The 121,896-nt window shown below is 38.4% G+C and overlaps 2 long non-coding RNA genes across 2 annotated transcripts; one reads left to right on the top strand and one right to left on the bottom strand.

The window, feature by feature from the left end:
* Positions 1-10,056: 10,056 nt before the first annotated feature.
* On the bottom strand, positions 10,057-19,795 carry LOC122227750. The gene is made up of 3 exons (XR_006206210.1): positions 19,729-19,795; positions 13,789-13,951; positions 10,057-10,261 (listed from the first exon to the last, which is right to left on the bottom strand). It is a non-coding gene; the product is annotated as an uncharacterized LOC122227750 (long non-coding RNA).
* LOC122227751 lies at positions 14,834-79,078 on the top strand. Its single transcript, XR_006206211.1, has 3 exons — positions 14,834-14,950; positions 39,953-40,236; positions 78,984-79,078. It is a non-coding gene; the product is annotated as an uncharacterized LOC122227751 (long non-coding RNA).
* The last annotated feature ends 42,818 nt before the right edge of the window (positions 79,079-121,896 follow it).

Here is a 121,896-nt window from a genome sequence, read left to right as displayed (position 1 = left end):
TATTCATAATTTTGGATTCTTTTTCTTTAAACAGCTTTTTTAAAAATTTTTTTTTAACGTTTTTATTTATTTTTGAGACAGAGAGAGACAGAGCATGAATGGGGGAGGGGCAGAGAGAGAGGGAGACACAGAATCGGAAGCAGGCTCCAGGCTCTGAGCCATCTGCCCAGAGCCTGACGCGGGGCTGGAACTCACGACCGCGAGATCGTGACCTGAGCTGAAGTCGGACGCTTAAGCGACTGAGCCACCCAGGCGCCCCTTGGATTCTTTTTCTTAAAAGGCACTCCCAAATCATGTTAGCCCGTGTTCTCCTGTGTTCATTTGGCTTACAAGCGGGGGTGAGGGTGTATATTATTGCAGCTTTCCTCTTTCCTCATCTGCGATATATGTTTGATCTGGGCTGAGCCACAAGACTTACTGTGAGAGCTGGTTCCTTAGTAAGCAACCCCATACAACCAGTGACTCTAGCTCTCCTGGAGGTGGGGCACATGTCCTGCCATCCTAATGAGATTTATAGTGGCTTCTCTCTTAGCTTTCCCCTTAGCAGAGGCCATCTGCATATGCTCTTCAGACTCCAGAAGAAATCCTGGCCCCTACATCATGGCCCCTAGTCTCTAGAGCACACATGACTCTCACAGAACTTGGCATTTCCTCCCAGGACACAGGCACACTCAGCCATTGACTCTCATGACCTCTGAGCTACATCATAATCATTGCTAGACTGTAGTCAATGCTGAGTAAGTTTTAGGTGTATCTGGGTAACTATTTTCTGGGTTGAAAATTAGGGAAAACATTGTGAAAATATTGAGCATCTCTATGAGGTTATGAAAATAAATGCTTAAAATCTGGAGTGTCCTGAAAAATCCAGAAATATGTAATTAAAGAGAAGTTTGCCAGTGTTTTAAATGACCCCAGATTATCGTGCATTTTAAATTTGCTCAGCTGCCCTTCACACATTCTTTCTTCTCTTGCTGTCAGATTACTTTTGGTTATTTCTTGCTGCTGTCTATAGGCCGGCAAGTTATCAGCACTTCTTCACAGTAGTTAGTGGTCTTAAAAGTAAGTCTGGAGCCCAGCTGCTTGGGTGGACACCTCAGATCTGTCACATGTAACCCTGGGCATGTTACTTAGCCTTTCTGCTCTCCAGTTTTTCACGTGTGAAATGGTGGATAATAACAGCACCTAGCTCATGAGGTTGTCATGAGGTTTAAGTGAAATAAAACTACTCAGAATAATGCCTGGAAAATAATGGGTGCTCAATAAATATTTGTTATTGTCATTCTCTTTCTCATTTGTTATCTCAAATCTGCTAAGGACTAACACACCAGATAATCAGGGTTATTAAAACTCTAAACAAGATAAAATTAAATAGTCTTTGAATGAATGCCTACCGAACTAGCCCATGAGGAAAGTGAACATTAGTGCAGCTGTCCCATTCAGGCAGAAAAAGCTTTAATGAAGTATCATGCTGTCAAGACGGCTGCTTACCTGACTTGTTTCTTCTGATCAACAGAATCGTGACTCCTGTTATTGGTTTAGACAGAGTATTTTAATGTTATGCAAAAGTACTCTTCACTTAAAAATTTTTTTAATTAAATAAGTTTTTATTTTAATTCCAGTTAGTTAATATACAGTGTTATATTAATTTCAGGTGTGCAATATAGTGATTCAACACTTCCATAAATCATCCGGTGCTCATGACAACAAGGGCACTCCTTAATCCCCATCACCTATTTAACCCGTCCCCTTACTCATCTCTCCTCTGGTAACCATCAGTTTGTTCTCTATAGTTAAGAGTCTGCTTCTTGGTTTGTCTGTCTTCTTTTCCTTTGCTCATTTGTTTCTTAAATTCCACATATGAGTGAAATCATAGGGTATTTGTCTTTCTCTGACTGATTTCACTTAGCATTATACTCTACTTCCATCCATGTCATTGCAAATAGCAAGATATCATTCCTTTTTTGTGTTTGAGTAACATTCCATTGTATGTATACACCACATCTTCTTTATCCATTCATCAGTCGATGGACACATGGTCTGTTTCCATAATTTGGCTATTGCAGATAGTGCTGCTATAAACATTGGGGTGCATGTGTTCCTTTGAATTCATATTTTTGTATCCTTTGGGTAAATACCTAGTAGTGCAATTGCTGGATCATCGGGTAGTTCTAGTTTTAACTTTTCGGGAACCTCCATACTTGTTTTCCACAGTGGTAAAAGTATTCTTTATTCCAAATCTTTTAGAATGACAAAAAAAATTACGTTAAAATGGTTCGGCCTGAAACATAAGCATATAACTTACAAGTTGCTACATTAAACACAATGACTCTCAGAACAAACTTTAATGTTCCGCGTTGTTCTGACGTGGATCTCTAGTATTCTATCTCTGGGATTGTTGGCACCTGTAGTCAGCAGTGGATAAAGGAAAAGCGTCTGTCGCCATTCAGTTTCGATCCCCTTCTTTCATCACCCTGGTTATCATGAGTTTCAGAAGTTGTTTCACTCATTCTAGCTTTCCTTCTTTTTTGCCTTTTCCAGGACAGGCCCATGTAACGTTGACATTTCCAGTGCACAGTCAGCTTCGGCCTGATTCTGAGACAAGACTTTGTCCCGGAGATGAAAGTGAGCACAGACCATGATGCTCAGCAGACGGTAGTCTCTCTCTCATTCCCCCCCCCCGCCCCCGCAAAAGATTTTATTTTGAAGTAATCTCTACACCCAATGTGGAGCTTGAACTCACAACCCCCAGATCAAGAGTCACCTCAGCTCTACCAACTGAGCCAGCCAGGTACCCTTTTGGAGCCTCTTACTAAATATTTATTAAATGAATGGATGATTGCTCTGGCTTTCACTGAAAGAGAATAATGAACATCATCTAGAAAAACTCTCCCAAGTGTGCAGAAAATGTTGACCTTAAACTGTTGTCATTTTCTTTGCCACACTATCAAACATCATCCTGGTTCTTCTGGCCAGGCCCGTATTGTTTAATGCATACACAAGCCATACTTGTGTTGTTTAATGTGTACACAAAGCCATCTATACATGAGGACATCTATACACAAACTATGTGACACTTGTTCTGGTGGGTCAGAGGTATTTTTTGCTTGGCTCAACGGGATGGGTCACATTGTTCACCAGCAGATTACAGATAGGAGAGTAGCTGATGTAGTTGTTAAGCATGTTAAAATCTGTGGAAGTTGAATTTCTGATTCATTTTGCTTGAAATTCTGAATTTTTATTTGCCTATGGCCCATCTTTTCACACAGAGCTTTAAATACACTAATAGCAAGATGTTTTTATTAAATTTTCTCGGCCAGAGATTATAATAAATGTCCAAACATCTGATGAGGAAAAAAGAAAAGGGAGCAGATAAGAAAGAAATGACTTAAAATTGAGACTCAATTCAAAACAAGCTTAACGTTTTGCCAGGAGTGAAAAATTCCAAATTTAGTTGCTCCATCTAGTGGTGAACCGTTGTATGACTTTAGTGAAGAGCTTTTAGTTTTTCACAGTGGACGTTTTATTCCAACTAGTAGGTAGAAAAAAAAATGTTTAATAGATTCCCAGTCTTATTGACCCACTAAAATGAACAGAAAATCGCTCCACATAAAAAGAAAAGATCACTGCTTAATGAATCTGAATAGACTTAAAGACATATTTACTAACCAACTCAAATTTCAAATCATGGTTCCTTTCTCAATCAGTCTAGGACCTCGCATCAATAGTGCTATCTGTACCTATTACTGTATTTTTAATCTGTATATCATCCTGAAAATATAAGACAAGTCAGGCCTAATCTGGATTGGTGGAGAGAAACGCTGATAGAGAGAGGAGCTCTTCTGCAGTTAATAGCATGAGTTGTTGACCCAGGCCTTAATAAGGCCCGAAAAGTGCTCTGAATTGTGTGAAAAATATCAGTCCAGTCAATAGGTGAAGGGGATTAAGAGGCACAAACTTCCAGTTGTAAAATAAACAAAACATAAAGATTGCATGTCTACCTGAATGTAATGAATTGTTCCCGTTAACAGGGGCTCTAGGTCAGACTACTTGGGTTCCAATTCTGACACTAGCACTTATTAGCTGTGTGGCCTTTGTACCTCAGTTTCATTGTCTATAAAATGAAAATAATGCTACCCCTCACATAGAATTGTGAGGTTAAACTAGATACAGCATGGAAAACACTTGGAACTATATCTGATGCAGAATAAGTGCTCAATAACATTTTCATGATATTATTTTTAAAAAAAATTTTTAAGTTTATTTTTTTGAGAGAATGAGAGAGAAAGAGAGAGAGAGAGCAAGACAGAGAGAGAGGATGCCAAGCAGGTTCTGCACTGTCAGCGCAGAGCCCGATGAGGGGCATGAACTGTGAGATCATGACCTGGGCTGAAGTCAAGAGTCAGATACTTAACCAACTGAGCCACACAGGCACCCCTATTATTATTAGTTTTTAAATGCTTACTTATTTTTGAGAGAGACAGACAGACAGAGCGTGAGCGGGGGATGGGCAGAAAGAGACGGGGACACAGAATCCGAAGCAGGTTCTAGGCTCCAAGCTGTCGGCACAGAGCCCAGTGTGGGGCTTGAACTCATAAACCGTGAGATCATGACCTGAGCAGGAGTCGGACGCCCAACCAACTGAGCCACCCAGGCACCCCCATTTTCCTGATGTTATTATTAACTTTGTGTTGTGTATTCACAGATTTCGTGGTGTTGGTTTCGTGTGTAATTGAATTGTGTCAAGTAATCAGGTGTCCATTTGGTAAGCCATTTGGAACCTCTGATTTCCCCGACTCAGTGGAGTTGTTCTCACTCTGGGAGGGAGTCTTCACTGCAATATCTTAACTGTAACAGCAACCCATATCCCATTCTGCAACATTATTTATATGATCAGTCTCTCACTTCCCAAATTCAGCTTTGCCTCCCAGAATTTCAGCACTCACCTGGAAAGTAGAGATGGCATGCTTGCTCCTGGGCATGCCCACAGTTTGTTCATTTTCTCCTCAGAACTTCAAAGTCGTGGTTTAGCTTTAGTCTTTCCTGAGAGCAAACTTTCATCACAAAAAGTGGAAGGACAGATTCCATGAAGCTAATTGCATACATATTCTAGGAAAATAGCACACTGTGTTGACAGTATTAGAGTACATTTTCTTTTACCCTTAGAAAGTTGTCTGTCATGAAATACCTCCCTTCTTCCAGGGTCTAATTGTAGATGCTTCTAAGAGCATGGGCTATGGAGCTGGAGGTGTGGTACTCTTAGCTCCACCATTTAGTGGTAGAATAACCTTGGAGAAATTATTGACTTCTGTGGGCCTTTGTTTATTCATTATTGGGTACAGGGGAAAACATAGAAGCTATTTCAAAAGTTGTTCTGCAAATTAAATGAACTAATATGTATAAAGCACTTAGAATAATGCATGGTATGTGGTAAGTGATATATAAGGGTTAGTTGTTGCAGAGTTGTTATTAGTGGATATTCCTTATTCTGTGGAGGATAAACTGTTGTATATTTCTAGAGATTCCAAATTCAGCATAATCTAAGAGTTATTCTTTCACTTTCACCCTTTGTGACATTTTCCATATATTCTCTTCCTGACTCTGGTCTTGAATTTTGTCTTTTCCCAGTCTTTTCTTTACAATTTTTCTTCTTCGATGGTAGTGTCCACTTCAGAAACTCTTTTCTCCTGTGAAGACATTTTACTCTCACCCTTTTACTTCTTACCAAGGAATTTCTCAAGGACATAAACTACGTTTATTCTTTATATGTTTCTGATGCTTTGCACAGAGCTCATAGTTGCCCAATAAAGATGCATGAATAAAATATATAGAAGCACTAGCTTGCATTTGCACCTCAGGTTTGTGATTGCCTTAGAAAAGTATACCTATAATTATAATTATTGTCCTTTACTTAGTAGCTATCAATGCTAGGCACTATACTAAGGGTTTTAGATAGCATGAGTCATTAAATGGCATCAACAATTTTAGAGGTGTAAATCCTATTAGTTTCATTTTACAAATTGGGAAGCAGAGTTTTAGAAAATATAAATTGCTTGTCCAAAGTGACAGTGTTAGTGGCTAAAGCCCCTTTCTCATGAGAAAATCCTCTATTGGTTACTGGACATCTTCATGTTTTATTCCTTCTACTATGTTGGTTTAGAGTGGGGCCACAGTTCTCTGGTCTTCCCTCTCCTGCAGGTAAATGGTTTTGCCAAACTCCCCCAGAGCCACACATTTGAGAGGTTGCAAATTCAAATACCATAGGAGGCACTCAGAGAACAGCATTTGTTGTGTGAGGGTATGGGTCGTGTCTTGAAGATCCAGAGTTTCCCCCATCCTGTCACCAGGACCTGTGAATTTGCTGTGAATAATGTTGGTTATGGACTCTCCATCCTCCCCTCCTCCCATGTCACTCTAGTTCAAGTCCTTGTTACCCCAAACCACTGAGACTGTTGCAAGAGTTGCTTAAGTCCTCTCTGTAGGTCTTGTGTCTTCCTCTCCTTCTGTTTATCAGAGCAAAACAAATTTTTGAAGTTGTTAGCTCCTTATTAAAAAGGCTTTATGGTTTTCCACTGTTAATTACTGAGTCCAGACTTAACGTTTCATTGTAGACCAGCCAGAATATATTCACACCTAACACTCCATTCTTATACCTTTACGCAAATCCTCTGCTTTTGTCAGAATGGTTCCACTGGCAGTTCCTGCAAATGCCAAGCACAGACTTTCTTTTTCTTTTCTGCTTATGATCTTTTCTTAGCTTCTTCCAGTTAAATAAATCTTATCCCAGATTCCTGTTCTATACTAGCTTTTTGTTTTTGTTGTTGGTGAGACAAATGTTCGCCTTTCTCTCAGTCCTTCCTTTTCTTTCTTTCTTTCTTTCTTTCTTTCTTTCTTTCTTTCCTTCCTTCCTTCCTTCCTTCCTTCCTTCCTTCCTTCCTTCTTCTCTTTATTTCTTTCCCTCAGTATAATGCATTTCCTATACCGTTTTGTAGAAAGGCAGTAGAATATAGTAGTCCAACATAGACTCTGGAGCTAGGCAACTGACTTCAAATCCTGGTGCTACCACTTACCTTTCTGGTGACCTGAGTCAAGTTACTAAACCTGTCTGTGCTATAGTGACTTCTACCTTACACTGAAGATAAAATAATGCCTGTCTGACAAGACTGCAGAGAGGATTAAATGAATCATTGCATGTAAAGCAATGTGTGGCATAAGGTAAGCACTAAATAATGATGAGGACGATGGCGGTGATGTTATTTGCTCTTTTATGTGTACTACATTCTTTCATAACTGATTTGTAAACTCTTTCAAGTCAGAGATTTCCATATATCCTTGCCTTGCCAGTCAGGAGACTGGATGTATCACATTAGGCAGGTCTTCAACCTTAAGACCCTTTTTTACTTTTGTGTAAAATGGAAATAATTTTTTCTTACATTAGTATAATGTATTAAAATTGGTTTTTCATGTATAAAGTTTATTTATTATCTGCCTACCCACCTCACATATGAGATAATTTCTGCAAAGCATGTTGGAAACTGGGCATGTGGATGTTAACTGTATTACCAAGATGCTCAGTAGTGCTGTTTGAAGAATGGGATCAAATGCTTGTCTTTCTTTCCCCTCCCCTCTAATCTAAATACCATATAAAAAGAATTGGAAGAATTTATTTTTGATGTTTTTCATCAATAGTGTCTCAATCTTCTCATGGTGCATCCTTCCACCTCACCTTCCAGAAGAGCGTTATTTTTTTTTAGAAGGGCAAGTTGTGACTGTGAATACAAGCCTCTGGTTCTATGGTATACTGGTGCCTGGAGGAAGAGTAGGATTTGAAGAAGTCTCCTAAAATAATGTTCTAATTCTTGCTCTACAGAATTTAATTTTTGTCTACTATTTATCAGGGTGGTTACAATCTCTTTTCTGAGGTAAAAGGAGATACTAGACTTAGAGGAAGGGGAGCGGAACAAGTGAGGAATGAAATCCAAATTATCATCATGGGAGAAAAGAAAATCAGAAACTGGTAACTGAAGTAAGACAATAAAGGTATTTGTTTAAAAATGAATATAAGGTGGGGGGACCTGGGTGGCTCAGTCAGTTGAGTGTCTGACTTCGGCTCAGGTCCTGATCTCGTGGTTTGTGAATTCGAGCTCCACATTAGGCTCAGAAATGTCAGCCTGTCAGTGCAAAGCCCACTTTGGATCCTCTGTTCCCCTCTCTCTGCCCCTCCCCCACTTGTGCTCTCTCAAAAATAAAATAAATATTAAAAAATGAATAAAAGGTGGAGCCACAGAAAATGAATATGATTTTTTAAGGCAAGAAATTGTGACTTGTTTAGTCTTTGAGAAGCAGAATATTATCAAAAACATAGTAAAATAATGAGTACAGAAGGGTATATGATATGGCCAGCTGTGGGAATTTCTAGGCTGGCTTCTGTGCTAATTATTAAGTATCCCAGCTCTCATTCCATATTCAAACTAAGCATCCATGAACTTCTCTATCTAGCAGGATGAGACATAGGAAGATATTCAAATACCAAAGTAACTATGGAAATAGGAAGAACAAAGCAGAATTCTTGAAAGTCTCTGGGTAAGGATAAAAGGAAAACAGAATAAAGAAGATCTCACAGCAGGGGCCTGTGACAGATCTCCAAATCAAGAAGTCAGGGAAGATGAAGTGGAACAAAGGCAAATCTCCACAACCAGGGAGATGGTCCATAGATTTCAACTACCCAGTTAACTTTCAGATAACTCACTCAGGAGAACAGAACTGGAAACATATAAAACATAAGTTTAATTCTCTCAGTAAATGATGCAAAAAGAGTAGCAAGAATTTTGAAAATGGTCTTACATTTTGAAGAAGATTTTATAGACTGCCTGAATGTCTTAAAAAACCTAGAGAAGAGCGATCCTGGATTAGCCAAATTCTAAGTATGAACACTATTTCAAAATGTTAGGAAACCAAGATTAACTTGCTTATAAATTTGATGGGTTAAAAAGAATACATATATAGATATATGTGAGTGTGTGTGTGTGTGTGTGTGTGTGTGTGTGTGTGTTATGCCACACCAAATCAAAGGCAAGAGATACTTTGAAATATATATTTATGGTAAATGCTTTATTGGGTCCCTGTTCTTTTCTCTCCGCCCCCACCCCCCCCTTCTTTTCTTATAGCCTGAATTACCTGTGTGTTTTGGTGATGTATACATTATATATTTCTATGCAGAAAACACCCCCAAAGTTAAAAGTTTCCACGTGGTTTCTTGTCAGCTTGTGTGGCGTGTTCACAAGGTCTCTTGAAGCCTAGGCTTTGAATACAAACAATGTCACTTTGTCTTCATTCATTCGAACCAAATCTCAAGGCCAGCCCATATTCAAGGGGTGGGACAATTGACTTGACTTTGTGGGAGGAACTAGAAAGAACCTGTGGCTATTTTTCATCTATTGTAGGTGTTTAATTCAATTGCAAAATGAGATAAAAGATACAGAAGACTCTGACTTGGATTGAAAACTGCTAAATTATTGTGAAGTGTTATTATTATGTGGCTGACCCGATGTTCCTTCCCTCCTTCTCTGGAGTCTGTTTTGGGGCAGATATCCTCATAAGAAAGCTCAACACAGGCTGCTGAAACTGTGCTGAGCCAACTGAAATGGTGTTAGGGGTCTTGGCCACTACCTATTTATTCAGTATCTCATGGAGGAGTCTGCTACCAATTCAGTGACATACAAAGTGCACTGAATTTCAGAAAGAAAGATTTTGTGTGTGTGCCGTAAATCTTGTGATAATATTTGTCATTAGCTCAAGCACTGATCCCTGGTTCAAAGGAAATTTATGCTTCAACTGAGCAGGACAGGTTTTTATCTTCTTAAATCATGGTACCAGAAGCTGAAAGAAAAATAAGCCAAAAAAAGTGAGGTTGAATTACCTTGTTTATTCAGCTCTCTGACATCCTCACAAGATCTCAACAGTGACAATGGGCTTGAAGGATCAGTGAGTATTTGTAGGAGGCACCTCTTGTGGTGGCTTCACATCACAGGGTTCCCCTTTACTAAGGGGCTGCTGCCTGCACAGATATGTGCTCTCCTTGCCCCCACTCTGACAGACATCTCAAAGTTAGGAAAGAGTCTTCTGGACCATGGCTGACTGGACTAGGCCTGTCATTTGACCTAAGTAAGCCCATCAGTTTACTGCTGTCATGAACTAGAAATGTTGCCAGAAGAGCCACCATGCTCTTGGAAGTTGTTGCTCTGGAAGGAAGGCCCACCACCTCCTGCAGAAGAAATACATGGAATTGCACTAGTTCCTACCCTTTCTGAACCTTGGTTTAATTCTTCCTTAGATCTGGTAAGATATTCCACTGTTCTTATAATCAATTCCCTGTTTTTGCTCAAACTATTAGAGTGGTTTCTGTTACTTGTAATCAAAAGAATCTTAGCAGAAGACAGCCACAACCATGGCTGAATGGTTAGAAGAAAATGGTTTATCTGGATGCCATTCTATCAATTCATGGATTCATTAGTCATTTATTGAGGACCTATTATATGTCAAACACAGAGAAAGGTACACAAATAAGACATAAGGAGATGTGGGGAGATAGTCATGCAAACATATAATCACACTAAACTGTGATAATGTTCTGGTAGAGATAGTACAAAGCGATGTGGGAGTATAGGTAAGAGTATGAATGAACTCTCTGGGTGGGTTGGGGAACTGGGGTTAATCAGCTTGGAGAAGGATATAAGTTAAGGACTAAATCAAAGCTATGCAGAAAATTCACTCTCATTACATTACAGAGGTAGCAAATGAGGAATTGCTACATGGAGGCCGAAGACCAGCTGTTCTCAATATCAACTTAGCTCTGCCAAGTGGAAACTGATTTGAACAGCAGTATGAGAGACTGAGATTATATATGGAAGAATTTCCTGACAGTGAGAGTAGTTAACGTTGTGAGATTGTAGAATCTTCTCCTCTCGAGGTTTAAAAAAATAACATAGCTCATCATCTGCCTAGGATAGCATTATTGTGATGCTGTCTAAAAGTAGGGAAATGGAAGATAATTGCTCAAGCTCTTTTCTAGCTTAGAGTTTTTATAAATCTGTCACTTTTAAGGAAAACTATTGAACCAATGAAAAATAAAATTACAGGCAGAAAAGTAATGCAAAAGAATAAAAAAATAATCAAATTATTAATTCCCCCTTGGTTCAAGAATGAGGAAGAAATAAAGAGACTAAAAAGATTCAATATGTGCTATTTTAGAAATTGTTTTGAAATCACATCATCTATTGGTTGTTCAAAAACCCAGGTTTGGGCTCAACTGGTTGCTAACTAATAGTCCTGTCTACTCCATCCTAACCCAGAGTACTTTAGTTTCTCCCGAATCGTGTTATAACTGATTTCTTCAGCTTGTAGAACATTTTCTATGTGTTTTCTATATGTTTATAAATTTCTTTTTATTGTGAACTTAAGCACATTTATAAAATAAAATAGTCAAATGAACATCAGCTTTCTCCATCACTCAAAATTTACATTGTCCTTTTTAAGTTTAGGTACCTACATTCTGCTTATAGGAATTTTGAATTCTGCTTTCTTCCACATGATTGATATCATTTATATTCTTTTGTGTGTTAATGTATTCCCCATACTTGCCACATTTAACAGCATTTGAGCACATCACTGCGAATCCATAGATTTTGATCATATGTAATAAGTGGGGTAGCTGGAGCCAACTGGGAGGACAAATGCCCTGAGAGCATCTGTGACGCGATGAAATCATCACTGCCTCTCACCTGTCACTGGAGCCTCCCCATCCTCCCCTCCTTTCCTGCCCTCCTTTCTTCTTCCCTCCCTCTCTCCCTTCCTCTCTTTCTTCCAATTAAAGAGACTGGCATGAGCTTAAAATTAGAACATGTATTCAGAGAATTGTAAGTCCTGTTGGGCTCCCAATAAAATATATGACTAGAAAATAAAATTAGAAAATTAAGTTAGGTAAAATTATGTAGAATTTGCTAAGACCACAGAGTTTAGTTTGTTGGGCAGGCATCGGGAAACAAATGAACACAGCATGTGGAAGATAAGCATGGACATGTTGCACAGTGGAAGGCTGTAGAGAATGGTAATCAGTTAAAATTTTTTTTAATTTTTTTTTTTTTGAGAGAGAGAGAGACAGAGCACAAGTGGGGAAGACTCAGAGAGAGAGAGAGGGACACAGAATGTGAAGCAGGCTCCAGGCTCTGAGCTGTCAGCATAGAGCCCTGCATGGAGATCAAACTCACAGACTGCAAGATCACAACTTGGGTTGAAGTCAAATGCTTAACAAACTGAGCCACCCAGGCGCCCCTAAGAATGGTAATCAGTTTAATGACTCAAAGTGGGGAATCATTCAAGATGAGACACACATTGACATTTTATTTTATATTAAACCCCAAGATATACATACATACACCAATATTTTGATATTGGGCTAAGGCCTTATTTTATTTTTTGAATGTGAATCCACTCATTGTTCTAAGTTGTTTTTATTTTTGTTTTAATCATAGTCATAAATCATTGTTTATGACTTTCCAGTTTTAGTTGCTTGAAAGCTGAACAAAAGTTTAGAGATATTTTCAAAGCAGTCTTAGTGTAACATTCTTTGAGATTTTAAGTTTTTTCACCAATCTTTTTATCTCACTCACACTTAATTTGATGTCTTTTGTTTGTTTGTTTTTTTTTAGGAACTGCTTTTATCTAATTTTTACCAAAACACTCAGTTTAAGTCTCATAAAAATCTACATCTCCCTCTTTTCTCACACATATTTCATCAGTTTATAGAAAAAAAAAACACCACTTTTTTTAAGTAGCCTTCATGCCCAGTGTGGAGCCCAATGTGAGGGTTGAACTCAGGACCCTGAGATCAAGACTTGAACCGAGATCAAGACCTGAGCTGAGATCAAGGGCCTGATACTTAACTGACTGAGCTTATAAAAGTCCTCAGCTTATAAAAGTTTTAACTCAATAAAGAAATTAGAATAATAAAAACACATCACAAACTGATTTTGTATAAGCATGCAACTTGGCTGATGGGAAGAGAAGGTATAGGTGTAGTAGAAGATAGGATGCTAACCAGGAATGTTTGGTGTACGTGGACATAAGACTTATAATTTAGGATGGGGTAGAGAACACAGATTAATCTGGTATGCCAATTAAGAGTTTAGGGAAAGGGGGGGAACCCTGGAATTTAGTTTTGAGTCTTTCACCAGAAAATAAAAGTTCAGTTTTTGGTGCCCCTATATAAATTTAATATACCACCTTTGATATACTAACTTCCATTCATATCTTTCTGTCTCCCTCATATTCACTTTATTTTTCAATTTCTTTGAGATTCTAGAGCATAAGGGGAGGAAATGGGCAGAAATATTTCAGTGGCCTAGATAGGACCCTCTTCTGGGATGAGGACGTCCTTGAGAAAGAGAGAAGCTCTTCTTGTTACTCAGATTGTAGAGGATTAAAAGAAGGATGGTTTTATGTCTTGATTTAGAATCTCCTCATTAGATTTTGACTTGTAACCCTTTTTTTCCCCAAGGTTACACTTTCCACTAGGAATATGATGGGGTGCAATTCAGAGTTTTTGGCTTTTCTTGATAGCTTCTGGGATTAACAGATCACCAACATCTCCATCTGGTAGAATTGAGAGGAGGAGGAGGAAGAGGAGGAGGAGGAAGAGGAGGAGGAGGAGGAGGAGGAGGAGGAGGAGGAGGAGGAGAAGGAAAAGAAGTCGTTCTTAAGGTATAGAAAGAGTAAATATATCCTTTCCCCTACCTTCTCCTTGAAGTGACTTGCAAAGTTAGGACACCGGATACCTTCAGAAAGTGACTTTCCTAGCTCAGTGCTTTACTTGGTGCTGATTCACATGAGACTTTGTATCCTGGGCATCAGAGCTATCTTGATAGTTGACCTTGTGGAATTAGTATAAACTCATTTCCTAAAAAAGAAAATATAAAATTATAAATGATTTTTCCTTTAAGAATAAAATCAGGTTTAACTAAAAAGCTGGAAGGACTGCATTGCATCCTATAGTGTAGCATAAAATCGTTCAACCAGTTACAATTTCAAATGACAATGAGGGTGTCTTTTTTTTCTGATAAAGATCAGGAATCTACTATTGTCCCCAAACTCAAAACGTGCTACTTGTTTCAAGTGGAATGGAAGGGTTTGCAGCAATTATTGTGATGAATGAAACAAAATGAAAAAGGGTTGGAATAGTTCAATGTTTATTCACATGATCAGCTGGCGTATGGCAGCCCTAGGCTCTGCGGTGGGGACCCCTGGATGGAGTATCCTATGTATTAAAAATTCTAGACAAAACCTAAATTTTAGAAGAAAAACTGCTGTCTAGTGGTGTTAGTGGTACTTTCTTTTGACACTGTGAATTGGGGGTATATTTATGTGACTTCACTACCTAAGTCACTCAACAATGCTTGAAACTAATGAAGCTTAGCCTCAGGGCCCCTCACTTGCATGGGCCTTTCAAAATGCTCATTTGGTCATATGCTTTTGTGAAGTTTGAAAAAGTAGAATACTTTAATTGCAATTTGTTAAAATCACTTGTGTGTAAGCTTGACTAAGCCATGAAGTGCTCAGATATTTGTTCAAATGTTATTCTGGGTGTCTGTGAGAGTGTTTGGGGATGAGATTAACATTTGAGTTGGTAGACTCAGTAAACAGATTGCCCCCCACCCCCATGTAGGTAGCCCTCATCCAATCGGTTGAAGGCTGATCACTCACTCTCCCACAAGTAAGAGGGAACATCTCCTGCTTGACTGATGAGCTAAGACTTCACTCTTTTGCTGCCTTCAGACTTGAACTGAAACACTGGCTCCTCTTGGGTCTTCAGCCTGCTGGCTTTCGGACTGGAACTACACCATCACTGCTGATTCTCCAGTTTGCTGACTGCAGATCTTGAGATCACCTCCACAATGCTGTGAGCCAATTCCTCAAAATAAATCTCTAAATGGATATATATCCTTTTGGTTCTGTTTCTCTGGAGAACCCTGACTAGTATCCTTCTTTCATATTTGCCCTTGAGTTGGCTGATATTGGAAGTGTTTTGGGAATTGGGAGGACATTTAATTGGGGAATCATTTAGCTGAGTATATGTGTATACTTAACAGTCACTTCTGGGAACAGTAAGCTAGCCTCATGTGGAACTGGCTTCCAGCTTTAGTTCCCTGTCCACTGTACCAGCTTATCTGATAATGTGACTGAACACCCCTGCCCGGAGGTCTATCGCTATGAGACTATTGGTTGACACCTGGCACTGAAAGTATGTGGATGGTGGAGGCAAAATGATGTCAAAGATTCACCCCATAGAGGGTTGACTCCCTTTTCACTTATGGGGTTTTCTTATATGGATACTGTAGCATCTGTGCCCTGATATCAATACAGAAGCCTCAGGGCAATGAGTGAGACATGTGTAGCACGGGCATGAGATAAGATATAATAAGGTTGTGCTTGCAAACAGTTGATCATTGCAGCACTAGCTCAAACAAGAGACAGGTAAGACAGATAGCTAAGACTGAAATACACGCTAACATGGCATATGAGACATGCTTCATACATGGATCTTTCTTCAATTCTAGAACATTCCCTGCCATTATATCTTCAAATATTAGATCTTTATGATTCTTGATGTCTTGAAATCCCTAGTAACTGTCTGTTGGAATTTGTTATTCTATCCATGATTTCTTTTAACTCTGCTTTCATGTGTTCTATTTGCTTTTTTCTCTAAGCTGTATTTTGACTGATTTTCTAGTTTCCATCTTTTAATTAGTCAGTTTTCTCTTCAGTGTTGTCTACAGTTCAACCCATCCATTATGCATTTAATTTTAATGATTGTATTTTTCATTTCCTTAAATTCTGTATTATTATGTTTTTGTTGTTTTAAAAAATGTTTTATTTATTTTTGAGAGAGACAGAGCATGAGTGGGAGGGGGGCAGAGAGAGAGGGAGACACAGAATCCGAAGCAGGCTCCAGGCTCTGCATCAGCATAGAGCCTGACTCAGGGCTCAAACTCATGAACCGTAAGATCATGACCTGAGCCGAAGTTGGATGCTCAACCAAGTGAGCCACTCAGACACCCCGCATTATTATGTTTTTAAAAACATAGTTTTTTAAATTTCCCTGTTATGTTCTTCTTTCATTATTTTGAACATTTCAATATGTTTATTTTCACTTTTTTTCAGAGTTTTCTTTTTTTCTAGTTCTTAAGGGTGAAAATTCTGTTTTTGTTTTTTTCCCCAATGTGGACTGCTTCTTCCTGTGTTGGTTTTCAAGGGAGTCCCTGGTCCTGGAAGATTCCTATGAACACTTTCAAGTTTGCTGTTGCCAAAGCTTTAAGAGTTCCATCTGTTCTGGACCGGGTTTTTATTTTTATTAAAAAAAAATTTTAATTTGAGTATAGTTGACACACAATGTTACATTAGTTTCAGGTGCACAATGTAGTGATTCAACTGATAACATTTGATTATTTTAGCTTATTCCACTTTATAGCTCGGTCTTTGCCCCCAAAGAGCACAGGGCTTTAACTTGCATATGACTTCTAAAGGCAGGGGAAGGCTAGATCAAGGTTAGTGGACTGCAGTGTGAATTTTCTCTTGGTGCCCAGCCCATGTAGTATCAGGGATGTGAGCATGAAATACATATGTTCCAGGAGGGAGGGAATTTAAAAGAGTTTATACAAGGAATTTACAACTTCTTTTCACCTCTCCTATGAAATTACTTGTACCTCTACCTATTTTTTTCTTAATACTCAAACCTTCCCGTCAAAGAGATCCCTTTTCTCCTGTACCTTCAACTTTTCTATTGATTCCATTCCAGTGACATTTAAATGTGTTAAGTCTTTCCCACTAATTTGAACACTGATTTTGGGCATCTTCTTAGACTCTCCTGATTACTTTAAAATTTTTTTAAATTTATTGTTTTAAATGTTTGTCTATTTATTTTTGAGAGACAGGGAGCACAAGTGGGGGAGGGGCAGAGAGAGAGAGGGAGACACAGAATCCAAAGCTGGCTCCAGGTTCTGAGCTGTCAGCACAGAGCCTGACATGGGGCTGGAACCCACAAATAGCGATATCATGACCTGAGCTGAAGTTAGATGCTCAACTGACTGAGCCACCTAGGAGCCCATTTGATTACTTTTTAAAATAAAGACACTGCTTGACCCTGGACTGTGCTGTTTGTCTCCACTGCCATCGCTGCATCCTTGCTGCAGTCTCAGATGGTGCCTTGAACCTACATGACTCTGGTGGCCCACACACTGAGCCCTCTGTTCCACGGTGTCTTTAATGTTTCATTCAGATTGGATTACTAACTACACTTAGGACCTGGAACTGGACTTCTGGATGACTGCCAGGGGGCTGGATGATATAGCCTGGAAGTGTGGAGGAGTAAGTCTGTCATAGGATGAATCTTGACCAAAGAGAATCAAAAGTAGCAAAGTAAAAAGTAAATTCCCAAGGCTCTTGTCCACCCCTTGCAGACTACTCTCAGGTGTGCTTCCTTCTTACAGCCCTTCAAAAAGGCCTGCAGATATACCTGCTGAGCAACCTATTGTGTATCTTTCTATTCTTTTTAAGTTTGTTTATTTATTTTGAAGGTGCGCACAAGTGAGGAAGGGGCAGAGAGAGAGAGAGAGAGAGAGTCCCAAGCAGGCTCCGCACCACCAGTGCAGAGCCTGATGTGGGGTTTGAACTCACAAACCGCAAGATCATAACCTGAGCTGAAGTCGGACCCTAACTGACTGAGCCACCGAAGCGCCCTGCCTAGTGTGCTTCTTGGTGGATCATTATGAAGTGGCAGTCAGTGCTTTAGAGCAGCTCTTCGCATTGGTTTGCATTTCCTTGCTTTATTCCTCCTTTCCTTACCCTTGTTACCCTGGGCTTGCATCTCACAAATGAAGACTGGTGTTTTAATCCTTACTTCTGGTGTGTTTCCTAGAAGACCTGGGCTAAGGTACCCATTATAAAAACATTTTCCTTAATGTCATGTCTCCTTTCATCTATTCCTTTTATATCTCTCTTCCTTGGAAACTTAAAAAAATTTTTTTTTTATTAAAAATTTTTTTCTAATGTTTATTTATTTTGAGAGAGAGAGATAGAGTGCAAGTAGGCGGGGCAGAGAGAGAGGGAGACACAGAATCCGAAGTAGGCTTCAGGCTCTGAGCAGTCAGCACAGAGCCTGATGCAGGGCTTGAACTCATGAGCCGTGAGATCATGACCAGAGCCAAAGCCTGACGCTCAACCAACTGAGCCAGTCAGGTGCCCTGGAAACTTTTTGAAAGAGTTTTTTTTGTCTTTTTTTTTCTACTCTTAATCTCTGTTTTCTTATCTGCCATTCATTCTTCAGTATAGCTTCCCTCTCCCATTTCTCTTAAAACTGCTTTCACCAAGATCAATATTGACCATGTTGTTAAACCCAAAGGATAATTTTCAGCCTTTATCTTATTTGATCTGTGTGCAGCACTTGACACTGACCTCATGTCTGTCTAACATTGTCTCGCCCTGAATTCTAGGCAATGCACTCTTAGCTTTTATCTTGCCATCATAGCTGTTCCATCTTAGTCACTGTTACATATCTTGTAAATATTGGTGTTTCCTATGGTTCTATCCTCCGTTCCCTCCCCTTTCTTCCTCTCCCTTTCCATTATTCCCCTCTCTTTCTCACCTCTCCTCTTCTCTTCTTTTCTCTGGTATAAACCATCCCTAGGAAGTCTGACTTATTCACGTAGCTTCAAGTGCCATCTATGTGCCACTAACGTCCAAACTATATTTAGATCTAACTTTGTCTTTCAAGTACCAGATTCTTAAAAGGATCTAACTGTCTATTGGACATTTCTTCTTTGCCTCCTCCAACCTGTTCTCTGAATTGCTGCTAGAGTCATCTTTCTAAACTATAACCACGATTGTGTCATTTTTCTCCTTAAATCTTTGTAACCTTTTTTTACTTGCCCTAAGATAAGGGGCATGTTGGGGCGCCTGGGTGGCCACAAGGGAGTGGCAGGAAATATTCAATGTGCTGAATAAGAAAAATATGCAGCCAAGAATCCTTTATCCAGCAAACCTGTCATTCAGAATAGAAGGAAAGATAAAAGCTTTTCAAGACAAATAAAAACTAAAGGAGTTCATGACCACTAAACCAGCCATGCAAGAGATCCTAAGGGGGACTCTGTGAGTGGAAAACAGCAAAGACTACAAAGGACTAAAGACATTACCACAATCATGAAACCTACAGATAACACAATGACACTGCATCCATATTTGTCAATAATAACTCTGAATTCAAATGGACTAAATTCCCCAGCCAAAAGACATAGAGTATCAGAATGGATAAAAACAAAACAAAACAAAACAAGATCCATCTATATGCTGACTACAAGATACTCATTTTAGACATGAAGACACTTGCAGATTAAAAGTGAGGGGATGGAGAACCATCTATCATACTACTAGATGTCAAAGGAAAGCTGGAGTAGCCATACTTACACCAGACAAACTAGATTTTAAAACAAAGACTATAACAAGAAATGAAGAAGAGCATTGTATCATAATTAAGCAGTCTATCCATCAAGAAGAACTAACGATTGTAAATGTTTATGACCCCAATGTGATGGCACCCAAATACATAAGTCAATAAATCACAAACATAAGTAAATGTATAAATAATAATACCATGATTACTGGGGACTTTAATACTCCACTTACAACAATGGACAGATCATCTAGGCAGAAAACCAATAAGGAAACAACAGCTCTGAATAACACATTGAACCAGATGGACTTAACACATATATTCAGAACTTTCCATCCAAAAGCAGCAGAATACACATTCTTCTTGAGTGCATATGGAATGTTCTCCAAAATAGGTCACTTATTGGGTCACAAAGCAGCCCTCAACAAATATAAAGGGACTGAGATCATACCATGCATATTTTCAGATCACAATACTGTGTTACTTGAAATCAACCACAAGAAAATATTTGGAAAGTACCTAAATACATGAAGGTTAAAGAACATCCTACTAAAGAATGAATGGATCAACTAGGAAATTCAGGAAGAAATTAAAAAATATATGGAAGTTAGTGAAAATGAAAACATGACAATCCAAACCCTTTGGGATGCAGCAAAGCAGTTGTAAGAGGAAAATACATTGCAATCCAGGCCTATCTCAAGAAGCAAGAAGGGTTGCAAACACACAACCTAACTGCACACCTAAAGGAACTAGAAGCAGAACAGCAAAGAAATCCCAAAGTCAACAGAGGAAGAGAAATAATAAAGAGTAGAGCAGAAATAAACCATATAGAATCCAAAACAACAACAACAAAATAGTAGAACAGATCAATGAATCTAAGAGCTGGTTTTTTGAAAAAAAATAAACAAATTAGATAACCCCCTAGCCAGACTTCTCAAAAAGAAAAGAGAGAGGACCTAAATAGATAAAATCACAAATGAAAGAGGATAAATCACAACCAGCACCACAGAAATACAAATAATTATTAGAGAATACTATGAAAAATTGTATGCCAACAAACTGGACAACCTGGAAGAAATGGAAAAATTCCTAGACACACACTACCAAAACTCAAATGGGAAGAAATAGGAAAATTGAACAGACCCACAACCAGTGAAGAAATTGAATTGGTTATCAAAAATCTCCAGCAAATACAAGTCCTTGGCCAGATGGCGTCCCAGGGGAATTCTACCAGACATTTAAAGCAGAGTTAATACCTATTCCTCTCAAACTGTTCCAAAAAATGGAAATGGAAAGAAAGCTTCCAGACTCATTCTATGAAGCCAGCATTACCTTGATTCCCAAACCAGGCAAAAACCCCACGGAAAAGGGGAATTACAGGCCAATATCCCTGATGAACATGGATCCAAAAGTGCTCAACAAGATACTAGCAAATTGAATTCAACAGTATATAAAAATAATTATTCACCATGATCAAGTGGGATTCATTCCTGGGCTGCAGGGATGGTTCAATATTCACAAATCAATGTGATACATCACATTAATAAAAGAAAGGATAAGAACCATATGATCCTGTCAATAGATGCAGAAAAAACATTTGACAAAATACAGCATCCTTTCATAATAAAAACCCTCAAGAAAATTGGGATAGAAGGAACAGACCTAAACATCATAAAAGCCACATATGAAAATCCCACAGATAAATCATCCTCAATGGGGAAAAACTGAGAGCTTTTCCCCTGAGATCAGGAACACAACAGGGATGTTCATTCTCACCACTGTTGCTTAACATAGTGTTGGAAGTCCTAGCCTCAGGCACCAGACAACAAACAAAATAAAAGGCATCCAAATTGGCAAAGAAGAGGTCATAATTTCACTCTTCACAGATGACATGATACTCTACATGGAAAACCCATAAGACTCCACCAAAAAACTTCTAGAGCTGATACATGAATTTTGCAAAGTTGCAGGATATAAAATCAATGTACAGAAATCAGTTGCATTTCTATACACCAATAATGTAGCAACAGAAAGAGATATCAAGGAATAGATCCCACTTAACAATTGCACCAAGAACCATAAAATACCTAGGAATAAACCTAAGCAAAGAGGTAAAAGATCTGTATGCTGAAAGCTATAGAAAGCTTATGAAGGAAATTGAAGAAGACACAAAGAAATGGAAAAATATTCCATGCTCTTGGATTGGAAGAAAAAATATTAAAATGTCTACCCAAAGCAATCTACACATTCAATGCGATCCCAATCAAAATAGCACCAACATTCTTCACAGAGCTATAACAAACAATCCTAAAATTCGTATGGAACCACAAAAGACCCCAAATAGCCAAAGTAATGTTGAAAAAGAAAACCAAAGCTGGAAGTGTCACGTCTCAGTCTTCAGCCTGTACTACAAAGCTGTAATCATCAAGACAGTATGGTATTAGCACAAAACAGACACATAGACCAGTGGAATCGAATAGAGAACCCAGAACTGGACCCACAAATATATGGCCAACTAATCTGACAAAGCAGGAAAGAGTATCCAATGAAACAAAGAGTCTCTTTAGCAAATGGTGCTGGGAGAACTGGACAGCAACATGCAGAAGAATGAACCTGGACCGCTTTCTTGTACCATACACAAAAATAAACTCAAAATGGATGAAAGACCTAAATGTGAGACAGGAAACCATCAAAAAACCTACAGGAGAAAAGAGGCAACAACCTCTTTGGCCTCACCACAGCAACTTCTTACTAGATATATCTCTGAAGGCAAGGGAAATAAAAGCAAAAATGAACTATTGGGACCTTATTAAGATAAAACATTTCTGTAAAGCAAAGGAAACAATCAGCAAAACTAAAAGTTAAATGATGGAATGGGAGAAGATATTTGCAAGTGTCATCAAATAAAGGCTCAGTATCCAAAATCTATAAAGAACTTACCAAACTCAACATCCAAAAAACAAATAGTCCAGTGGAGAAATGGGCAAAAGACATGAATAGACACTTTTCCAAAGAAGACATCCAGATGGCAGACACATGAAAAAATGCTCAACATCGCTTGTCATTAGGGAAATACAAATCAAAACCACAATGAGATATCACCTCACACTGATCAGAATGGCTAAAATTAACAACTAAGGAAACAACAGATGTTGGCGAGACAACAGATAGTAGAGAAAGGGGAACCCTCTAGCACCCTTGGTGGGAATGCAAACTAGTGCTGACACCCTGGAGGTCCTTCAAAAAATTAAAAATAGAATTCCCCTACCACCAGCAATAGCACTAGTAGGAATTTATCCAAAGGACAAAGGAGTGCCGATTTGAAGGGGCACATGCACCCCAATCTTTATAGAAGTACTGTCAACAATCGCCAAATTATGGAAAGAGAACAGATGTCCATCAACTGACAAATGGATAAAGATGTGGTATATAGGGGCACCTGGGTGGCTCAGTCGGTTAAGCATCCGACTCGCAGGTCATGACCTCACAATTCGTGAGTTTGAGCCCCACATAGGGCTCTGTGCTGACAGTTCAGACTGAATCCTTGTTCAGATTCTATGTCTCCTTCTCTTTTTTCCCCTTTCCCACTCTCACTCTGTGTCTCTTTCAAAAATAAATAAATATTTAAAAAAATTAAAAAATATATCTGGTGTATATATACACACACACAATTGAATACTACTCAGCAACGAAAGGGAATGAAATCTTGCCATTTTCAATAATGTGGATGGAATTGGAGGGTATTATGCTAAGGGAAATAAGTCAGTCAGAGAAAGACAGATATCATATGATATCACTCATATGTGCAATGTGAGAAATTTAACAGATAAGCATAGGGGAAGGGAAGGAAAAATAAGATAAAAACAGAGAGAGAGGCAAACCATAAAAGGCTCTTAAATACAGAGAACAAATTGAGGGTTGATGGGGATGAGGGGGTTTGGGGTGGCGGGGAAAGTGGGTGATGGGCATGAGTAGGGTACTTGTTGGGATGAGCACTAGGTGTTGTATGTAAGTGATGAATCACGGGAATCTACTCCTGAAGCCAAGACACTGTATGCTAGCTAACTTGAGAATAAAAAAATAAATTTGCAAAGGGCAAGAATGAAGAGATTCACTGTACCAATCTATTCATCCTTCCTACTATTCAACCATCCATCTATCTGTCTTACTCTTCCTTCTTTCAACAAGTGTTTAATTGAGTACTTAACATTTGCATATAAGGGACATGATCCCTGTCCCTCATGGAACTTACACTCTTGTGTAAATGGTACCTAGACTACTTAAGTTCACACTGGAAAGGCTATAACTGAGAAGGAAACTGTGGGATGGTTGGATCAAGTAGGGTTGTGGTTAGGGAAGGTTTTCCACAAAAATGATGTGTACAGTGAGAGCTGAAAGCTCATAGAAAATATGGGAAATGTGTTATGTGTCATGGGAAGTATGGGTAATATCAGGACAAAGAGAGATGATAGAATGTTCCAAATAGAAAGAACACAATGTGCAAAGGCCCTGAGGCAAGAATGAGTATAGTTCAGCAAAATTCTCAAGGTAGCTGCTCTGCCAGGTGAGAAATGTTCATTTGAGTTATTTATGAATGGTATAGTAGCTAGTTCCATAGAATATCTGATGTGTGAAAGGTGTGTGGTTTACTCATTTGCAGCTGTTCTTTGTCCTTAAGTTCTAGATTGAATTGTGCTACCCTCTTTGTCTTTTTTTTTTTAACCAACCTTTGAAAAGTAGATTGCTAAGACCAAAGCTTTTGGTTTTTAAGACATGGCACTTTAAATTGAAACACTGCAATTGTCAGAGTACTCAATAAAACAATTCCCATCTCTTCTCATTTTAAACAGGAGGAAACTGGGTTGCAGAGAGGCTAGATACTTTTCTCTAGGTTCCACAGCTATTAAATTGCAGCTGTTAAATCAAATAAAGGCTAGACTTGGCGTAACAGTGATCTCCACATATTAGACTCAGGAGCAACATGACCACTGGAGTATGTGAAGAACGAGAACAACCACACAGGCTACCTACTACCTTTAACAATACAGGATAACAAGGCTACTCAAACTCTTATCATGGACAAAAGCACGTTCTTTGTCTCTTTTGGTGGATAAAGTCTTCTAGTCTGAAAACTTTTCCAATAATACCTGCCATGGTCCTTCCTAACATCCTATTATTAGAGTAGTTGAGTCTTGAAAACATGAGTTGTCTCCAAGCATTCCTTTGAAGTTGATAGCTAGTTGAGCACAAGATAGGGTCCTAGACAATGGTTGGAAACCTGGAGCTTCAGAATAAGAAAAAGGCAAATGAAGTGGAAATTTAAGAACCCCCCATGCAAGCTTCTCTTTACTTAGGGCTGACAGTTTATGATTCCTAGGGAAATTGAGTAAACATAATCAGAATAATTACTAAACATCTCCAGTCTTGACCAACCATCATAAGAATGACAGAGAAAAGAAAAATTTGAACACCTGTGTAGTTAGGTATGGTGAATAGAAGCAGATATGTCATGTGTGAAGGTAGCAGTAATATTTCAAAAGTCTAAGGGATGTATATCACACCAAGAAACATTACTGATTCAAATCTCTTCACACACACACTTCCCCTAGTAAATATACATCAAGCAGCAGCAAAACTTTTGTTGTAATTGTTTTCCTGCCACAGGAAATTTTGCAGATGATGTCCTAACCCTTGAGTGAAATCAAAACACCCTAAAATTGAAACTTCTCTTTATCAGAAATTTTCTACCATAAAACTTTCTGTATCTTTTAGGAAATTTCAGTTACATGTTAACAGAATACCTAACTCAAATTGGTGTAAAAAACACATTTATTAGTTTATACATTTGAAAGGGCCAGAGGTAGGACTTGTCATAGATGTGGTTTGATCTGGGGGATCAAATGATGGTTTTCTCATCATTGCTCAACCTTTTCTTCCTTTGTGTGTGAGCTTCATCTCTGGGTTGCTTCTTTAATAAGATGAGATGGTGGTAGCATTTCTGAGCTGTGTATTTGCATCTACAAAATTTGGTGGAACAGTGAAAGCTTGTCTTTCTCAGAGACAATCACCATGGCCCAGGACCTAGGGTTGTGAGGTTTTGCTTAAGTTAGTCAAGGTCCTCCATGGAGGTGAGCAATGGGATCATTTCCACCCAAACGGGTCAGCAGAGAATGTAGATGGGAGGATTTACCCAAAGAGAATTCTGCTACTAGATAAATGGGGGAATGGATGCTAAATAGCAAAGAAAAGATATTTGCTACCCTTGATTTTTTTTTCTTCTTTTTTTCGAAATTCCACCTGGAGGGACTCTCAGTAAAGTTTAGCCTCTGTATTGGTTACAATATAGCTTTAGGTGTGTGAAATGGGGACTCAAAATAACAGTATATTAAAGAATGAATGTTACTTCACTCTTATTTAAAAAAAATTTAATGTTTTTATTTATTTTTGAGAGGCAGAGAGACAGAGTGTGAGTGGGGGAGGGGCAGAGAGAGGGAGACACAGAATCCGAAGCAGGCTCCAGGCTATGAGCTATCAGCACAGAGCCCAATATGGGGCTTGAACCCACGAACCATGAGATCATGACCTGAGCTGAAGTTGGATGCTTAACCGACTGAGCCACCCAGGTGTCCCACTTCACTCTTAAAGTCTGAGATGGTATGGGGCTTTGTATTCTGAAACTTTGAAGAATCAGAGTCCTGCCTTGCTCTGTCATCTCCAGGGTGTTGTTTCAATCTCTGTGATCAAACATGGATCACTACTATGTCCTAATCCAACTTGACAAGGGTAAAGAAGAGGAGGCTATGTCTCTCCAAGAGACTGGGACGTGTGGCCCTTTTCTTTTTTCCTTGGTGGCTATGTGCCATCAAAAATGGGACCACCAGTATTCTCTATCAGTGTTCAAATATAAGTATGTCATTCACTGTTAACATCAATTGAGGGGTAAAATATGATAATGGAAATAATTTTTGAACCTTTGCCTTTATACATTTCTATAAATTCACAAAAATTTTCCAAAATATTCCTGAAACTCTTTAGGATACATTTCACAATTGTGAACATTCTTCTGGACTTTGACAATGGGAAATTTGAAATCCATGAAATGGTATGCAGGTGTCCTACAAATAATATTTTCACTGATGTCCATTTTGAGGGCAATGAAGTCAGTGTCAAATGCAATTTTAATCACTCTCAAAGCTTCCACTCTGCAGCTGTTGGTGCACCCTTATGCCTGCCATTACTGCTAAAGCCATTGGTGTCACCTAAGGCTACCAGCCATCCCACTACATCATAAATCTCTCCCCACCTCCAGTCTTTGGTCTTGATGATGTACTGATGAGGGCTTCCAATATGTTATAGACATTTTAGTAAATCTAGCCTTCAACATTGCTTCTTCTGTCCTTAGGACTCACAGAAAGATTGCGAGTGTTGGGATGGAATGGAAGACAACTCTGAGTTAACACAAATCTTGATGTTCTTAAAATCATTATTCCATTTTGATGATTAAAACATTGTTATTGAATCTCTTATTTGCTTAACACCTAGCAGAATTATTTTCCAGAATTATTTTTCAGTTTCATATGTAAATATATTTCATGTATACTATCCCATAAGTTTTCCTGACCAGCCCAAACATGTGGAGATCCAGTTTAGATTCAAACTGTAATCCTTTGCTATTTATTGATTCAGTCATACATTTCAATCATTCATAATTTTCACTCATTTATTCAATAATTTATTCAACAAGTAATTGAATCAATTTATTCAATCATTTATTGAATGTCTACTACATAAAAGTGTGTTCTGGGTCTTAGAGTTGAAACTGTGAGCACCTCTGACATGATCCTTATTTACATGATTTAATAGGTGCTATGGTGACAGTTCCCTCCTCCTCCACAGTATCAATTTGTGAATTGCATACATTGTACATTCTTTCATTGGAAGTTCTTAAGTTAGACAGTATCTCTCTGCTACCCATTTGCTGCCATTGGTGTGTACTCAGCCAGTTCAGTATTTGTGTAGGTCAGTAAAATTATTCAGCCATATATTCTCGAGTTAAGCAGAATGCTTCAGTTATCAGGAGTCTTGGATTGTCAGGTGTGAGGGTGATCTGACTACTACATCTGTCACCTCATTGATTGCCAGGGTTGATTAAGCTGATCTGGCTGGCTAGGCAGGTGTCCCCTTCTTCACTCACTGCCCCACGTGCGTCTCTCCCGAAGCTGTGAAGCTGCACGCTAGGTCAAAGAGGATGACCTTCCCTGATGGAGGAGGACCGTTCTTCAGTCAAGGGTATATGAGTAGCTGTGCTCCCCTGCTAGAACCTCCAAACATGCTCTAAGGAATCTTGGATTGTCTAGTATTTGTTGAATCTGAGTTGTTCTTTTTCTCCAAGAGCTTAGGTCAGACTGAAGGGGAACTACCTCATCATGTGTGATTTCCTTTGTAAGATCTCATCATCTGAACTGCTTTTTATTTTTTTAGAATTATTAAAAATATACATATAAGATTTATCACTTTAACCATTTTAGGTGTACATTAAATACATTCACACGGTAGCTCAATCATCACCACCATCCATCTCCAGAGTTTTTCATCTTCTCTAGTGGAAACTCTGTACCCATGTAATGATAACAACCCATTATCCCCTTCAGTCTAGACCTGGGCAACCACCATTTGACTTCCTGTCTTTATGAGTCTAGGGATCTCATACATGTGGAATCATACAGTCCTTTTGTGACTGGCTTATTAATCTCAGTATAATGTCTCCAAGGTTCATCCACATTGTAGCCTGTGTCAGAATGTCCTTCTTTTTTAAGGATGAATAGTATTCTATTGTATATATAGCCTGTATTTTGTTTATCCATTTATTCATTGATGGACAGAAATGCTTTTTGTCTGCTTTTTAGGAGGAGTCTCATCTTGAATACCAAATTATGCATGCCCCCCAAATCTTGCACTGGTAAATGTAAACACTTTAAAGTAGAGTACTTAACTCTGTTGTATCAATGAACAAGCTATAAAATCTGCAATTGCCAGTCAAGAAGAAAATGTAATTTTACAGTAAATCAAATTACTGCCACCCTTTTATTAACAGTAGAAGCCCTAAGATGGGATTATGAAATTACTGGTTTATGAAAAAAATCAGTTTAGAAATTTTAGCAGTCTTAATGCCATTAAGTATATTTAAAAATAATGAAAAATCTTTCTCTGATGTGTTTGTGCTGACCAATATGTTAACTACCAGCCAAATGTAGGCTTTAAAATTTAAATTACTTAAAATTAAATGAAATTAAAAATTCAGTTCCTCAGTCACACTAGCCACATTTCAAATGCTCTATCACATCATTGTTAGGGGCTACCGTATTGAACAGTATAGACATAGAATGTTTATTTAAAAAAATTTTTTTTTCTTAAGTTTATTTATTTATGAGAGATAGAGATAGCATGAGTGAGGGAGAGGTAGAGAGAGAGGGAGATACAGAATCTGAAGGAGGCTTCAGGCTCTGAGCTGTCAGCATAGCCCGACGCGGGGCTTGAACTCATGAACTGTAAGATTATGACCTGTGCTGAAGTCGGATGTTTAACCGACTGAGCCACCCAGGTGCCCCTAGAATGTTTCTATAATCCCAGAAAATTATATTCTACAATGCTGATTGTGTTAGCTGGGATTTTCTTCCCCAAAGTCATTAGAGATATTTAAACTTCGTAAAATTCATTGCTGCCTTATAGAGTATGATATTCTGAATGCTCCTTGGCTTTGCTAGCCTGCACTCTGTAGATGAAAGACAGGACTTAATCTTCTGTGGAGCATAAGAATGTATCAATATATAGTCTTGGTTGCTAGCCAGTCACTCACATAGGCACACAGAGCCCAGTATGCACAGAGGAAAGAGGAAAGGTAAAACTCCAATAAGGGTTAAGGAGGCAGGAAATGAAAACATAAATTCTCATAAGTTAATAGCATTTTAAGTCTTCATGGTTTTAGAAATTTAGTTTGCAGGCTCTCAAACCCCAAGTAGTAAAAATGCACATAGATGGAAACCTTCAATAAATAACACATTTGGACCTAATGTCCCTTATTTCTTAGGATGGGATACCTGGTAATCTATTGTAGAGAGAACTCTCATGGAGATAGTAAATGGGACCTGATTATGACCGAGGCAGACTACTTTAGACTTTCCTTTTTTTTCACAGAGTTGATTTTCAACCTGTCTTTGCAATTGAGATATCCTGGTAGTAAAGATTTATTTATAACTGTTATTCTATTTGTATGACATCACGTGCTCTTAAAGAGGAGCCAGTAAATTTCATTTTCAGGGTCTTGACATCCCTTTAACTTATTAGGACAGAGGCCTTTTTTTTTTTTTAAGCAACTTTCTGTATACCTAGAACCTAGCAGAGTCCTTGTACATAATTGGTGCTCAACAAATTTTGAATGAATGAATGAATATGAACACCTAGAAGTTCTGGAAGGCTGGGGTTGGGAATCATTCCTTTAGGAAAAGTTGATTTTCCCTGAAAGAGACTCTATTGAACCTATTCATCTATAGGCTTGTGGAGGTCCTTCAATTAACAAAGAAGGAAGGGACACAGGATGGTGTTAGTCATAATATAAGATGGCTTGAGTTCCAGTTCCATCTCAACCTCTCATTAGCCATGTGAACTTGATCATATTAACCTTTCAAAGTTGTTTCCACATTTGAAGCACAATAATAACTATATGGTAAGATTTCTGTGAGAATCAAATTAGATACACAAACTATTTAGCTAAGTGCTTGACACATATTTAGCTCTCAGTATATGTTAACTTAAAAAGAGCACACTTTAGGGGTGCCTGGGTGGCTCAGTTGGTTAAGCATCTGACTTTGGCTCATGTCATGATCTCACGGTACGTGAGTTTGAGCCCCGTGTGGGGCTCTGTGCTGACAGCTCAGAGCCTGGAGCCTGCTTCGGATTCTGTGTCTTCTTATCTCTCTGACCCTCCCCCGTTCATGCTGTGTCTTCTCTGTCTCAAAACTAATTAAACATTAAATTTTTTTTTAAAGGGCACACTTTAAGTATCTGTGGGGAGAATCTAGGCTTGGGCTAAAAGTAAGAGAAGGAAAGAGACTGTGTTATGGGACTCTAGGAGAAAGAGAGAGAGCTTGTGACACACTCCACAGAATCAAGAATAAAGGATGAAGAGTAGGTGGAAATCTCACTGATGCAAAGGAATCCTTATGTTCTGGATACCTACTAGGTACTTGATGGACCAAACACATTCCAGCCTCTCGGCCTTTGCTTTTTTTGGTCTCTGTTTGAAATTGTTTTCCTGCAGATATCTGCATATCACTCCCTCAGTTCATTCAGGACTTTGCTCAGATGATGCTCCTCTCTGTTGAGCCTATTGAAAAAGGTACTGTCTGACCTTCTAATGCCCTATCTTCAATTATAATGATAATTATTCTTCACAGAGCTAGAACAAGCAATTCTAAAATTTGTATGGAACCAGAAAAGACCCCCAATAGCCAAAGCAATCTTGAAAAAGGAAACCAAGGGGGGAAGCATCACAATTCCAGACTTCAAGCTGTATTACAAAGCTATATAATCATCAAGGCATCTGGTACTGGCACAAAAACAGACACATAGACCAATGGAACAGAGAACCCAGAAATGGACCCACAAATATATGGCCAACTAATCATTGAAAAAGCAGGAAAGAGTATCCAATGGAAAAAGACAGTCTTTTCAGCAAGGTATTGGGAAAACTATACAGCACACACAGAAGAATGAACCTGGACCACTTTCTAACACCATACACAAAATTAAGCTTGAAATCGATTAAAGACCTAAACGTGAGACAGGAAACCAAAACCGTAGAGGAGAAAGCAGACAACAACCTCTTTGACCTTGGCCACAGCAACTTCTTACTAGACACTTATTCCTGAGGCAAGGAAACAAAAGCAAAAATGCACTAATGGACCTCATCAAGATAAAAAGCTTCTGCACAGCAAAGGAAACAATCAGCAAAACTAAAAGGGAACTGATGGAATTAGAGAAGATATTTGCAAATGACATATCAAATAAAGGGTTAGTACCCAAAATCTATAAAGAACTTACCAAACTCAACACCTGAAGAAATGGTGAATGTCCAGTGAAGAAAAGGACAAAAGACATGAATCGACACTTTTCCAAAGAAGACATCCAGAAGGCGAATAGACATATGAAAAGATGCTCAACATCACTCATCATCAGGGAAATACAAATCAGAACCACAATGAGATACCACCTCAAACTGGTCAGAGCAGCTGAAATTAACAACTCAGGAAACTACAGATGTTGAAGAGGATGTGGAGAAAGGGGAACCCTCTTGCACCCTCGGTGGGAATGCAAACTGGTGCAGCCACTCTGGAAAACAGTGTGGAGGTTCCTCAAAAACTTAAAAATAGAATTACCTTACGACCAGCAATAGCACTAGTAGGAATCTGTCTAAAGGATAAAGGAGTGATGATTTGAAGGGGCACATGCGCCCCAATGTTTATAGAAGCACTATCAACAATAGTAAAATTATGGAAAGAGCCCAAATGGATATTTGGGCCGACAAAAATGGATATCAACTGACAAATGGATAAAGAAGATGTGGTATATAGGGGTGCCTAGGTGGCTTAGTCAGTTAAGCACTGACTTCGGCTCAGGTAATGATCTTGCAGTTTGTGGGTTTGAGTCCCACATCAGGCTCTGTGCTGACAGCTCAGAGCCTGTAGACTGCTTCAGATTCCATGTCTCCCTCTCTCTTCCCACATGTACTGGGTGTCTCTTTCTCTCTCTCAAAAATAAATAAACATTAAAAAATTAGAAAAAAAGAAGATATGGTATATATATGTAGTGGAATATTACCCAGCAATCAAAAGGAATGAAATCTTGCCATTTGCAACAACGTGGATGGAACTAGATTGTACTATGCTAAGCAAAATAAGTCAGTCAGAGAAAGATAAAAATCATATGATTTCACTCATATGTGGAATTTTAAAAACAAAACAGATGAACATAGGGGAAAGGAAGGAAAAATAAGATACAAACAGAGAGGGAGGTAAACCATAAGAGACTCTTATACAGAGACTTAATACAGAGAACAAAATGAAGGTTGCTGGATGGGTGTTGGGGGGTGGGCTGGTAAATGGGTGATGGGCATTAAGGAGGGCACTTATCCGGATGAGCACTGGGTGTTATATGTAAGTGATAAATCACTAAATTCTACTCATGAAACCATTATTATACTGTATGTTAACTAACCTGGATTTAAATAAAATAAAACTAAATACGTAAGTAATAAAATGCAAGAAAAAATGGTAATTACACACGGTACTTTTTTTTTAATGAACACTTTTACGGTTTACACTATTATATACATCCTTTTCACCCACTATATCCTAATTACATGTGGGTAGAGACTGTCTTTTTTTTTTTTTTTTTTGTCATTGTTCACTGTATTTTGAATAGTGCTTGTTAATAATAGACTTGAAATGAATTGTTTTTTGTTGAAATCACATTTTTATCATTTGACCCTCATTAGAACACTGATGGTAAGAGCCTTAACCTAGGCTGTGGGGGAAAACTGGAGCTCAGAGAGGTTAAATGACTTGCTAAAGATCTTTTGATCTTTTGATCTTTTGAATGAGTCTTGAAACCAGTATTTGTGATTCAAAAACAAATGGTCTTTCTACTATACCCCACAAATTAGTTTATACTCTTTTTTCAAAAGGACTTTCAGGCTAAATGGGGGTAGTACTTATGCAAAATTAGGCAAATAGGGATAAGAGAGAACAGAGATATTGTATATGAAGTTAAGGAAATAGTATTCTCTTAATCTGAGATAAGCAAAATGTTGCCACAGTTCTTTTTTTTTTTTTCTAGGCCCAGAGCAGCTGGTAGAAGCAAACAGGTTTGCATTGACCTTGGCACTCAATCTCTGTTTTTTTTTTTTTTTTTAATTAATTAATTAATTAATTATTTATTTTTAATATGAAACTTATTGTCAAATTGGTTTCCATACAACACCGAGTGCTCATGCCAACAGGTGCCCTCCTCAATGCCCATCACCCACCCTCCCCGCCCTCCCACCTCCCATCAACCCTCAGTTTATTCGCAGTTTTTAAGAGTCTCTTATGGTTTGGCTCTCTCCCTAATTTTTTTTTCCTCCTTCCCCTCCCCTATGGTCTTCTGTTACGTTTCTCAGGATCCACATAACAGTGAAAACATCTGGTATCTGTCTTTCTCTGTATGACTTATTTCACTTAGCGTAACACTCTCCAGGTCCATCCACGTTGCTACAAAAGGCCATATTTCATTCTTTCTCATTGCCAAGTAGTATTCCATTGTATATATAAACCACAACTTCTTTATCCATTCATCAGTTGATGGACATTTAGGTTCTTTCCATAATTTGGCTATTGTTGAAAGTGCTGCTATAAACATTGGGGTACAAGTGCCGCTATGCATCAGCACTCCTGTATTGTCAAACTGGGTAACATACAGTGTGTAAAGTGTGCTCTTGGTTTTTGGGATAGATTCCTGTGATTCATTGCTTACATACAACACCCAGTGCTCATCCCAGCAAGTGCCCTCCTCAATGCCCATCCCCCCATTTATTTGCAAATATCTTCTCCCATTCCATCGTTTAACTTTTAGTTTTGCTGATTGTTTCCTTTGCTGTACAGGAATGTTTTATCTTGATGAGGTCCCAGTAGCTTGTTTTTGCTTTTAATTCCCTTGCCTTTAGAGACGTGTTGAGCAAGAAGTTGCTGTGGCTGAGGTCAAAGAGGTTGTTGCCTGCTTTCTCCTCTAGAGTTTTGATGGTTTCCTGTCTCACATTTAGGCCTTTCACCCATTTTGAATTTATTTTTGTATATGGTGTAAGAAAGTGGTCTAGTTTCACTTTTCTGCATGTTGCTGTCCAGTTCTCCCAGCACCATTTGCTAAAGAGACTGTCTTTTTTCCATTGGATACTCTTTCCTGCTTTGTCAAAGATTAGTTGGCCATACATTTGTGGGTCCAATTCTGGGTTCTTTAGTCTATTCCATTGGTCTATGTGTCTGTTTTTGTGCCAATACCATACTGTCTTGATGATTACAGCTTTGTAGTAGAGGCTAAAGTCTGGGATTGTGATGCCTCCTGCTTTGGTTTTCTTCTTCAATATTACTTTGGCTATTCGGGGTGTTTTGTGGTTCCATATAAATTTTAGGAGTGTTTGTTCTAGTTTTGAGAAGAATGCCCGTGCAATTTTTATTGAGATTGCATTGAATGTATACATTGCTTTGGGTAGTATTGACATTTTAATAATATTTATTCTTCCAATCCATGAGCATGGAATGTTTTTCCATTTCTTTGTGTCTTCTTCAATTTCTTTCATAAGCTTTCTATAGTTTTCAGTATACAGATCTTTTACCTCTTTGGTTATGTTTCTTCCTAGGTATTTTATGGTTCTTGGTGCAATTGTAAATGGGATCAGTTTCTTGATTTCTCTTTCCATTGCTTCATTATTGGTGTATAGAAATGCAACCGATTTCTGTGCATTGATTTTTTTACCCTGCAAATTTGCTGAATTCATGTATCAGTTCTAGCCATCTTTTGGTGGAGTCTTTTGGGTTTTCCTTGTAGAGTATCATGTTATCTGCGAAAAGTGAAAGTTTGACTTCTTTGCCAATTTTGATGCCTTTTATTTTGCTTTGTTGTCTGATTGCTGATGCTAGGACTTCCAACACTATGTTAAACAACAGTGGTGAGAGTGGACATCCCTGTCGTGTTCCTGATCTCAGGGGGAAAGCCCTAAGTCTTTCCCATTGAGGATGATATTAGCTGTGGGCTTTTCATATATGGCTTTTATGATGTTTAGGTCTGTTCCTTCCATCCCGACTTTCTTGAGGGTTTTTATTATGAAAGGATGCTGTATTTTGCCAAATGCTTTTTTCTGCACTTATTGACAGGATCATATGGTTCTTATCTTTCCTTTTATTAATGTGATATATCATATTGATTTGTGAATACTGAACCATCCCTGCAGCCCAGGAATGAATCCCACTTGATCATGGTGAATCATTCTTTTTATATGCTGTTGAATTCGATTTGCTGGTATCTTGTTGAGAATTTTTGCATCCATGTTCACCAGGGATATTGGTCTGTAATTCTCCTTTTTAGTGGGGTTTTTGTCTGGTTTGGGAATCAAGGTGATGCTGGCTTCATAGAATGAGTCCAGAAGTTTTCCTTCCAGTTCTTTTTTTTGGAATAGCTTGAGAAGGATAAGTATTAACTCTGCTTTAAATGTCTGGTAGAATTCCCCTGAGAAGCTATCTGGTCCAGGATTCTAATTTGCTGGGAGATTTTTCATAACTGATTCAATTTCTTCACTAGTGATGGGTCTGTTCAAATTTTCTATTTCTTCCCATTTGAGTTTTGGTAGTTTGTGGGTGTCTAGGAATTTATCCATTTCTTCCAAGTTGTCCAGTTTGTTGACATATCATTTTTCATAGTATTCTCTGATAATTGTTTATATTTCTGAGGGATTGGTTGTCATAAATCCATTTTCATTTGTGATTTTATCTATTTGGGTCCTCTCTCTCTCTCTCTCTCTTTTTTTTTTTTTTTTGAGAGTCTGGGCTAGGGGTTTATCTATTTTGTTTATTTTTTCAAAAAGCCAGCTCTTAGTTTCATTGATCTGTTCTACTGTTTTTTTTTTGTTTTTGTTTTTTCTGGATTCTATATTGTTTATTTCTGCTTTGATCTTTACTATTTCTCTTCTTTTGCTGGCCTTGGGGTTTCTTTGTTGTTCTGCTTCTAGTTCCTTTAAGTGTGCTGTTAGATTTTTTAGTTGGGATTTTTCTTGTTTCTTGAGATAGGCTTGGATTGCAATATATTTCCCTCTTAGGACTGCCTTTGCTGCATCCCAAAGGGTTTGGACTGTCATGTTATCATTTTCATTTGTTTCCATATACTTTAAAATTTCTTCTTTAATTGCCTGGTTGACACATTCATTCTTTAGTAGGATGTTCTTTAACCTCCATGCATTTGGAGGTTTTCCAAACTTTTGCCTGTGGTTGATTTCAAGTTTCACAGCATTGTGATCTGAAAGTGTGCATGGTATGATTTCAATTCTTCTATATTTATTAAGGGCTGTTTTGTGACTCAGTTTGTGATCTATCTTGGAGAATGTTGCATGTGCACTCAAGGAGAATGTGTATTCTGCTGCTTTAGGATGAAAAGTTCTGAGTATACATATCTGTCAAGTCCATCTGGTCCAGTGTATCATCAGGGCCATTGTTTATTTATTCATTTTCCTTCTAGATGATCTGTCCATTGTTGTAAGTGGAGTATTGAAGTCCCCTGCAATGACCACCTTCTTTCCAATAAGTCTGCTTATGTTTGTGATTGTTTTATATATTTGGGTATTTCCGAATTCGGTGCATAAACATTTATAATTGTTAGCTCTTCTTGATGGATAGACCCTGTAATTATGATATAATGTCCTTCTTCATCTCTTGCTGCAGCCTTTAGTTTAAAATATACTTTGTCTAAGTATGGCTACTCCAGCTTTCTTTTGACTTCCAGTAGCATGATAGATGGTAATCCATCCCTCACTTTAAATCTGAAGATGTCCTTGGGTCTAAAATGGGTCTCATGTAGAAAGCAAATAGATGGGTCTTGTTTTTTTATCCATTCTCATACCCCATGTCTTTCAATTGGAGCATTTAGTCCATTTACATTCAGTGTAATTATTGAAAGACATAGATTGAAAGATATAGATTGTGTTATCTGTAGGTTTCATGCTTGTAGTGATGTCTCTGGCCCTTTGTGGTCTTTGCAACATTGCACTCACAGAGTTCCCCTTAGGATATCTCGTGGGGCTGGTTTAGTGGTGATGAATTCCTTCAGTTTTTGTTTGTCCGGAAAAACCTTTATCTCTCCTTTTATTCTGAATGACAGGCTTGCTGGATAAAGGATTCTTGGCTGTATATATTTCCTATTCAACACATTGAAAATTTCCTGCCACTCCTTTCTGGCCTGCCAAGTTTCAGTAGATAGGTTCTGCTACTACCCTTATGTGTTTACTTTTACAGGTTAAGGCCTATTTGCCCCTAGCTGCTTTCAGAATGCTCTTTATCTTTGTATTTTGCCAGTTTCACTATGATATGTCATGCAGAAGATCAATTCAAGTTATGTCTGAAGGGAGTTCTCTGTGCCTGCTGGATTTCAGTGTCTGTTTCCTTCCCCAGATTGGGGAAGTTCTCAGCTATGATTTGTTCAAGTACTCCTTCAGCCTCTTTGTCTCTCTCCTCTTCTTTTGTAACTCCTATGATATGGATATTATTCTGTTTCACTGAATCACTTAGTTTTTTAATTCTCCTCTTGTGGTCCAGAATTTTTTTAAATCTTTCTTTTGCTCAGCTTCATCTTTTTCCACAATTTTATCTTCTATTTCACTTATTCTCCCCTCTGCCTCTTCAATCCTCACTGTCACCACATCTAGTTTATTTTGTACCTCATTTACAGCATTTCTTAATTTGTCATGATTATTTTTTAGTTCCTTGATCTCTGCAGCAAATCTCTGCAGCAACAGCTTCCTGCTGTCTTCTATGCTTTTTTCAAGCCCCGCAATTAATCTTATGACTATTACTTTAAATTCTTGATCAGATATATTGTTTATATCTGATTTGAGCAATTCTTTAGCTGTCATTTCTTCCTGGACTTTCTTTTGAGGAGAATTCTTCCATTTCATCATTTTGGCTAGTTTTCTGTCCCTTACGTGTTTTTTTTTTTTTTAATTTTTTTTTTAACGTTTCTTTATTTTTGAGACAGAGAGAGACAGAGCATGGACAGGGGAGGGGCAGAGAGAGAGGGAGACACAGAATTGGAAGCAGGCTCCAGGCTCTGAGCCATCAGCCCAGAGCCCGACCCGGGGCTCGAACTCACAGACCGTGAGATCGTGACCTGAGCCGAAGTCCGGCGCTTAACCGACTGAGCCACCCAGGCGCCCCCCCTTATGTGTTTTAAAAGCTTATTATGTGTCCTGCACCTGTGAGCACTACTATATTAAAGAGGGGTCATACACTGTCCCGGGCCTGGCCCTTCAGGAGGTGTTTTTTTGGAGTGTGTTACCTGCTCTCTGTTGTTGTGACTTTGGTTACTTTATCTCCCTACTCATAGTGATGTTTTGAACCCTCCACCAGGTGTGCTTTGATTTGCTTGTTGAAGTAATTCTGGAAAGGAAAACAAACAAAAAACAAAAACAAGCACACACACAAAAATCCAAAAACAAAAAAATCAGAACACCAGCTACAAGTAAACAACAGGGTGGAGGTGGTGCTGATGGAATAGTCCTTGTCCCATACAAAGAGAAAAATGACAGGAGTGGGGAAAAAGAAAAGAAAGGAAAATTGACCAGAGAACGAGACTATATGGCTTAGTCCAGAGAGAGAGAAAGGAAAATAAACGAGGTGTAGAACATGTATAAAGAGAATAGATTAAATATGTCTGCTTAAACAAACCAACAACCAGAATAACCAGACTAGAGGAGGGAAGAGATAAGAAGGAGAAAAGGAAGAATATATACATTTATAATAAGAATTGCCCGAGAATTAAATGAGGCAATGCAACAGCGCTGATCGGGAGGAGGGGCTGGCTGGTTTGTCAGCATCAATCCCGCTCGTGTAGACAGGCAGTTACCAGGCACAGAGGGGTGTGGCTTGGTGTACGCGGGTCCCACCTTCACTGTGGGCCCCACTGCCCCTTCCCTGAAGGCCCACCTTGTTTGTGATGGGGAGAAAAATGGCAACACCCCAGTCTTTCCTCCACGTTCCAGGTGTTCCAAACCACTCGGTTCAGGTAGTCCTCCCTGTGCTGCAGGTGCTAATGAGGTGGTTTGTCCCGCTCCGCCTACGCCCACACCTCCTTGGCACTTGGCTAGGATTTAAAACCAAGATGTCTTAAAAAGTCCCATTCCGGGCGATTCCGGGCAAGAGCAGCTCTGCGCCGCCTCACTGTGCGGCGCACGCGCGGTTTGTCTTACTCAGCTGACTCCCGCACCTCCCTGGCGCTCAGCTGGAACTTAAACCCCTGTGTCTTAAAGGGTCCCTCTCTGTGCGCGCGGTTCCGGGAAGTGCCGCTCCACACTGCGGATATATGGTCTCTGGCTGGCGGGCGCAGGCAGCCTTTGCCCTTTGAACGGATATATAACTTTATCCCCCAGTACTCCAGGGAGAGGATTACTTTCTCCCACTGCAAACTGTGCCTCTGAACTAGTTACTGAGCCTGGGACTGGCTCCCCTCCTCCCCAGGTGCGCAAACAGGGCAGCCGGCCCCAGCCGGGAGAAAGCCCCACAGTTAGAGATTGGATCTTTCTCTGTCCTGGTTGGTAGTTTTCCTCTTGTCCAGATACAGTCCTACGCTCCTCCAGCCTCTCTTTCTCTTCCTTTTGTCTCTCTGCAGAAGGGGATCCCTCCTCTCCATTCCTCCACTGCCGGTTTTCTCTCTCCAGTTCTCAGTCATGAACCTATGGCCCACCAGTTTGTCCCAGTGGGTCCCTGGAGGCGTCTCTGTCACTTTGCTGCCTGGACTCTTGGAGTTCAAAGTTCCTTTGGCCTCAACACTGCTGTGTTTGCAAGAGGAGGGACCTTCATATCCCCCTACTTCTCCGCCATGTTGGATCCCTCTGGCACTCAAGCTCTTATCCCAAGTATTTGAGTTCTAACCCCAGAGGGCTGAATCAACAAGTAAGTCTGTTTTCTTTATTACAGTTATTACAAAGTCTTTCAGAACAGAAGCTGTATCTTAACATCTGAGTCCCTTACATCCTTTAGCATGATGCCTTGCCAGATGGTCAGTGTCTGTAGAGTAACAGATATCTTGCTTCCATGCATGGCAAGGGAGGTTACACTAAATGCATTCTACCATCCTGGCTACCTCTAAGAGTCTACAGATTTTTGGAAAAGTACTTGAAGTGTTGATATGTGCTTACTAAAAAAGTTATACATGTCAAACCCCAGCATACGAGAAATTGAAAGGGAATAACAGTGGAAGTTTACATGGGGCATATGTTCTTGCTTCAGTAGGTGGTACCCATCTGAGCATGAACACTGAGCAGGAGAGCCTGTAGGTGGTGCCTCCTTTGTGTTCTGGAAAAGAGCTTTGACTTAATGGGCAGATCAGCCTGAAAGCTCTGTACTGTATACTACGGAAGAGATAACTTTAAGCAGATATAGTTTTGAGTAAATGTACAATCTGATTACTCTTTCATCAAGTAGGAATTACATTTGGCTATGTATAGTAGAAACCCCAAACAATAGTGGCTTAAGTCAGACAATAGTTTATTTTTCTTTCATAAAACAAAAGATCTGGAGGAAGGTAGGGATGGTACAGAAGCCCAAGGATATCAAGTTTCTAAGATTCTTGCGGTTCCTCATAGTGTTTCCTTTGTGGTCAAATGCAAGTGGCTGCTGTGGCACCTGCCATCATGCCTGCGCTTGAAGATGAATGAGGGAGAAATTAAAAAGAGCACAAACGGCAAAAAAGGCATTCCAGCTGAGTCTGTACCTTCCTTTTTTATGTTTTTTTTTCTTTCCTGCCTTCAAACACCTACTTATATCTCCTTGTCCAGAACCTTGACATATGGATACCTCTGTCCACGTATACAATATCTGCAATGGAATCTGGGAAATTTAGTTTTTATTAGCTGGGCACTTTGCCCTCGTTGTCCAATAAAATAAATATTCTGTCAGTAAGGAACAATGGGAGAATTAATGGACGTTTGATAAATATCTAGCAGTCTTGCCATACTATCCATTAAAAAAACCTCAGAAGGGTCCCATGGAACCATGGTTATGTTAAAGAATACTGCATTTTGATGGGTCTTCTGACGAGTTAGTTGCACGATACAATCTGAAGTAGCTTTATGAGTTTATTTTTTGATAGGGATATTTAAGAGTTCTCTGAAATGTTGGATATTACATGGAAGGCACCCTGGAGTTGGTTCAAACTTTGGCTTCACCACAATTCACTGTGAGCTACTTTGAGGTTCAGTTGAATTACATGTAAAAGGAGATAGGACAAACTGAATTTTAAATTTATATGCAAAAGCAAATGATTTAAATAAACAAGACATTCCTAAAGAAGTACAGGGTGGAAGAACTTCCTTATCAGAAATTAAAAATTTATTATAAAATTCTATTTCTTCAGATGGTCTGGGATTAGGTGCAAAGCTACATAGGTCGACCAATGAAATAGCGAAAAGAGCCCAGAAACAGACCAACACAAAAATGGAAATTTTATTTATGACTGAAATGACACTGAAAATTGATTAGAAAAATATATACTTTTCAATACATGGCACTGGAACAATTGGTTATCTAATGTGAAAAGATGAAATTGGAACCCTATCTCATACCACATATAAAAAAAATCAAATCTACATGGGTTAAGACTTATACATACAAGGCAAAATGTATAAAGTTGAGCAGAAATAGTAAGTTTCCAATGTGTTTCCACTTGAGTAAAGCACAAAACCATGCAAAACCACGTAATATATTTATTAATAATATAAATATGGTTAAGTATAAATAAAAGTAAGGCAAAGATGAAGAGAAAATTTAGGATTGCATTTCCTCTTAGGGGAAATGAAAGGGGACATAGAAGACCTAAACATTCTTGTTCTTAAATTGGGTGGTGTCTACAAAGAAGCTTTGTATATCATTATTTCTTTTGCCTTACACATTTTTTTAAAAATTTTTTTAACGTTTATTTATTTTTGAGACAGAGAGAGACAGAGCATGAACGGGGGAGGGGCAGAGAGAGAGGGAGACACAGAATGGGAAGCAGGCTCCAGGCTCTGAGCCATCAGCCCAGAGCCTGACCTGGGGCTCGAACTCGCGGACCGCGAGACTGTGACCTGAGCTGCAGTCGGACGCTTAACCGACTGAGCCACCCAGGCGCCCCACCTTACACATTTTTATAAGGATTCTTTTGTACCTACATATGACTTTGAAAAGATTTAAAATGCAGATAGGGAAGATAATAATCTCATTGGATTATTATGAATATTAAACATGAAGTATTTGAAAAAGCATTTGATAAATGTACGTTATTTTTGTCCACTACACTGTGTACTTCTTGAGGGCAGAATTATTTATTATTCATCTTTGTATCCTTAGCACAGTGTCTGAAATACAGTATGAACCTAACAAACATTTTTTGAATGAATGAATGAATGAGTGAATAAATGAATGAGAAAGCCATTTTAGTGTTAGCATGTATTTATACCGATTTTTAATGTTGGTATTATTAAAACTAAGCTTCCTTCTAACATTTATTAACAAACATATCACTTTATGCACTCATTTACTCATTTATTAATGTATTCATTCTTCAAATATCTAATAAGGCCTACCGTGTTCTAGATGCCATGCAGGTTGTTGGCATAACTGAGATGAGTTACCCATATTTCCTATTTCCAGCAAGCTCACAGTCTAGTGGAAGAGGCAAACAGGTAGTTAGGCAATAATTATTGCTTCTGCAAACCATTACTAGTAGTGATAAGACTATCACTACTAGGTATAATACAGGATGCTTATTTTCCTGTTGACTTTTTCTTCTTTTTAGATAATGAGGACATTTTCAAAGTGTATCTTGATCAGTGGTAAATCAACTTACTTAGCTCTATTTCACAGGCATTCTAGAGAAATGAGATTTTATTATCTCACATGAACTGGAAGCTGAGGTGTAGGCATGCTTTTGCCTTTAAATTGAGTACAGTTTAGACTGGAAATCAGATATGAATAGGAAAAGGATCTACTTAATCAGTACCTGCGAGGACCCTAGTGACAGAGAGAAGTGCTTTAAGTACAGAGAGTTTGTATTTGACAGATTTCAGCACCTGGCTGGTGACATAACAGCCAATGCCAATATGGGAGTTGATAGCTGTGGGGGATATGAATGCAGCCAAGATGAAGTCCACAAAAAGGAGTGAGGAAGATTGAAACTTCAGCTGGGTTGACACTAGGGTGATTACATTAAACAAGACAGACAAGTGTTGAGGACAGGATTTCCCAAATTGTATTCCTTGGAATGTCATTCCTTCAAAGATGCTTTATAAAAAAAGGAATAGAAATACATTTGGGAAATGCTGATCCTCTCCTTAGATTCACAATGCAGAGTATCATATTGAAGCCCCCATGAAACCACTTCAACTTTGTTTAGAAGATGACAAAATGATGTGAAGACACTGTTCAATTTTTGATGTATCTGTCCTTTCTATTTTTAATTATGTCTTATTTTCCCAACAATAAATTCTTGAGTGCCTACTGTAAGGCAATTTAATTGACTATTAAATTAATTGTAATTTGGGAGAAGGTAAAAGAATTTTAAATGAAAGAAAAAATATGATACTGGGTTATTGTCTCTGGGGTGACAGCACGAAGTATGTATAGCAACCTTAAATTAAAATGTCTTGGGGGTGCCCAGCTGGCTTGGTTGGTTGAGCATGCAACTCTTGACCTTGGGGTTGTAGGTTCGAGCCCCAGGTTGGGTGTAGAGATTGCTTTAAAACACACACACACACACACACACACACACACACACACACACACACACAATCTTAAAAAAAAAAAAAAAAAGTCTTGAATATCTGCTAGAGAAACACTATAACACCTAGTGACAGTTCCTGAAAGTGCAGACACATCCCATAGATAGTTTTCGGTCCCTTCCCCAAATGGAGATAATGGCCCTCCTCACACAAACTGAGATCCTTAAAAAGTAAATGAAGGTTGGGTGGGCCATGAAATAAAAACAAAATTATTGCAAAAGTAATATATGTTGATTATAGAAAACATAAGATATACAATTACAAAAGAAAAATAAAAAGAAACCAAGTGTGTGTGTGTTTGTGTGTGTGTGTGTGTATGTATGCTCACATTTTCTGTGTATTCATATATACTATAAATGTTTTATAGTGTAAATTGTACTATAATTAGTAATTGCAATAAACGTTCTTTTATAACCATATTTCATGTAATAATTCTAGACTATAAATCTAGGTGCTTACAGTTTATTGCATAATATTCTATTATATGGTACATTATAATAATTTAACCTTTTCCTAATGATGAACATTTAGGTTGTTTAAAAATTCTCATGATTATAAATAACACTACAATGAACATCTTTTGTATTCTTGACATTTATTTCTTCAAAATAAATTCTTAAGAAATGGAAATGCTGGCCTTTAAGATCTACACATGTAAATTTTAAAATTTTCTCTCAAAAAGTTTTTACCAGTTTACATTCTCACCTGTAGTGTTATGAATGCCTTTCTTGCCATACCTTCACATACTGACCAGTTACACATAGAACACTGAATTTTATGCATAAAACTAATGTGCCAATATGAAGACAAAAATATTTCCTTGTTTTAAGTTGCATTTCTTTGATCAATTTCTGTGTTAGAACCTCTTTTCCTGATGTTTACTGCTGGCTGTTTCCTTTTCTTTTCCTACTCAGCTTGTTTTTTTTCTATTGGGGGCTGCCTTCTTACTGGTACACCATCAGATTGCTTTGCCTATGTTTTTGTGTGTTGGTTGTTTTCAACTTTTTATTTTGAGCTAATTTTGGACTTACAAATTTATAAAAATGGCACAAAGTGTTCCTGTATACCCTTTACTAGTTTCCTCTAATATGTTAATCTTATATAACCATAGTACAATCTACAAAAGCAGGAAGTTAACGTTGGCACAACACTATAAACTAAACTACAGACTTTGAGTTTCATCAGTTTTTCCACTAATTTCCTTTTTCTGTTCCAGCATGCAATCCAGGATCCCACATTGCGTTTAGCTGATATTTCTCTTTAATCTTCTCCAATCTGTAACTGTTCCACAATCTTTCTTTGTTTTTCATAACCATGATACTTTTAGAGAACTGATCAGTTATTTCATAGAATGTCCCTCAATTTGGGTTTGTCACATGTAGTCCTCAAGATGGAATGAGGTTAGGGGCACCTGGGTGGCTCATTTGGTTAAGGTCCTACTTTGGCTCAAGTCATGATCTCCTGATTCGCAAGGTGGAGCCCCACATCGGGCTCTCTGCTGTCAGCACGAAGCTGCTTTAGATCCTCTGTCCCCCTCTCTCTCTGCACCTCCCCCGCTTGTTCTTGCGCTTTCTCTCTCACACAAAAATAAATAAGCATTAAAAAAAAAAAAAGATGGAATGAGGTTATGCATTTTGGGCAAAAATACCACAAAAGTGATGTTCTGCCACTCGGTGCATCTTATCAAGTGGTTCATGATGTTGATATATTATTGCTGGTGATGTCATCACTTGGTTAAGGTGGTGTCTTCTGGGTTTCTATAAAGTTTCTATCTTTCTCTTTCTAGCTAATATCTGTCTTAGGTGAGATACTTTGAGGCCAGGCAAATCTAGTTTCTCCTCAACTAATTAAGTTCTTGCTTCAAATTGAATAAATTGAAACTGAAAATTGTGTATGATAAATTATAGATGGGGTTGTTATAAGACAGACATTTAGGATGGCAATCACTGGGCCCATTCTCAAACAAAAGTCTTTGGTTCTACATTTTAATAAATGGGTGAGTAAATATTTTATATCATGTTTTATATAAAACATATAAAACATTTATATGTTTTAACAAAATAAAATATTCAAAGTATTTATTATCTTTTAATGATTTCATACTTTCACTGATTTCTTTCAATTAACAACTTAATACTGGCCCTGATTACATTTGATAAGAAGGCTCCTACTGTAGAAGGAATTCTATGCAATATTACTCAATTGAAACCTTAAATCTGTAGAAGATAATTTGAAGAAATATTAAATGCTAAAAGAATTGTGGCCTTGTGTTTCTTTATAATAGATCAAATAAAATCTTATGAGTGTTGACATTGCAATATTCTCTTTTTGCATATCTCCTATCCCTGAAGAGACATAATAACTTCAGAGATATAGTTCAATTGTCCTGGAGAAAACTAGACTGTGTTTGAATTCTAAGATTGCCTCTTACTAGCCATATGACCTTGGACAAATCAAGTCACCTCTCTAAGTCACCTGTCTCACAGGGCCATTGTAAAAATCAACTCATAGAACACTGGCCAAAGGGGTTTGCAAACCATAAAGCAATAAACATATGCCAAGGATTATTAATACTATAATCTTTTATTAGCTCTTTTTTTTATTAGCTCTTAAGACCATTCTTGGAGGTATAAGTGTTGGTTACTGTGATGTCAATTTTGTTTCTAGGGAATAAAGAAGTATTACGAAGCACATGGCATGTGCTATAATATTTTTTGTTTTTGTAATATACAGTATTGCATTTGATTCATTTCTATATTATTTTCTTGGTACAACTTCCTACCACACTTTGACAAACAAGGAATGAGCTGCTTATCTATAAAGATTTATAGTGTAGGGATTCTATAGTCTTGGGAAGATGTCATTGGCAGTGCAAATAGCAAGGTTAACATGGTTGTTTACGAAATAAATACAAACTTCAGTTAGTATTTCATCTTGAAAACCGGTTTAAGCACTTTTTAGATAACCTCTTATAATTGAAGTCCTTTTATAAGCTTGGCCTTTATGTTGAGTTTTGTCAAATTCAAGGTCAGGCAGAAATTCTAACATTAATCGGTTCAAAATTGTGGCCATTGTCTTCTCATGAAATATACTAGCTGCTGCTTGCTTTTCTATCATCTTCCCTTTTCTTCTTATATCTCATATGTATAGTTTTTTTTTTTAATAATTTCATTAAGTTGAATTAGTCACAGTGGAACAGAAGTTCTTGCCTTTTGGTTTAGTGAATACCTTCTGACTTATTACACCCACAGTCAAAAGCAGTTCATTCTGATTTGATAAATGCATTGAAAGCATCTGAAATTGTTTCATCCTTTTTCTTTCTTGCCTTTTCATCTTTTGGTGCAATCAAATGAAATATCCTCTAGGTTTCCTAATCGAAGCTGTCTGCTCTGGCCTGGTGTTAAAAATGTGTGTTTCAATAAGTGTTCCTGTGTGACAGTAAGTTCCCCAATCTTGAAAGTATGTTATATTAAAGCTTTAAAACAGAACACCTTAAATCAATTTCTAATGTTTTCAAGTTGTGCATTTGTTATTAAATCAGTATGTGAATATTTCATACATATGTGCAATATATTATACATATTACACATATTACTAAATATAATTATATAGTTGAGTGAGAGAAATATTGTTTATTAGTTGTTTTGTTAAGTAGGGCACAGGCATCCATGGTAACTTCTATGCTTGCATTTTTTCCATCCATGATTTTAATGCTAGTACACATTCATGGAATTATGGTCTAAAACATCATGTGAGTTTTAAGATTTTTTTCACAGTCTATCATCAAGAGCATGAGAGCACTAACTTGACATTGCTCGCTTACTAGATCACTAGTTAATAGTTAACTTGAAGGACACACACATTTAGAGTTAATATTTGATGTAGGATTTTTATTTTCTCTGTGGAATTGTCCTGCATGAGGTCATCTTCAATACACCATGCTTTCATTGTCATAATTACTTTTTGTTTTGTTCTCAAGAAGGTTTGTACCACATTTGCTGTGATTTCTCTCTTTTCTCTTAAAATAAAAACTCCTTTTATCATAATGTCATAGTGATATCTTCTGTGATGCCTTTTTTATATTATGCAGCCACTAAAAAGGAGAATTACACATTGCTGAAATGTATATGGTAGTACAAAATGCCACTTGGGCCCCCCAATAACTTGTTGAGAATGTGATGACAGGACAATGATTGAAATCATGTAGCAGTTGTTTTCATACTTTAACAAAAATGAGAAAGAGCTGGTTTAAAGGTGTGGTGGCACTTTCAGAAGACATGCACCTATCATCAGACAGTGGAGTGACAGACAGGCTAGTGAGGAGTTGAAATATCATCCAGGTATTCTAGGCCTCTGCTAACATAACTTGGTGCTGAAATTATATGAGTTCCTGAATGCTTCCCAGGAGTTCTTTATCGAAATCTCTGCTGAGGAATCAACAGGATGGATTATTCTTGCTTGGATTCATTTCAAGAGCTTGATTTTAGGAAGAAGCATTGTCTATTTCTTGTATCTGTTACTACTTATACACAAAGGCAATAGTTAACCACAAATTATTATATGGAAGGTTTTTTTTTTATTGTAAATTAAGCTCAGCTGTTTAAAAATGGTTTAAAGATTCTTTAAATTTTGGAGTTGATAAAATATTCCTGCCATGTTCAGTCAGATATTATTTTAATGTATGATTTAATAGAAATGACTTATTAAAACTTTGATTTAATTGATTCATTAAATGTAGCATCTACTGTGTATCAGGTTTTGTGCTAAGTGCTGGGGATACAGAGATGGGTAAGACCTGACTTTTATGTGAGTCTTGTCCTTAAGAAATGTAGTGGGGTTGGGATGGAATTTGGCTTTTATGCAGAGAGGCAAAAGTGGTGGAACATCTCCACATCTGTATAATGTATGTTCTTTGTTCCTTGGCATTTAAACTACTAGATTATAGACGATAGGCTCTTCTATTAAGCAATTAGAACTTGTGGTTGCAAAAATGTGACATGGTCAAATTGGTCTGTGGCAGTGATATTGTAAAAACCCAAGAAGATGGGGACATCTCCTGTGTTTCAACTGGAAATGGTGACTCATATCATTTTGCACATGGGGCCAAAGACCAAAGAATACTCTTTTACTGGCTTTATCAGGCCCCTGAAACCTAAGTGCTTAGTATTTTGAACATACTGTGAAGGGCTAAGAAAGAAACACCAAGGAAGATATTCATCTCCTCCATCCATCTTGAAATTCTATTATATCTTATTCTCTTGTCTGTGCCGTACATCTTTTTTTCCCCCTCTCCCATCTTGCTAAGCTCATCCATTCTTTGGATAGACTTAGATATCTTAGCCTCAAGGAAACCCAGGTACCTCAGGCTATGTTAGGGCCTTCTGTTGTGTGTGCATATACCACCTTGGCTTTTTGTCTTGTTTTGTTTTGGTTTTTTTAGCTCAGTTATCACAATCATTGCCTAAATGATCATTTATGTCATTTGTTTAATGTCTACTTTCACCATTAGGCTCTAGTGGATTGGTAACATTGGCAACTGAAGTTTTGGGAATTTGTAATTATTTCTCAGTAGAAAGACTTAAGGGATAAATGAAATAAAAGGCATTGGTTTTTATATTTTTATGAAGGAAGAAAGGTATGAAAATGTAGCCATGATGTTGATTCCATAGAGTGGGGAAATATGTTTATAAAATAATGAAATGGCTGAATAAAGAGCTACAAAAACATGAAGTATAGGTACTTTTTAATTGTAACTTTAGTTTTTAAAAGACAATTAGGTTAAATTCTTGAACTGTGGATTGACCATTAAGGGTAGCTATGTGAGATTTGATATTCAAAACTCTCCTTTAATCCCATATTATAAAAAAGATTTTCTTGTTAAGGGAGTATATCAAGGAAAGATTGCCACTCTGATTATAACTGTTTAAAGTCAGATTCCCTGGAAAGAAAATTCTGAGATCAGCATGCAGAAAGTTTACTGGGGAGTATTCTTGGGTTAACACCTGTAGGAGAGTGAAGAATGCAGGAGGGGAAGAGGGAAAATGAAAGCTCTGATGTCGAAAACAGACTGCAGCTGACCCTACAGGAGTTCTGGATCTCAAATGGCTGTGAACAAAGGGGATGGGACTTTATACCTTCTTTGATTAGTCAGTGAACCCAAGCTGAAGTCCAATCCTTGTGCCACTCAGGTCTATTTGCCTTGTGTAAGTTCTAGAGATAGCATTTTCAGGGTTTTGGTGGGCCTCTCTTCATGGGTGGATACTTTGAAGAAGAAAGTGGGATGAACCACAGCTCCCACTGTTGCAGCTGGACAAGGGCCAGTTCATGGTGGGCAGTCCTGACAGCAAGGTTACCATTGCCCTATGGTCAGGCATTCCATTTCTACCAAGGCCCCGTAGCATGCTAAGAGCTGTTTTTATGCTAAGAGCTGTTTTTTGTTGTTGTTGTTGTTGCTATTGTTATTGTTTGTTTGTTTTGTTTGTTTTTTGGAAAGATGTCTGATTTTTCACTCCTGATAGGGTGGCTTTGCTTCAGAATCCTAGGATCCTCATACTGGAGTTTCTCATAGACTCCACAGAGCATCTCCCTCACTCCCAGATACCTGTAAACCCACAAGGTCTGTTGTGTCCTCTGGCCTCAGTGGTAAGACTGCTTGTACCATGACCTAGATCTGCGGCACAGCCTTTTGCAGCTCTGGGATGCCCTCAAAGCTGGCAACCTTTCATGTTTCCTGGCATAGGGGTCAGAACAATAGTGCAAGAGTGGATTATGCTTTTCAGGCCTTCAAATACGCCTTCTGGGCATTTTGCCTTTCTTATCTTTACTCACCTGAAGGTTTTGTTTATTACTAAAGCTTCCAACACACTGCTGATTGTCAACATCCAGTCCTATTTACTTATCACTGGTATGGTGGACCAAATGTGATGTTTTGCAGCTGTGCCCAGGTGATCTGGGTCCCTTTAGATCACTTTATGATTAGGGTGAGAGAGTTAGCACAGCCCTGGGGCACGACTGTGAATGTTCATTGTTGTGAGAACTCTTTCTTTTTCTTCCTTTCTCTTTCTTTCTTTCTTTCTTTCTTTCTTTCTTTCTTTCTTTCTTTCTTTCTTTTTTAACATTTATTTATTTTTGAGAGACAGAGAGAGAAAAAGCACAAGCAGGGAAGGGGCAGAGAGAAAGGGAGACACAGAATCCGGAACAGGCTCCAAGCTCTGCCTGTCAGCACAGAGCTGGATGGCGGGACTTGAACCCATGAACTGTGAGATCACAACCTGAGCTGAAGTTAGGTGCTTAACGAACTGAGCCACCCACGTGCCCCAGAACCGTTCCTGACAGAGATGGAAAGAATGCATAAGCCAGATCAGTGGCTGCATACCTTGTACCTGAGGCTGTGCTAATGTGCTTTAGCAAAGATACATATCTGGCACAGTAACTACAATTGAGATTGCTTGGTTCAGTTTGTGGTAGTCTACTGTTTGATCCTCTGGGATCTATCTGCTTTTGCAGGGACCAGACTTGCAAATTAAATAGAGATATGGTAGGGGACCCTCCACCCCGACCTTAAGTCTTTTAGGTCTTTAAGGGTGGCACCAACTTCCACCAGTTCCCTCAGGATGTAATGTTGAAGTCTATTTTGGTTTACTATTTTGTCTGGCCAAGAAACCAATGTTGGGGATGCACCAACTACCAAGAAAGTTTCTTACAATTAGAGGACCTTTTGGTGGGTCCGTGAACTCAGTAGATCTTCTGAGTTGGACCTTTCCTTTCCTTTCCTTTCCTTTCCTTTCCTTTCCTTGTGATGTAAATACCCTAAGTACTTAAGGACAATTGGACCTGCCAAATGGTTTTATATGCTTGGCAAATATGAGGCACTAAAGAATTGTTTGTTGCATAAATAGATGAACAAATGATTAAGTGCCTGCTGCATACCTGTGGTCTGTTGTGCCCCTAACCACAATGATTGGTGGAGAGCTGAAATTAGATTCAGAAATCATCCAAATAGAGTTATTTGATTTTCAACTCTTCCCTGAGTTAGAATGAAAACATGGAAAGGAAAGTGACTTTGGACTCATTAGTCCTAGTTACATGCTTTGACTGTGTTATTCACAAGTTGTGGGAACTGGGCAAACAGCTTGACTTTCATGAGTTTTGGTCCTTTTATACATATATTCAATATAATAATCCTGTCTTCACAGTTTCTTATGAGAGTGAAGCTGAAACATTAGCAGCTAAAACTTTGACAGCTATAAAACATTATGTAGACATCGGGTATTTATTATTATTATTATTATTATTATTATTATTATTATTACTACTACTACTAGCAGAATTAGTAGTTCCTTTGCCAGTCATCAGAAGAAGCAGGATTGTGTTGGGGAGCACTATAATAGATAAAACTGGAAGAAGAAAATGAGCTGGGAGTTTGCAGAAGTAACTACAAACTGTGAATCATAAAATATCAGCATGCAAATGTATATTCCTGGCAGATGGTTTCGAGGCCATTTGTTATGTGTTAAGCTCTGTACTAGTGATAAAATAAAAGATGACCAAATTCCTGATTATTTGGTTAAACACATAGTTGTAATATTTATCTCTGTGTTAGATTGAAATCTTTCACAGTATTTTCTTTTAGGTCTTCTTTATTATTCTGAACTTCTGTTTCTCTCAAGCATCATATATGAGGCCTATTGTCCAAAGGGTGTTTATCTGGTGTGGATTTTTATCAATCTCATTTAATTATTCAGAGATGAGTGTCCCATGCCTATGTTATGGTACATTATTTCTTTAAACCACACTATTAAGGTTATGGATTTGGGTATCACTGAACATAAAACACCTTCACTGGGGAGGAACTGTTTTATATCCTTGCACAAAGACCTTATGCCATGCAGTAGCAAGTAACAATAAAAATCATTGTTCCAAAAATACTTTTTTTGACCCTGAAGCATAGATGATCTTTGAATGGTCAGTATTCCAAATGTTTTCTTGTTATCTTGTGAGTGTTCAAATTCAACTCATTTAAGCTGTTAGTTGCATGATGGAGCTATAAATAAAACCATATATATATATATATATATATATATATATATATATATATATAAAATTATTCATTGCCACGTGTCTGGATTATTAAAAGAAAATTTCTAGAGTCACCTTTTCTGTCCTTGCCCACGTTCCCCCCTTTTGTTCTGAGATGCAGAAATCAGGTGGGAGGACAGAGCTATTCAGTTCGAGTTACAAGCTGGCAAGCTCACTTCAGCCACAGAAATGCATCAGCAACATATCTATTTTCTCAATTTGAATTCCTTCAACCTAAAACGTTCCCTGAAAAAGGAACATGTTCAGTGCAATTTAAGTTCATCACCTATCATGAACACAAACACTAGTAGAGACTAAAAAAATGGGAACTGTATGTTCCTATCCTCAGGACCTTAAAACCTGGTAAATGACTAATAAATAACTACAAGGATTGGCAGGGTGATGAGTGCCTTCAGAGGGAGTTTCAACTAATCATTGTTGGGTTTAAGCCGGAAGGAGTTATTAATTTAAACCATGTGTGGTAGGGGTGGAGTGATCTGGGAAAACTTCTTAGTGGAGGTAGAATTTGGGATAAACTTAAAGAGGCATCCTTAGCCTTTTCTTATCCATATTGATCCATTCTCAGAATAATGTTTTGAAACATATTAAATAAGACACAAGATTACAATAGAAACCAATTTTGTTGAAACACGGTTGTTGAAATATCAAAAACAATTGTGAAATCGTAATAGGTGTACTTCTTTATAAAGGTATTAAATAGGGGCATCTGGGTGGCTCAGTCAGTTGACTGCTTGACTCTAGATTTTGGCTCAGGTCACGATCCCAGGGTTGTGGGATTGAGCCATGTGTTGGGCTCTGCACTGAGTGTAGAACCTGCTTAAGATTGTCTCTCCCTCTGCCCCTCTCCCCTCATCTTTCTCTCTCTCTGAAAAAAAAAAAGTTTTAAATAAAAAAAAATCCAATTGCATATCTAATAACTATTGTAATTTTGAAGTAGTGATGAGCATATGTGATAATTCAAGATATTTGGAGCAACCATAATGTGATGTGGATAGGTCTGATTTCTATTTTACAGAGTCACATGTACTTCTAATGGTTCTATAGTTTGTTCCCTAAATTCACGATAGAAAGAAATGCTACATTTCAGTTAGGAATTAGTGAGAGTCAAGATGTAATTTTTCTTTAATTCCAGTTCACAAATCCCCTTACTTGATCACTGGCCTTTTAAGGATCTGGAGTACAGGTTAAGAAATGCTGGCTTAGAAATATCAGTAAGACATTGACCGGGACATGGAGAGAGAGGAGAGAAGTGAGAGAGGGAGGACTTTCCAGGTAGAACAACTTGAGCAAAGACCTTGGGGACAGGGCATAGAGGGGATTTGAAGAGTAGGTAGGTATGGCTACGTGTGTGTGTGTGTGTGTGTGTGTGGGGTGCACGCACCATGTGGGATAGAATGAAAAAATGATGGATGACAGGAAAAGGAGAGATAGTGAGGGGCTTGGGGTGTCAGGCTGAGGAGTTGGATCAGTGGGGAGCCATCAGTGTTGTTTTAAGCAGGGGACTGATAGGAATATATTTTTGTTTTAGGAAAGTAATTTGCAGCATAGTGGGAATTGGGTTAAAAACGCTGGAAGCAGGAAGCCTTTTAGTAGCTTATTGCATTGGTTAGGAGAAATATATTGAGAGCTTGAAGTAATTCAGTAGAAATGGAAAAGAGAAGACCCAAGTGAGAGAGAGAGAGAGAGAGAGAGAGAGAGAGAGAGAGAGAGGATGGGCAGATTGAAAGGACTTGGCAACCAAATGAACAGGGTAAATAATAGAGTGGGGAAGAAAGCTGACTCTAGGTGTTTAGCTTGTCATACGGGGCAGTGGGTGGTGGTGGTGGTGGTGGTGGTGGTGGTGACGAACCCAAGCAGAGGACACAGCAAGATGGGTAAATTTGTGGAAAAGGAATTAAAAGGTTTTTTGGGGGGGTATATTGAAATTCAAGGTACTCATGGGCTATTCATGTGGAAATAGATGTTCAGCTGGCTGCTGGGGATGCAAGTCTAGAACTTGGAGAAAAGTTGAGGGCTGGAGATGTAGATGTGGTAATCAGAAGAAAAACAGCTGAAATCAAAGAACTGAAAGAAATTGCCCAAGGAGACTAAGGGTGCTGAAGACCAAATCTTGTGTGACTTCTCAGGCTGTGCAGAGTGCGTTCTAAGAACTGCTTGGCAATTTTGCATATTTAGTTCTTGCTTCTTCAATGCCACAATGTGAAAAACATACCTGTTACGTCTCCAATATTTTACTTCCTCAAAGATCAATAAGGCATTGGCCTGCTTTCGAGGAATTAATATTTCTGGTAGAGAAGTCGACATATGGACAAATGAATACAACTTGGTAGAAAAAGTGCCATAACAGAACTATGTCCTCCGTACAGGGAAAGGAATGATTAACTATAACTGTGATGAGGCATAAGGACAGCTTCTTAAAGAAGGCGACATCTGATCTGGGTTTTGAGGGATTAATAGTAGTTTGCCAAATGGGAAAAGCATTTTAAGTAGTGGGAATAGAATGTGCAGAAGCCTGGAGTGCTCAAGAAACTGCCTTCCTTGCATTGTTTTCTATGGTTAATCTTCTGTGTCCTACAACAAGATTTGAGTGTTTACAAGACTTGAAGTCTTATCTCTGTGTGACTAACTCCTTTCTTCCGCTTAAACTTTAAAGAACCCTCAAATTCAACCATGAAACTTTGCTTTATGCTTAATCTAAATCTTTTCAGTTGAAATTTAGCTCTACTTTCTCTGGTTTTATTCTTTTAAATATGGAGATAAGTCAGCAATCATCCTTTGTTAGAAACAAAATTGGTCTGTAAAGTGCCCAGGGAGGGCAAAATTAAAAGTAATGCTATGTTCCATGGAACATAATTTTACCAAGGTCCTCTGTGCCCCAGCTTTTTTTTTTTTTTTTTTTTTTTTTTTTTTTTTTTTTTGGTCCTTTCATAGAAATTAAGACCATGTCCGAGCCCCTGTGTTTAACTGAAGCATGTCAGTACTGCTTACGATATATGCCATCCGGGTAAGCTGAGTTTCAAGATAGAGCCACTGAGTAGTATTTGTTAGATAGATGTTTAATATTAAAACATGAGAAATCCCATCATAAAGTCATAAAACATATTACTTTTGCTACTTTATATCTTTATATTATTGCATCAAGATAAAATTTTCACCTCCAACTCTTTTGGGCTGGGGTTCTAATCATACTTTCTGGAGCCCTGGCACATACCTATTAATGATGACAGAAGATATTCTTTGGAAAAATAAACAAATCAAAATGACTCTATAAGCATAACAATGGAGTTCTGCTTTAATATGCAATCAACCACATGGGAGACTCGTCTTTTACATATTTAATTCTGAGCTTAGACTAGGAGTGGTTATTCCCCTTCATCTTCTCAATTCTCCTGGAACTGCGAGAGCCATACACAGCTCTAGTGGAGAGAAAACTGGATGGAACCATTTGACTAAAAGCCCATGTCCAAGGCCAAGAGGAAAAAGCCAGGACACTGTGTAGAAGAAGGGTGAGGCATAAATGGAAGGTAAGACAGAGGGACATCACAGAGGAGAGACTCAATTATAGACAGGAGATTCAAGGAGGAAAATGAGTTTTGCAACAACTTCTAGACTTCATGTATAGACCTGTCTATCTAAAAAGATATATAAATTGTATATATTACTGTATGTCAGGTATTTTCTTGTTTAGGGGAGACCAGTGCACAAATGCCAATACTTAGAAGGTAGAGAGGAGTGGAATAACTAGCTAATATTTAGGAATAAGGGTTCTGTTGCATTTTGTACAGGCCTTGGAGAGAAGAAAATAGCCTTCTCCTGGGAACTCTCTTTTCAGAGATGCAGGGAGAGCCTAGAAATGGACCTTCCTGAGTCCCCTGGTCTGAAATGCTAAATGAGTGGTTCCCATGTTGCTAGAACTAACCAAAGTCTAGTCTAGCTTCTTACTGTCTCCTGTCTTGAATTGATTGATTAAATAATTAAACATTTGTTGAGTTACTCAGCATTCTCCATGTCCCATGTGTAGTGTAGGGGCTGGGGGAACAAGGATGGGAATAAACAGAAGAACCTTTTCTTGAGGAGCTCAGGGGTATTCAATATGTAAATGATACCAACTATGCTTCTACCCACTGCAAACAAGAAAAAAATGAAAAAGCCACAAAGCCTTTAGGAGGTGATGCTTTGCAGTGATTGGCTTTTTACTAGTGGGATGCGTAGCTAATAAAACTTCAGATAAGTTTAGAAATCCTAGTATGACTCTTCCTAAGGTCTAGACTTGACCCATCGCTGCTCTCTGGTTCTTAAGTCTATTAAACAACCTTTTCTTTGCCTATTGGAGGTTTTTGAAATCCAAAGTTTAGGCTCCTAGCACTCTGATCTTCCTGGAAGATAGTGACTGCTACAAATTTATTTCAAATCATTTATTTCCCCCTCTCCACACCAATACCACTGGAAGGAATTGCATTTACCCCCACTTGTTGGCAAGGATAACAGTGAATGTACGCACTCTTTTGACCCTCATTTCTAGGCCCAGAATGGGGCTTCCTACGTCCAGTTGGTTCTTTCTCTCATCTACCTCATCCACTGCCAAGGTTTCTTGAAAGTTAGGCCCAGTTAGGTTCTCCCATGGGGAATGATCTAATGTCCTTAGCATGGCCTCTGTGCTTTCTACAGTGTGTCTTTCCAGCCTCATCTCCTTGTCCAGTGGCCACTCCGGGATACTTGTGCTTTTCCGAGTTCTTTTATGATCTTCACATTTGCTGTTGCTGTTCCCTCCACCTGGAGCAGGCCTCCCTTCTTGGGCTATTAAACACGTCAGGCTGTTAAAGTCCGAGTCATCTTTTAAAACCTGATCTAAGTATCGCAAATATTTTGGAAGAGACTTCGTTATTTCCTTTCTTAGTATGAATAACTTTTTTCTCCGGGTTTTCATCACATTTTACTTATGTTTTCCATAACGTTAAGGTAGTACACATTAAACCAAATAGTGTAAAGCACCGTGTTCACCACAATGGAAGTGTTCAATAAATATTAGCAATTAGTTTTACTTATCACATTGTCTAAGAGAAACATTTCTATATATGTATAAGTAGTATATAAATAAGTCCTTCATTAGCCCATTAGCTCTTTAAGAATAAAAAAAGACAGTAGTTGGGGCACCTGGGTGACTCAGTTGGTTAAGCTACCAGCTCTTGGTTTTGCCTCAGGTCATGGTATCACAGTGTGTGAGTTCGAGCCCCACATGGGACTCTGCACTTTCAGTGCTTGAGATTCTCTCTCCCTCTTTCTCTGCCCCTTCTCCACTGTGTGCATGCATGCACACACTCTCTCTCAAAATAAATAAATAAAAAAAAAAAAAGACAGTAACTCATTTTCATGCTAAGAATCTTAGACTTGTGCCTTGTTACCTAGAAGTGCAAAAGCATTTGTTGAATACTGACTGCATGAACATTGCTAGAATCTGGGGGAAAAAAAAAAAAAAAACCAGAGTGGAACAGCTTTTGACCCTGCTATGTGTCAAGGCATTCTGTTGGGCTTTATATACTTTACCTTATTCAAACTTGAAAACCACCCTGTGAAACATATTGATCTCACTTTACACAGGAGGAAATTGAGACTCAGGGGATTTAAATAATGTACCCTAAGTCAACAGCCAGCTAGAATTTGAGGCCATTATATTTCTTTTTCTTTTAATTTATTTTTAAAAATTGTTTAATGTTTATTTATTTTTTGAGAGAGAGAGAGACAGAACATGAACAGGGGAGGGGCAGGCAGAGAGGGAGACACAGAATTTGAAGCAGGTTCCAGGCTCTGAACTGTCAGCACAGAGCCTGATGCGGGGCTCGAACTCACAGACTGTGAGATCATGACCTGAACCAAACTTGGACACTCAATCGACTGAGCCACCCGGGCGCCCCTTTTTAATTTTTTTTAATGTTGATTCATGAGAGAGAGAGAGAGAGAGCAGCAGAGGGGCAGAGAGAGAGGGAGACACAGAATCCAAAGCAGGCTCCAGGCTCTGAGCTGTCAGCACAGAGCCCAACACGGGCTCGAACTCACAAGCTGTGAGACCATGACCGGAGCCAAAGTCAGACACTTAACCGACTGTGCCACCCAGGTGCCCCGAGGCTGTTGTATTTCTCATTCTAGTTCCCAAGCTCTGCTCCCATGCTGCTCTGACACTCAGTGATATCACATTGTCCCTTTAGGGGCTAACATGTGGATGCCAAAATGGCTCTTAGCAAAGATTACTGATATAGTTCTTAGAAAGATTACAGGAGGAAACCAATCTGACAATAAATTTCATATTAAAAAAGAAAGAACGATTATAGGCAATTAAAAGAGAAATTAATCATTCTAACCCAAAATTAAATTTCTAGGTTTTTTTTTTTCCAGAGATGTCTCCACTCCCTTCAAAACATGTCTTTGGAATGGACCATAAAATGGCATTTAAATTGTAAATTCCCATGGGAACAAATCGACCATTTAGATAGTAACATGAATGAATGTGTTGTCAGAGGACTCTAGATGTGTATAAATCCTTTAATTACCATTTCCAATGCTAATGTATATACTTTAATTAGAGGTATGTAGTAAGCTTCTTTGTTAAAGAAAAAAAAAAAAAAAAAAAAGAACCCTGGAACCATATGGATGTTGCCTCATTTTCATCTGAGCCTTCCAGGGACTGTAAACCTTAAAGTGATGTTGGAACCCAACACTTTTCCATCTGCCAAAAAAGGTGAGAACAATAAGTCTTTGTGCAAAAGCTGCATATACATAAGAGAAGTGTAGCCCTAAACCGCTCTTTCCTTCTACGTGCCTTTGCCCCACTTTGCTTTGACTAATTATATAATCTGCCAAGTAGGAAAGCAAGTGATTTTTCCCTAGCTTACTGATGACATGGCTTGTAGTAGGGATGCTTTGGTATGAGGCAGCTTTGAATTTGTCTTAAATGTGGAGCTATAAGGGACTTAAATGTGGAACTATGTCTTTTTTTTTTTTTTAATTTTTTTTTTTTTTAACGTTTTATTTATGAGACAGGGAGAGACAGAGCATGAACGGGGGAGGGTCAGAGAGAGAGGGAGACACAGAATCTGAAACGGGCTCCAGGCTCTGAGCGGTCAGCACAGAGCCTGACGCGGGGCTCAAACTCACGAACAGTGAGATCGTGACCTGAGCCGAAGTCGGACACTTAACCGACTGAGCCACCCAGGCGCCCCTGGAACTATGTCTTAAATGGGAGCCTCCTGAGAGAGAACTCTTGAGAAGCCCAGAGAGACAGAGAGAGAGAGAGAGAGAGAGAGAGAGAGAGAGAGGAAGAGTGGAAGGGATTCACTTATGGCAATGGCTCAGGCTCTGGGTCTGAATTTCGGTCTGCCGCATACTAGCTCTGCAGTGGGCCTTCAGCAAGGTTTGAACCTCTCTGAAGCTCGGTTTTCTCATCTATAAAATGGGAGTAATAACTACTTCCTTGCCAGGTGATGGTGAGATTCCAAGATAATGTGTGTAAAGTGCCTGGTACTTAGCAGGTATGTGAGAAATATCTGACATAGTTACGATAGATTTTATTTTGTATGGAAAGAGTTTGTCTTCCAGCAGTGTGAGGTCAGAAAAGAATCAGGATGCAGGACAAATCTGATTCATGTTGATGATAACTCTTTTGATGCGTTTTTCTTGTTTCTTTGCCCTTCTCCTGTCCCTGGCTCTCTGCAGGTTAACTTAATGTTCCCAACTCACCCTATCGGCCCCTCTCTTTTGTTTTTTCCTTTTCATTCCTTTAGACAAAGAAACCGGCAGAGCTAGTCAGACCCAGTAGTTACAGGCGGGCTTTGTTTGGAAGTCAAAAATTGCTTCTCTTTCTTTTGCCCTGCCCGACTTTCCTCCTCTGGTCTTTTACTCTGTACATGTCAGTAATAAAATGTATTGTGAGACAGATCAACAAATGCATCACCTTGACACGTCGGTGAGTGAAGCATAGATTTGAATAATAGACTTAGCTGAAATGTCTTTCTGGGGGTGTCTAGTTGTGTTATTCACAAAACAATTGCTGTATCGGAAAACAACTGGTAGACACCTCCCCCAAACTGAGTATAATTCTCATAGATGTGGACTAAGGAAGCTATTTTCCTGAGGGATTCATTAGATTTTGATTAGCCTCCAATACATTTGTTCTGAACCACATAGAGGATTTCCCCCAGGCCAGGCTGGGGTTGCCAGCTGTGACAGAGATGGACATTTAATTTGTTTGTGATTGCGTTGTCAGGGCTGGACATTTGTCATCTGAGATTTCTTCTTTACTCCTTTCCCCCAAATCTACTCCTAACAAGGGAAATCTTAAAAATAAGGCAGATTAAAAATTGATGATATGGAGTGTGTACCGGGTTGTTTTCAATTTTATTTTACTTAGTGAAAATCATAATTTTGGGGCCAGCGATTAAAATTCCTGACTATGCTACAGGCAAAGCTCACACTGCTCACAAAACACCCCAGCAATCTCATCCCATTTTTTAGGGAAGATTTAATAGCAGGCCTGTTCAGTGAGGCACACAAGTTCATTACCTTTATAAAACACTCTACAGGAATTTTACTAGTGTCCAAGGCAGTGCAGCTAGTGGTTTCTGGCTACACATTTCTACAAAAGAACAAAAGACAACCTGTCCTGGGTTAGCCTTGCTTTTTGGTCTTTTTACTTCCTTGATAATTTCCTAAATTCAATTATTTATACTGACTCTTGTAATCCTTTGTCTTAGTTAGCAACCTGCTCCTACTGTGGTATTTCACCGTCCTTATGGTGAGGGTTGTTTTGAGAATATATTGTCTAAGCTGGAATCTGATCCCATGTGCTTGGTTCATGCAACATTTCCGCTGAGATACAAGCATAGGTTCTGACTTTTATGCTACTGTACAGAAGGTCAACTGAGGTGTGTGTTACTCGGATGTAATTTCTCAAAGGCAAACTGGGCAGGAGCAATGCTGGATGTTTGTTTTAAGGGTCTCTCTGGCCTTCAGCTTGCCTCTTTGGTAGTCTCATGTCAGATATTTATTTGATGAGGTATTGTAGTTTCAGTATCCATATTACTTTTATTTATTTTATATTTTTAGAATTTTAGTATTAGTATTAGATTTTTGTGAGCTCTACACCCAACGTGGGGCTTGAACTCATGACCCAGAGATCAGAAGCCGCATGCTGTACTGACTGGGCCAGCCAGGTGCCCCTCACCATCCATATTCTTTTCAGAGATTAGACCACGCCTCAAGGAACTTTTAAAGCTGTGATTCTATTTGGAGCCCTTTTTATGGACATGGCTTGATGGGGATTCACTCAATGTGCTCTGGGACTGGAAACTCGAGACAGTCACTTCTCTCCCACTCCCTGCTGCCCTGGCATCTGTGTACGTTGGCTCTGAGCTCTGTGTGGAAACGTTCTGAGTTGTAATACTTCTCTTAATTTCAGGGTTTATATTAAGGTTGGTCTGGTTAGGATGGAGGTACTAAATTAAGTAAATATAATTTTAATCTTGCTAGTTTGGAGAATTGGCTCTGTGTGGATATCCATATAGAACATAAATGGCCAATATTTGGCTCCATCACTAACCATTTGAGCGTTCACAGGGCCTGTGGATTTGTATTATGTACTCAAAGGTCTGGAACCCAGTTTGGTTCCAGGCTCAGTCTTCAAAAGAAGAATTTAGCCGAGTTGTAAGCATATATAACAAAGAGCACCCGTGCACACACTGAAATGAGCACATGAGGATGTTACGGTGAGCCCATGCATATTTTTGCTTCACAAGCAGTTGCTGCAGTGGTGTAGTGGAGGAACATTTCACCTGGAGAAGGAAGTTTCTAGCCACAGCTTTTCCACTAACTAGGTGTGACCTTATATAAGTCATTTAATCTTTCTCAAGCACAGGCTAGATATCTGCCAAGGAGCAAATCTTACTCGATGATTTCAAAGGTTCCTTCTAGCTCTAAAAAAAATCCTATGATATAGGATCATAAAGGGATGTTTTATTTGATTGTGACATTTCATTTGGCACCTAATTCTGTATAGATGTCTTCACTCAGAGTATTTGGTTTTTGTAGATTGACTACACGGAATTTATCATTCTATTAATGTACCTTAGAGTAAAATGCATGCTTGTGTATCTACCTGCTCTCACATTTATAATATATATTACATCTTTTTAATGTACATCATGAGAAATGCCAGTGGATCTAAATGAAATATTACTATTGTTGCATTCATTCTTACCAACTCTGTCAGGCTAGATGAATTAAATAAGGCACGATGTGTGCTACTGAAACTACATTTACCATATACTCAAGTGTCTGCATACAGCATAAACACAGATATTGAATATGCTTTGGGTTTTCTTTACCAAGAGCCAGAAAAGTTCCTAACTTGAAAATAAATTGAAAATCAAATGGATGATTTGATTTTTAAACATGAGGCTGAGCTATTGTTATAGCACCCATTGTCTCGGGCAGACAGCACAGCTGGGGACTTCTCAGTTCCTTTTGTCCTATACTTGGTGATTGAGCCAGTGAGGGGGGGGGGTGTGAGGTAGATGTGAGAGGTACAGGTTATAAGATTATGAATAGTGGTAGGAAGGGTGAACAGAGGATCAAGAAGCCTGTGGGGCCTCCTGAGGATAGAAAAACCAGGGATCTTTGATCTCTAGCTCTGTATATCCTTCAGAACATTTTATTTTTCCCCTTTCCTCTGTACCACCATCCCCCCTGCCTTTTTTTTTCCCCCCTGCCAGTTGTCCAGACAACTTCTCATCTTATTTCTTCTCTATAAAAACACTGTAGTCTTTTTTGGAAATCTCACTTTAGCATGCATGATTCTGGATTTGAAGAGTAAATGCACACCGGGAAAATTCTACCTTGACATCTTTCCACGGGAAGAATGTGAAAGGACTCAGGAGGCAAGGGCCAGAGAGCACAGCATGGATCTCCATTTTGGGAAGTGATACTTAAAGTTCGCCTTAACAGCTCCTGTCCTAGGCTGTCACCTGAAAAATTACGTAGTGATGTCAGAATGGTTTTTTTTTCTGCTTTGCGTCTTAACTTTTTTAAAAAGTTGCAAAATAACGTATAGAGAATAAAGCATACAACTCTTAAGTGTACAGCTCTATAATTACACACACACACTCCTTGTAATGACTATCAGGTAAAGATTTAGAGTATGATCAGCACCCAGAGGCTACAGTATGACTCTTCCCAGCATATAAATCCACCGGTGTATATTTCTTAATCTCTTGCAACGTGTTTAAAGGAAGGCTTATAGTTGTTTGACAGACATCGCTAAGAAAAATATACCCCATAGCTTCATTTTAAGAAGCAAAATTCAAGAGGCTCCTGGGTGGCTCAGGTGGTTAAGCATCCAACTCTTGATTTAGGCTCAGGTCATGATCTCAAGATTTGTGAGATCGAACCCTGCGTGGGGCTCTGTACTGACAGCGTGGAGCCTGCTTGGGATTCTCTTTCTCCCTCTCTCTGCTTCTCTCCTACTCAAGCTCTCACTCCCTTTCTCTCTCTCTCTCAAAAATAAATAAAAAGCGTTAAAAAAAAAGCAGCAAAATTCAAGCCCTTGAAAACTTATTTGGATAGCATTGTAAGTGTGGGTACTAGCGATTCACTCTTTCCAGATAGTTCCAAGGGAAACTATTGCCATGATCTACAGGTATCTCTTTATTGAGGGTCATTGCGAGCCACAGAAGAATTCCAGCAGACTCATTTACAATCACACTCATCTTCAATAGCCATATTTGTACCTTCGTGTGTAATGAGGTGATTTATCATGGAATGTCAGCCATAGAGAGTTCAGTATAAATGAATTTGGTTTCTTAAAAAAAGGTATTTATATCTAAACACTTTTACAATAATCTGACATTGCCCTTTAAAGGTAAGCACATATTATGTGATTTGCATATGAAGAAACCAGGCATTACTCTTACTTGACTGACTGTCAGCTTCAGCAGCTGCACCTGGTAGTCCCCAGGTCTGTCATTGTTTCCATGATAGAGCTAATTTTTCATGGGTTAATAACATAGACCTTAACATTCACTTTGGGTTGAAACTTGGCAACTACTATGAGTATACAGCCTACGGAGCTGATTTTAAACAAAAATGGCTTAAATTGATTTACCCTTTTCAAATTAGAGTATGTCACAATAATGGTACTTTGCATCAGCTCTAATGCTTTACAGTTATTGAATGTTAAAATTTGTAAGCTGTTATTCCCGGGTAGTGATTTGGGGGAGGCCAGTTATAGGACAAGTTAAATAGAGATTGGTTTCCATTTCCATTGAGAACTCCAAAAGAAATTTGCAAATTTTGACTATTTTTCTTTTGTAATATCATTGCTGCTTTAAAAGAAGAAATGTTATTGTCCTTACCTTTAATAGAAGAGAGCAGTTGTGGGAGTAAGTGCAGTTTGAAAAGAAAGGTGGAAATAAAATGTTGGAAATCACATTTAGTTGTATAACGCCTTGATCTCAGGATGGATTCCTCTCAGCTCAGCTCCTCTGAGTGGTTTTTGAAATGGGCTGAGCTGGGGTGTGTGTAGTTGTTCATGGTCTTTAGTTTTTCAGTTTTAAAAACTCCACATGGAAAAAAAAGAGGGAATATTTGTATTCCCACCATCATATAAATTTTTGCTACTGTCTATGCGCATGTCTATTTTATATACATTTATTAAAAGTATGAACTCTTCCATCCTTCTTACTGAACCAACAGAAGTTAAAACTCCACATTCATTTCTCTCTTTTTAAAATGACTTAGATGTCAGCATATTTGTATATTTAATGTATAGCCACATTCTAAGGAAAAAATGCTGCTGGCTATTTCTATACTGAAGGCCTCTTCTCAATGAGAGAAGAACTGGACTAATGAGGACATCGTACTGTCAATTTTAAACTTTGATCAGTTTTTGACTGAGCGTGATATAGACAGAAATTTGGAAAAGAAATTCTCATATGTATTAGATAGTAAGACTGAGTTATGCGTCAAAAGATGCAACTTCATTCTTGTACAAAGACATGGCTGAGGAATAAGAAAAGCCTTAAAGTGGTTAGTATTATAGAGTGGAGTGTAATAAATTAAAGACATGAGTCTTGAGGAATGTAGTCTAGATATAGTCATGTTCAGAGGAAATAGCATTCCCCTTGGAGCGGGGCATTTTGGGATTTGAATTATGTTATCATTTATTAGGTCATTTGTGTAGTCTTGAGCATGCTCACTATACCTGTTGATACTCAACAAAGTGTTAACAGCAGCTGTCTTCCAGCCTTTTGGTAAGAATGAAAAATAATGTCTGTAAAGTATTTGTCACATAGTAGTTGCTTAACAAGTGGAATTATTGTGATGGTGTAATTGTAAGGATTTAAAAAGAGAGTTCCTGCCAATCATATTATCTCCTTCTGAGAGGTCTCAGGGTACACTTATATCTACAATCTTCTTGGTGGTAACTTCTTCAGAAATCTTCATAATTTCTCTATGTGACTCTCACACCCGGGAAAAGACACTTTACACCTATAAAATAGGCAAGGGGGTACAGTGCTGCCCAAAGAAGTATCTATGGTACCTATACAGATGGCATCTGGCCAACCAATCTGAGCCTCTCTATGAGAAGTTTACATCCTAATCATATAGAAAATGGTAAGGCAGGAGAGTGGTAAAAGCAGAAAGACGTACAGATGAGAAGGCAGTAAGCCCCTATGGGCTAAAAAGAAGAGTGGAGAGAAGCCATAATATAGTGATAGTAAACAAATCAGTCACGGCAGAAGCACTGAAGCAAAAAACTGGGTCACTGAAATGGTGGAACAATTGAGCCATAAGCAACAGACGCATCTTCTGGAGGAGAAACTGTGAGGATAGTGGAGTTTTCTAGGAGTAATCCTACTCGAGTTGTGGCTGTACTTGGAAGGATATTTCAGTTCTCCCACAAACCTGGTTCTATGCTGCCTTTAGAGGGTTTCTGGTCGCTTACTTCTCCAGTTATGTTACAATAAAGGCCCTTTCACTGAGGTAATTTGAGTGTATCTTCCAAAAAGCTCAATAAATACGTTGCTTGATCTATAGATCAAAGTCAACTTAGAGAAAGGACCCTAGGGATTTTCCCTAGAGTGCAAGTAAAGCCATGGATGTGTGAAGCAGTGCAGTATTTGAAGAAACTGTGAAAGGTTTGGTGTTCCTGGGCCATAAAATGTGAGTCAGGGAGAAGTGAGAGATGAAGCTGGGGAGGTCAGCAGGGGCAAGCTCTTTAAGACAAAGTAGGAAATGTGAAGGAGCTTGCAAAACATCTTATGGCTGAGGGAGTCATTTAAGAATTTCTAAGAAGGGAAATGATATGATTAGATTTTCTTTAGGCAGAGAAAAAAGGTTGTTCTGTGGAAGATCGTTTGAAGGTGACAAGGCTAACTAACGGGAGACAGGTGGGGGAAGTATTAAGTGGATGAGCTTCTGATTACCAGGGCTTTAAAGGAAGCGGCAGTAGGAATGGAGAGGAGGATATGGTATTCAACAGAATTTTAATTAGGTCAGAAATACTTGGTTAATGTAGAGAATGAAGGGGTCAGTCAAGGGTGGTTCCTAAATTTCTAGTTTGGGTGTCTCCAGGGATTGGGGTGATACCAATGTAGAAAGAGAATACAGGAGGAAGAGATGGATTTGAGAGAAGATGGTACACACTATTTTGGACTTGCTGTTTATGATGTCTACAGGACATCCAGGTAGGGTTGTTTAAGAGGTAGTTATATGTATAATATGAAACCAGGGGAGAAGTCAGTGCTGGGGACAGAGAACACATCCCTTTTATGAGGTAGTTGGAGTCACAAGGATGGAAGAGGTTATGGAAGGGCAGGGGAGGAATAGCATTCAGAAGGTGAAGAAACACCATGGAAAGGGTAGGCAGAGGAAGGGGAGCCCACATCAAAAGGAGAGAAGGGATAGTCAGAGTGGAATGAAGAAAGTCAGGAGAGGATGGTGGAATTGCTGTCAAGAGAGGATAGAGTTCCATTAAGAAGGAAGTAATGATCAACATAATTTGCTGTGGCAATGAAATACAGAAAGAAGACTACTGAAATGAGGGAAGTTCTGGTGGGAAGGAGGGTTTAGAAGACATTGCAATGGAGCCCTGACCAGAAATGAATGGATACTGCTGTTTTGACAAGTTCAGCTGGAAATACGGTGGGGAGGGGAGAGAGGCTGGGCCGTAGCTGAGGGAGATATGGTGATGAGAGAGATATAGAATTGAGGTAGATTTTCTTTTTCAAATAATGGGAGTTTATAGGCAAAAGAGGAGAGAGAGGAGCTTAATTCGAGATATAAGTGAGCGTTTCACTCATTAAATGAGGTCTCAAAGAAGAGAGATGAGTCTTAAAGGTAAAGTCATCTCATTCTCTGAGACTGAGGTAAAGTGTCAATGTGTGTGGCCACTGACACACTTGGCTGTGGTGGCCATAGTGGCGTGGAAAGCCAGAGGGTGAGCTCATGCCTGTGGATTCCATTTTCCCAATGAGGAGGGAGGCAATGTGGACTGCTGTGAGTGAGAGGTACAGGGCTGAGCCTCTAGGGAGACTGGAGAAGGTCTGGAATTCGCAGTTACATTCAGGGGGAAGAGAAGGAGCTGATTATAAGGTGATAAAATGCTTATCAGAGCCTGAAGGCAGAGAAATTCAGAGACCGTGAATACGTGTAGTGATGCCCTTCTGCAAGGTTATAGGAGCTTTTCTCAGGCAGTGCTCAGCTGCCTATAATTAAGTTTATATCTTAAAACTGCATTCAAGTTTTTCATGTGTGGTCATTCGAATATGCATGGTCCTCTTTGGGTTCATTCTGAATGCATCGAAATGAGAATCAGGAGGGCTTCATACTGAGATGGTGGCATTTGGTCTGGACACTGTGGAGTGATCCTTAACCCTATCTCCTATTTGGTTTGGTTTTCCAACTTAAGCCACATTCTCTTGGAACGAGAGCACATATATTTGTTTTTTTTACATAAAGCAAATTCACATTTGGGGGGAGATATGTTAAAGAATCTACTGTCACTTCTTGGGCACCTTGGATCATCCAAGAACCAAAATCATGGCTGTGGCTGTCTCTGCTTCCTTCCTGACAGAAAATGTATTCAAGCATTAGCTCAGGCACAAATGCCTGAAACAAGTGGATTTACAGTGTTTAACACTTGGGCCCCACTGATCTGCTGGCTGCGTCATCCTCATTATCTGTGCTAACTCCTAAAGACTTGAGAAGCAGTTTTGTATAAAATAAAGGCTTATCTGAAGCTTTGCTCCCAGTTCCAACTGAATGCCAAATTTCTTTTGAGTATGAAAATGCTGGCAGAAATCTTTTCTTGTCAACATGTATCGCTTTTATTCTCTTTTTGCTCTTCCGACTTCTGGCTGGACACGTGAAGAAACGTGAAAACAGCTGTGGAAGAGTTGTGTAGGAGGCAGTAATGGCTCTTTTAACAGCAGGGAATAGAAAGATCTCAAAAGTGAAGCCTATTGTCAGGAGACTTGCGCCCGCCCTGGCCGACTTCCAAGTGAGAGTTAGTTTGGATTAGACTTGGGTTGGGTAACATTTAATTTCTGAAGTGGAGATTTAAATCAAATTGTTAACCTCTCAAAGTTTAACCACCCACAGGTGATGATGGCACTTTAAAAAAATTACATAAAGATGCCCGATTCTTGGTAATAATTATAACGATACCGCATGTGTTCTTCTCAAATTTTCTGTCCTTGAGCCTTTGCCTTAAAACACTACTCACATTTTTCGTGTGTGGCTGTTTGGAAATAGAGTTCTTTTTTTGGTGTTATTGTGGAATGAAGTAATTACCTACTTAACTTTTGGATGTTCAGTTAGTTTGATTCGAAAACATTCGCCAAATAATTTCCCTGTAGATTTCAATTAGCGGAAGACTTATCTGCATTAGCCTTGCAGATGGGGTGGCCAAACTATATTGATTATCAGACTGTGAGGAATTATCTACAGCACAAAGGCCAAACCAAAACAGATAAGTGGCTCGTCATACACACATTTATGAGCCGATGGAATGACAGTCCTCATTTGAAAGCAAACAGTATAAATTTGGCCCATACCACAGTGGGTGTGAAAATTGCAAGGTAAAATAAAACAGATGAGACCATTTAAGTTTGAAATGGAAGAACAGATCACTGGCAACAGCTATTTACTTTCACAGTCACTAAAATAGGGTGTTTTGTTGTGAAAACTATCAATACAGGGTGATGGATACCCTGCTTAAAGTGCCAATATGATGCCATTCTGAACTGCAAAACGATTTCATTACAAGTGTATGGGGAACCTTTAAACATGACATTACGATGCGACTATAATGTAAGATAACAATGGAAAAACAATTTCAGAGTAAGTGTAAGGAGACTATAACCATGCAGTTAGAAGGCCACTGGAATGTGAGATTATAATAGCTCAACATTAAAATGGTGAAAAGGATATGGTCAATTGCTTTTTTTCTTAAACTGGGAATAACCTAGACAACATTTATACTCATGAATAGTATAGTCGTGGGACTATATTTTAGGGAGGAGGAAAACCTGTCACCACTACAACCAGTTCTCATCCCATTCAAAAGTGTATCCCCATCTTATTTCCCTTTCTTGAAGTTAAGACAGTTTTTTCTGACCTTATCATTCTCCTTCAACCATACCACCTTGAGGCTCTGTTGCAAGTTCATAAACATTTTCTTTCTTACTCACATGTAGCCCTATGACTTGGCCTATTAGCCACCTATGGAGTATGATTTGTGTTCACCTAGGCTGGTTTTCTATTGTACACCTTGCCTCTCTGGCCTCTGGTTATCACTGGACCTGAGTGGAAATCTTACCATCAGAGATGCATTCCCTCGGGTCTAAAAGGAATTTTCATTTTCAAGAGCATCTAATGAATGAAAGTTGAAGAAACACTTAATGAATTTCTAAAATTTAAGAACCTGTTTGAGGGGGGTTAACTTGAATAATCTGAGAAGCACAGACTCTGTCATCCGATAGACATGAGTTCATGTCCCAGCTATTACACTGAGTTGTGTGTGAACCTGAAGACTTTTCCTAGGTCTTGATTTCCTCATCTGTAAAATGGAGCTAACAACAGCATTTAATTCCTAGAGTAACTATAGAGTGAAATATACACTTTGTGTGAAACATTTTGCATGGTACCTGGCCAATAAGAGGGATTCTGGAAATACTCTTTCCATGTAGATATAGAGAAAGATAAAAGAATGGTTTGGGATCTTGGAGAGTGAAGCCAAGGAGAGAGACTGGGACTTAGTGACAGTGTAAGGGAGAGTATTTCCCCCTGATTTCATTTACAATTTCTCTTTGAGCCCCTCTAGTTCAGTTCTGATGGAACAGTCTCTTAGTCTTGATTATCTAAGGCATGCTGGAGTTTTTATATCTTTTCCTGCTATTCTGCACCTTTAGGTTGTAGTTTTTATCCATAATTATAACTCACTTAGTACTGCTTTCTCTAGGATAGTGGAAAATTCTGTCCCTGAGAGATAACTGTGGCCACTGACTATGCTGTGTGTCACTGGGCCTCTTTCCTTTAAGCTTCTGGTTGGCCTGGTGCTACCTTAAATAAAGTTAACTTGTCTTGGATCACAGCCTGGAGTTGCCATTTATTAACTGCTATTATACAAAAGTATGTAACCAGAAATTTTGGTATGCCCTGGAACCAGTTTTAAATCTGTTCATCAATATCATACTTAAAGGACCGATTCACTAATAAGATCAAACATGATTTGATGAGCATAGAATAAAACCTTTTTTCCTCAGAGTTTTTTTTCTGTTAAGAGTCTTAATTTTAACTGTGGTATTATTTTTGTCTAAAGCCCTCATGACATTAACAAAACATTCTCATGAAAGAGTTACTTGGCTCTAAAAATATATTCTTGGATTACTCAGGTTTAATGGCTTCATTTAGTGTACCCTTGGCTTATTTCCTTAAAGGTACTGCTATAGGGATGAGCCGTCAAAGGAAACAACACACTAATCTTGAACTCCTTGAGAGCAGGGCCCATAATACACATACAGTTATGGTCCTAGACCTTAGCAGTGCCAGACATTGAAGGTGATTGGGAAATGAGTTTCGGATAAATTTTATGAAGACTGTAAACCAAACCAGATTATTCAAAGCAGTATAATCTGGGGTGATCTGGAATGCAGTGCAACTGCTTTGTACTCAGCCCTTAATGAACACCAACTATGTGAAAGAAAGAAATGAAGGTTAGCATTAAGGACATAACATGGAAGTGAGATTGGACAAGAACCTTATTTCTTATGTGTCTAATGTGTGTAAGACCTTCACATGCTTCATTGCTTCATTGTTCATTCAATCTTTATTTTATTTTTTTTTTTAATTTTTTTTAACGTTTATTTATTTTTGAGACAGAGAGACAGAGCATGAACGGGGGAGGGGCAGAGAGAGAGGGAGACACAGAACCGGAAGCAGGCTCCAGGCTCTGAGCCATCAGCCCAGAGCCCGACGCGGGGCTCGAACTCACGGACCACGAGATCGTGACCTGAGCTGAAGTTGGACGCTTAACCGACTGAGCCACCCAGGCGCCCCTATTCAATCTTTAAAACAACCCTTAGATATAGGTATTGCTATCCGTAATGCTAAGAGAGGCTGTGAGACTTGTCTGAAGTCACATACACGTAAGTGCTAAGTTTTGAACATACCTGTTTGGTTACAAATCCTTTGCTATTTCTGCTCTGTCGTGTTGCTGCTCCTGTGTGAATTTAATTACAGTCTAACAGAAGAGAAGAGACAAGAACATAAAAGACTGATGGCAAAGTAGTCTGTGATAAATATCATTTGAGCAGAATGAAACACACCAAAGGGTCTGAATGAGGAAAAGATCACTTCTGCCTGAGGTTCAGTCCTCATCATGCCTTTTTTTCTCTTTTTTCTTCCATCTGCTTTATTGGGGATGCTGTTTTCCCCAACTGGTATGCCCTCTTTTTCTACAAGCAATGGTCAACACAGACTTTACAACCTGCTTAAATCAATAATTGTTGCATACTAAAAAAACACTAGTCCTTAGGCCACTTGCTGTATTCCAGATCTCTTCTCCTTTTCTCCCAGCCTGGATGATCCTTTTTCTCTTTCCAGTGAGAGTTGAAGGTATACTTACTCTTTCGGGTCCAAATCAAATTCACTTTCTGGAAACTCTTCCCCCATCACAGTTAGTACTACCTTCTCTCTTTTTCTGCCAGCACATTGGTCATATATCTCTTTGGTACTTGTTACCTACTGTCTAGCAACGTGGAGTATCCTGATGGCAGATCAAGCTGTGTTTTCCTTTGGGATTTGGACATCTCTGAGCATATCTGCCATACTAGCAAAGTGGACTTGTTGGTAGTCCACTCACCTGAGGGATGGAGAAGTCTCTTTGGGTGGCAGGGATAAGGTTGGGAAAACAGATAATCAGAAACACATACTTTGTCCAAAACATATCACCTTTGTGGTAGGAGGATGGGTTTCCTTGATGATTCCAGACTTCCTTGTGCTCCCATCCAGTTGTGCCTGAGTCAGAAGGTGGTGGGACATGGAAGAGGCTGTAACTAAAACATCTGAGACTGTTTTCATACAAACTATCTGTGAGATGTTTGGGACAAGAAAGTAGCCTCGCTAGAAAGTGACACACAGAGTAACACTATGTGCATATGGTACTAATCTTTGGGCATTATACAGCAAGTGCATCAGAACTGTGGAGACCACAGTGCAGCTTGAGTTCATCACGGGCTTTAGCAGAGAATATTTGTCCGTGAAGTCTGTAGATTTCACTACAGACTGTTAAGCTGTATGGCAAGAGGACCACAATTCCATGTGCACGTGCTATTTTGTTGATGGGCAAACTGGTATGTCTCCCAAATGGATGCAGTACTTCCCTTCAAATATATGTAGAAACTATTTCAATGGATGAATACAAGTTTATTGAAAGAATTGCTACATTCATAGCAACTTGTGTCAGTATATATTTTTTCACCTAACATATAAAATATACCTATTTTTGAATAGATGTAAGTGAATATGAAGCTTTTCAGTGTTAGAAAGACATTTCCATACTCACCAATGCTGTGAATGGTGAGGGGTGGAGTTAGTGACACCTGGTGGTGGCAGTTCCTACTAGATGACTTGACTCCATGAAGACTGGTCCTGGCCCTTCTTTACTATTAAACACATAGACATTGGTGCATGGCATTTAGTAAGTCAATACTGACTGAATGAATAAGGGAATGAATGAGTAAAGTTGGGATGACAAATGTCTACCTTTCTACTACTGAATTCTGACATGTTACATAGAACTCCAGGTTTAGGTTCCCTGAAAATAAGAAAAAATAAAAAGAAAGAAGCTTTCAGTTTTCAGTCAGTTGGTACATAAATATTATGCTAATTAATGTGATGCAGTCATGTGATCTAGTCATACGGATCAGCCCACGTATGATCTTATTCCCATCCAAGGATTCAGTTGAGATGGGAATAATAATTTAATGTAGTGCACCTCATTTGTGACTGTCACAATAAAACCTTGACGTATGTTAGTTGTAAGAAAAAGATCCATGTCATTTGAATTTTCCTTCACTAATTTTAAAATATGATTTATAAAGGCTTTTGACTAAAAATGGAAATACTCTTTATTGAATTCTTCAAAGGGAATAAAACATGTACTCAGGATAATTTTAATTAAAATATTTTCTATGAAGTGGTGTCAGATTTGGCTGTGACATGAGCCAGGTCTCCTAATCAGCTTTCATACATGGGCCAGAGATTTTACTCCAAACTCTATGAGTAAAACCAGTACAGGCAATTCCTAAGTTTCTCTTTTCCCTCACCTCTGGGACTGTCAACTCTTAGAAAATCTGAGTAGGTCCTAATTTATAAACTTTCAATTTATGCTCATGCTATTGAAACATCATGGGAGAGATAATAAGAGGAAGCAGAATCATGAAAATCAGAGAATCCCAAATGGTTCAAGTGGAAAGGAAGTTTAGAGATTATCATAGTCCATCCTGTCCACCTTACAGATATAGTCCTAAATACTAAGTGACTGGTACAAGGTCACATATCCAGTTAGTTCGAGTTAGATCATCAAGATTTTTCTTGCCTCAAAACCTCTACTTGGCAGTGGTCTTCATTAAAAAAAAAAAAAAAACAACCCCCCCACAATGTATCCAGGTTTTAGCTCCAATGTCACCTCTTCTAATGTTCGATAAACCTAATGACTCCCTATAAACATATTTTCCATTTGCCCTTCTAGAGCATCTTTGCACCTGCTCCAGTGAGTTGACCTTTAAGGACAATATCAGTAGGTTCCATTGCCCCCTGACTTCTGGGTTGGGTTTGGCCAATGGGAGACTTGGCACGGTGTTGGTAGGCAGGAGGAACTTGAGGTCAGTGCATTTATTATCATGGTGGCCTGGCAATATGACTATAAGCCATTGGTGGCTGTGTTCACTACTAAAAGCCACAGTTCCTATTGGGAGACCCTCCTTCAGTTATAGCTTTCTCTCTGGGTTCTGGTAACTGCTCCTTTCTTTTGTCCATTCAGGCCTAGCCTTAGTATTGGCTCCCACTTTTTATTAGTCCCAAGGTACTTCACTGTTCCTTATTGGCTTATCTTATACTCCCCACACCATTTAAACAGTACCTTTATTAAACTCTCTTCAGTTTCCCCATTGAGTATAAAATTGATTTCCTGCTTGAGCCCTGATTACTATACCCCTCCTCTGTTGGCTTATTTTTTCCCCTCATAGCACAAATGACAAGCTACCTTCAACTTATTGTTTGTTTGTTTAATTTCTTTATAATCTGGCCTTCTTGATCAGAATGTGTTTCCATGGCTCGGCACAGTGTCTGACACATAGAAGGTACTTGATAAATGTTTGTTGAATGAATAGATCCAGGTGTACAAAACTTCTAGCTCAAATTCTTTCTCTCTCTTTTCTTTCTTTCTTTCTTTCTTTCTTTCTTTCTTTCTTTCTTTCTTTCAATGTTTATTTAATTTTGAGAGAGACAGAGAGACAGAGTGTGATTGTGGGAGGGAGAGAAAGAGAGGGAGATACAGAATCTGAAACAGGCTCCAGGCTCCCAGCTGTCAGCAAAGAGCCTGACATGGGGCTCCAACCCATGAACCGTAAGATCATGGCCTGAGCTGAAGTTGAATGCTTACTGACTGAACCACTCAGGTGCCCCTCAAAAATCTTTCTACACATTATAATGAGAATAACCCTATAGAACTTTTAGGCATGAATCTACTTAAAGGGGAATTTTAATTCATTTCAGCTACAACAGAAATTAAGTAGGCTTTTGTGGCTGGTGACTACTATTTAATATATAGCTTCTATAGTAAAGTGTACTTTAGATCAATACATTATTTTCCATTATATTGTAATTTCATCAAAGCAGGGACCAGGTAGATCTTGCCCATGGTTTATGCCCAAAGCTTTGGACGCTGCCTGGTACAGTGGTAAATTGTACTTGGTGCAAAATACCAAGCTGAACACTGGTGACCTGGAGATACATGAAGTGTAGTGCTACCCTGAGGGACCCATAGTCTTACTGAAGAGACTAACATATGAACAAAATCACAGGTGATGTAATGAGAAAGTGTTTCAGGGTCACAGAGAGAGGAAAAAGGCCAGTGAACTCTTGGCAGATGATCTGGTGGAGGGGGAAGGGGGCTTTCTATGATTTTTCCTTTTCTGAAACTACTTATTCGGTAGCATTAATTCAAAACTACAGGTTCTAAAGTGATATTTTGCAACCCAATCCAATCAGGAGCTGGATATTTCATATAAATATGAAGATTTCCTGCTTCTTGCTGCTGGTTTTATATTTTCTTCTTTTATCCTTTTATTTTCTTCAGAGAAAAAGTGAAAGAAGTAAAGATCATCTTTGAATATGGATTTTCTGAGTGTTGGCCATGTTCAAAAGATGATAAAATCTTGTTTTTCAAGAGTACTCTTTTAGAGCATCGGGAAACTTATCTGACATTGACTGTAGGGGAAAAAATGAACAACAACAAAAAAAAGGAAATAAAGAAAAACTTATTATATTCCCCACCAGAGGGAGACAATTTTTTTCCTTTTGCGTTTCAAAACCTAAATTCTGATTAACACAGATTTGAAGAGTACAATACAAGGTTTACTAGGGCTGATTAATACCCGGGGGAAAAAACAAACTTACAATCTAATTTGTTTACTTTTGTCTTTTAATATCAAATTATTTTCGAGATTTAAGTTCTGTTCTGCAAGCACAGTAAATGCTACTTAAGATGCATGGAACTTTAAGAGCTACTTGTTATTTCAATGTCGACTTTATCTCTAATTATATTAGTATGGATTCAGATAGGACACTGATAATATAACAACATGGAATAATTTAGCATAATTATTTTCTGTATTAAGACGTTTAGAAATCAACCCTAAACTAATAGAGACAGGGGCATGGTGGCGGTGGAGGAGGACGAACTGGTAGCAATGTCTCTTTCTGTTGGCAAGACTATAGGTGACGTAATAAGCTGAAGTCGACTCGTCCGTTTTCAATATGCTGCGACTCTTTCAAACTTTTTCAAAAGAAATTGACTCACAGTAGTTGCTAATTTAGGAGAAACAATACATGAGCAGCCGCTGCTATCTATGGCATATCTGTGCTTAGGATAATTAAACATTTTATCGAAAATGTAGAAAATCGTGCAAAACCTACTGTACTCTTAAAAGGTCCAATTTCATGCCCAATTTAATAGAGAGAGTGTGAGGTCTACATGTCCAGTGTAATTACTTGGACATTTCATTCTTCTCTGTGGTTCTTTTTGGAAACCAGTTCAGATCTGACCTTGTGTAAGTGTTTTTTAAATGGCTCTGAAACATTTTACAAATCCAATTAGTGCACAGTCAGATCTTCTCAGCTCACCTCATTTGACACAGAGTACTGCCAAAGTAGCCTTACTGCTTATTGTGATCCTTATTTATTTCCTTTCTTTGTCGTTTTTTAGAAATGTGCAGCTAGACTATGGAATAGTTCTCAGAAGCTCACATTTAAATGTGGGATGATATGGTGGCGTTAGGTAAAATATTTGTCTGGGTAGGAACATGAGTTTCTCATCATAATTCAGTGAAGGTAAATGGATGCTTTGGAAAAGCACAGAGTGTCACTTAAGTTTCGCTTGCCTCAGGTATCATTTAATCAGCAAGCACAGTTAATAATTCTGCTTTTCTATTTGTCAAGATCTCAATATTTTTTCAATATGAGGTCTGCTCCAGTGTACTTTACATGACACTTTATAATTAGTGGTACTTGAGAATTTGGCAGTTTTAAAAATTCATACAACATTCTTAGTTACAATTTATAAATGATTTTAAAGTATAATTAACATTCATCTTTACAAGTTATATGCAAACAAATATGCAAATTCAGAAATAAATATGCAAACATATAAAATGTTTTTGAATTAAGTAGTCCTTAACATTTTTAATGAAATCAATATTTTATTCATATTTTGCACACAATTTTGAGTACTTACTGATTTGAGGGGGTCTACGGCATATAGGCTTTTGCATATTGCAACCTTTAACTACCAGCAACAGGAGGAAATGAGAATGAATTCATTTTTGTGGTTAAAATACGAAAGGACGATTTAGCAGACAAACCTAATAGGTGCTGTTGACTGGATTACTGATGCAACTAAAATGGTCTTTCTGCTCCTTGAACTCGTAACCTTACAAGGAACCTCTCCTTTTTCAGATGACACAAAACCTGTTGGGATCTCAAGAAGATAAAGTTGAGGACATCAACAAAGTGCCCATTTAACTTCTTGGGTTGGTGGTTAATAGAGGCTAATAAACTGACTTGTTCTCTATGGATTTTTGATGTATTAAAGCCTGAAAGGAGAAGAATGCAAGGGGCAGTATGAGATGAACAAAGGATTATTGGAAAATGCACTTTCAATGGAGAAGTCACTAAATAAGAGTAGAGATTCAGTAAGTTGCTTATGATTTTAAAGAAAATCTATTCAAAACGTTAACCGACTCAAAATTTTAGTTTGCTCATTCAACAAACACTCATCTTTAAGGCCTGGCTTCAGTTGTCACTTTTCAAGGCAGATTTCTCACTACCAGGATCTTCCTTCTTTGAATTTATACTGCATTCTAAGTCAATCAGGTGCAGGTTTTTCTACCCTCATTCTGGGCGAGGACTAGACCTGGTGCTACTGGGGGTACAAAGAAGGAGAAGACTTAATAAGTTAGCATCACACAGTTTAGGTCTAAAATGTTCTTCAATTTTTACCATGCTTTATGATTATTTTTTAAATGGCAAATTTCTTGAAGGAAAAGAACATCATTTGTATAAAAAATGGTAAAAGGATTTATTTTGAATGGCTACTCTGATGAATGGGTATGTAAAGAGGGATTCTGAGTTTGTGTCAGTATCGAACCAACACTGCCATGTTTTTGTCATCCTTGCTCAACTTAGAATCTTTTTTTAGTAGTAGCATTTCTTTTATTAGAGAATGAGAGCTTTATGATCCATTTAATTTCCCTTTTTTTAGCTGCCAGAAACTCAGGGGAAAGTTCTAATATAATTTTCTTTATCTCTTTATTACTCAATTTTTTCTTTTATTTTGTGGACTATGTTACTGTATTCTAATGTGTTTTAAACAGCCAGTTGCTTTAAATCTTTTTGAAAAAAAAAATAGATAATAACATATTCTTCTTTCTGTAAACTTTATGGTGCCTAGCATAGGTCCAGGACCCCAAAGGAAGCATAGAATAGATACACTTTGATTGCATGGAGAACACTGAACTTGATGCTATCGGGGTCTCATATGGTAAATGCATAATGATGTATGAATGAGTGAGTGAATAAATGAATGAGTTCAGAGGGAATTCAAAGCATGAGAAGGATCATGATGGGATGTGATTTATCAGGGAAGGCATGGGACTGGAGATGAATCTTGGCTAATACCTTTAAAAAAGGCATAGACTGAAGATTGGAATAGTAGGAAATAGCTTGGTGGAGAATAAAGGTTTAGGAGGAATTTACAATGACAGGAGCCATAATGCAATAATATTGGACTCTTCTTACATGGGCCTATTTGCTTGGGTGGAATGTAAGATTTCAGAGATAAAAACTTAAAAATAAAAATTCATTCGGGACACATTAATGTAGTCATCCAGACAGAATTTCCAGGGTGCTTTTATGTTGTTTGTTGATGAAGATAATCCTGCCACCTACATTTATTTCAAATTCAGAAACAAAAGACACAAGATGTGATGATTTAAACTTGTTGATTTAGGGCAAAATTTTTCATTTACATGCCTCACAAATTAATCCCTTCATAGAATCAGAACATGAAGTTGAAATTCTGATTTTCTGCAAACTGCTCCATAATGTCTGTTGGGGACTGGCTTTGTTTATTTGCTGCTGTACGATAGTCTTAGGTAAACAATATATGGTTATAGCCATGTGCATCGGGGTAGGCTTCAACATATTTACTATGCAACTTAAACATTAAAAAGCCAGATCTGCTGCACTTAGCAAAATAACTAAATTTCATTCAGTGTAAAACAAACCCCTACCATCTTTTTGTGAAGTAACCTTGGTCTTTACAGACCATCCCTACCCAATCAGTCACTTCCATATGCCTCTCCTTCTTCCTTTATTCTAGGTTTTTTTTCTCAACATTTTGTTTCTCTGGGCTGAATTTCATCTCAGTTGATTGCCCAATTCACTTTTCATTCAGTCATAATTGTTTTTTGAATTGTCTTAAATTCTCAAATGGATTATGACAATTTGAAAATTAACAATGGTGCCTTAATTGCATGGGGCTGTGTGATCCACAAAACCCTGTTGGCTGATGTTTTTCTCCCCACCTGTAATTTTTTTTTAACCAAATGTGAAAAGGTAGAAGCACACACACGAGCAGAAAATAGATAGGGTTGTGATTGACAAAAATTCTCGATCTTCCAATATTTGGAAATCAACCACAGATAACTTCAAAACTATTTTAATTCAGAAACAGATAAAAGATAGTTCAATCAGGTTTTCTTTTTTTTAAACTCAGTTTCTTTCTCTCATGGAAGTGGGAACATACACAGGCCGGACAGCATTTTCTGTGTGTGTATGGAAATTAAAATCAGAAAAATATAATTATTCTTTAATTATCTGACTTCAGCTGGGCTCTCAATGCAACTTAGCAATCCTCTTACTTGTCCCTGGTTGGCTTCCTTTAGTATTCCTCATGAGGCAGCTGTTCTCAACCTTTAAACTTGTGTTATTCTTCTCATTCACAGCCTTTAGCCCTGCTTCATAATTTACAGAGAATATAGCAGTTTCTAAGTAGTCTCCTTGGACTTTCCATGCTTCTACCTGCAGACTCACCTACAGAAGCACACGTATTTTAGCCATTTCTCCCTCAGTCTTGAATGAAGAGGGTTTTACCTTCCTTCTGATACTAACCTTTCGGATGCATTCGATTCCATCTTCTCTGGCCTCTCCTCTACATGTCAGTCTCTTTCTTTTCCTCTCCCCTGGTTCCCTCTCTTCAGCCTATGGACACGATCACCATCTACTACTACCTTAACCTCCCCCACCTCCCTTCTTGTCTTGTCCACACTTGGCCCTTTGTGTGCAGCCAACTCTCTTTTCCGCCTGCAGCCCCCCCTCTGAATTCACTGGACACTGGGGATTAGGTGCAAAGGCCACACCTATCTCAGGTAATCACCCGGGAGCTCTTGCCCACTTGTTCTCCCTTCCTAGCTCATCATCCCCGTCTGCTATTTCCTTGTTTTTAACCCTGCCTTTAGAGAACTGTTTCTGTGTCCTCAAATTTTAATCTTCTGTGTTTCCCTGGTTGTAGCTCCCATGTACCTGGGTCCTAATCATATCTGGTGGGCCGAAGTTTGGCCTTTTTTTTTTTTTTTTTTTTTTTACCACAGAAAGGGGTCTCAGACATTCTCCTGAACTCTGAAGCACTTTGATAACACTGTCTCAACTTCCTCAGCCCCCACTCTCTTCTCATCCCATTGAACTACCTGATCTTGCTAAGATTACTGATGACTTCCCTATTGCTAAATCTAACGCCTGTTTCCAATTTTCAACACTTTCTCAGTTTGTTTGTTTGTTTTTGTTTGTTTATTTATTTATTTTTTAGGTAATTTCTAGCCCAACATGGGGCTCAAACTCACAACCCTGAGATCAAGAGTCGCTTTTTCTTTTGACTGAACCAGCCACCATCCCCAACATTTTCTCAGCTTTTAACACTGTTGACTCTTTTGACTTCTTGACACTTGCATTGGCTTCCAGAATGCCTATCAGTATACCTGTCTTTACTGAATGCCTACTGCTCTAATTTTTGAGATATAAAGGGGAGTAATATGTGGTCTCTGGCCCCAAGGATATTACACTGTAGAGGAGAAGAAAGACAAGTAAACAGGCAAGTACAAATCAGGAAGGAAAGTCTGTGCATGAAAGTGTACTCATTTCTGGGCCTGAAGGGCTGAAGAGGACTTCAAGCCTGAACTGAGGCTTGAGGAATGGCAGAGGCTACCTAGGTAGGATGGGGCCAAGGATAAGAGTCCCAAGTTCCAAAGAAGAGAGAACATGAATGTTCAGATAACTTCAATGTTTGGTGTCATTGGAGCCATTGGAGAAGGTTTGGTGAGTGTCATTGGAGAAGGTTTGGTGAGTGTGTTGTAAGAAATAGAGCTGGACAGGGCAGGGGCCAGGTCATGGAAGGCCATGTGAGCCATTTTAAAGAGTTTGGAAATTATGTAAAGACAATAAGAGGCTATTGAAAAATAGTACAGAGAAGAGTGAAATGATCTGAGTCACACTTTAGAAGTAACACTCTAGTCTCTGAGTAGATAATGAGTTGAGTGATGGTGGAGGGATGGCAGGAGGCCGGTTTACAGGCTGTGGCAGAAATCTAGCCCCAGATGGCCAGGTTGCAGGGAAGTGGTAATTTGGACAGCAAAAGGTAAAAACTGTGATGGATTCAAGTGGTATTAAGGAGAAATAATGGAAAAGGCTTGACAATTGATTAAATTATCCTAATTGTCTTCAGTTCCTTGCTATCTCACCATGGCACTTTTACCTATAGAAACTATAGCATTTCTCACTTTTAATTTTATTTTTCTATTACTTACTGGATCTATTACTAGGACTCTGTCTGATTAATCTCAATCTCCTTTGCAATGCATGATTCCTTGTGGATAGCAGGTAAAAAATAAACGCTGGTTGAGTGACTCAACTTCCCTGAGTAATGTTCAATGTTAATTTCTAGGATACATCTCTGCCAGACTTTCACCTCTACCCCTGCCCCTCTCCCACACATTATACAAACAATAGAGGAGACTGCTTTATCTAAGTTTAAAAAGTTGCAAATCAAACTTTCTTTTACATTTACACTCTTTATAAATGTTTATTTTTAATAATGTGAAGGCAAATACTCTGTTGTCCTTTTATTTGCTTTCTATTGTGGATGTTAAAATTGCCACAAACACAGAGATGCAAAACCACACAATTTTTTTTTTTTATCTCTGTACATTAGAAGTCCAGATAGGCTCAACTGGGTTTTATGCTCTGGGTATTACAAAGCTGAAATCAAGATTTCAGCTAAGCTGGACTTCTATGTGGAAACTCTGGAAGAAATTCACTTCCAAGCTCTTTGGGTTGTTGGCCAATTTCAGTTCCTTGCAGTTGTAGGACTGAGGTCTTGGTTTCCTTGCTGGCTGTCAGCAGGGGCTGCTATGGTTGCTGACAGCCACCCTCCATTCCTTTTTTTATGGCCCTTCCATCTTCAAACTGGCAATGCCAGCAATGGTCAATCAGGTCTTTCTTTTTTATTTTTTCCCCAGTTTTATTGAGGTATAATTGACAAATAAAATGATAAGATGTTTACACTTTGATGATTTTATGTACCTATTAATATATATTGATATATATTTTAATATTTCAATATATTTCAATATTTAATATTTTCTACATTTTTATTTTATTAGTATTATTTTTTAATGTTTATTCATTTTAGAGAGGGAGAGAGAGAGAGGCAGAGAGAAAGGTAGATGCAGAAACCGAAGCAGGCTCCAGGCTTTGAGCTATCAGCACAGAGCCCCATGTGGGGCCTGAACTCACAAACCGAGAGATCATGACCTGAGCCAAAGTCAGACGTTTAACCAACTGAGCCACCCAGGCGCCCCTGTACATTTTAATTTTTAATTCATTTTATATTTTTGTATATTTTATATTTTTATATAATTTTGTATTTTATATATTATATAAATAATTTTATATTTGTATATATTATATAAAAATAAATGTATATGTTGTGAAATAATTCCCCCCATTGAGTTAATACACATCGATTATATCACTTTTTTTTTTGGTGAGAATGTCTCGGTTCTATTCTCTTAGCACATGCACATTTCTATTATACAATACAGTGTTTTCAGCTATAGTCGCCATATAGATCCTCAGACCTTATTCATTTTCTAGCTGTACTTTGAGAACAAAGGAGTAAAATGGCAAAAGAAAGAGAGAAAGGGCGTGGTCATCTCTTTTCATATGGATCACCATGCTCAGAGAGCTTTCCATACTGATTTTCCTTTCTTCAAAAAGCAGCCTTGAATTCTGGAGGGCTCAAGGAGAGATTCCAAAGAAGGGTTAGCATTTACCAGTTTCACTCATCAGGGTTATAGGCCTACAGAGGTATATAGGGTTGGAAAATTACTCTACTTAAACACTAGTGACTTTTTATTTTTCAAAAGGTTTGGCAAAAAGAAAGGGGAAAATCACAAACAATAGTCTAAGGAGAAAGTTTCAAGGATGACTTTAAATATTCAGCTGGCAAAGATCCAGTTCGTTAAATGGCATATTGGGTACATGACTGGTGACACAAACAGTTAATAGTTCTTTGCTTTTGTGTTCTCACCCTGTTTGGTGTAACTAAGGCCCCTGATGAGTTCCCAAACAATATCAAGGTGTGAATACAAATTGCCAATCTTGAAAAATCAGTTTGACAATCAAATAAAGCAAATTCCCGACTTTGTCTTTTTTGACACAAAGCAAAAAATGTCCAATGCCATTGAGCTTGTTTGAGAATAAAGATGAGGAAATTGTCAGTCATTAGGTGCAGCACTAGCAAATGAAAATAATGCTTGAGAGGCCATTTATTACCAATTCAATTTAGCTTTATTTGCAGATATAAACATGTTGTGAGTGTTTCTCCATTTCTTCTTCTTCTTCATTTTTTTTTTTAAGAAAAACAAACACAAAAACAAAGAAATCCACAACACCTACTGTTATAAGGAGGAGAAAACATTTGTAGCCATGAAGATACTGAGAAAAGGCAACAAATAAATTCATATTTTTGAAACCAGGAATCTTTCTGATGACTGTAGGAAAGGGCAGACATAGAAATAAAACATGACATGCTTCGTGATGAGGATCTAACCCTGGGTCCGTATTACCCCCAGATCTGATAAGCACGAAGAACAACTTGCCACTTCAGCCTTGAATCATTTACTATATGAACTTAGGCAAGTTTCTTACGTTCTTTGAACCCTTAATTAAAAAAAAATGACAAAAAATAAAACCCATTTTTTAGAATAGTTACACATATGAAATCAGGTGTCAAATGCTTATTCCATATCATAAATGGAAGCTATTATTGCTATTATTATTGCTTTTGTATAGAATAGCATTTCTATGTACTTCTCAAACTCTCCCCCAAAAGCTTAAAATGCTTTGGTACATTTATTATTAACTTCAATGCACAGATTGAGAAGTTGGGCAAAATATGCAGAACATTGATCCTAAGACACACAGGTGAGAAAATGCCAGGTGTTGTCTTCTTAATCTGTACTTGCAATGCCCTGAAAAGTTCTGAGATGGCCTTAGTGATACATCTTACACTCATGTCAAACATTCTGTTGACATCAGTAGGACTTTTAACTCATGTAAAATGCCCTGACTCAGGCTCTTGGACATGTGTAGCAGACAGGAAGCATTCCAAAAGTGCCCAAGAATCAAGAGGTGTCAAGTACCCACCAAGAAAGCAAACATCTCTGGGTGCCCATTAGCTGCAATAAACAGTGCATTTGGCAGTGTGAGTTTGACATGGATGTGTAAAATAGATTGCCAAACTATTTTTCTTCCATATAAAATGTCAGTGAAAGACAAAAGAGGGGGCTGGTAGTCCCATTATTGGATGATTGTGTAATATTGTATGATGAGGATGGGCCATCTGATATTCAAGATAGAGACAGCACTTTGGCAGAGGATACGACATTTTTTGACCAACCTTCTAAGCATTGGCTTACAGAAAGCCAGTCCTGTGACTTATGGTCCCATTCTGGAGTAAAGAGCCATTGCAGGCTGCCGTGTATATAGGTATAAATATTTCTGAGGGCAACTTACTTTAGCAAACTATTAAAAAACACTCTCCTTGGAATATTTCTTTTAAACTAGGGCATTAAGACTGTCTAAAACATATTAATTCAATATCTCTTGATCGGTCTTAAAAAAAAACTGTTTCAAATCAATGTCCTTTTATTTTTATCTTCACGTTTAATTTCATTTACATATGACTAAGTCTGTTTCCTTTTGGTAAATTCAGTTTGCTAGAGTTTGGCCCCCAACCCAGAAAGAATGGCACTCTCTGAGGTAGGGCTGCCAAGTAGGGTAAGCGGCATTGCAAGTCAATTTGATCTCTGTACTTTTCAAACTTCTCAGATGTGATCACTGACATTTGGCCTGATGAAGGAAACCCTGGGGACTGGAAAAACACCAAGCTTGCTACTGTCCTGACATGCAAAATGTCTCATAAGCCGTCTTTATCTTTCATGGCTGTGGTGGTCTGGATAAATTAGACCAAATTGAGCTAACTACTGTCCTTGGCTACACTCACATAGCTGTTTTCAAAAGCTAATAGGAGCTGTGTGTGCACATCCAAGGACAGAATTTGGCCCCTTTTGTCTTTGCACAAACAGTCGCTTTAGTTGAGATGATTATTCAGATGATTCTGAGTGACTGTTTCATAAGCAGTGCTTTTGCACAGTTTAAATCTCTTTTCACTTTGTTCTTCAGTCAAGACATTTATGAATATGAAAACATGTGATTCAAAATCTTCAGTTTCCCGAAAAATAAAAATCTGTCTGATAAACCTGTGAGTATTGCAAATGAACAGGAAATGAGGCAAAGCAAGTCACATAGATGGTGGCAGAAACAGAAGCAACACTAGGGAAAAGTGCTAACATTCATTAATGGTAGCAATCTGATTAAAATGTTTATAGCACATTGATCCTTGGTCGCTCAAAAGGCTAATCTGTCATTTTCAAGGAAAATATAGACCATCAAATATATTTATTTATTCAGATGCAAAAAAAAAAACACCCTGAAATTAACACATAATACAGCTCTTTCCTTCTCAGAAATATATTACATAAATCTCACTTTTTTCCAAAGGCCAAATCATTTGAAAAAGAAGAGAACTAGGCTGATAGAAAAGTTTTTATTACTACAAATTGCAACCTTGGGTCATCTTTGAATTTCTTTCTAGAAAATCACACATAGAACCAGGGCCTTAAGGTTTTGGAAGGGACTTCTTGCATAAATCAATATAAGATATAAATAATGTGAAAGATAACCTAGAATTTTTTGACTCTTTGAGGCACTTACAAGGGTTAGCTCATTTCTTTTGTGCTTTGAGCAAATCTCTTTATTTATGGTTTCTTTTTGCCCTTTCTCTGAAGATGATCAATTTAAGAATGTATTTAGTTATATATTAGAACAGGACTTCCAAAACTCATAATTATGTACACTATCCATGCTTTTACCAAGAATGGCATGTTAATTATTTTCACTTTACGCAGCATTAATAATTTATGCAAAAATAATCCCACTGATTTTTTTGAGTGGTTGATAATTTGTCTAAAATAGTGGATTATTATTATTATTATTTTTTTTTTTACTACCTGCCAATGTGAACAGATTCCAGGTCTTTGAGACCCATCTTATCTCTGCTTGAAACATTTTGAATACCAACTCCAAAAACTCGACATTAATAAAACATTAAAGTTCCAACTTAAGCCCATAAAAGTCAAGAAATCCAGAGTTAAGGTCGACCCAGCTCTCTTAACTCTGTGCTCCTGCATGTATGCATGGGTGATGGGACAGCAGTGCAGGCTGTTGCTTAAATCAGTCTTCCTGCATAATCTGAAAATGTAATTGAATTAGTGTATAAAGTATTTACATACCCTGCAGTGGAGAGCCCCACACACTATATTATCCACATCCCCTCTCTGGGTCCTCATTTTAACTCCTCACTGCAGTGTTCCTGCGAGGCTTCCTCAAACATTCAGAAATTGGACTTGCAAATACAATTTCCCTTCTTTTACGAGGCTTCAAGATGAGTGATGCACACTCAGCTTTCCCAGTTGCCTTTCAGCTTCTGGCCAGACAGATAGAGTTTAGGTAACATTCTGCCTTTTGGTTAACATCCTCAGGGCTTTCTAGCTATTAGACAATGCCATTCTGTGGTTAAGGATTATTTTATGCTCAAATCCAACCAGATGCAGAACAGGTGCCATATTAATATGAAAATGAGAAACATTAGGTGGAGTTTAGGAACATATAGTTGGATACCAGGGTTTTAGGGAGGTTTTTAAAGACTTTGGTTTTAGACAGACCCATGTTCCAACAGAGTCCTTGTTTTACCACCTAACTGTTACTTAAACTTTCCAAGCCTCTGTTTTCTCCTCTATAAAATGGGGGGCGGGGGTAACACTAGTCTTGATTTCTAAGATTCAAGAAGACTGTGAAGATTTGAAGAGATGATGTGTATAATGTGCATGAGGTGTAGTAAGCACTTCATTTAAATGGTGGCTGTAATTATTGTCCCTCATTTTGGTAGGAAATAATAATAGCATATTGTTTCAATTCATTCCCTTTTCTTCATCTCTCATTGAATGCGAGATGGGGGCCCCAAAGAGAATTTGTATGTTCAGAAATGTGAAAGATGAAATTTAACAATACGCATAAAAAGATGCTCATCCTCAGCCATGATTCAAAAAAAGTACAATGATACCATTTTCCATCGTTCAGATTGTCAAAGACAAAAACAAATGGTAATATCCTATATTTGGTATGGGGAAACAGGCTTTATTATACACTGCCACTGGTATAAACTGGTATACCATTCTGACAGGCAGTCTGGTAATGTATATAAAAAATTTAAGACATGCATCTTGTTTGACTCAGCAATTCTACTACTAAACATTTATCTTAGGGAAATAATCACATGAATTTTCAAGAATATTCATAAAAGCCTTATTGAAAAATTGGAGAGAACTGAAATGTTAATATGGGACTGTTAAAATAAATTATGGTGCAATCATACAATGGGATACTACGTAACCATTAAGAATGAATGAATTTTACATGCAATAGGTTTGATTGAGTACTCATAACTTGCAGGGCAGATATTTGAAATGCTTCTATTTTTTTTGCCATAGCTGTTACCACTACTCTATGTGGAACCTCCTTTCTTTCTGAGCAGTGGGTTTCCTTAACCACGTTCTGTTTGTTCAGACCAAAGGCCAACTTCTTGGGCCTGTGACCTCTGCAGTCATACAAGCCTGACACTCAGAAGTTCCTGAACTTGGTTTAATACTTGACTGTAGCTGTCTTGGAAATCTTAAGAATTTTATTTAGTTATTTTTTAAAGGCTTATTTATTTTTGAGAGAGAGAGAGAGAGAGACAGAGCAAGTGGGTTGGGGTAGAGAAAGTGGGAGACAGAGGATCCGAAGCAGGCTCCACGCTGACAGCAGACAGCCCGACGTGGGGCTCAAACTCAAGAACTGTGAGGTCATGACCTGAGTTGAAGTCAGATGCTCAACTGACTGAGCCATCCAGGCACCCCAAGAATTTTATTTTTGAATTTGTGTTTTATAAGTGAGATTTGGTAAGAGAATGGAGCATGTGCATGAGCAGAAAAGACAAATGCAGTAAGTGTGCCTGGCATCCTTTCCCACTTCCCATTTTTCCCACCCTTTACCATTTACACATAGCATTCCCAATGCCCCTGAGCATAGAATTCTAGTTAATTCATCATGTGTGGGAGTTTAAGGAGATTCAAGTGAGTATAAGGTAAGGGATTTCCATCTCCAGGTGAGCAGATGGGGGCCCTGATGGCTCCAAGAGGCCATGTGTTCCATGCAAACCAAAACTTGCTTTGAATGCAGAAAGAAGTAATGGTGTTCTGAGAACCGTGAACGACTGAGAAACCCTACCATATCCTTTCATGCTTGTCTTACGTCTGTGTATTTGCTAACCACTTGTGCCAAAAATGATGGCATAGAAGTACAGGGATGGCATAGAAGTACAGAGAGAAACACATAATTACATTTCCTTTAAGTCTTTCCTAACTCATCCGTAAGCTGCAGGTAGACAGTGTTGTAGAAGGTGCACCTATCAAGAGGTGAAATTAAAGCAATTGAGTTTGTTTCCACTGTTCTGCCTAAGAATGAAATCTGTGTGTAGGTAGGAGCTGCAAAATACCAGTTGTACAATTTTGGTAATCCATACAGGAGTTAAGAGCTTTGTATCTGCATTCAAAACTGATACAGAAAATATAAATATGAATAGTTATATCCATGCTAATTGAATTTTTAATTTTTCTTTACTTAAAACAATATCATGTAGTAAAAAACAAACACCATGATCAGTTGACAGGAAGAAGGTAGAAGAGCAAAAATAGTGTTATATTTTAGTACCATTAATGCCACTTTTTTCTTTTTAGGATTTTTTGAATATGGATCCCATATTTTCATGGCGAACTGAATCCCACAAATTTTGTAGCCTGCTCTGATGCTTTTGGTGAAAGAAGCAAATGTATTGGGGGTGTTTGTTGCTTTTGTTTATTAGCACTTATTTACTTTTCTGTCAACAGCCCATGATTTTCTGGAGGCATCCACTCTCTGTCCATGTGAACAGGAAGGAGTTGACTTCACAATTGGCTCCAGGGGTTTGTGTGATACTCAATCTTGGTCAATTAGAGCATTTCATTTTCCTGGGTATATTGATTGGTTTGAGGTGATCGTTTGAGCTATGTTGATCCATACAGATCATAAGACTTGTGTAAGAAGTAGTAGGAATGGATTTTCCACCTTTTGTTGCTAGAATTTAATCTGAGGACAGGTAAGCCTGGAGCTGTTTGTGGACATGATATGGACCCCAAGAACACTACCAACATGAAGAATGGCAAAGGTGAGAGACAAATAGAAACCAAGTCCTGGTAATATCATTTGAGTCCCTGGATCAAGCTATGCCTGAAACTACCAGGATTCTTTAAGTGATGTGAGACTTTTTTTTGTGCTTAAGATAGCATGCATTAGATTTTGTCTCTTGGAACAGAGTTCTGGCAGAGGATGTACAATATACACTCATTAGTGATTGTGCATAACAGATATCTCTAAAAATATATACCAGACTGGTAACAGTGGATATCCCAGTCAGAGAAAATTATGAAGAGGCCTCTTATTAACAACTTTGTATTTCTCTGGTGTTAGGTTTCTGGAAAGTAGGCATTTATTACTTTAAGAAGCAAAGGCAAAGAAGGTGTTTCCATTTTGAAAAAAAAAAAAGGTCAATGCTGCATAATCTTAATGTAATAATTTCTCATATGGACACAAAAGCAGATGTCGTAAAGTAGATCTCACATGGATTATTCAGTAACAGGAGCTGGTGTTCCCATGCTAACTTCTATGCAGAATAACATGGGCATGCAGGGCAGGCACAGAGTCATAACACAAGACTTTTACCAGCATTTTCACTGGTCAGTGCCATGTAATGTAATTATATTGCCGAAAACAGCAAATAGGAGAAGATGAATGAGTTGGGCCTTACTAACTTGCCTAGAGGTGAAAAATTTAATTCTCAAGTAGGTAAGTTTTTGTCTTACTGTGTTCTAATGCATGCCTATGTGTCTAGAAAAAGAAAATTTGGGTTTGAAGCAGTATCACAAGAGGGCATTGAAAGGCAGAAAGGAGGAAAGTCAAGCAGCTAAGGAAGGTTAGAGCAGCCTCATGGAGAGCTAAGAACCCTGCAGAAATACTTTCACTAGCCCAGGGTTCTGCCAGGTGCAATTGCTCTACCACATTGAAGGGATGCAGTGACAGTGTTTTATGCGTATCATTGTGCTCAGGGCTCGCGCAGACACCAGCCCCATTGGGAGGGCCTGGGAGTAAGGACCCGGTTTACCCAGCATCCTGTGCAGAGGTGTGCATGGTCAGGCCCGCCTATGCCCCTGGTGGGGTGTCCTCCAGTCCAGGACTCCATCTTCTGCTCATGATCACAGCCCTCCTCTTCCCTGCACAGATATTCCTTTTCCCTCCAAACTGGAACACACACAGGCATCCTCCCCAACCAATTGTGTAATCTAGGAAAATTGGTTTCCAACGGTCTTGACGATGAAGATTTGTGTCGTTCCTTTCAGTTGGACATTGCTTTTGAATGTGTATGTATGAAAGCATGACTGTCATCCTTCATTTGTATTCAGTAGTCAGGTAGTTTCTTGGGCACTTGCTTTAACAGGGTGAGAGTCTAAGGACACTGGCTGCGGTCAAGAGGAAAACAAGTGAGGAGCTGGGCCTCCCGGTGGCAGCCTTGGCTCCTGCGCCATTTTGCTGGTGCTGACCTTTGGGATTGCTTGTCACGGTGCTGGGAGGGCAAACGCTATTTAGTTATCACTAGATTTGTTTGTTTTTAAAGTAATACGAACATCAGGTAAAATGTTCAAATGGAACAAAATAGAACCCAGTGAAAAGTAATTCTTCCTGCCACCCCAGCCCTCTTCTTCCATCCCCAGAGGCTGGCACTGCTGGCTGGTGCATTCTTCTGGACAGCCTGGGCCCATTTATGCATGCCTGCCTCGTTCTTCACCTTGGCTTTACCTTGGCTTTGACCTGTTAAATAAGGTCCTAAACTGCAATGAGAAGATGATACTCGGCTCTGCACTTTAGCATTCTTTCCTTGAGCAAAACAATGAATAAAGACACACATACAAGGGCTTGAAAGTCCTCACTCTGGATAGGTGATTAACTCCTGTACCTGTTTTTCACACCTTCTCTTGGCATAAGGCCGAGCAGGTGACTAGTACATTCTCTATTTCTGCAGCATGCGATATTTCCAATTCACTGCAAAACAAAGTTCAAGCTGCTAAAAAAGCTAGTTTTTAATTACCTTGAATTACAAGTTGCAAGGAGGCAGCCTGACAGCTCTCATCAATGAGATCAGTAAGCTGTGAAGACAAGTGGCCAGATATGTCTTGTCATTAATATATACAGTGTGATCAGATGCCATCATAATTGTTATTATTACAGGATCATAAAGATTTAAAGTAACAGAAAAAGCAAGCATCTTTGTTTGAAAGGTCAGCCAAAGAAACACTGAGCTCATCAATAAAACAGTGGTGCAAAGAGAGATGAGTATTTAAAAGGAATTCTTATGAAAATCAAGTAAGCAGAAACTTTTAACAATAATGTGGGCAAATGAGGTCCTAGTAGATTACTTTGCATTGGACTAAATTTTGAAATAAACACTAGCAATGGTTTTCCAATACTTGTCAGTAGCACTGGCTAAGAATATAAATTGGCTTTCTCAGGTGACTGTGTGTATTTGACTAAATTTTCATGACTGAGGTTTTATAATTTTAAACCATGGAAACCATGTAATTATAAAGTTACTGAAGAAATAAGTTTTCTACATAAAGCAATAACAATGCATTTTCCTTTAAAAAAGTGCACGCGCGCGTGTGTGTGTGAGCGTGCACGTGTACTTTCTGCACACTTTGCCCACAGATCATCACGAGGAGGGCTTTCAAGAGGATCTTTTTCTTGCTGTAGTGTCAGATCTTAAAATAAGATTTAAGGGCTGGAAAGTCTGATTGAGTGGGACTGAGATGTGATTTCTAGTAGGAGCGCTCGCCAGAGCATGGAGAACAGAAAATTCTATTTCTATATGTTGGAGGTTAGATGTTTTTGGACATGTTTTAATCCAGCCTTTTCTTTTGAAATCAAATATATGCTGTAACTATCTTGAGATGTGTAGTTGCTTATTAGAGTTAATGGATTGTTCATCCTCTTTGTCCTTGAGATAATCCTAAGTATGTGCATAAAACTGAGATCATGTTGCCCATAAAAACCAATCAGCCTGGAGTTGGTCCACAACGTGCTGAACACTCACTAGAGCAGATGGAAAAGATAATGTTTAATAAAGAGTTAGAGGATTAGGTGGTACAAAACAAGCTAAGGGAAAGGGACACTTTTATTTCAGGCGAACCTCTGTGACACTTCTTGCACCCCAAGACAGATTAAAATGATCCCAGGGCCATGACATTCAGCTACTTCCTCCTCCCCCCCCCCTCCCATCGCTGACCCTGCATACATTGTCAGCTTTCTGCCCTGCCAGCATCAGCACCGGCATCTGTGAATAACTCAACAGATAGTTTTTCAGGTTTATCAAGATGTATGAAGTGAGTCATTCGCAAATTAATATACATATGAGGAAATGACAGAAATCTGCTAAATATGTTTGTATTTGAACAACTGATACATCTGAGCTTGATTTAGGAGGGGATGTGTATCAGCTTACAGAAATGACAGTTAAAAAGATAACTGTCACACTGTTTACTGATGAGGTTTCTATTTGTCTTAACGTTTAGACGTTAAATGAAAAACGGATTGTGGATTACAGCCTAAGCGTTTTTGAGGCTGAGTTTAACATAACAACTCGTGGCCAATGGAGGTAGCACTAAAGGTAGAACCAACTAGTCGGAAGTCCTCTGGTGAGGTAAGGTGGTGAGGCCTTTGACAGCTTAAGTACAACCTCATTTATTTTTTACCATGTTTGCTGAAAAGATTAAATATAGGCTGGAGAGGTGGATTGAAGTACTGTTTTTGACTTGCTGGTCTGGGGTCTGGCGTTCATGCAGAAGGGCCAGAGGTTCCAAATGGCAGCCATAGGCCTCGGAAAGCACTTTGGTTTGTGACCCTGCTGAGGAACAGGATCATTCAGGTGGCTCATCACCGCTCCTGCTCTGTCCTTTGTTCCAGGCCTTGGGCTGTGCCCTTTGCTCTTCAGCTTAGTTTACAACAGACGTCAAGAAGCACTTCTCAATTTAGCTTCTCGTGGTCTCAGCTCTAACAGCCTGAAGGAAGTTGCCAAACAAATGTAACCTCTCCTGCTGGCCGAGCTCTCCCACCTGTGTTCGCAGCGAGCTGGCTGTTTGGCAGTGCACTTACACACCGTGGAAATGTGCTCTGGGATGTGTTAAGCGGAATTGGGGAATATTTCAAACCATTTCTTAAATAATAGAATTGAAATGTTGTGCTGCTGAAGTGGCCTGAGATGGAAACTTCTGAGTGAAAAGTTAGATCCTGATTTTTCTTGAAGACAAAATGGAGCCCTGGGGTGTGTGGTTTTCAGGCTTTCTCTATTTGTTAATTTTGGAAATGGACTTTTCACGGTTTTTCTTCCCTTTTGTGTTAAGCCTTTGGTTTTGCTTCTACATGCAACTCTGGCTAGAAAATTTGGGATTGTTTTTTTTTGTTTGTTTGTTTTACCTTGATTCTAATTAATAGGCCCAGAGGTAAAGCAGCAATGGATAGAGCCATTAAGAACCATAAATAAATATATTAGCTTTTAAGTATAATCAGTGTCCCTGATGTGGTATCCAACATAAAAGAGCAGGGTACCAGGGTACCTGTGTTGCCAGAGATTCACAAACCCTGGATCTCAATTAAGTGGCCTGGAAAGAGAAAGATCCAGCCTGCCTGTCTCCCTCCCTCTTTCCTTCCTTCTTTCCCTCCCTCCTTTCCTTCCTTCCTTCCTTCCTTCCTTCCTTCCTTCCTTCCTTCCTCCTCTCTTTCTCTCTTTCTTTCTTTTCTTCTTGTATCTTAAGTAGATTTTTTTCTTTGAGAGAAAGAGAGAGAGAGAGAGAGAGAGAGAGAGAGAGAGAGAGAGAAAGAGAATCTTAAGCAAGCTCCGTGCCAAGTGCAGAGCCACCATGGGGCTTGATCTCACAAATGTGAGATCATGACCTGAGCAGAAATCAAGAGTCAGACACTTAACCTACTGAGCCACCCAGGTGCCCCGGATTTGTTTTTTTTAAAGCAAAGACATATAACTTTTAGAGGAGTACAAGTACACAAATATCCTGAAGGGGTAATTTTGGTCTGCTCTCCAAATCTTACTTTAAGGTCTCAGACAGTGTGTCTTAATTATGAAGGCAAATATCTCACAAAAAGACACCATAGCTTGTGATCTTTGAATAGACACACACAAAGAAGGCCAAGCTTTAGGATTCTCAGGCTCAGATAAAATATGATAACTAATCTTACAATAATAAGTATTTTTGCTGTTATAGAACAATGTTTATCAAATAGAGGACGTTCATGAGCATCTTCATGGTGTCTGCCATGACTGAGTACCAGCAGTGCTATCATTAGTATTTTTCTTGAGGGTGATTCAGCATGAGGTGTTCAGGTATTAGGGCTTAGAGGGTAGCCCCTAATGAGGACATGGGTGTACCTTTCATTCCGGTCTGGGGTTAACTCCACTTGCTTCATTTTATTCTAGGTAGGAATAGGGAAGTAACTGTCTTGGGGGACATGAGTCTGCATCTGGGAATTGTTACATAAACTGTTACATCTGAAGCAATGACTCTCCTCTGCAAGCACGCTGAGAGAAATTCCTTTATGCACTTGACCAGTTATGGAATAGCTGTTCTAATTCAGACTCCCATGTCAGAGCCAAGGACTCCAGGAAAACTTTCTGCCATGGAGCTTGAAGACTGACTGTACATCTATACATACCAATACCAGATGCCACACAGTTAGTGGAGTCCTCATTATAAATTGAGATAATTTTTAAGTTGTCATCTTCCCTCTTGGTTTTTCTGTTTGAACCAAATGCTATTGCCCAGTTTAATTTCCCAGCCCTTAGCGTGACAGGCTTTGCAAACAGGCACTGGATTTTAGAACTACAGCCTTGTAATTCTTCCACGAGCACCTCTAAAATGGAAAGTAATTTTTTTCCCATATAGTTCGGCTTCCAACCGCTCCGTGTAGGAGTTTCCTTAGAACATCCTGACCATCCTGGGTAGCCCCTTATTGGACACTTTCGGTGATGGGGCACTTACCAGTTCTTAGGCGAGTCCCCTCTGTTTCAGCAGCTCTCATTAGTGTAAAGTTTTTCTGTAGAAAACTCAGATCCGCGTCCTGTCCTCTCACCCTTTTGCCTCAGTTCTGCTCTCTAGAGCTACAAATATAGATCTCTTCCCTCTGAAATTAGAATTGCAAAATATTAAAGAGAGTTTTCTTGTTCTCCCTTTATCTTCTTTCCAAGCAAAACTTATATCACTCATTTTTCAAAAAATGTTTATTGTGTAGATACAAACACTGGGTTAGATGGAGTAGGTGACTTGGACAACTGTTTCTCATTGACTTTGCTTACAGAGCTGGTAAGACACTGGCCAACTTCTAGATGGATGTTCTCATCCTTTGTTTCTAGAGTAAGAGCTCCTTAAGGATAGTGACCATGGCTTCTAATGAATATCCCCAGAACCTGCTATTAGACTCACAAATGGATGTCCAATAAACACTTTCTAACTCTCTTCCCTTCCTCTAAAATCAAGGCCCCTATACCTGATCACAGTGTTATTCTCTGGTTTGACTAGTGCTAACCATGGTAGAGGCATGATACTGCTTGAACTGATCCTGACATTGTGTGGGGGCTCATAAGACCTCAGTCCACATAGACTGCTATAAGATTTGGTCTCACATGTCATCTCATTTAAATGGCCTAACAGTCCCGAGAGGTAGATACTGTTATACCCAATTTTTACATGAGAAAATAGATGGAAATAAGCAAGTTAAATTGATTTAAATCACTGGTGTTCTCTAATTCCATATTCAGGACTTTTTCTTCAAAAAAAATTTTTTTTAATGTTTATTTATTTTTGGGGGGGGGCAAGGGGCAGAGAGAGAGAGAGAGAGAGAGAGAGAATCCGAAGCAGGCTCTAGGCTCTGACCTGTCAGCACAGAGCTCAACTCGGGGCTTGAACTCAGGAATGAAGAGATCATGACCTGAGCCAAAGTCAGATGCTTAACCGACTAAGCCACACAGGTGCCCCTAGGACTTTTTCTAATACAGACCCTAGCTCCTAGTTCTCCATCATTTTCTAAATTTGCACCCAAGTTTTTGATCCCAGTGTAGAACTATACCTTCCTGAATTATCCTTACTAAAGATATCTTGTTAGTTCTGGCCTATACTTCTTGAGTCCTTCTGGAATCTTAACATACTTATTTTACCATCTTCACTAATCCTTTCAGTTTGTATACTTGTTACTAATATGCTGGGCTTATTCTTTTATATAACTTATTGATGAAAAATGCTCTTGGTCCCAAGGCAAAGAGAAACCTTGCTGCAGGATGACATTGAACCATCAATACTGTTTTGGGTACACTCCTTCAACTATTCTATCACATCATCCACAGTTTTCTGTTTTGGCCATAAAGATAACATGGAAGATTTTGTCAAATGAAAGTGTATTTTATTTTAAATCAGATATTTTTCTATATGAGGAGTTCTGCACTTTTCCACATAATAAGGATACTACACTTAGTTTTTTATTTGCTATCCCAGAGGGTATGATTTGGTCCACATCCCAATTTTATCTCCAAGTGAATAGTGTTTTTAAAAGAGCTATCGTCACTTATGTAAGCTTCATCATGTATTTGTCTCTCATGATATTTTTCCTTTCCTTTCTGCCTCCACATACCTTTATGTACTATATGTTATAAAGTACGGGGGCAAAGTTGTATTTAAGAGAAAAATGAAAGCCTTGATGCAAACAAATACATTTTCCCAAAAGAAACACTCATTTCAGTGTATACATGCAAAACTTTAAAACCTGATTAAAAAATGTATGAAGGAACTCTATCATGTGGAGGATGTTACTTAGGAGCTGAATTACAGGATTTGCTTGTGTCTCTTTTTCTCTTGCCCTGGGCAATCTAGTCTAATTACAAAACTTGCCTTTCATTCTGTTTAGTGTTTTTCAGCTATGCATGAGAAAAGTTAATCAAAAAATAAAATGAAAAACTGTGATGGCTAATCGAAGTTCCATAGATTTCTCTGCTGTTGCCTAGCCCATCCGTGGGGATGAACTCCAAAACGTTACCTTTAAAACATCATCAGATGTACTGTGCCTACTGGCCTCTGCTTCTTTTAAAAAAGAGAAAATTTTCCTTTAATTTCAGAAGTTTCCAAAATTAGAAATGGAAAGAAAATCATGGCTTTTCCTATCTTCATTTATCCCTTACCCACAATTACTGGGAGGTTTTATGATCATAGAAGACACTAGACCAATAATCTCAGAGATGGGTAATCTCTTTAGAGAAGATAGAAAAAGGCGGTTTATCAGCCCCATCCTGTCCTCCTGTATGCTCTTGTAGGGGAGGAAAACACCATAAAACCTTGGTTGGCAAGCATAATTTGTTCTGGAAACATGCTTGTAAATCCAAAGCCCTTGTATATCAAAGTGAATTTTAAGAGCCATTGGCTCAGTTGTGATCATGTGACATTTGGCATCAGGTACTCCTCGTATTGCAAGACATCGCTCCTTTATCAAGTTAAAATTTATTAGAAATGTTTGCTCATCAGGGCACCTGGGTGACTCAGTTGGTTGAGCGTCCTACTTCGGCTCAGATCATGATCGCGCAGTTGACGAGTTCGAGCCCTGCGCGGGGTTCTGTGTTGAGAGCTCAGAGCCTGGAGCCTGGTTCAGATTCTGTGTCTCCCTCTCTCTCTGCCTCTCCCCTGCTCATGCTGTGTCTCTCTCTGTCTCTCTCTGTCTCAAAAACAAAAGTAAACATTAAAAAAAATTAAAAAAAAAAGAGAAATGTTTGCTTATCTTGCAGAACACTCACAGAACAAGTTACTTGCAATCCAAGGTTTTACTGTAACTCTCTTTCCCTCTACCCATCTTAGGTGCATTGGTTGGTGCCTTGCAAATTAGACTGACAGAAGACAGATTAACAGGTAAAAAACAAACGGGTTTATTACCAAGTGCGTCTTATGTACACATGGGAGTAATCAGTAATGAATAACTCAGAGGGGTGGTTAGAACTTGGGCATTTAGCACTTAACAAAAGAACAATATGCTATACATTTTTAGTGAAGGGACAAGACTAAGGAAAAAGACTTTGAATTTCTAGGGTGGCAAATTGTGGTAAGGTTAATATATGGGGAAACTAATGGCAGATAAATTCTAGTTAATGGAGTTTATTATCTAGATTCCTCTGGTGCCCCCTCGGGGCTGAAAAGTGTCCAGAATTATCTTCAGTAATGTCTGTCCTTCCTGGTAGAGGGAAGAGTGGACCCCTTTACAAATCTGTATCCTGCTTTTAGGACAATGGTGGGGGGGGGGGCAGCAGAGAAGTGTTTCTTCTTAGTTGCCTTCAGTTCAAAGTAATCCTGTGCTAAAGAGGCACTTTGCAGGGTGGCATATTTTGCTCCCCATTACTTTGAAAGGACATTGGATTAAAAGGATTGCTGATTCTTGGCCTATTTTCTTTCTGGCTTCCTTGTCTCGAACATAGATCCAAATGTCAACCACTAGAACCAATCCTGGCTGTGGTTTTGTGTGGGGTTTTTTCTCAAGGGCTGAGATGTCATTTTTGGAACATTTTAAATCCCCTCTGTGACAGCACTACTGCAACCAAACACAATGTGATACAGTTAGTGCCTTTAATTAATATTGTTAACTAACCCTGATAAAATCACAGAACTGTTTCTTTGTTCTTTGGGAGATGAAAGAAAAGGTATGGAGATGGTTGAGTCTTTTTGAGAGCTCTGATTTTTTTTTAAAGGGTTGCTGGCAGCGGTAATGGGTTAATGGTGAACAAAAATAGCATGTTATCAATGCAAGCTTGTGGCATTTTTGTCAGACAATAGGAGATTTCTGGATGGTGTATGTCCATTGCTCCTGTGGCCTAAACAACCCTGAGTTTCTCAGTCGTTTGAAGTGAGTGGTGTTGAGAAGCAACATATGCTTCTTCTCTTCCATGCAGAGCAATGGAATTTGGAAATATGTGCTAAATAGAAAACAGAGTTTGTCATGACAGTTTATCTCCAAGAAAGGACAACTTCCTGGGAGAGTAATAATGGTTGCTAAAACCTCACTGAGAAAAATAATTCAATTGCCCAAATTTGGGCTGAGTTCATGCTGCAGCTGGCTTAGGAGAGTGGCAAGGTACCATTGATCTGCTTTGGAATGAGGTGTGCTTGGGAATCATGTGGATGGAGCCTCCCTTTAACTGATACTGACTATGATAAAAGAGGCCTGGGGACTTTCAGAGTAACATATACCATTCACATAACCCAGCATCGTGTAAGTCTTATGAAGTTGTTGTTGTCGTTTTTAATGCTTTTTAAACTTTCTTTCAACCTAAACAAGCATAACAACCTAAATAAAATGAAAAATATATTAGAATCTATTGAAGAAATCTGTGAATGCTTTATCAATAACAGTAATGTGACCAAAGTCCTATGCACTTGTTTGGTTTTTTTTTTTTTTGTAAATATTGAAGACCAGGCACATAAAGGCATTAAACGTGTAACTTCCTATTTTAAATCCTGGCTGAGACAAATTGGGCATTCCAAATGTTAGCCAGCAGCTGACTCAACAACTGGGAAGCCAATTGACCAAAAGTTCCGCCTTTGACTGTTTCAGGGTCATATATAGGACAGACAAAAGAATTAGAAATGTTTTAGAAAACCACCAACAATATGGAGTGAGAGGTAGAGTCTGGAGCTGCTTTGCACACCAAAAAGAGATATTTTTTAATATAACTGACATACAACATTATATTAGTCTCAGGTGTACAATATAATTATCCAGTATTTGTATATATTGCAAGATGATCACCACAATAAGTCTAGTTAACATCTGTAACCTTACATAGTTACAGAATTTTTTCTTGTGATGAGAACTTTTAAGATTTACTTTCTTAGTAGCCTTCAAATATGCGAAACAGTATTATTAATCTGGAGTCACCATGCTATATGAGATTTATTTATTTTACTACCAGAAGTCTGTGCCTTTTGACTCCCTTCACCAATTTTGGCCACCCTCCACACCACACTCCTGCCTCTGGCAACCACCAGAGAAAACCAACCATGTTTTCTCTGTATCTACAAGATTGGTTTTTTGTTTTCTTTTGCTATTGTTGTTCTTTTAGATCCTACATATGAGTGAGATTCTATGGTATTTGTCTTTCTTTGACTTATTTTGCTTAGCTTAATGACTTCAAGGTCCATCTGTGTTGCAATGGGAAGATTTCGTTATTTTGTATGGCTGAATAATATTCTACTATGGATAGTTGACCATTGAACAATGTGGGGGTTACGGACACTGCCCCCCCGATGCAGTTAAAAATTCATGTATAACTTTTAATTTCTTAAAAATTTAACCACTAATAGCCTACTGTTGACTGGAAGCCTTACTGATAACATAAATAGTCAATTAACACATATTTTGTATGTTAAATTATTACACTCTGTATTCTTACACTAAAGTGAGTTACAGAAAAGAAAATGTTATGAAGAAAATCATAAGGAAGAGAAAATACATTTACAGTTCTGTACTGTATTTATTGAAAAAAAATCTGCATATAAGTGGGCCTGATCAGTTCAAACCTGTGTTGTTTAAGGGTCAACTACATATATATATATATATATATATATATATATATATATATATATATATATATATACATACACACACCACAGTTTCTTTACTTATCCATTGATGGACACCTAGGTTGTTTCTATGTCTTGGTTATTGTAAATAATGCTTCAGTGCACATTAAGGTGCATGTATCTTTCTGAGTTAGTGATTTTGGTTTCTTTGGATAAATACCCAGAAGTGGAATTGCTGGATCATATGGTAGTTCTATTTTTAATTTTTTGAGGAACTTCCATACTGTTTTAAAGAGGCATATTTTATAATTAAGATTCAGTGAGTTGTCCAGGACTCCATCGAGGTCACTTGCTTTATTACTGTGAAAGTTTGGCCACATGAATATAAGATAATGCTAAATTACAAAATCAGCAATGCAGTGTTATGAAAAGATCACTGACTCAGGAATCAGGAGACATGAGTCTTAGTCCCGTTTAATAATCATTAATCATAATCTTTATTTGTGTGCATTACTGCATCACTATATGTCAGGCATCTTGGAATATATTTTCTCTGGCCTGTGCAATCATGCAACCAGGAAGATATTATTATCCGATGTCCAAGCTGAAGAATCAGTTTTGGAGAGTTTAAGTGACTTTCCCAAGGTCACTAAGCTAATAAGTAGCAGAGTTAAGTTTCAAACTTGAGACTGTCTCCCGAGGCTCTGTCTCTGCTGAGTGCTTCGTACTCTTTTCTGCAGATTTGTCCTTCCTTCTGCCATTCCTGCTTGGAATATCCTTCTTGCTCATCTCAGCGTGTATGACTTTTGGTCATTCTTCACGCCTGACTTCATCTGCATTTTTAGGAAGGTTTCTAGGAACGCTCCCATCCACTGGTTCCTCCCCATTTTAACCTCACAGCTCTTCCTACTGCTGCTCTGGACATCTGCTTTTATCTCTGGTACATTCTGTGTAGCTTTGGCACTTCCCATTTATTGTGAATGGTGTTTTCAGTGCGACACCTGTCCTCACTCTCCTCTCTCTCATTTATACATTTGGAAGACATTAGGGGGAAAACCATTAAAATATAGAAAAATGCCATATATCCTACCACCCCAGATTAACAAAATTTACCATTTAAAATTCCTGGCTTCAAATATTTTTCTTTAAATAAAGAAATAGCACCTTACCAATCAAGTTGAATTTCACATTACACATTTTCCAATCCCATTCATCTTCTTTCTCTCCAGAAGTAACCACTAATCTGATTTTGGTACCTAACCTCTCAATCTGTGGTTTTAATTTTTGTTACATATTGTATATTTGTAAGCAATACATAATGTCATATTATAATCTTTTTTGTTGTTGTAGAGAACATAGTGCAATTATTGCATACATCTTTTGAAAATTTGCTTTTTTCACTCAATATATTTTAAAAAGTAGCCATATTGATGCATTTAAATCTAATTTATTCATTTAAATTGTAGTATTCAATTTCATGGGAATAAATGTCTCCTTTATCTAATTCTCTTTTTATGGACATTGAGGTTCTTACAGGAAGCTATTTCAATGTATTTGTTTCTCCTTTACTATTAGACGCTGAATTCTCTGATTGAGGGACTGTGGATTATGCTTCTTTGGGCTTAGCACTGTAATTGCAACTCAATAAATGTATGCTGAATGAGTTGATGAAAATATCTGGGCAAGTGATGGTCTTCAACTTTGAGAAGGTTAACATGATTGAAAGCAGGCAGAGGGTGACTTCAAAGAAGTTGAAATTGCATTTTTCTTGTATTTATGGAGATGAAAATATAGGGTAATAAAAAGCTACTCGAAATAATACTGAATTCTGGATGGGTAAGTTAGTAAATTTTTATGATCCTAATGAAATTTGTAAAAGATTAGTAACAGAAAATATGTAAAACAATTGATTAAGCTACAAGCAAAAATGCTTAGAAATGTGCCTACGTGTATTTGTCAAGTCAGTGCTGCTTTATGGCTGGACAGCAAAAGTTCTGTATCTGCTTCTAACTAGAATGTCTCCATAATTCACCTTGGAGAAATCTAATTACCCTGGAATATTTGACCTTCAATGTGTCAACATAAACATTTTCTCAACCTGGCTTCATGGAGATATGGCAGCTGTGCTTAACAGAGATAACATTTTTCTTTAGAAATGTTAAAGGCCACGGTCTGTTTCTTCAGTTTTGTATCTTCCCTTCTGACCCACTTGCACTTTTGTTACTTTCTGATTGTTGTCTAGATGGATCACATCCAATAATGGGGAGAGAAGTGTGAGGTCAGGGGGTGGAGGTTATTGCAAGGAAGAAATGAGTCTATACTTGTGAAACCTCAGAATAATGTCTGTCACAGGGTTAGGTCTCAATAACTGTTAATTACTGCTCTTCTTTTTTATACTTTTTATAGCAGAAATATAAGGTAGCTATCTTATAGGCATTATTCTATGTCTGCCAGGATGAGTACAGAACTCTCCATGTCTCTTCAGACCAAGATTACAATTTTTTTCTGTGAGTTCTGGTGGATGAAGGGCAAGGGTCTCCACAGTGAGGAGACATGAACTCCAAAGACTCTCTATCCATCACAGATATCAAATGATCAAGAAGGGACAGCAGGATTGGGCATTGATTGTATAATTAGAATGAAGTTGTATTAAGCTTATTATTTCACATGTAGCTTCGTGTGATGTTGGCTATTATCTGATAGCTATAAAACCAGTCTTCCCTATTCACCCATCACTCAGTGATCTATTGATTCATCATTTGTTAACGAATATAAAACACGAGGTACTGAAGATACTTGAGATACATCGATGAACAAATAGGAAAGGATTCCTGCCATCTCATGGCTTACATTCTGGCATGGGAGGGCAGATAATGAGCAAAAATTGTAATAAGTAAATTATATAGAACATGAGAAGGTGATAAATGCTATGGAAAAGGGAAAGGTAGATTCAGATAAGAAAGATGAGGAGTGCCTGATCACGGTAGGATGGTCAAGGTTCATTGCAAAGGCATGAAGTGAGCAAAGGCTTGCAGGAGGTGAGGAAATTTGCTGTGCAGATGTGTGTGAGGCAGAAGAGCTGACACCAAGGCTATGCCTGTTGTGTTTGAGGCAAGAAGGGCTATGTGAGTGCAGTAAAGTGAGCAAGGGAGGCAGTAGTAGGAGGTGAAATCAGAGGGGTTATGGAAGGCCTCTATGATGTAGCACCAGTAGGCCATTGTGAAAACATTGGTGATCCAATGGAGTGCTTGAAATAGTGTTTCAAAGACCACTCTGACTTCTGTGTTGAGAGAAGGTTCTGAGGGGCAAGTATAGAAGCTGGAAAGCCTGTTAAGAAGCTATTGCAGCTCTAGGAGAGAGAGGCAAGAAGTAATTCCATTCTGATACATTTTTAAAACTAGAGTCAATATCCTAATGGATTAGATGTAGGGTATGAAAGAAATAAAGGGACTAAAATGCCCCCGAAGACTTTTTTTTGACAGAGCATCTGGAAAGATGGAGCTTCCATCAACTGGACTGTCTGGATTAGGTTTGGGCAAGAACATCAGAAATTCTCTTTTTAGAAGCCTGTTAGCCGTCTGGATATATCAATCTGGAGTTCAGAAAAGAGGTCTTGGGTAAAGATATAAATTTGTGGGGTTTTTTGGCATATATATAGAATTTAATATCAAGGGATTGGATAAGATCACCAAGGGAGTGAGTGCACACAAAATATAAGACCAATAAGTCAGTGCTGAGAGCACTCCAACATTAGGGGCTTGAGGTACAGAAGAGAAACCAGCAAAGAAAAATGAGGAGTAACCAGTGAGTTAGGGAGAGAGGTGGGTGAGTCATAGAGGCCCAAATAATAAAGTGTATTAAGGAGGGAATGATAAAATATGTCAAATGCTGATGAGGAGTAAAGTAAGATGAGAAGTAACAGTTGACTAGTGGACCAAACTCTGTGGAAGTCATTTGGTAACATTCATGAGGGCAGTCGTTGGACGTGTGGAGGTGAAGGCCTGCTTGGAGTGGGTAAAGGGAGAATGGCAGGAGATGACTTGCAGGCAGCAAATAGCCTAATAGTCAAGACTAGTCTAAATGGAACCTGAGCACTTTGGACTCAAGTACTCCTCCGCTTGCTCATTAATGCCCAATGTATGAAAGTCAGAATTTCCTTACTTTCCTTTAGGAGGGCCCCTGTATTCAACCACTGAAAATGTAAGTATCTTGAAACTGGTATCTCAGAGCTACTAACATCGTGGTGTGGATTTATCTGTTTGCACTGAATTCCTGAGGTTACAATGATATTGTAGAATTTCAGAGCTGTAAGTGATTTTAGATATGACATAGCCCTATTAACAGAGGTGTATATAGGGAAAGTGAGTCTCTCAAGATCACATACTTGATGGATGACAGAGTTGACACAAGGGATCCAGGGTTTCTATTCTAGTGCCTTTACAACTGCATAATATTTTATCTTGAATTCGATCCAACATGTATATGGGACAAGTGAAGACACGAGGAGATATTACATAAATGTCTGTTCTATGAAGGAAGGAATGAATGAACTAATAGAAGAGCAAAGACAAGACAAAATTTGAAATGTATGGGAAAACCAGTTGAGGACCCATAAAGCTGATGGTAGGGGATTTGCTCTGAGATACAGGAGCAAAAAGCCAGGGTGAGAAAAATGTAACAGCTGAGGGAACAGTAAGTGAGGACCGATCACTGCAACACGGGAGCTTTCTACCTTGAAAGCAGCAGAGATGTTTCAAATTATTTTAAAAGAGCGAGCAAAGTGTTAATGAGGGTTAATGGAAAGGAGTGAACATAGAGAAGCTCTTTGCTAACAAGAATTGGGATGATGGCATTTTTCAAAATCCTTGCTGACAACATAAGAAAACTACTGACTTGGCGGCAGCAAGTTTACAACTCCCTGAAAATAACCAGATACAAGAGGTTTCAACTTGCTGGAACTCTTTATTATATGCTTGAATGACTCCTGGAACAAAGGAAAGCTGTGCATGATTGTTTAGGAAAGTGTAAGATAAACAAAGCGTATGTTTTCTAACTTCTACTGACTGTAATCTGATAGTCGTGTTAAATTGGTCTCTGCTCATTTTAAGGTTATGTGATGAAGATGACTTTAGTGGTTCTTATGTTCAGTATATAAATAAATGATGTTAAGACTCCACTTTAACTCATGCCCCTCAATTTTTCATACGTATTTGCTGCTTTTCTTTCAGAAAGGAAAATGTACATTACTTGTTCTCTTGGAAGCATTCCATCCTTTTTTATGCTTTTCCTTTCTCTGTTGAAAGATCCCCCTCACACTGCATAAATAGAAATGTCCCTGAGATTCATTTGATTTCATGGATGGCGGAGTACTCATTTCAAATATCTTTGGGAGAACCAGATAAAATAGCTACACTATACTGCATTACCTGATTTAGTGCTGGGGACTGTTAGAGGACTAGATGGCTGTGGAAAATTGTAATGGGAAACTCAAGTTAGTTTTCACTTTTAAGTTCAGCGCTTTGAATCCAGTGGAGTTGAGGGTAGTCAAAAGTCATTACTATCTGATTTGACTGTTCACTGTTCTAAGTGAAATAAGAGTGGTGCCTCTGTTTTGCTGGTAGTGAGGAAAATGCTCCTAACACCTTGGTGCTAAATGGCAGTTCTTGAGTAGTGTCAGCAGAGAACTGCCTGGGTAAGGTGACTTGTCCTTTCTTTCACGAAGCCAGCATTACTTTGTCAGGGTGAAGGCACAGTGGGGAAGCAGTTGGGGAAGTCTCACACTTCTGCTTATCAGGCTGTATCTAGTCTTCGGAGGAAAAGAAGCCATCTATTTCCAAAGCTGTCAATCTGGTACCCCCAGCCACCACTAAAAGCCACTTCAATTTATTTCTTCAGTTCTTTACACTTTGTAGAGGGTTTATTGTAAAGATGTATTAACCAGTAAGATGCCTTTAAGATAAATTATATCCAACTTTGGAAAGAGATAGCAACTTTTGTAAAGGTGCCCGTGGTAGTTTCAGGAGGAGAAAAAAGCAGTGCTTGACACTGCTGGAGGCATCATTATCTCTATCTCAACCATCCATCCGCTCCATTTCTATTAGCATGCGATTTTCATCTCTTATTCTCCCTTCTTCGAGCTAGCTCCCTTCCCTTCGTATTTAGCTTTGTTTTTGGCTCATTTATTTATTTATCTAGTTGTTGTTGTTGTTGTTGTTCCTGTTCCTGATTTTTGCTACCTATAAGGAAGAAGTAGGCATGCACGTAATAACATTGGACCTTTCCCTCTGTGTTGGATCGGAACCAGAGCTGTCCCAGAGGAGGGACATAACCCTTGATCTTACTAGCTAAGGTTAGTTGATTTCCCTTGGCTTCAAGCTGTTTACATAGAGTTTCAGGGGGAAACTGAGGAGGGGTAGTTTCCCTTGGTGGCTAACCCTAAGCTTGAGGTGGAGAGGAAAATGACTTTTCGTCCCTCTTTCTTTGCAAACACAAAATCATCCATGTGAAGTCTTATCATATGAATTTAAATGAGCTCTGAACGGTATTCCAGGCACTGACAGTATTCTGAGGTCTGACAGCCATGTCTCCAGCCTGGAGAATTACTCACGTAGGAAATTCAAGGTTGGGAATCCCTGGGAATGTATGACCAGTTTTTAAGAACTATGGACAATGTAGTTGATAATCAGTTTCTTTTTTTTTGCCAAGTGGAACAATGTAAAATTAGAAAAAAAATTCCTGTGTGCCCTGGCAAACAGTTTTGAGGCTGCTGCTTTAAAAATGGTGGATAAATTAAAAGATGAGAGAAATACATCCAAGTGACTTTAACAGTTGAATGCTGAGCAGTAATTATACATCAAGCCTGAAATCACCAATCTGAAACATAGGCTTGTTTCTTCTTTTTATGTATAGTCTGATGTTTGTTTAAAATTCTAAAGCATTTTGCAAATTATTGGGAAATGACTACATGTGAAAAAGCAGAGGAAAACCTAAAATGGGCCTCTTTTAGGTGTTTTTCTTTTAGATTTTCTTTAGGTTCTTAGGGAACTTCTGAAATATTTTATTTCTATTATTATTTCTTCCTATGTCACTAGATTTGCTTACTAAGCTTAGAGAATGTCCAAGGGCTACATGACATGGTCATGACACTGAGGTCCTTTTACTGCTGTATCTCTTAGGACTCCAAAATACTCTCTGGTAGACATTAATTTCTTTAATGCCCCTTGAGCAAATCTCAACCCTATGATGTTATCCCATTTTCATAGAACCTTTTCCTACCTTTGCTTCATGGATTGACATCTTCTGATCCTTTAGTCTTCCATTAAACACTTGCTTTCTTCAGAGAATATTTAGTGAATGGGTGAAGAAACTGGGTACCATTTTGTAAATAAATCTCAGTCCAGAATTATGAATGACTAGGTGCCAGAATACCTCCTCCTCTCCTAAATTTCTCCTACTTTTCCCCTTCAATTTGGCTCTTTTTTTCTTTTCTCCTTTCCTTTTTTCAATTCCTGGTATTAGCTTTTACTCTATTATCGCAACTGGAGTAAGAATACAAAGCACAGGGGAATAATAGTATTCAACATCTTTTGTTCATTAATGCAATGTTTTCTGCTTTATATTTGAAAAGCTTCAGTGAATAAATGTAAAGTCTATCTAAAAGACAATCAAGAAATCAAAGACCATTTAAGTGAGGCTGCCAAGATTTAGGGATGAAAAAAAACCCTTCAGTTTTCATTGATGCTGAGGTGAGGAAGAGGGATAGGAATATTTCTGAAAAGTCACTTGGCTTGGTGGAAAGAACATGAGCTTTAGAAGGTACTGGCAGAAGGTGAATCACATCTGAGTACCTTTAATATTCAAGGCACTGTATTAGGTAGTGCCTCCACCTAATATCAACCCTCTGATGGAGGGGCAATTAATTCTATTTTACAGAAGCAAAATTGAGTCTCAGAGACTCAGTACTTTGCCTAGGGTCACATAGCTAATAAAGAGCAGGACTGAGATTTAAACATAAGTGTGATCCTGAAACCCATGCTGATTGTACTCTATCCTAGTCATAACTATATCAAAATATCTGTGGGAGTTAGGTAGGCACAGGTTTGACTCCAACCTTCAAACTTACTAACTTACACCTGTTTAACTGGATAGATTTCTCTGTATATTGACACTGAATGAAGAATAGTTTTAATATTATGTGTATCTTACCAGAGGGAACTCCAAAAATATTCTCCAAAAACATAGAATATTCTATTCTAATATGCCAGAATTAGAAATTTGAAGAAAATTAGATATTAGAATAATTCCCAATAGTCTCAGCAACAACTTAAAGACAAAACATGTCTTATAAAGTTCTACTTTCTGTCTAGAGTTGGGTCTTGGTTGCAGAAAAAGCCTCTAGTTTTTGCCACGTAGAGTTGTAATGTGTTATGCGAGTGATATGTAGACATACCAGTAACCTCTCTTAGAGAATCTTTTTCTCATGAATGGCTGTGGACTCACAATGAGGCCATCGTTGATGAGTATATATAGGAACCGCACTTTACTAAGGTTATGGAATGGTGGTATAAGTCAAACATGATACAAACTGTGGAGAAATTGAACTGAGGTTACAACACTACATTGGGAGCACTACATGATCTCTGCCTGGGCTTGGCTAACATTTGCTCACTTCCTGATTTCATATTTAATCAGAGAAATCCTTGAGGGGAACGGTCCTAGCCAGGGGCCCCATTTGGTGGAACTCTGTGAAGTCTAAGAAAGTCTTCAAAAATATTACCATTTCTGCAGTTCTGGATACTTCAATTATCTGGTTGAAATCTTCACTCAGTCAGAATGTGGGCTGTTTGGGGCTCCTTTTTTTTTGTTTGTTTGGGATTTTAATCAGTTTGTGTAAAAACATATGGGCCATCATGGCTTAGTTCTGAGATGTCTTAGAGGGAGTGGTGAGGAATATATTCTTTGCTGTTTTCATGTTGGTCTTCAGTTTCATTGTCTGCAAATTGAGGGATTTAGACTACATAAATGGTTCTTAACTTTTGGGGGCCAACTCCTCCTTTTAGAAGCTGATGGAATCTATGGACACTCTTCTCAAAAAAAAATATACATAGCTGCAATTTTGAGAGGTTGACACACTACCTGAAGGACTTCCAGAAACCCAAGAACCCCTGGTTGGAAAATCTATGGACTAAATGATCTTTTGGGTTCCTTCTAGTTCAAACATTGTATTATTCATATCTTCTATGATGATTTGGATGATTGATGTGATGGTAGTAAAAATGGGATATGAACTCTTTATGTAGGTCTAACTTTTATAGCTTTAAATGGCAAAATGTCATCTGATTATTTCATTTTTTTCCCCCCAACAGTCTTCCTAAACCATGTCTGCTCTTCAGAATCACCTGGGGAGCTTTTAAAAATTCCAGTGCCTGGCCACACCCCAAATCACTTAAATCAGAGTCTCTGGGGTGGATTCCAGACATCAGTTTATTAAAGCGTCTCAGTTGGTTTCATTGTACATCCAGGTTGAGAGTCAGTGCTCTGGAAGGATTAAAACATTTTCAGAAGTTCCCTATCACAGGAATATGAACCACCAGCTGAAGATGAAAGGGCATTCTATTCTTTCTCTGCTTTCAAATATCTGCTATTGAATATTGTATTTCTAGCTCAAAATAAGGATTTGAAAACTCTTGTGTGTAGTTATGCCTCCCAATGTGTTACAATCTTGTCTAAGCTGGGCAAGTATTAACAAATACTGAATGGCCTTCCTGGTACTGTATGTAGATGTGGGAAGGGCTATATCAGGACATGCTCTGCTCTGCCACAAGCACACATCGGTAGAGATTTGTTTTCAACGTAAGAACAATTACCATTGTCATATTCCAAACTGTGTGCAAATTGTTTTATTATAAACTCACTGTTGGTCCCTATTTAACTGGGAAATCATTTGTTCTAAATTTATCTATTCTCTCTGCATGGCATTGACATTTGCTGGCAATGCCAGACTTGCTTCACTTATAAGAAAAAGATTCCATGGAGAACAGGCAATGCTGATTAATAATCTCTAGAGGATCTTTGGAACTGGCATTTTAACTCTTCCTGCTCTCTTGCTAATTTTGACTTCGATTGAACTCAGAAACACAAACAATGGTTTTCATGAAATGGAGCTGTAAAAGCTTTCTTCATCAGACCAGCTCTCCAAAGAATGCTCACTGCCAAAGCTTAAAGATGAGAAATGAGATGTGTAATGAAAAGTTGTTTGTTTTCAAGTGTTTTACAAGTCAATTTGGGTTACTTCATCTGCCAATTTTTTATCTCTGTACTAGGCAACCATTACATGTTTTCAGCTTGAAAACAAATTGTCCATCTTTGCTTTCCATGGCATCTGTAGTATGTTCAAACCATTCTGCAATTTAATGCAGACAAAGACTTTCTAAAGTCACATGGTCTGTTCGAGTAATAGGAGTCCATTAAGAATGAACAGAGACATCCTGTATTATAGTGATTTCTCCCTTTGTGGGTTTTGCAATTTTCCTACCAAGCTTTGGTGTTTGAAGGTGACATTTTGAAAATTGTATTTAACTACCTGAAAACCTGTGACATGGAATTGCCAGCAGCCATTTGGTATCCTGGAAGGGTCTTATTTAGTCATGACTATCTGTTTATCACTTCTTAGGATAAAGGATCCCTTTATCTTAGGATAAAGATAAGCTTCTTCATGAGGATCTCTTGATTTACAGACATCCTTTTTGTTATTTCCTTAGAAGTGCTATTCAAATCTAGAGCTAAGGGAAAAGTCAGATATGAATCTTCAGAGTCATTAAGTGGCACAATCTGAGTGCAGATTTCATGGCACCAGTGAGGGCTCCAGATCTTGATAGTGACTGTTCTTAATTCAAATATTGCCACTGAAGAAAGGGTACCCATTAATAATTACTATTCTAAACACGTGGAAGTACCAGGAAAACCTTTGCTTTAGCCATGGTGTGTTTGAATACAAACAACAATGGCATACATATGTATATGTAATTATTTTCTACATATGTTTCATTTGACAACTAGCTAAAATTTATATTGCCTACTCTTGATAAAAACTAAAAGAAGTAAACAATTAAAATGAAAGGCAAGCTGATTTAACACTGACTTGCCAAAGGCTCACTTTTAAGTTGGTATTGTTCACCAGAAAACAAAACACTGTCTATTATTTGGGCTTTGGTTATATAACACAGCACATAGTAGGCTGCCAATAATAAACATAGACAGAATAAAATGAATGAATGAAAGTATCTGTAATGTATATTTGAACATAAGAACCAAATTTTGAATAGAAGATCATATGTTCTTGTCTTTTCTTTAAAAATCTGTAAAATTTGTATCAAACCTCACAATTTTTATTACAAGTTTTCATGATTAAATTATTGCCCCATCTACTCAGGCTGCTTTTAATATTGCCTTTGTTCATGTAACCATAGCAACATCTTTGGTATCTATACTTCAGGTCCTGATCTCTCATTCCACAATGGGTCACTTTGCTCTGCATCATTCATAACAGAAATCATCTGAGGGCACAGGCAGTCTTGGAATGGGATTATATTTTTCATGTCCTTTTTGTTATGGGCTGAGTTGTGTTCCCACCAAATCTATATGTACAAATCCTGTTTTGGAGACAGGGGTTGCTAAAGAGGTATTAAAATGAAGTCATTAGGGTGGGCCCTAATCCAGTATGACTAGTATCCTTATAAGAAGAGGACATTCAGACAGAGATATGCGCAGATGAAGGCCATGTTGGAGACACAGGTTGAAGATGGCCATCTCCAAGCTAAGGAGACAGGCCTCAGAAGAAACCAACTCTGCAACATCTTGATCTCAGACTTCCAGCCTCTAGATCTGTGGGAAAATACATTTCTGTCATTTAAGGCACCAAATCTGTGTTTATAGTAACCTTAGCAAACTAATACAGCTACCTTGATTTTCTAAATTTTTACTCTTCCTTTCCAAATATCACTAGCCCTTGAAAGTTTGAAATATATTCTAAGCTTCACATTTATGCAAATTTTCAAGTTTGTTTGCTTTTCTTGCATCTTCTAGACCATTAATAAATCTGACCATATGATTTTTTTTCCCAGACTACCTCCTTCTCTGATATTAACAGTTGCATATTTCCTAGTTTTTATAACATATCAAATAGGAGATCTTTTAGGAAGTTCCTATAAATCAGAAAGGATTTGTTTATCATAGTTTTAGTTAAGCCATCTGAAGAGGAAGATTTTAAATCTATGACATGTAGCTGTATCATTTAAAATGGAACTTGGGGAGGGGCCCTTGAGTGGCTCAGTTGGTTAAGCATCTGACTGTTGATTTCAGTTCAGGTAATGATCTGGTTTGTGGGATCGAGCCTGCGTTGTGCTCTGCACTGATAGCTCAGAGGCTGCTTGAGATTCTCTCTCTCCCTCTCTCTCTGCCCCTCTTCTGCTCCTGCTCTCTCTCCTTCTCAAAATAAATAAATACATTTTAAAATAAATAAAATGGAACTTGTGGAGAGAACACTAATAGATTAGATTCATTTAGACTGTGCACATGCATAGGTTGCACATTATTATTTTTCTGTCTTACAGGCTTGCCCATTCTAGCATTCCATGGCAATGAAGAAATACAAAGATACTGAAACAGATGACTAAAACTTTGTATTTGGCATGGGATCCGGTGTCTGCTAAGATTCAAGTTTGGGGTGGGGGGCATCAAGGTCAACGTGGTAGAGTAGGCAGCATCCAAAGGCTATGAAGAGCTAAGGAGGCCAGGGGAGGCCTTTGTTTTCCAAATCTCTCCTCAACCCACAAGCCAGGGTTAGAAAGGCTGTTGGTGAAGAATTTATGTTTTGGGTCAGGAAAACTTTCAATCATTAAAAATTTCTTTAAAAATCCAGAATATGCTCAGAGGAGCTGAGCAGTATTTGGCCCCATGGTGGTAATGTGATGAAAGTGACTTTATTTGGGGTTATCATTAGTCTGACAAATTGGAAAAACAAATGAAACAGTCCTTTCCTTTGGATGATGTTAGGGGCTACTTGAGGTCATTTCCTAATTAGGGATTAAAAGCAGTAGGTCTCCGGGGATTTGGATGTTAAGCCTGGACTTAATGTGCCACGGAGTTTAAAGGGCAAGTATGATGATGGGCATATCATGCTCTGTGCACTAATTTCAAAAGGCTTCATGTGAGGGCAATGTGCAAACAGCCTGTGCAATCATGCTTAATGAGAAATCATATTTTCATGTATAATCATGAAATGGTTACTTAGATAGTCTTGGAAGTCTGAAATTTGTCATGTTCATGTAGAAAGCAGACACATGTACAGATATATTCCTTGTCATTCCATTAACCATAAATCTCTGTTAATAGGCACTTCTGATATATTGATAATGAAAGCATGACTGATGTTTCTAATGATGACCCTGAGGCATGACAAAATTCTTAAATGCTTTTTGAATCTTCAAAGAGAATAAATTATATTTCTCATGGCCCAAATTTATTTTTATCATATTCGAGTTCCCCGGAAAGTAGTCATTTGTATATGGCATGGTATACATATTCAACATGGTGAATGCAAAAGTAGGGGTAGGGGCTTTGGAATCGAACAACTTGATTTATATCATGCCTCTTCATTTGCTAGCCCGGTGAGTTCACAAGAGTTCTGTAACATCACTCACCCTCGGTCTTTGCATCTGAAAAATGGGCCTAACGATACCTACCTTGCAGGACATCATGAGAACTATGATATGGAATACAATGGAGTGTAGTTGCCACATATAGGTGTTTGAAAATGTTTAATTCCTGTCTCCCTTGACCAACACATTAATCAAAACACCCCGTTTACTGACCACATCAGATGAAGAATTTGCTATACATCTAAACAGATTAGAGGCATGGATGAAAGATCATAATAAGAATAGTAGGAGAGTGTGTCCTTTGTAGGTGGGGCTGCCTTTTACCTAGCCTTGTTTTCAGGGTGCTGGCTGCTGTGGCTTTAATTTGCAGGCTTATTTTCTTTAGGATAATGAATTTTTATTTAAATTTGGTGAATTTCCTTTGAGCTCCTTTTAAGTCATTTGAACACAGGAAACACTTTTTCATGCTTTTAGAGTTTTTCTGATTGACTTTGTTCTCCAAAAAGGGCTGATTTTAATATTCTAAGTGATAAAAAGTGCCTTTGACACGATTGAAGCAATTTAATTAGTAAATCCAGAAATTATAAAGGATTGGAAATCACACCCTCCATGCTTTTAATAAAACAGGGTAGTGAAACTTCTGATAGGTGCATACCATGTGTTGAAAGAATTCTGGTATCACACACATTGAAAGAAATGAAAAAATTGAGTGAACTTTGTGAGAGACCTACTAAGGGAATTACATGACCATGCAATTATGTGATCAGTATACCTCATGGATCAAAACTTCTGTGGCTTCATAATTTACACAGAGTACACGTTAAGCATTTAAGAATGCAAAATAATTAAAACCACACTTTGAAATTCAACATATTAAATAGAAAAAAGGGGCTAGCATAATCGTGAGGCAGTCTAATATTTGAATTAGCTGACCTCAGAGTATCTTCATCCTGGAGAAAGTAATATTCAAAGGATCATTTAATGTTATAGTTAATAGGACTTTTAGTGTCAGGCTGTCCATCTCATGATGATAGTGTATAAATTATTTCTAGTTAGTTTACTATGAGTACTCTCATAGTATGTCATCACTAAACAGGGAACATGGCTATAACTGCTAGGCATAAACATAATAACATGTTCAACTGTAAAACTATCTACAGTATATAAATACTGATGCTGTACTCAAAAGCGCCATCATTTTTTATTGCTCTGGTAATGGAGTGTTCCAGAGAGGCATGTATATGGATGATTAGTGATTGGTGGATTTTGTTCCGGTATTTTCAAATATTAAAGAGCAACCTTGATCACTAGCAGTTAGAGGAATCAAAGAGTAGCTGATTCCTCTTAAGAAAACAAATTATACGGTCAAACTCTGATAATATTTCACCCTAAATCATAGGTAATGATAAGGAATATCAACAAGCACACTTCAAATATTGTAGGTAAAAACACAGACTAGTACTAATAATACTAGTAATATTAGGGCATTAAGAATTATAATGTAATTATTACTCATAATGGTAGTTTATAAAAAATGGGGATAATTGGGTAATTGGATCTTTTTCAATGTTTTTTTATTCTTCATTTATTCTTTTTTTAAATATAATTTATTGCCAAATTAGCTAACATACAGTGTGTTAAGTGTGCTCTTGGTTTTTGGGGTAGATTCCCGTGATTCATCACTTACATACAACACCCAGTGCTTATCCCAACAAGTACTCTCCTCAATGTCCATCACCCATTTCCTCTTCTCCCCCACCCCCCCCCAGACACCCTCAGTTTGTTCTCTGTATTTAAGAGTCTGTTATGGTCTGCCTCCCTCCCTCTCTCTTTGTACCTATTTTTTCCCCCTTCTCTTCCCCCATGGTCTTGTGTTAAGTTTCTCAAGATCCACGTATGAATGAAAACATATGATATCTGTCCTTCTATGACTGACTTATTTCACTCAGCATAATACCTTCCAGTTCCATCCATGTTGCTGCAAATGGCATGGTTTCATTCTTTCTCATTGCCAAATAGTATTCCATTGTATATATTTTAATGATTTTTTAATTCAAGATGATAGTGTACTATAATTGATAATAAAGTCTTTGAAATGTAAGATTAATCAATGGTTAGGTAAGTTTAAGAGACACTTGGCGATTTGGAGAGCTAAAAAGTTCAACCAGAGGAAATTAAGCATGTGTGTGGGTTGAGAATCAGAAGAAAATCGTACTAATGAGCCTAAGACACATTGAGTTTTGACCCAATTCTTGTTCACAATGATGTTTCCAAGTTTTTGATTTTACACTGAACCAATTTTGCAAAATGTAAGTATTTGGGGATGGAGAACCTTTCAGAGAAAGGTTCACTATAACTTAGTGAGATCAAGTCGATTTTTGTGGCATGTCCTATATATAAACTTTTTTGTCTCTGTTATATGCTGATAAAAGCTGGTAGATGATTTGCTCATTTGAAGGGTGATTTTTGATGTCATCTGAGCAGAAAATTCCTTTGGATGTTAATTTTTGCTCAGAGATGCCACATTCTCTGGCCAACTTTTTTTTTTTAACATATATGGAAATTGTGACCCCATATAGATTATTACTACTATTAGAAGGTAGCTTTTGACCTACTCCCAATGTTTCAAGCTTTGGTAACTTTGTGGTAATTGTTAAAAATCTCAGCTGTAGTCAAGAGATATAGGCCAACTACTTTGAAGATTCTTGGTAGAGAATGAAGTTTTCTAATCTTGGCAAAATCAAGATGTATCATTTCCCCAAATTTCAAAGAGTACACTGAATTTTGGGCACTGTCGAGAATAATGTAGAGGTCTTTCACACATGTGAGTGTAAGGTCACTGTAGAAACTGCCTCTAAATAACTGCACAATTTTTTGGTCCCTCACCTTGAGAATAAAAAATTACAATCTATTCATATCACTATTGGCATCTTTGCCGTAGGAACTAAATCCTCTTTAACATGTAGCTATACTTCCATTAATAAAGAATTTGGATGGGACATATGGTTTGCCTAGAGCTGGTTGTTTCATTACTTTTCTTTCTTTCTTTCTTTCTTTTTTTTTTTTTTTCAATGAGCCCTAAAGCCCTAATTTGCTTCAGCTGCTTTAAATTGGTTTCTAGTAATTTTCACATCTTCTTCATCTTGCATTGACATCCATAAATATAAGGGCACATATTAAATGCTTGGTTGTATTTGTGGGAACTTACACATGATCTGCTAGGACTATAGTTTGTGTTAAGGATATCTCTAGGCATATTTCTCCTGGCATTATGCAACAGAAGTCAAGAAGGTCCAAGTAGCAGTAAACATTGCCCATTTGGGAAGAGATCAGTTTCAGAGAAATAATCAGACTCTATTTTATGCACTATAATGCAATTATGAAACATATGATGTCCCATGAAATGTCTTTATTGTTTTCTAGAGTCCTGAGGGCACTGAAATGACATGAAGGTAAAGAGAAAGGAGTAACTTCTTTGTTACTAGGGTGCAGAGTTGACTGTCAGTAAACCTGTGAATTAAGGTAGTATTTAATTTTGGCATCCTCTTACTTCTTCTTTTAGTGCCCCATTTCTCTTTCAAAGTGTTCTCTTCTTTGCTTACAGCTACAATCAATTAAGTTCCACCAGGATTAGTTGAAAATGGTTTGTATTGGAGGACTTTTTTTGCAATTTGGTGAAAGTGTTTTCATGACAAAAAACTTCAAAATAGAAAAAAGAATGAATTTCTAATGGTGGATTTTCAAACTTCATACCTGACACTTCGCTAGAAAGGGAGATACCTGTCAGATAAAATCACTTTGATTACTACCTACTCCAAATGGGCCCTGCTTGGGCAAAGCTACCCACAGGGAACCCAGCATATGCTTTGGAATGGGCATGACCACAGAGGGGACTGAAGAGTTTGTTTTTTCTGTGCTGATTATGGCAGGTTTTAGGCAGGGTGATTATGTAATTTATCATGCAATTAATGGAAGTCTGGCTGTCTTGGCCCACCTGGAGATAGCTTTGGGGGCCATTTTAGACCCAGACTCTCTGTGAGTCTGCCGAGGTTGGTTGGGCCTGCGTGACAGCTTGACTTCTCCCTGCCTGTTTATACTTGCCATCTCACTTCTACAGGTATTGGTACCATGGGGAACTCTGTAGTCAACATCCTGCATGCTAAACTCTATCTCAGAATGTGCTTCCGGGAGAACTAAACTACTGTGGACAAGAAACTGATTTGCCCCACCGGAAATCCTGGAGTTTTTCTGATGGTGGTGGTGGTGGCTGACAAAGGGGACACTCAGCGGTGGGGCAAAGGAGGCACTCAGGGCAGACTTGGAGCAGCTCTGGAAGAGCCCTCAGGAGAAAGAGAAGTGGGGATGATATGTAGCCCATTCAGAAAATGTACATGCCCTGGAACCACACTGCCTTGGTTAAAAAACTGAGTCGGGTAACTCAGTCAATTAAGCTCAACTTTAGCTCAGTTCAGTATCTCATGGTTCGTGAGATCGAGCCCTGCATCAGGCTCTCTCTATCAGGGCAGAGTCTACTTCTGATTCTCTGTCCCCCACTGTCTCTGCCCCTCCCTTGCTCTCTCTCTCAAAAAATAAATAAACATTAAAAACAAAACAAACAAAAAAAACTGGCTCTGTGACTTACTAGTCTGGTTAATGGGCAAGTTTCTTAACCTCTCAGTGTCTCAATTTCCTTATTAGCACGATGGATAATAATGACGATGATATGAGACTTATATGACTTAATATAAAAGGCTTATAGAGGTTCTTCATACATAGTAAGTGATAAGGAAAAGTCTGCCAATAATTAAGCTGTTATTTTTCTGTAAGTGTTCACACTGGGAAGAGTTCCACAGGAGAGCAATTTCTAGGAGGTAGCTGAGACTCTTGAGCTTTTTTCCTTGCTTTTCCAAATCACTTACAAATGTTACCATTGTTATTTAAATCAGTAAACTTTTAAAACACCTTTTGAGGATGGGGGTTGATAACTTTGATATTTTCCTCAAATGCTACCTCTTAGTTATTGATGGTGTTTTTATGTTGAGTTAACCAGTAACCTGTGCTAGAAAAAGGAAAATCAATAAGTGAAAATAGTGTATTTTACTCCTGATTCACTTAGGCTCATTTCAAAGGATTCCAGAGACTTGTGAATGTACATTGTTTTCTTTCTTTAAGCTGAAATCCATATTTTAATCAGACTTCCTTAGTTTATAGCCTGTGTCTTTTTTGTGTTCTAGG

This window comes from Panthera leo, chromosome C1, assembly GCF_018350215.1.
Source record: "Panthera leo isolate Ple1 chromosome C1, P.leo_Ple1_pat1.1, whole genome shotgun sequence".
Lineage (NCBI taxonomy): Eukaryota > Metazoa > Chordata > Mammalia > Carnivora > Felidae > Panthera > Panthera leo.
Note: the sequence above shows the minus strand (reverse complement) of the source record. Positions and strands in the feature narration are given on the sequence as shown.